The sequence below is a fragment of the Dromaius novaehollandiae genome, chromosome 10 (assembly GCF_036370855.1).
Source record: "Dromaius novaehollandiae isolate bDroNov1 chromosome 10, bDroNov1.hap1, whole genome shotgun sequence".
Taxonomy (NCBI): Eukaryota; Metazoa; Chordata; class Aves; order Casuariiformes; family Dromaiidae; genus Dromaius; species Dromaius novaehollandiae.
In genome coordinates this window covers 28,093,320-28,232,178 of record NC_088107.1, presented here as the reverse complement: position 1 = coordinate 28,232,178, position 138,859 = coordinate 28,093,320, and positions in this window count along the sequence as shown.

Below are 138,859 nucleotides of genomic sequence, written 5' to 3'. Positions count from 1 at the left end.
TTTTTTTGCAGTGTAGGGGCCACTGAGTGCCTTTTTCTGGGGTGTAGAGGCCTCCGAGTGCCTGTTTTTCCAGTGTAAGGGCAGCTGAGTGCCTTTTTTTGTGCTGCAGGGCCCTCTGAGTGCCTTTCTTTCTGGTGTAGGGGCATCGGAGTGCCTGTTTTCGCATTGTAGCAGCCCCCGAGTACCTTTTTTTGTGGTGTCGGGGCCACCGAGTGCCTTTTTTTGCCGTGCATGGTCCTCCGAGTGCCTTTTTTGCAGTGTATTAGCCTCCAAGTGCCTTTTTTTGTGATGCAGCGGCCTCCGAGTGCCTTTTCTTGTGGTGTAGGGGCCTCCGAGTGCCTTTTCTTGTGGTGTAGGGGCCTCCGAGTGCCTTCTTTTGTGGTGCAGGGCCCTCCAAGTGCCTTTGTTTCTGGTGAAGGGGCCTCCGAGTGCCTTTTTTCCAGTGTAGCAGCCCCGAAGTGCCTTTTTTTGTGGTGTAGGGGCCTCCGAGTGCCTTTTTTTCCACTGTAGGGGCAGCCGAGTGCCTTTTTTTGTGGTGTAGGGGCCTCCATGTGCCTTTTTTTTGTGGTGCAGGGGCCTCCAAGTGCCTTTTTTTGCGGTGCAGGGGCCTCAGGGTGCATTTTTTTGCAGTGTAGTAGCCTCCAAGTGCCTTTTTTTGCAATGTAGGGGCTTCCGAGTGACTTTTTTTGTGGTGCAGGGGCCTCCAAGTGCCTTTATTTCCAGTGCAGGAGCCTCCGAGTGCCTTTTTTGGTGGTGCTGGGCCCTCCGGTGCACTGTTTCACATTGTAGCAGCCCCCAAGTGCCTTTTATTGTGCTGTAGGGTCCACCAAGTGCCTTTTCTTGTGGTTCAGGGGCCTCTGAGTGCCTTTTTTCACATTGCAGCAGCCCCCGAGTGCCTTTTTTTGTGCTGTAGGAGCCACCGAGTGCCTTTCCTTGTGGTTCAGGGGCCACCGAGTGCCTTTGTTTGAGGTGCACTGCTGTCTGAGTGCCTTTTTTTTGCAGTGAAGGGGCATCTAAGTGCCTTTTTCTCCGGCCTAGCGGCCTCCAAGTGCCTATTTTTGTGATGCAGGCTCCCAAAGTGCCCTTTTTCCCAGTATAGTGTCCTCCATGTGCATATTTTTGCAGTGCATCGCCTCCTAGTGCCCTTTTTTCCCAGTGCTCGTGCCTCCAAGTGCCTTTTGTTCTGTTATGGTCCTTCAGTGTTCTGTGATATCACTTTACCCTCTGCCTGAAATGATATTGTCAGGTCCACCACTGCTGGATGAGATAGTCATGTCACTTCTGCCTCACGGCCTGGTAGGCCAGTCAGGCCCATCAGTCCTTGCTCTGCTTGTGAGGTTGCTTCTGCCTCTGTGCTTGATAGGGCAGTGGCAGGGCCATGCCTCCTGACTGGGCTTGTGAGGATACTTGTGTCTCCATGCCAAAAAGGGCAGTGGCAGGCCCATGGTTGCTGGTTGTGTCTTATGATGTCACTTTGACCTGCATGCCATTGCATGCATGGCATGCATGGCATGCACTGCCACGCCCATGGCTGCTGGTCTGCTTGGGTGTTCCCTTCTTTCTCCGTGCTTGACGCGCCATGGCAGGCCCTTCACTGCTGGCTGTGCTTGTGAGGTCACAGCAGCCTCAGTGCCTGATAGGCCAGTGGCAGGCCCCTGTCTGCTTGGCTGTGCTTGTGAGGTCACAGCAGCGTCAGGACCTGATAGGCCAGTGGGAGGCCAATGGCTGCTGGCTGTGCTTGTGAGGTCACAGCAGCCTCCGTGCCTCATAGGCCAGTGGCAGACCCACAGCTGCTGGCTGTGCTTGTCAGGTCAGAGAAGCCTCAGTGTCTTACAGGGCAGTGGCAGGCCCCTGGCTGCTGGCCGCGTTTTGAGGTCACATTTGTCTCTGTACCTCATAGGGCAGTGGCAGGCCCATAGCTGCTGGCTGTGCTTGTGAGGTCAGAGCAGTCCTATTGCCTGATAGGTCAGTGGCAGGCCCCTGGCTGCTGGCTGTGCTTGTGAGGTCAGAGAAGCCTCCCTGCCCTTGAGGGTGGTGGCAGTCCCAATGGCTGCTGGCTGTGCTTGTCAGGTCACAACACTCCTACAGCCTGATAGGCCAGTGGCAGACCCACAGCTGCTGGCTGTGCTTGTGACGTCACAGCAGCCTCAGTGCCTCATAGGCCAGTGGGAGGCCAATGGCTGCTGGCTGTGCTTGTGAGGTCACAGCAGCCTCATTGCCTCATAGGCCAGTGGGAGGCCAATGGCTGCTGGCTGTGCTTGTTAGGTCACAGCAGCCTCCGTGCCTCATAGGCCAGTGGCAGACCCACAGCTGCTGGCTGTGCTTGTGACGTCACAGCAGCCTCTGTGCCTCATAGGCCAGGGGCAGGCCTGTAGCTGCTGGCTGTGCTTCTCAGGTCACAGCAGTCGTATTTCCTGATAGGCCTGTGGCAGGCCCCTGTCTGCCGGCTGCCTTTTGAGGTCACATTTGTCTCTGTACCTTATAGGGCAGTGGGAGGCCCGTGGCTCCTCGCTGTGCTTGTGAGGTCACAGCAGCCTCCTTTTCCTGTAGGCCAGAGGGAGGCCAAAGGCTGCTTGGTGTGCTGGTGAGGTCAAAGCAGTCCTATTGCCTGATAGGTCAGTGGCAGGCCCCTGGCTGCTGGCTGTCTTTTTGAGTTCACAGCAGTCTGAGTTACTGATAGGCCAGTGGCAGGCCCCTGTCTGCTTGGCTGTGCTTGTGAGGTCACAGCAGCCTCAGTGCCTCATAGGCCAGTGGGAGGCCAATGGCTGCTGGCTGTGCTTGTGAGGTCACAGCAGCCTCATTGCCTCATAGGCCAGTGGGAGGCCAATGGCTGCTGGCTGTGCTTGTTAGGTCACAGCAGCCTCATTGCCTCATAGGCCTGTGGGAGGCCAATGGCTGCTGGCTGTGCTTGTTAGGTCACAGCAGCCTCCGTGCCTGATAGGCCCGTGGAAGGCCCCTGTCTGCTGGCTGCCTTTTGAGGTCACATTTGTCTCTGTACCTTATAGGGCAATGGCAGGCCTCTGGCTCCTCGCTGTGCTTGTGAGGTCACAGCAGCCTCTGTGCCCTATAGGGCAGTGGCAGGCCCATAGCTGCTGTCTGTGCTTGTGAGGTCACAGCAGCCTCAGTGCTTCACAGGCCAGTGGCAGGCCCTTCACTGCTGGCTGTGCTTGTGAGGTCACAGCAGCCTCTGTGCCCTATAGGGCAGTGGCAGGCCCCTGGCTGTTTGCTGTGCTTGTGAGGTCACAGCAGCCTCCGTGCCTCATAGGCCAGTGGGAGGCCAATGGCTGCTGGCTGTGCTTGTGAGGTCACAGCAGCCTCAGTGCCTCATAGGCCAGTGGGAGGCCAATGGCTGCTGGCTTTGCTTGTTAGGTCACAGCAGCCTCATTGCCTCATAGGCCAGTGGGAGGCCAATGGCTGCTGGCTGTGCTTGTGAGGTTACAGAAGCCTCCCTGCCCTTGAGGGTGGTGGCAGTCCCAGTGGCTGCTGGCTGTGCTTGTCAGGTCACAACACTCCTACAGCCTGATAGGCCAGTGGCAGACCCACAGCTGCTGGCTTTGCTTGTGACGTCACAGCAGCCTCAGTGCCTCATAGGCCAGTGGGAGGCCAATGGCTGCTGGCTGTGCTTGTGAGGTCACAGCAGCCTCAGTGCCTCATAGGCCAGTGGGAGGCCAATGGCTGCTGGCTTTGCTTGTTAGGTCACAGCAGCCTCATTGCCTCATAGGCCAGTGGGAGGCCAATGGCTGCTGGCTGTGCTTGTTAGGTCACAGCAGCCTCCGTGCCTCATAGGCCAGTGGCAGACCCACAGCTGCTGGCTGTGCTTGTGACGTCACAGCAGCCTCTGTGCCTCATAGGCCAGGGGCAGGCCTGTAGCTGCTGGCTGTGCTTCTCAGGTCACAGCAGTCGTATTTCCTGATAGGCCTGTGGCAGGCCCCTGTCTGCTGGCTGCCTTTTGAGGTCACATTTGTCTCTGTACCTTATAGGGCAGTGGGAGGCCTGTGGCTCCTCGCTGTGCTTGTGAGGTCACAGCAGCCTCCTTTTCCTGTAGGCCAGAGGGAGGCCAAAGGCTGCTTGGTGTGCTGGTGAGGTCACAGCAGCCTCAGTGCCCTATAGGGCAGTGGCAGGCCCATAGCTGCTGTCTGTGCTTGTGAGGTCACAGCAGCCTCAGTGCTTCACAGGCCAGTGGCAGGCCCTTCACTGCTGGCTGTGCTTGTGAGGTCACAGCAGCCTCTGTGCCCTATAGGGCAGTGGCAGGCCCCTGGCTGTTTGCTGTGCTTGTGAGGTCACAGCAGTCTGAGTGCCTGATAGCCAGTGGGAGGCCCATAGCTGCTGGCTGTGCTCGTGAGGTCACAGCAGTCCTATTGCCTGATAGGCCCGTGCGAGGCCATTGGCTGCTGGCTGTCCTTTTGAGGTCACGGCAGTCCTATTGCCTGATAGGCCAGTGGCAGGCCTCTGCGTGCTGGCTGCATTTTGAGGTCACCTTTGTCTCAGTGCCTCATCAGGCAGTGGGATGCTCATGGCTGCTGACTCTGCTTGTGAGCTCACAGAAGTACCAGTGCCTGACAGGCCAGTGGCAGGCCCCTGGCGGCTTCCTTTCCTTGTGAGGTCACATGAGCCTCTGTGTCTGATAGGGCAGTGGAAGGTGTTGTAGAGGCCTCCAAGTGCCTTTTTTTGCGGTGCAGGGGCCACCGAGTGCCTTTTTTTGCGGTGCAGGGGCCACCGAGTGCCTTTTTTTGCAATGTGGGGGCTTCCGAGTGCCTTTTTTTGTGGTGCTGGGGCCTCCAAGTGCCTTTATTTCCAGTGTACAGGCCTGCAAGTGGCTCTTTTCCCAGTGCAGGGGCCTCCGAGTGCCTTTTTTGGTGGTGCTGGGCCCTCCGAGTGCCTTGTTTCACATTGTAGCAGCCCCCGAGTGCCTTTTATTGTGCTGTAGGGGCCACCGAGTGCCTTTTCTTGTGGGTCAGGGGCCTCCGAGTGCCTTCTTTTGTGGTGCAGGGCCCTCCAAGTGCCTTTGTTTCTGGTGCAGGGGACTCCAAGTGCCATTTTTTGCATTGTAGCAGCCTCCAAGTGCCTTTTTTTGTGGTGTAGGGGCCTCCGAGTGCCTTTTTTTCCAGTGTAGGGGCAGCCGAGTGCCTGTTTTTGTGGTGTAGGGGCCTCCGAGTGCCTTCTTTTGTGGTGCAGGGCCCTCCAAGTGCCTTTGTTTCTGGTGCAGGGGCCTCCAAGTGCCTTTATATCCGGTGTACAGGCCTGCAAGTGCCTCTTTTCCCAGTGCAGGAGCCTCCGAGTGCTTTTTTTTGTGGTGCAGGGCCCTCTGAGTGCCTTTTTCCGCGTTGTAGCAGCCTCCGAGTGCCTTTTTTTGCATTTTAGCATCCACCAAGTGCCTTTTTTTGTGCTGTAGGGGCCACTGAGTGCCTTTTCTTGTGGTGTAGGGGCAGCCGAGTGCCTTTTTTTCCAGTGTAGGGGCAGCCGAGTGCCTTTTTTTGTGGTGTGGTCCTCCGAGTGCCTTTCTTTTGTGGTGTCGAGGCCTCTGGGTGCATTTTTTTTTTGCAGTGTAGCGGCCTCCAAGTGCCTTTTTTTGCGGTGTGGAGGCCTCCGAGTGCCTTTTTTTGCGGTGTGGAGGCCTCCGAGTGCCTTTTTTTGCGGTGTGGAGGCCTCTGAGTGCCTTTTTTTGCAATGCAGGGGCTACTGAGTGCCTTTTTTTGCTGAGCATGAGCCTCAGGGTGCATTTTTTTGCAGTGTAGTAGCCTCCAAGTGCCTTTTTTTGCAATGTGGGGGCCACCGAGTGCCTTTCTTGGTGGTGTAGGGGCCTCTGAGTGCCTTCTTTTGTGGTGCAGGAGCCTCCGAGTGCTTTTTGTGGTGGTGCTGGGCCCTCTGAGTGCCTTGTTTCACGTTGTAGCAGCCCCCGAGTGCCTTTTATTGTACTGTAGGGTCCACCAAGTGCCTTTTCTTGTGGTTCAGAGGCCACCGAGTGCCTTTTCTTGTGGTTCAGGGGCCTCTGAGTGCCTTTTTTCACATTGTAGCAGCCCCCGAGTGCCTTTTTTTGTGCTGTAGGAGCCACCGAGTGCCTTTCCTTGTGGTTCAGGGGCCACCGAGTGCTGTTATTTTTGGGTGTGTGGTCCTCCATGTACCTTTTTTTTGCGGTGTAGTGGCCCCGAGAGCCTTTTCTTGTGGTTCAGGGGCCTCCAAGTGCCTTTTTTTGCATTGTAGCAGCCCCCAAGTGCCTTTTTTTGTGGTGTAGGGGCCTCCGAGTGCCTTTTTTTCCAGTGTAGGGGCCTCCAAGTGCCTTTTTTTGTGGTGTAGGGGCCTCCGAGTGCATTTTTTTCCGTTGCCGGTGCCTCCGAGTGCCTTTCTCTGTGGTGTAGCGGCCTCCAAGTGCCTTTTTTTCCGGTGTACAGGCCTGCAAGTGCCTCTTTTTCCAGTGCAGGAGCCTCTGAGTGCTTCTTTTGGTGGTGCAGGGCCCTCCGAGTGCCTTGTTTCACATTGTAGTAGCCCCCGAGTGCCTTTTTTTGCAGTGTAGGGGCCACTGAGTGCCTTTTTCTGGGGTGTAGAGGCCTCCGAGTGCCTGTTTTTCCAGTGTAAGGGCAGCCGAGTGCCTTTTTTTCTGCTGCAGGGCCCTCTGAGTGCCTTTCTTTCTGGTGTAGGGGCATCGGAGTGCCTGTTTTCGCATTGTAGCAGCCCCCGAGTACCTTTTTTTGTGGTGTCGGGGCCACCGAGTGCCTTTTTTTGCCGTGCATGGTCCTCCGAGTGCCTTTTTTGCAGTGTATTAGCCTCCAAGTGCCTTTTTTTGTGATGCAGCGGCCTCCGAGTGCCTTTTCTTGTGGTGTAGGGGCCTCCGAGTGCCTTTTCTTGTGGTGTAGGGGCCTCCGAGTGCCTTCTTTTGTGGTGCAGGGCCCTCCAAGTGCCTTTGTTTCTGGTGAAGGGGCCTCCGAGTGCCTTTTTTCCAGTGTAGCAGCCCCGAAGTGCCTTTTTTTGTGGTGTAGGGGCCTCCGAGTGCCTTTTTTTCCACTGTAGGGGCAGCCGAGTGCCTTTTTTTGTGGTGTAGGGGCCTCCATGTGCCTTTTTTTTGTGGTGCAGGGGCCTCCAAGTGCCTTTTTTTGCGGTGCAGGGGCCTCAGGGTGCATTTTTTTGCAGTGTAGTAGCCTCCAAGTGCCTTTTTTTGCAATGTAGGGGCTTCCGAGTGACTTTTTTTGTGGTGCAGGGGCCTCCAAGTGCCTTTATTTCCAGTGCAGGAGCCTCCGAGTGCCTTTTTTGGTGGTGCTGGGCCCTCCGGTGCACTGTTTCACATTGTAGCAGCCCCCAAGTGCCTTTTATTGTGCTGTAGGGTCCACCAAGTGCCTTTTCTTGTGGTTCAGAGGCCACCAAGTGCCTTTTCTTGTGGTTCAGGGGCCTCTGAGTGCCTTTTTTCACATTGCAGCAGCCCCCGAGTGCCTTTTTTTGTGCTGTAGGAGCCACCGAGTGCCTTTCCTTGTGGTTCAGGGGCCACCGAGTGCCTTTGTTTGAGGTGCACTGCTGTCTGAGTGCCTTTTTTTTGCAGTGAAGGGGCATCTAAGTGCCTTTTTCTCCGGCCTAGCGGCCTCCAAGTGCCTATTTTTGTGATGCAGGCTCCCAAAGTGCCCTTTTTCCCAGTATAGTGTCCTCCATGTGCATATTTTTGCAGTGCATCGCCTCCTAGTGCCCTTTTTTCCCAGTGCTCATGCCTCCAAGTGCCTTTTTTTCTGTTATGGTCCTTCAGTGTTCTGTGATATCACTTTACCCCCTGCCTGAAATGATATTGTCAGGTCCACCACTGCTGGATGAGATAGTCATGTCACTTCTGCCTCACGGCCTGGTAGGCCAGTCAGGCCCATCAGTCCTTGCTCTGCTTGTGAGGTTGCTTCTGCCTCTGTGCTTGATAGGGCAGTGGCAGGGCCATGCCTCCTGACTGGGCTTGTGAGGATACTTGTGTCTCCATGCCAAAAAGGGCAGTGGCAGGCCCATGGTTGCTGGTTGTGTCTTATGATGTCACTTTGACCTGCATGCCATTGCATGCATGGCATGCATGGCATGCACTGCCACGCCCATGGCTGCTGGTCTGCTTGGGTGTTCCCTTCTTTCTCCGTGCTTGACGCGCCATGGCAGGCCCTTCACTGCTGGCTGTGCTTGTGAGGTCACAGCAGCCTCAGTGCCTGATAGGCCAGTGGCAGGCCCCTGTCTGCTTGGCTGTGCTTGCGAGGTCACAGCAGCGTCAGGACCTGATAGGCCAGTGGGAGGCCAATGGCTGCTGGCTGTGCTTGTGAGGTCACAGCAGCCTCCGTGCCTCATAGGCCAGTGGCAGACCCACAGCTGCTGGCTGTGCTTGTCAGGTCAGAGAAGCCTCAGTGTCTTACAGGGCAGTGGCAGGCCCCTGGCTGCTGGCCGCGTTTTGAGGTCACATTTGTCTCTGTACCTCATAGGGCAGTGGCAGGCCCATAGCTGCTGGCTGTGCTTGTGAGGTCAGAGCAGTCCTATTGCCTGATAGGTCAGTGGCAGGCCCCTGGCTGCTGGCTGTGCTTGTGAGGTCAGAGAAGCCTCCCTGCCCTTGAGGGTGGTGGCAGGCCCAATGGCTGCTGGCTGTGCTTGTCAGGTCACAACACTCCTACAGCCTGATAGGCCAGTGGCAGACCCACAGCTGCTGGCTTTGCTTGTGACGTCACAGCAGCCTCAGTGCCTCATAGGCCAGTGGGAGGCCAATGGCTGCTGGCTGTGCTTGTGAGGTCACAGCAGCCTCATTGCCTCATAGGCCAGTGGGAGGCCAATGGCTGCTGGCTGTGCTTGTTAGGTCACAGCAGCCTCCGTGCCTGATAGGCCAGTGGCAGACCCACAGCTGCTGGCTGTGCTTGTGACGTCACAGCAGCCTCTGTGCCTCATAGGCCAGGGGCAGGCCTGTAGCTGCTGGCTGTGCTTCTCAGGTCACAGCAGTCGTATTTCCTGATAGGCCTGTGGCAGGCCCCTGTCTGCTGGCTGCCTTTTGAGGTCACATTTGTCTCTGTACCTTATAGGGCAGTGGGAGGCCCGTGGCTCCTCGCTGTGCTTGTGAGGTCACAGCAGCCTCCTTTTCCTGTAGGCCAGAGGGAGGCCAAAGGCTGCTTGGTGCGCTGGTGAGGTCACAGCAGCCGCAGTGCTTGATCGTACAGTGGCAGGCCCTTGGCTGCTGGCTGTGCATCTGAGGTCACATCAGCCTCCATTCCCTGTAGGACAATGGCAGGCCCATAGCTGCTGGCTGTGCTTGTCAGGTCACAGCAGCCTCAGTGCCTGATAGGCCCGTGGAAGGCCCCTGTCTACTGGCTGCCTTTTGAGGTCACATTTGTCTCTGTACCTTATAGGGCAATGGCAGGCCTCTGGCTCCTCGCTGTGCTTGTGAGGTCACAGCAGCCTCTGTGCCCTATAGGGCAGTGGCAGGCCCATAGCTGCTGTCTGTGCTTGTGAGGTCACAGCAGCCTCAGTGCTTCACAGGCCAGTGGCAGGCCCTTCACTGCTGGCTGTGCTTGTGAGGTCACAGCAGCCTCTGTGCCCTATAGGGCAGTGGCAGGCCCCTGGCTGTTTGCTGTGCTTGTGAGGTCACAGCAGTCTGAGTGCCTGATAGCCAGTGGGAGGCCCATAGCTGCTGGCTGTGCTCGTGAGGTCACAGCAGTCCTATTGCCTGATAGGCCAGTGGCAGGCCTCTGCGTGCTGGCTGCATTTTGAGGTCACCTTTGTCTCAGTGCCTCATCAGGCAGTGGGATGCTCATGGCTGCTGACTCTGCTTGTGAGCTCACAGAAGTACCAGTGCCTGACAGGCCAGTGGCAGGCCCCTGGCGGCTTCCTTTCCTTGTGAGGTCACATGAGCCTCTGTGTCTGATAGGGCAGTGGAAGGTGTTGTAGAGGCCTCCAAGTGCCTTTTTTTGCGGTGCAGGGGCCACCGAGTGCCTTTTTTTGCGGTGCAGGGGCCACCGAGTGCCTTTTTTTGCAATGTGGGGGCTTCCGAGTGCCTTTTTTTGTGGTGCTGGGGCCTCCAAGTGCCTTTATTTCCAGTGTACAGGCCTGCAAGTGGCTCTTTTCCCAGTGCAGGGGCCTCCGAGTGCCTTTTTTGGTGGTGCTGGGCCCTCCGAGTGCCTTGTTTCACATTGTAGCAGCCCCCGAGTGCCTTTTATTGTGCTGTAGGGGCCACCGAGTGCCTTTTCTTGTGGGTCAGGGGCCTCCGAGTGCCTTCTTTTGTGGTGCAGGGCCCTCCAAGTGCCTTTGTTTCTGGTGCAGGGGACTCCAAGTGCCATTTTTTGCATTGTAGCAGCCTCCAAGTGCCTTTTTTTGTGGTGTAGAGGCCTCCGAGTGCCTTTTTTTCCACTGTTGGGGCAGCCGAGTGCCTTTTTTTGTGGTGTAGGGGCCTCCGAGTGCCTTTTTTTTTGCAGTGTAGGGGCCTCCAAGTGCCTTCTTATGTGGTGCAGGGGCCTCCAAGTGCCTTTATATCCGGTGTATAGGCCTGCTAGTGCCTCTTTTCCCAGTGCAGGAGCCTCCGAGTGCTTTTTTTTGTGGTGCAGGGCCCTCTGAGTGCCTTTTTCCGCGTTGTAGCAGCCTCCGAGTGCCTTTTTTTGCATTTTAGCATCCACCAAGTGCCTTTTTTTGTGCTGTAGGGGCCACTGAGTGCCTTTTCTTGTGGTGTAGGGGCAGCCGAGTGCCTTTTTTTCCAGTGTAGGGGCAGCCGAGTGCCTTTTTTTGTGGTGTGGTCCTCCGAGTGCCTTTCTTTTGTGGTGTCGAGGCCTCTGGGTGCATTTTTTTTTTGCAGTGTAGCGGCCTCCAAGTGCCTTTTTTTGCGGTGTGGAGGCCTCCGAGTGCCTTTTTTTGCGGTGTGGAGGCCTCTGAGTGCCTTTTTTTGCAACGCAGGGGCTACTGAGTGCCTTTTTTTGCTGAGCATGGGCCTCAGGGTGCATTTTTTTGCAGTGTAGTAGCCTCCAAGTGCCTTTTTTTGCAATGTGGGGGCCACCGAGTGCCTTTCTTGGTGGTGTAGGGGCCTCTGAGTGCCTTCTTTTGTGGTGCAGGAGCTTCCGAGTGCTTTTTGTGGTGGTGCTGGGCCCTCTGAGTGCCTTGTTTCACGTTGTAGCAGCCCCCGAGTGCCTTTTATTGTACTGTAGGGTCCACCAAGTGCCTTTTCTTGTGGTTCAGAGGCCACCAAGTGCCTTTTCTTGTGGTTCAGGGGCCTCTGAGTGCCTTTTTTCACATTGTAGCAGCCCCCGAGTGCCTTTTTTTGTGCTGTAGGAGCCACCGAGTGCCTTTCCTTGTGGTTCAGGGGCCACCGAGTGCTGTTATTTTTGGGTGTGTGGTCCTCCATGTACCTTTTTTTTGCGGTGTAGTGGCCCCGAGAGCCTTTTCTTGTGGTTCAGGGGCCTCCAAGTGCCTTTTTTTGCATTGTAGCAGCCCCCAAGTGCCTTTTTTTGTGGTGTAGGGGCCTCCGAGTGCCTTTTTTTCCAGTGTAGGGGCCTCCAAGTGCCTTTTTTTGTGGTGTAGGGGCCTCCGAGTGCATTTTTTTCCGTTGCCGGTGCCTCCGAGTGCCTTTCTCTGTGGTGTAGCGGCCTCCAAGTGCCTTTTTTTCCGGTGTACAGGCCTGCAAGTGCCTCTTTTTCCAGTGCAGGAGCCTCTGAGTGCTTCTTTTGGTGGTGCAGGGCCCTCCGAGTGCCTTGTTTCACATTGTAGTAGCCCCCGAGTGCCTTTTTTTGCAGTGTAGGGGCCACTGAGTGCCTTTTTCTGGGGTGTAGAGGCCTCCGAGTGCCTGTTTTTCCAGTGTAAGGGCAGCCGAGTGCCTTTTTTTCTGCTGCAGGGCCCTCTGAGTGCCTTTCTTTCTGGTGTAGGGGCATCGGAGTGCCTGTTTTCGCATTGTAGCAGCCCCCGAGTACCTTTTTTTGTGGTGTCGGGGCCACCGAGTGCCTTTTTTTGCCATGCATGGTCCTCCGAGTGCCTTTTTTGCAGTGTATTAGCCTCCAAGTGCCTTTTTTTGTGATGCAGCGGCCTCCGAGTGCCTTTTCTTGTGGTGTAGGGGCCTCCGAGTGCCTTTTCTTGTGGTGTAGGGGCCTCCGAGTGCCTTCTTTTGTGGTGCAGGGCCCTCCAAGTGCCTTTGTTTCTGGTGAAGGGGCCTCCGAGTGCCTTTTTTCCAGTGTAGCAGCCCCGAAGTGCCTTTTTTTGTGGTGTAGGGGCCTCCATGTGCCTTTTTTTTGTGGTGCAGGGGCCTCCAAGTGCCTTTTTTTGCGGTGCAGGGGCCTCAGGGTGCATTTTTTTGCAGTGTAGTAGCCTCCAAGTGCCTTTTTTTGCAATGTAGGGGCTTCCGAGTGACTTTTCTTGTGGTGCAGGGGCCTCCAAGTGCCTTTATTTCCAGTGCAGGAGCCTCCGAGTGCCTTTTTTGGTGGTGCTGGGCCCTCCGGTGCACTGTTTCACATTGTAGCAGCCCCCAAGTGCCTTTTATTGTGCTGTAGGGTCCACCAAGTGCCTTTTCTTGTGGTTCAGAGGCCACCGAGTGCCTTTTCTTGTGGTTCAGGGGCCTCTGAGTGCCTTTTTTCACATTGCAGCAGCCCCCGAGTGCCTTTTTTTGTGCTGTAGGAGCCACCGAGTGCCTTTCCTTGTGGTTCAGGGGCCACCGAGTGCCTTTGTTTGAGGTGCACTGCTGTCTGAGTGCCTTTTTTTTGCAGTGAAGGTGCATCTAAGTGCCTTTTTCTCCGGCCTAGCGGCCTCCAAGTGCCTATTTTTGTGATGCAGGCTCCCAAAGTGCCCTTTTTCCCAGTATAGTGTCCTCCATGGGCATATTTTTGCAGTGCATCGCCTCCTAGTGCCCTTTTTTCCCAGTGCTCATGCCTCCAAGTGCCTTTTTTTCTGTTATGGTCCTTCAGTGTTCTGTGATATCACTTTACCCTCTGCCTGAAATGATATTGTCAGGTCCACCACTGCTGGATGAGATAGTCATGTCACTTCTGCCTCACGGCCTGGTAGGCCAGTCAGGCCCATCAGTCCTTGCTCTGCTTGTGAGGTTGCTTCTGCCTCTGTGCTTGATAGGGCAGTGGCAGGGCCATGCCTCCTGACTGGGCTTGTGAGGATACTTGTGTCTCCATGCCAAAAAGGGCAGTGGCAGGCCCATGGTTGCTGGTTGTGTCTTATGATGTCACTTTGACCTGCATGCCATTGCATGCATGGCATGCATGGCATGCACTGCCACGCCCATGGCTGCTGGTCTGCTTGGGTGTTCCCTTCTTTCTCCGTGCTTGACGCGCCATGGCAGGCCCTTCACTGCTGGCTGTGCTTGTGAGGTCACAGCAGCCTCAGTGCCTGATAGGCCAGTGGCAGGCCCCTGTCTGCTTGGCTGTGCTTGTGAGGTCACAGCAGCGTCAGGACCTGATAGGCCAGTGGGAGGCCAATGGCTGCTGGCTGTGCTTGTGAGGTCACAGCAGCCTCCGTGCCTCATAGGCCAGTGGCAGACCCACAGCTGCTGGCTGTGCTTGTCAGGTCAGAGAAGCCTCAGTGTCTTACAGGGCAGTGGCAGGCCCCTGGCTGCTGGCCGCGTTTTGAGGTCACATTTGTCTCTGTACCTCATAGGGCAGTGGCAGGCCCATAGCTGCTGGCTGTGCTTGTGAGGTCAGAGCAGTCCTATTGCCTGATAGGTCAGTGGCAGGCCCCTGGCTGCTGGCTGTGCTTGTGAGGTCAGAGAAGCCTCCCTGCCCTTGAGGGTGGTGGCAGTCCCAATGGCTGCTGGCTGTGCTTGTCAGGTCACAACACTCCTACAGCCTGATAGGCCAGTGGCAGACCCACAGCTGCTGGCTTTGCTTGTGACGTCACAGCAGCCTCAGTGCCTCATAGGCCAGTGGGAGGCCAATGGCTGCTGGCTGTGCTTGTGAGGTCACAGCAGCCTCATTGCCTCATAGGCCAGTGGGAGGCCAATGGCTGCTGGCTGTGCTTGTTAGGTCACAGCAGCCTCCGTGCCTGATAGGCCAGTGGCAGACCCACAGCTGCTGGCTGTGCTTGTGACGTCACAGCAGCCTCTGTGCCTCATAGGCCAGGGGCAGGCCTGTAGCTGCTGGCTGTGCTTCTCAGGTCACAGCAGTCGTATTTCCTGATAGGCCTGTGGCAGGCCCCTGTCTGCTGGCTGCCTTTTGAGGTCACATTTGTCTCTGTACCTTATAGGGCAGTGGGAGGCCCGTGGCTCCTCGCTGTGCTTGTGAGGTCACAGCAGCCTCCTTTTCCTGTAGGCCAGAGGGAGGCCAAAGGCTGCTTGGTGCGCTGGTGAGGTCACAGCAGCCGCAGTGCTTGATCGTACAGTGGCAGGCCCTTGGCTGCTGGCTGTGCATCTGAGGTCACATCAGCCTCCATTCCCTGTAGGACAATGGCAGGCCCATAGCTGCTGGCTGTGCTTGTCAGGTCACAGCAGCCTCAGTGCCTGATAGGCCCGTGGAAGGCCCCTGTCTACTGGCTGCCTTTTGAGGTCACATTTGTCTCTGTACCTTATAGGGCAATGGCAGGCCTCTGGCTCCTCGCTGTGCTTGTGAGGTCACAGCAGCCTCTGTGCCCTATAGGGCAGTGGCAGGCCCATAGCTGCTGTCTGTGCTTGTGAGGTCACAGCAGCCTCAGTGCTTCACAGGCCAGTGGCAGGCCCTTCACTGCTGGCTGTGCTTGTGAGGTCACAGCAGCCTCTGTGCCCTATAGGGCAGTGGCAGGCCCCTGGCTGTTTGCTGTGCTTGTGAGGTCACAGCAGTCTGAGTGCCTGATAGCCAGTGGGAGGCCCATAGCTGCTGGCTGTGCTCGTGAGGTCACAGCAGTCCTATTGCCTGATAGGCCAGTGGCAGGCCTCTGCGTGCTGGCTGCATTTTGAGGTCACCTTTGTCTCAGTGCCTCATCAGGCAGTGGGATGCTCATGGCTGCTGACTCTGCTTGTGAGCTCACAGAAGTACCAGTGCCTGACAGGCCAGTGGCAGGCCCCTGGCGGCTTCCTTTCCTTGTGAGGTCACATGAGCCTCTGTGTCTGATAGGGCAGTGGAAGGTGTTGTAGAGGCCTCCAAGTGCCTTTTTTTGCGGTGCAGGGGCCACCGAGTGCCTTTTTTTGCGGTGCAGGGGCCACCGAGTGCCTTTTTTTGCAATGTGGGGGCTTCCGAGTGCCTTTTTTTGTGGTGCTGGGGCCTCCAAGTGCCTTTATTTCCAGTGTACAGGCCTGCAAGTGGCTCTTTTCCCAGTGCAGGGGCCTCCGAGTGCCTTTTTTGGTGGTGCTGGGCCCTCCGAGTGCCTTGTTTCACATTGTAGCAGCCCCCGAGTGCCTTTTATTGTGCTGTAGGGGCCACCGAGTGCCTTTTCTTGTGGGTCAGGGGCCTCCGAGTGCCTTCTTTTGTGGTGCAGGGCCCTCCAAGTGCCTTTGTTTCTGGTGCAGGGGCCTCCAAGTGCCATTTTTTGCATTGTAGCAGCCTCCAAGTGCCTTTTTTTGTGGTGTAGGGGCCTCCGAGTGCCTTTTTTTCCACTGTAGGGGCAGCCGAGTGCCTTTTTTTGTGGTGTAGGGGCCTCCGAGTGCCTTTTTTTTTGCAGTGTAGGGGCCTCCAAGTGCCTTCTTATGTGGTGCAGGGGCCTCCAAGTGCCTTTATATCCGGTGTATAGGCCTGCTAGTGCCTCTTTTCCCAGTGCAGGAGCCTCCGAGTGCTTTTTTTTGTGGTGCAGGGCCCTCTGAGTGCCTTTTTCCGCGTTGTAGCAGCCTCCGAGTGCCTTTTTTTGCATTTTAGCATCCACCAAGTGCCTTTTTTTGTGCTGTAGGGGCCACTGAGTGCCTTTTCTTGTGGTGTAGGGGCAGCCGAGTGCCTTTTTTTCCAGTGTAGGGGCAGCCGAGTGCCTTTTTTTGTGGTGTGGTCCTCCGAGTGCCTTTCTTTTGTGGTTTCGAGGCCTCTGGGTGCATTTTTTTTTTTGCAGTGTAGCGGCCTCCAAGTGCCTTTTTTTGCGGTGTGGAGGCCTCCGAGTGCCTTTTTTTGCAATGCAGGGGCTACTGAGTGCCTTTTTTTGCTGAGCATGGGCCTCAGGGTGCATTTTTTTGCAGTGTAGTAGCCTCCAAGTGCCTTTTTTTGCAATGTGGGGGCCACCGAGTGCCTTTCTTGGTGGTGTAGGGGCCTCTGAGTGCCTTCTTTTGTGGTGCAGGAGCCTCCGAGTGCTTTTTGTGGTGGTGCTGGGCCCTCTGAGTGCCTTGTTTCACGTTGCAGCAGCCCCCGAGTGCCTTTTATTGTACTGTAGGGTCCACCAAGTGCCTTTTCTTGTGGTTCAGAGGCCACCAAGTGCCTTTTCTTGTGGTTCAGGGGCCTCTGAGTGCCTTTTTTCACATTGTAGCAGCCCCCGAGTGCCTTTTTTTGTGCTGTAGGAGCCACCGAGTGCCTTTCCTTGTGGTTCAGGGGCCACCGAGTGCTGTTATTTTTGGGTGTGTGGTCCTCCATGTACCTTTTTTTGCGGTGTAGTGGCCCCGAGAGCCTTTTCTTGTGGTTCAGGGGCCTCCAAGTGCCTTTTTTTGCATTGTAGCAGCCCCCAAGTGCCTTTTTTTGTGGTGTAGGGGCCTCCGAGTGCCTTTTTTTCCAGTGTAGGGGCCTCCAAGTGCCTTTTTTTGTGGTGTAGGGGCCTCCGAGTGCATTTTTTTCCGTTGCCGGTGCCTCCGAGTGCCTTTCTCTGTGGTGTAGCGGCCTCCAAGTGCCTTTTTTTCCGGTGTACAGGCCTGCAAGTGCCTCTTTTTCCAGTGCAGGAGCCTCTGAGTGCTTCTTTTGGTGGTGCAGGGCCCTCCGAGTGCCTTGTTTCACATTGTAGTAGCCCCCGAGTGCCTTTTTTTGCAGTGTAGGGGCCACTGAGTGCCTTTTTCTGGGGTGTAGAGGCCTCCGAGTGCCTGTTTTTCCAGTGTAAGGGCAGCCGAGTGCCTTTTTTTCTGCTGCAGGGCCCTCTGAGTGCCTTTCTTTCTGATGTAGGGGCATCGGAGTGCCTGTTTTCGCATTGTAGCAGCCCCCGAGTACCTTTTTTTGTGGTGTCGGGGCCACCGAGTGCCTTTTTTTGCCGTGCATGGTCCTCCGAGTGCTTTTTTTGCAGTGTATTAGCCTCCAAGTGCCTTTTTTTGTGATGCAGCGGCCTCCGAGTGCCTTTTCTTGTGGTGTAGGGGCCTCCGAGTGCCTTTTCTTGTGGTGTAGGGGCCTCCGAGTGCCTTCTTTTGTGGTGCAGGGCCCTCCAAGTGCCTTTGTTTCTGGTGAAGGGGCCTCCGAGTGCCTTTTTTCCAGTGTAGCAGCCCCGAAGTGCCTTTTTTTGTGGTGTAGGGGCCTCCGAGTGCCTTTTTTTCCACTGTAGGGGCAGCCGAGTGCCTTTTTTTGTGGTGTAGGGGCCTCCATGTGCCTTTTTTTTGTGGTGCAGGGGCCTCCAAGTACCTTTTTTTGCGGTGCAGGGGCCTCAGGGTGCATTTTTTTGCAATGTAGTAGCCTCCAAGTGCCTTTTTTTGCAATGTAGGGGCTTCCGAGTGACTTTTCTTGTGGTGCAGGGGCCTCCAAGTGCCTTTATTTCCAGTGCAGGAGCCTCCGAGTGCCTTTTTTGGTGGTGCTGGGCCCTCCGGTGCACTGTTTCACATTGTAGCAGCCCCCAAGTGCCTTTTATTGTGCTGTAGGGTCCACCAAGTGCCTTTTCTTGTGGTTCAGAGGCCACCGAGTGCCTTTTCTTGTGGTTCAGGGGCCTCTGAGTGCCTTTTTTCACATTGCAGCAGCCCCCGAGTGCCTTTTTTTGTGCTGTAGGAGCCACCGAGTGCCTTTCCTTGTGGTTCAGGGGCCACCGAGTGCCTTTGTTTGAGGTGCACTGCTGTCTGAGTGCCTTTTTTTTGCAGTGAAGGGGCATCTAAGTGCCTTTTTCTCCGGCCTAGCGGCCTCCAAGTGCCTATTTTTGTGATGCAGGCTCCCAAAGTGCCCTTTTTCCCAGTATAGTGTCCTCCATGTGCATATTTTTGCAGTGCATCGCCTCCTAGTGCCCTTTTTTCCCAGTGCTCATGCCTCCAAGTGCCTTTTTTTCTGTTATGGTCCTTCAGTGTTCTGTGATATCACTTTACCCTCTGCCTGAAATGATATTGTCAGGTCCACCACTGCTGGATGAGATAGTCATGTCACTTCTGCCTCACGGCCTGGTAGGCCAGTCAGGCCCATCAGTCCTTGCTCTGCTTGTGAGGTTGCTTCTGCCTCTGTGCTTGATAGGGCAGTGGCAGGGCCATGCCTCCTGACTGGGCTTGTGAGGATACTTGTGTCTCCATGCCAAAAAGGGCAGTGGCAGGCCCATGGTTGCTGGTTGTGTCTTATGATGTCACTTTGACCTGCATGCCATTGCATGCATGGCATGCATGGCATGCACTGCCACGCCCATGGCTGCTGGTCTGCTTGGGTGTTCCCTTCTTTCTCCGTGCTTGACGCGCCATGGCAGGCCCTTCACTGCTGGCTGTGCTTGTGAGGTCACAGCAGCCTCAGTGCCTGATAGGCCAGTGGCAGGCCCCTGTCTGCTTGGCTGTGCTTGCGAGGTCACAGCAGCGTCAGGACCTGATAGGCCAGTGGGAGGCCAATGGCTGCTGGCTGTGCTTGTGAGGTCACAGCAGCCTCCGTGCCTCATAGGCCAGTGGCAGACCCACAGCTGCTGGCTGTGCTTGTCAGGTCAGAGAAGCCTCAGTGTCTTACAGGGCAGTGGCAGGCCCCTGGCTGCTGGCCGCGTTTTGAGGTCACATTTGTCTCTGTACCTCATAGGGCAGTGGCAGGCCCATAGCTGCTGGCTGTGCTTGTGAGGTCAGAGCAGTCCTATTGCCTGATAGGTCAGTGGCAGGCCCCTGGCTGCTGGCTGTGCTTGTGAGGTCAGAGAAGCCTCCCTGCCCTTGAGGGTGGTGGCAGTCCCAATGGCTGCTGGCTGTGCTTGTCAGGTCACAACACTCCTACAGCCTGATAGGCCAGTGGCAGACCCACAGCTGCTGGCTTTGCTTGTGACGTCACAGCAGCCTCAGTGCCTCATAGGCCAGTGGGAGGCCAATGGCTGCTGGCTGTGCTTGTGAGGTCACAGCAGCCTCATTGCCTCATAGGCCAGTGGGAGGCCAATGGCTGCTGGCTGTGCTTGTTAGGTCACAGCAGCCTCCGTGCCTGATAGGCCAGTGGCAGACCCACAGCTGCTGGCTGTGCTTGTGACGTCACAGCAGCCTCTGTGCCTCATAGGCCAGGGGCAGGCCTGTAGCTGCTGGCTGTGCTTCTCAGGTCACAGCAGTCGTATTTCCTGATAGGCCTGTGGCAGGCCCCTGTCTGCTGGCTGCCTTTTGAGGTCACATTTGTCTCTGTACCTTATAGGGCAGTGGGAGGCCCGTGGCTCCTCGCTGTGCTTGTGAGGTCACAGCAGCCTCCTTTTCCTGTAGGCCAGAGGGAGGCCAAAGGCTGCTTGGTGCGCTGGTGAGGTCACAGCAGCCGCAGTGCTTGATCGTACAGTGGCAGGCCCTTGGCTGCTGGCTGTGCATCTGAGGTCACATCAGCCTCCATTCCCTGTAGGACAATGGCAGGCCCATAGCTGCTGGCTGTGCTTGTCAGGTCACAGCAGCCTCAGTGCCTGATAGGCCCGTGGAAGGCCCCTGTCTACTGGCTGCCTTTTGAGGTCACATTTGTCTCTGTACCTTATAGGGCAATGGCAGGCCTCTGGCTCCTCGCTGTGCTTGTGAGGTCACAGCAGCCTCTGTGCCCTATAGGGCAGTGGCAGGCCCATAGCTGCTGTCTGTGCTTGTGAGGTCACAGCAGCCTCAGTGCTTCACAGGCCAGTGGCAGGCCCTTCACTGCTGGCTGTGCTTGTGAGGTCACAGCAGCCTCTGTGCCCTATAGGGCAGTGGCAGGCCCCTGGCTGTTTGCTGTGCTTGTGAGGTCACAGCAGTCTGAGTGCCTGATAGCCAGTGGGAGGCCCATAGCTGCTGGCTGTGCTCGTGAGGTCACAGCAGTCCTATTGCCTGATAGGCCAGTGGCAGGCCTCTGCGTGCTGGCTGCATTTTGAGGTCACCTTTGTCTCAGTGCCTCATCAGGCAGTGGGATGCTCATGGCTGCTGACTCTGCTTGTGAGCTCACAGAAGTACCAGTGCCTGACAGGCCAGTGGCAGGCCCCTGGCGGCTTCCTTTCCTTGTGAGGTCACATGAGCCTCTGTGTCTGATAGGGCAGTGGAAGGTGTTGTAGAGGCCTCCAAGTGCCTTTTTTTGCGGTGCAGGGGCCACCAAGTGCCTTTTTTTGCGGTGCAGGGGCCACCGAGTGCCTTTTTTTGCAATGTGGGGGCTTCCGAGTGCCTTTTTTTGTGGTGCTGGGGCCTCCAAGTGCCTTTATTTCCAGTGTACAGGCCTGCAAGTGGCTCTTTTCCCAGTGCAGGGGCCTCCGAGTGCCTTTTTTGGTGGTGCTGGGCCCTCCGAGTGCCTTGTTTCACATTGTAGCAGCCCCCGAGTGCCTTTTATTGTGCTGTAGGGGCCACCGAGTGCCTTTTCTTGTGGGTCAGGGGCCTCCGAGTGCCTTCTTTTGTGGTGCAGGGCCCTCCAAGTGCCTTTGTTTCTGGTGCAGGGGACTCCAAGTGCCATTTTTTGCATTGTAGCAGCCTCCAAGTGCCTTTTTTTGTGGTGTAGGGGCCTCCGAGTGCCTTTTTTTCCACTGTAGGGGCAGCCGAGTGCCTTTTTTTGTGGTGTAGGGGCCTCCGAGTGCCTTTTTTTTTGCAGTGTAGGGGCCTCCAAGTGCCTTCTTATGTGGTGCAGGGGCCTCCAAGTGCCTTTATATCCGGTGTATAGGCCTGCTAGTGCCTCTTTTCCCAGTGCAGGAGCCTCCGAGTGCTTTTTTTTGTGGTGCAGGGCCCTCTGAGTGCCTTTTTCCGCGTTGTAGCAGCCTCCGAGTGCCTTTTTTTGCATTTTAGCATCCACCAAGTGCCTTTTTTTGTGCTGTAGGGGCCACTGAGTGCCTTTTCTTGTGGTGTAGGGGCAGCCGAGTGCCTTTTTTTCCAGTGTAGGGGCAGCCGAGTGCCTTTTTTTGTGGTGTGGTCCTCCGAGTGCCTTTCTTTTGTGGTGTCGAGGCCTCTGGGTGCATTTTTTTTTTGCAGTGTAGCGGCCTCCAAGTGCCTTTTTTTGCGGTGTGGAGGCCTCCGAGTGCCTTTTTTTGCGGTGTGGAGGCCTCTGAGTGCCTTTTTTTGCAACGCAGGGGCTACTGAGTGCCTTTTTTTGCTGAGCATGGGCCTCAGGGTGCATTTTTTTGCAGTGTAGTAGCCTCCAAGTGCCTTTTTTTGCAATGTGGGGGCCACCGAGTGCCTTTCTTGGTGGTGTAGGGGCCTCTGAGTGCCTTCTTTTGTGGTGCAGGAGCTTCCGAGTGCTTTTTGTGGTGGTGCTGGGCCCTCTGAGTGCCTTGTTTCACGTTGTAGCAGCCCCCGAGTGCCTTTTATTGTACTGTAGGGTCCACCAAGTGCCTTTTCTTGTGGTTCAGAGGCCACCAAGTGCCTTTTCTTGTGGTTCAGGGGCCTCTGAGTGCCTTTTTTCACATTGTAGCAGCCCCCGAGTGCCTTTTTTTGTGCTGTAGGAGCCACCGAGTGCCTTTCCTTGTGGTTCAGGGGCCACCGAGTGCTGTTATTTTTGGGTGTGTGGTCCTCCATGTACCTTTTTTTTGTGGTGTAGTGGCCCCGAGAGCCTTTTCTTGTGGTTCAGGGGCCTCCAAGTGCCTTTTTTTGCATTGTAGCAGCCCCCAAGTGCCTTTTTTTGTGGTGTAGGGGCCTCCGAGTGCCTTTTTTTCCAGTGTAGGGGCCTCCAAGTGCCTTTTTTTGTGGTGTAGGGGCCTCCGAGTGCATTTTTTTCCGTTGCCGGTGCCTCCGAGTGCCTTTCTCTGTGGTGTAGCGGCCTCCAAGTGCCTTTTTTTCCGGTGTACAGGCCTGCAAGTGCCTCTTTTTCCAGTGCAGGAGCCTCTGAGTGCTTCTTTTGGTGGTGCAGGGCCCTCCGAGTGCCTTGTTTCACATTGTAGTAGCCCCCGAGTGCCTTTTTTTGCAGTGTAGGGGCCACTGAGTGCCTTTTTCTGGGGTGTAGAGGCCTCCGAGTGCCTGTTTTTCCAGTGTAAGGGCAGCTGAGTGCCTTTTTTTGTGCTGCAGGGCCCTCTGAGTGCCTTTCTTTCTGGTGTAGGGGCATCGGAGTGCCTGTTTTCGCATTGTAGCAGCCCCCGAGTACCTTGTTTTGTGGTGTCGGGGCCACCGAGTGCCTTTTTTTGCCGTGCATGGTCCTCCGAGTGCCTTTTTTGCAGTGTATTAGCCTCCAAGTGCCTTTTTTTGTGATGCAGCGGCCTCCGAGTGCCTTTTCTTGTGGTGTAGGGGCCTCCGAGTGCCTTCTTTTGTGGTGCAGGGCCCTCCAAGTGCCTTTGTTTCTGGTGCAGGGGCCTCCGAGTGCCTTTTTTCCAGTGTAGCAGCCCCGAAGTGCCTTTTTTTGTGGTGTAGGGGCCTCCGAGTGCCTTTTTTTCCACTGTAGGGGCAGCCGAGTGCCTTTTTTTGTGGTGTAGGGGCCTCCATGTGCCTTTTTTTTGTGGTGCAGGGGCCTCCAAGTGCCTTTTTTTGCGGTGCAGGGGCCTCAGGGTGCATTTTTTTGCAGTGTAGTAGCCTCCAAGTGCCTTTTTTTGCAATGTAGGGGCTTCCGAGTGACTTTTTTTGTGGTGCAGGGGCCTCCAAGTGCCTTTATTTCCAGTGCAGGAGCCTCCGAGTGCCTTTTTTGGTGGTGCTGGGCCCTCCGGTGCACTGTTTCACATTGTAGCAGCCCCCAAGTGCCTTTTATTGTGCTGTAGGGTCCACCAAGTGCCTTTTCTTGTGGTTCAGGGGCCTCTGAGTGCCTTTTTTCACATTGCAGCAGCCCCCGAGTGCCTTTTTTTGTGCTGTAGGAGCCACCGAGTGCCTTTCCTTGTGGTTCAGGGGCCACCGAGTGCCTTTGTTTGAGGTGCACTGCTGTCTGAGTGCCTTTTTTTTGCAGTGAAGGGGCATCTAAGTGCCTTTTTCTCTGGCCTAGCGGCCTCCAAGTGCCTTTATTTCCAGTGCAGGGGCCTCCGAGTGCCTTTTTTGGTGGTGCTGGGCCCTCCGAGTGCCTTGTTTCACATTGTAGCAGCCCCCGAGTGCCTTTTATTGTGCTGTAGGGGCCACCGAGTGCCTTTTCTTGTGGGTCAGGGGCCTCCGAGTGCCTTCTTTTGTGGTGCAGGGCCCTCCAAGTGCCTTTGTTTCTGGTGCAGGGGCCTCCAAGTGCCTTTATATCCGGTGTACAGGCCTGCTAGTGCCTCTTTTCCCAGTGCAGGAGCCTCCGAGTGCTTTTTTTTGTGGTGCAGGGCCCTCTGAGTGCCTTTTTCCGCGTTGTAGCAGCCTCCGAGTGCCTTTTTTTGCATTTTAGCATCCACCAAGTGCCTTTTTTTGTGCTGTAGGGGCCACTGAGTGCCTTTTCTTGTGGTGTAGGGGCAGCCGAGTGCCTTTTTTTCCAGTGTAGGGGCAGCCGAGTGCCTTTTTTTGTGGTGTGGTCCTCCGAGTGCCTTTCTTTTGTGGTGTCGAGGCCTCTGGGTGCATTTTTTTTTTGCAGTGTAGCGGCCTCCAAGTGCCTTTTTTTGCGGTGTGGAGGCCTCCGAGTGCCTTTTTTTGCGGTGTGGAGGCCTCTGAGTGCCTTTTTTTGCAATGCAGGGGCTACTGAGTGCCTTTTTTTGCTGAGCATGGGCCTCAGGGTGCATTTTTTTGCAGTGTAGTAGCCTCCAAGTGCCTTTTTTTGCAATGTGGGGGCCACCGAGTGCCTTTCTTGGTGGTGTAGGGGCCTCTGAGTGCCTTCTTTTGTGGTGCAGGAGCCTCCGAGTGCTTTTTGTGGTGGTGCTGGGCCCTCCGAGTGCCTTGTTTCACATTGTAGTAGCCCCCGAGTGCCTTTTTTTGCAGTGTAGGGGCCACTGAGTGCCTTTTTCTGGGGTGTAGAGGCCTCCGAGTGCCTGTTTTTCCAGTGTAAGGGCAGCTGAGTGCCTTTTTTTGTGCTGCAGGGCCCTCTGAGTGCCTTTCTTTCTGGTGTAGGGGCATCGGAGTGCCTGTTTTCGCATTGTAGCAGCCCCCGAGTACCTTTTTTTGTGGTGTCGGGGCCACCGAGTGCCTTTTTTTGCCGTGCATGGTCCTCCGAGTGCCTTTTTTGCAGTGTATTAGCCTCCAAGTGCCTTTTTTTGTGATGCAGCGGCCTCCGAGTGCCTTTTCTTGTGGTGTAGGGGCCTCCGAGTGCCTTTTCTTGTGGTGTAGGGGCCTCCGAGTGCCTTCTTTTGTGGTGCAGGGCCCTCCAAGTGCCTTTGTTTCTGGTGAAGGGGCCTCCGAGTGCCTTTTTTCCAGTGTAGCAGCCCCGAAGTGCCTTTTTTTGTGGTGTAGGGGCCTCCGAGTGCCTTTTTTTCCACTGTAGGGGCAGCCGAGTGCCTTTTTTTGTGGTGTAGGGGCCTCCATGTGCCTTTTTTTTGTGGTGCAGGGGCCTCCAAGTGCCTTTTTTTGCGGTGCAGGGGCCTCAGGGTGCATTTTTTTGCAGTGTAGTAGCCTCCAAGTGCCTTTTTTTGCAATGTAGGGGCTTCCGAGTGACTTTTCTTGTGGTGCAGGGGCCTCCAAGTGCCTTTATTTCCAGTGCAGGAGCCTCCGAGTGCCTTTTTTGGTGGTGCTGGGCCCTCCGGTGCACTGTTTCACATTGTAGCAGCCCCCAAGTGCCTTTTATTGTGCTGTAGGGTCCACCAAGTGCCTTTTCTTGTGGTTTCAGTGCCTGATAGGCCCGTGGAAGGCCCCTGTCTACTGGCTGCCTTTTGAGGTCACATTTGTCTCTGTACCTTATAGGGCAGTGGGAGGCCTCTGGCTCCTCGCTGTGCTTGTGAGGTCACAGCAGCCTCAGTGCCCTATAGGGCAGTGGCAGGCCCATAGCTGCTGTCTGTGCTTGTGAGGTCACAGCAGCCTCAGTGCTTCACAGGCCAGTGGCAGGCCTCTGGCTGCTGGCTGTGCTTGTGATGTTACAGAAGCCTCCCTGCCCTTGAGGGTGGTGGCAGGCCCCTGTCTGCTGGCTGTGCTTGTCAGGTCACAGCAGTCTGAGTGCCTGATAGCCAGTGGGAGGCCAATGGCTGCTGGCTGTGCTTGTGAGGTCAGAGCAGTCCTATTCCCTGATAGGTCAGTGGCAGGCCAATGGCTGCTGGCTGTCCTTCTGAGGTCACAGCAGTCACATTGCCTCATAGGCCAGTGGCAGGCCTCTGGGTGCTGGCTGTTTTTGTGAGGTGACAGCAGCCTCAGTGGCTCATCGGCAGGTTGGATGCCATGGCTGCTGGCTGCTGGCTGTGCTTGTGAGGTCACAGCAGTCCTGTTGCCTGATAGGCCAGTGACAGCTCCATGCCTGCTGGCTGTGTTATGAGGTCATGTTTGCCTCGGGCCTCATAGGGCAGTTGGATGCCCATGCCTGCTGGCCATGCTTGTGAGGTCACAGCAGTCCTGTTGCCTGATAGGCCAGTTCGAGGCCAATGACTGCTGGGTGGGCTTGTGAGGTCAGAGAAGCCTCAGTGTCCTATAGGCCAGTGGCAGGCCCATAGCTGCTGGCTGGGCTTGTGATATCACAGCAGCCTCCATGCCCTTTAGGGCAGTGGCAGGCCCCTGACTGTTTACTGTGCTTCTGAGTTGACAGCAGCATCAGCACCTGATCGGGAAGTTGGAGGCCAATGGCTGCTGGCTGTGCTTGTCAGGTCACAGCAGCCTCCGTGCCTCATAGGCCAGTGGCAGGCCCTTCACTGCTGGCTGTGCTTGTGAGGTCACAGCAGCCTCAGTGTCTTATAGGGCAGTGGCAGGCCCCTGGCAGCTTGCCGCGTTTTGAGGTCACATTTGTCTCTGTATCTAATAGGACAGTGGCAGGCCCTTGGCTGCTGACTGTGCTTGTGAGGTCACAGTAGCCTCCGTGCCTCATAGGCCAGTGGAGGCCCGTAGCGGCTGGCTGTGCTTGTCAGGTCACAGCAGCCTCAGTGCCACACAGGGCAGTGGCAGGCTCGTAGCTGCTGGCTGTGCTTGTGAAGTAACAGCAGCCACCGTGCCTCCTAGGCCAGTGGCAGGCTCATGGCTGCTGGCTGTGCTTGTGAGGTCACAGCACCCTCAGTGCCTCAAAGGGCAGTGGGAGGCTTCTGGCTGCTGGCTGTGCTTGTGAGGTCATAGCACCCTCCATGCCTCCTAGGCCAGTGGCAGACTAATGGCCGCTGGCCGTGCTTGTGCGGTCACAGCAGTCTCAGTGCCTCCTAGGCTAGTGGCAGGCTCATGGCTGCTGGCTGTGCTTGTGAGGTCAGAGCAGCCTCAGTGCCTCCTAGGCCAAGGGCAGGCCACTGGCTGCTTTCTGTGCTTGTTAGGTCACAGCAGCCTCCGTGCCTCATAGGCCAGTGGCATACCCACAGCTGCTGGCTTTACTTGTTCGGTGAAATCAGCTTCAGTATCTTGTAGGGCAGTGGCAGGGCCCTGGCTGCTGGCCGCATTTTGAGGTCACATTTGTCTCTGTACCTCATAGGGCAGTGGCAGGCCCCTGGCTGCTGGCTGTGCTTGTGAGGTCACAGCAGTCCTATTGCCTGATAGGTCAGTGGCAGGCCCCTGGCTGCTGGCTGTCCTTTTGAGTTCACAGCAGTCTGAGTTACTGATAGGCAAGTGGCAGGCCTCTGGGTGCTGGCTGTTTTTGTGAGGTGACAGCAGCCTCAGTGCCTCATAGGCCAGTGCGATGCCCTGGCTGCTGGCTGTGCTGGTGAGGTCACAGCAGTCCTGTTGCCTGATAGGCCAGTGGGAGGCCCATGGCTGCTGGCTGCATTTTGAGGTCACCTTTGTCTTAGTGCCTCATTGGCCAGTGGGATGCCCATGGCTGCTGGTTGTATTTGTGAGGTCACAGCAGCCTCCGTGCCTGATAGGCCAGTTCGAGGCCAGTTCCACTGCTGGGTGGGCTTCTGAGGTCAGAGAAGCCTCAGTGCCCTATAGGGCAGTGGCAGGCCCATAGCTGCTCGCTGGGCTTCTGAGGTCACAGCAGCCTCTATGCCCTTTAGTGCAGTGGCAGGCATCGACTGTTACTGTGCTTCTCAGTTGACAGCAGCGTCAGCGCCTCATCGGGCAGTGGTAGGCGAATGGCTGCTGGCTGTGTTTGTCAGGTTACATCAGCCTGGGTTTCCTATAGGCCAGTGGCAGATCCATAGCTGCTGGCTGTGCCTGTGAGGTCACAGCAGTCCAATTGCCTCATAGGCCAGTGGTAGGCCCTTGTCTACTGGCTGTGCTTGTGAGGTCACAGCACCCTTATTACCTGATAGGCCCGTGGGAGACCAATGGCTGCTGGCTGTGCTTGCGAGGTCACAGAAGCCTTGGTTCCCTATAGGCCAGTGGCAGGCCCATGCCTGCTAGCTGCGTTGTGAGATCACGTTTGTCTCGGGGCCTCGTAGGCCAGTGGCAGGCCCATAGCTGCTGCCTGTGCTTGTGAAGTCACAGCAGCCTCCTTTTCCTATAGGCCAGTGGCAGGCCCATAGCTGCTGCCTGTGCTTGTGAGGTCACAGCAGCCTCAGTGCCTGATAGGCCCGTGGGAGGCCAATGGCTGCTGGCTGTGCTTGTGAGGTCACAGCAGCCTCCGTGCCTCATAGGCCAGTGGGAGGCCCATAGCTGCTGCCTGGGCTCGTGAGGTCACAGCAGCCTCAGTGCTTCACAGGCCAGTGGCAGGCCCCTGGCTGCTGGCCGCGTTTTGAGGTCACATTTGTCTCTGTACCTCATAGGGCAGTGGCAGGCCCATAGCTGCTGGCTGTGCTTGTGAGGTCAGAGCAGTCCTATTGCCTGATAGGTCAGTGGCAGGCCCCTGGCTGCTGGCTGTGCTTGTGAGGTTACAGAAGCCTCCCTGCCCTTGAGGGCAGTGGCAGGCCCATAGCTGCTGGCTGTGCTTGTCAGGTCACAACACTCCTACAGCCTGGTAGGCCAGTGGCAGACCCACAGCTGCTGGCTTTGCTTGTGACGTCACAGCAGCCTCAGTGCCTCATAGGCCAGTGGGAGGCCAATGGCTGCTGGCTGTGCTTGTGAGGTCACAGCAGCCTCAGTGCCTCATAGGCCAGTGGGAGGCCAATGGCTGCTGGCTTTGCTTGTTAGGTCACAGCAGCCTCATTGCCTCATAGGCCAGTGGGAGGCCAATGGCTGCTGGCTGTGCTTGTTAGGTCACAGCAGCCTCCGTGCCTGATAGGCCAGTGGCAGACCCACAGCTGCTGGCTGTGCTTGTGAGGTCACAGCAGTCGTATTGCCTGATAGGCCTGTGGCAGGCCCTTGGCTGCTGGCTGTGCTTGTGAGGTCACAGCAGCCTCAGTGCCTGATAGGCCCGTGGGAGGCCAATGGCTGCTTGGTGTGCTTGTGAGGTCACAGCAGCCTCCGTGCCTCATAGGCCTGTGGGAGGCCCATAGCTGCTGGCTGTGCTCGTGAGGTCACAGCAGCCTCAGTGCTTCACAGGCCAGTGGCAGGCCCCTTGCTGCTGGCTCTGCTTGTGAGGTTACAGAAGCCTCAGTGCCTGATAGGCCAGTTTGAGGCCAATGACTGCTGGGTGGGCTTGTGAGGTCAGAGAAGCCTCAGTGCCCTATAGGGCAGTGGCAGGCCCATAGCTGCTGGCTGTGCTTGTGAGGTCACAGCAGTCCTATTTCCTGATAGGCCCGTGGAAGGCCCCGTCTGCTGGCTGCCTTTTGAGGTCACATTTGTCTCTGTACCTTATAGGGCAATGGCAGGCCTCTGGCTCCTCGCTGTGCTTGTCAGGTCACACAGCCTCCCTGCCCTATAGGGCAGTGGTAGGCCCATAGCTGCTGCCTGGGCTCGTGAGGTCATAGCAGCCTAAGTGCTTCACAGGCCAGTGGCAGGCCCCTGGCTGCTGGCTGTGCTTGTGAGGTTACAGAAGCCTCCCTGCCCTTGAGGGCAGTGGCAGGCCCATAGCTGCTGGCTGTGCTTGTCAGGTCACAACACTCCTACAGCCTGGTAGGCCAGTGGCAGACCCACAGCTGCTGGCTTTGCTTGTTACGTCACAGCAGCCTCAGTGTCTTATCGGGCAGTGGCAGGCCCCTGGCTGCTGGCTGTGCTTGTGAGGTCACAGCAGCCTCAGTGCTTCACAGGCCAGTGTCAGGCCCCTGGCTGCTGGCTGTGCTTGTGAGGTCACAGCAGCCTCCGTGCCGTTTATGGCAGTGGCAGGCCCGTGACAGTGTGCTGTGCTTGTGAGGTCAGAGCAGTGTCAGCGCCTCATTGGGCAGTGGAAGGCCAATGGCTGCTGGCTGTGTTTGTGAGGTAACATCAGCCTCCGTTCCCTATAGGCCAGTGGCAGGCCCTTCACTGCTGGCTGTGCTTGTGAGGTCACAGCAGCCTCTGTGCCCTATAGGGCAGTGGCAGGCCCCTGGCTGTTTGCTGTGCTTGTGAGGTCACAGCAGTCTGAGTGCCTGATAGCCAGTGGGAGGCCCATAGCTGCTGGCTGTGCTCGTGAGGTCACAGCAGTCCTATTGCCTGATAGGCCAGTGCGAGGCCATTGGCTGCTGGCTGTCCTTTTGAGGTCACGGCAGTCCTATTGCCTGATAGGCCAGTGGCAGGCCTCTGCGTGCTGGCTGCATTTTGAGGTCACCTTTGTCTCAGTGCCTCATCAGGCAGTGGGATGCTCATGGCTGCTGACTCTGCTTGTGAGCTCACAGAAGTACCAGTGCCTGACAGGCCAGTGGCAGGCCCCTGGCGGCTTCCTTTCCTTGTGAGGTCACATGAGCCTCTGTGTCTGATAGGGCAGTGGAAGGTGTTGTAGAGGCCTCCAAGTGCCTTTTTTTGCGGTGCAGGGGCCACCGAGTGCCTTTTTTTGCGGTGCAGGGGCCACCGAGTGCCTTTTTTTGCAATGTGGGGGCTTCCGAGTGCCTTTTTTTGTGGTGCTGGGGCCTCCAAGTGCCTTTATTTCCAGTGTACAGGCCTGCAAGTGGCTCTTTTCCCAGTGCAGGGGCCTCCGAGTGCCTTTTTTGGTGGTGCTGGGCCCTCCGAGTGCCTTGTTTCACATTGTAGCAGCCCCCGAGTGCCTTTTATTGTGCTGTAGGGGCCACCGAGTGCCTTTTCTTGTGGGTCAGGGGCCTCCGAGTGCCTTCTTTTGTGGTGCAGGGCCCTCCAAGTGCCTTTGTTTCTGGTGCAGGGGCCTCCAAGTGCCTTTATATCCGGTGTACAGGCCTGCAAGTGCCTCTTTTCCCAGTGCAGGAGCCTCCGAGTGCTTTTTTTTGTGGTGCAGGGCCCTCTGAGTGCCTTTTTCCGCGTTGTAGCAGCCTCCGAGTGCCTTTTTTTGCATTTTAGCATCCACCAAGTGCCTTTTTTTGTGCTGTAGGGGCCACTGAGTGCCTTTTCTTGTGGTGTAGGGGCAGCCGAGTGCCTTTTTTTCCAGTGTAGGGGCAGCCGAGTGCCTTTTTTTGTGGTGTGGTCCTCCGAGTGCCTTTCTTTTGTGGTGTCGAGGCCTCTGGGTGCCTTTTTTTGCAATGCAGGGGCTACTGAGTGCCTTTTTTTGCTGAGCATGGGCCTCAGGGTGCATTTTTTTGCAGTGTAGTAGCCTCCAAGTGCCTTTTTTTGCAATGTGGGGGCCACCGAGTGCCTTTCTTGGTGGTGTAGGGGCCTCTGAGTGCCTTCTTTTGTGGTGCAGGAGCCTCCGAGTGCTTTTTGTGGTGGTGCTGGGCCCTCTGAGTGCCTTGTTTCACGTTGTAGCAGCCCCCGAGTGCCTTTTATTGTGCTGTAGGGTCCACCAAGTGCCTTTTCTTGTGGTTCAGAGGCCACCGAGTGCCTTTTCTTGTGGTTCAGGGGCCTCTGAGTGCCTTTTTTCACATTGTGGCAGCCCCCGAGTGCCTTTTTTTGTGCTGTAGGAGCCACCGAGTGCCTTTCCTTGTGGTTCAGGGGCCACCGAGTGCTGTTATTTTTGGGTGTGTGGTCCTCCATGTACCTTTTTTTTTGCGGTGTAGTGGCCCCGAGAGCCTTTTCTTGTGGTTCAGGGGCCTCCAAGTGCCTTTTTTTGCATTGTAGCAGCCCCCAAGTGCCTTTTTTTGTGGTGTAGGGGCCTCCGAGTGCCTTTTTTTCCAGTGTAGGGGCCTCCAAGTGCCTTTTTTTGCGGTGCAGGGGCCTCAGGGTGCATTTTTTTGCAGTGTAGTAGCCTCCAAGTGCCTTTTTTTGCAATGTAGGGGCTTCCGAGTGACTTTTCTTGTGGTGCAGGGGCCTCCAAGTGCCTTTATTTCCAGTGCAGGAGCCTCCGAGTGCCTTTTTTGGTGGTGCTGGGCCCTCCGGTGCACTGTTTCACATTGTAGCAGCCCCCAAGTGCCTTTTATTGTGCTGTAGGGTCCACCAAGTGCCTTTTCTTGTGGTTCAGAGGCCACCGAGTGCCTTTTCTTGTGGTTCAGGGGCCTCTGAGTGCCTTTTTTCACATTGCAGCAGCCCCCGAGTGCCTTTTTTTGTGCTGTAGGAGCCACCGAGTGCCTTTCCTTGTGGTTCAGGGGCCACCGAGTGCTGTTATTTTTGGGTGTGTGGTCCTCCATGTACCTTTTTTTTGTGGTGTAGTGGCCCCGAGAGCCTTTTCTTGTGGTTCAGGGGCCTCCAAGTGCCTTTTTTTGCATTGTAGCAGCCCCCAAGTGCCTTTTTTTGTGGTGTAGGGGCCTCCGAGTGCCTTTTTTTCCAGTGTAGGGGCCTCCAAGTGCCTTTTTTTGTGGTGTAGGGGCCTCCGAGTGCATTTTTTTCCATTGCCGGTGCCTCCGAGTGCCTTTCTCTGTGGTGTAGCGGCCTCCAAGTGCCTTTTTTTCCGGTGTACAGGCCTGCAAGTGCCTCTTTTTCCAGTGCAGGAGCCTCTGAGTGCTTCTTTTGGTGGTGCAGGGCCCTCCGAGTGCCTTGTTTCACATTGTAGTAGCCCCCGAGTGCCTTTTTTTGCAGTGTAGGGGCCACTGAGTGCCTTTTTCTGGGGTGTAGAGGCCTCCGAGTGCCTGTTTTTCCAGTGTAAGGGCAGCTGAGTGCCTTTTTTTGTGCTGCAGGGCCCTCTGAGTGCCTTTCTTTCTGGTGTAGGGGCATCGGAGTGCCTGTTTTCGCATTGTAGCAGCCCCCGAGTACCTTTTTTTGTGGTGTCGGGGCCACCGAGTGCCTTTTTTTGCCGTGCATGGTCCTCCGAGTGCCTTTTTTGCAGTGTATTAGCCTCCAAGTGCCTTTTTTTGTGATGCAGCGGCCTCCGAGTGCCTTTTCTTGTGGTGTAGGGGCCTCCGAGTGCCTTTTCTTGTGGTGTAGGGGCCTCCGAGTGCCTTCTTTTGTGGTGCAGGGCCCTCCAAGTGCCTTTGTTTCTGGTGAAGGGGCCTCCGAGTGCCTTTTTTCCAGTGTAGCAGCCCCGAAGTGCCTTTTTTTGTGGTGTAGGGGCCTCCGAGTGCCTTTTTTTCCACTGTAGGGGCAGCCGAGTGCCTTTTTTTGTGGTGTAGGGGCCTCCATGTGCCTTTTTTTTGTGGTGCAGGGGCCTCCAAGTGCCTTTTTTTGCAGTGCAGGGGCCTCAGGGTGCATTTTTTTGCAGTGTAGTAGCCTCCAAGTGCCTTTTTTTGCAATGTAGGGGCTTCCGAGTGACTTTTTTTGTGGTGGAGGGGCCTCCAAGTGCCTTTATTTCCAGTGCAGGAGCCTCCGAGTGCCTTTTTTGGTGGTGCTGGGCCCTCCGGTGCACTGTTTCACATTGTAGCAGCCCCCAAGTGCCTTTTATTGTGCTGTAGGGTCCACCAAGTGCCTTTTCTTGTGGTTCAGAGGCCACCGAGTGCCTTTTCTTGTGGTTCAGGGGCCTCTGAGTGCCTTTTTTCACATTGTAGCAGCCCCCGAGTGCCTTTTTTTGTGCTGTAGGAGCCACCGAGTGCCTTTCCTTGTGGTTCAGGGGCCACCGAGTGCCTTTGTTTGAGGTGCACTGCTGTCTGAGTGCCTTTTTTTTGCAGTGAAGGGGCATCTAAGTGCCTTTTTCTCCGGCCTAGCGGCCTCCAAGTGCCTATTTTTGTGATGCAGGCTCCCAAAGTGCCCTTTTTCCCAGTATAGTGTCCTCCATGTGCATATTTTTGCAGTGCATCGCCTCCTAGTGCCCTTTTTTCCCAGTGCTCATGCCTCCAAGTGCCTTTTGTTCTGTTATGGTCCTTCAGTGTTCTGTGATATCACTTTACCCTCTGCCTGAAATGATATTGTCAGGTCCACCACTGCTGGATGAGATAGTCATGTCACTTCTGCCTCACGGCCTGGTAGGCCAGTCAGGCCCATCAGTCCTTGCTCTGCTTGTGAGGTTGCTTCTGCCTCTGTGCTTGATAGGGCAGTGGCAGGGCCATGCCTCCTGACTGGGCTTGTGAGGATACTTGTGTCTCCATGCCAAAAAGGGCAGTGGCAGGCCCATGGTTGCTGGTTGTGTCTTATGATGTCACTTTGACCTGCATGCCATTGCATGCATGGCATGCATGGCATGCACTGCCACACCCATGGCTGCTGGTCTGCTTGGGTGTTCCCTTCTTTCTCCGTGCTTGACGCGCCATGGCAGGCCCTTCACTGCTGGCTGTGCTTGTGAGGTCACAGCAGCCTCAGTGCCTGATAGGCCAGTGGCAGGCCCCTGTCTGCTTGGCTGTGCTTGTGAGGTCACAGCAGCGTCAGGACCTGATAGGCCAGTGGGAGGCCAATGGCTGCTGGCTGTGCTTGTGAGGTCACAGCAGCCTCCGTGCCTCATAGGCCAGTGGCAGACCCACAGCTGCTGGCTGTGCTTGTCAGGTCAGAGAAGCCTCAGTGTCTTACAGGGCAGTGGCAGGCCCCTGGCTGCTGGCCGCGTTTTGAGGTCACATTTGTCTCTGTACCTCATAGGGCAGTGGCAGGCCCATAGCTGCTGGCTGTGCTTGTGAGGTCAGAGCAGTCCTATTGCCTGATAGGTCAGTGGCAGGCCCCTGGCTGCTGGCTGTGCTTGTGAGGTTACAGAAGCCTCCCTGCCCTTGAGGGTGGTGGCAGTCCCAATGGCTGCTGGCTGTGCTTGTCAGGTCACAACACTCCTACAGCCTGATAGGCCAGTGGCAGACCCACAGCTGCTGGCTTTGCTTGTGACGTCACAGCAGCCTCAGTGCCTCATAGGCCAGTGGGAGGCCAATGGCTGCTGGCTTTGCTTGTTAGGTCACAGCAGCCTCATTGCCTCATAGGCCAGTGGGAGGCCAATGGCTGCTGGCTGTGCTTGTTAGGTCACAGCAGCCTCCGTGCCTGATAGGCCAGTGGCAGACCCACAGCTGCTGGCTGTGCTTGTGAGGTCACAGCAGTCGTATTGCCTGATAGGCCTGTGGCAGGCCCTTGGCTGCTGGCTGTGCTTGTGAGGTCACAGCAGCCTCAGTGCCTGATAGGCCCGTGGGAGGCCAATGGCTGCTTGGTGTGCTTGTGAGGTCACAGCAGCCTCCGTGCCTCATAGGCCTGTGGGAGGCCCATAGCTGCTGCCTGGGCTTGTGAGGTCACAGCAGCCTCAGTGCTTCACAGGCCAGTGGCAGGCCCCTTGCTGCTGGCTCTGCTTGTGAGGTTACAGAAGCCTCAGTGCCTGATAGGCCAGTTTGAGGCCAATGACTGCTGGGTGGGCTTGTGAGGTCAGAGAAGCCTCAGTGCCCTATAGGGCAGTGGCAGGCCCATAGCTGCTGGCTGTGCTTGTGAGGTCACAGCAGTCCTATTTCCTGATAGGCCCGTGGAAGGCCCCGTCTGCTGGCTGCCTTTTGAGGTCACATTTGTCTCTGTACCTTATAGGGCAATGGCAGGCCTCTGGCTCCTCGCTGTGCTTGTCAGGTCACAGCAGCCTCCCTGCCCTATAGGGCAGTGGTAGGCCCATAGCTGCTGCCTGGGCTCGTGAGGTCATAGCAGCCTAAGTGCTTCACAGGCCAGTGGCAGGCCCCTGGCTGCTGGCTGTGCTTGTGAGGTTACAGAAGCCTCCCTGCCCTTGAGGGCAGTGGCAGGCCCATAGCTGCTGGCTGTGCTTGTCAGGTCACAACACTCCTACAGCCTGGTAGGCCAGTGGCAGACCCACAGCTGCTGGCTTTGCTTGTTACGTCACAGCAGCCTCAGTGTCTTATCGGGCAGTGGCAGGCCCCTGGCTGCTGGCTGTGCTTGTGAGGTCACAGCAGCCTCAGTGCTTCACAGGCCAGTGTCAGGCCCCTGGCTGCTGGCTGTGCTTGTGAGGTCACAGCAGCCTCCGTGCCGTTTATGGCAGTGGCAGGCCCGTGACAGTGTGCTGTGCTTGTGAGGTCAGAGCAGTGTCAGCGCCTCATTGGGCAGTGGAAGGCCACTGGCTGCTGGCTGTGTTTGTGAGGTAACATCAGCCTCCGTTCCCTATAGGCCAGTGGCAGGCCCTTCACTGCTGGCTGTGCTTGTGAGGTCACAGCAGCCTCTGTGCCCTCTAGGGCAGTGGCAGGCCCCTGGCTGTTTGCTGTGCTTGTGAGGTCACAGCAGTCTGAGTGCCTGATAGCCAGTGGGAGGCCCATAGCTGCTGGCTGTGCTCGTGAGGTCACAGCAGTCCTATTGCCTGATAGGCCAGTGCGAGGCCATTGGCTGCTGGCTGTCCTTTTGAGGTCACGGCAGTCCTATTGCCTGATAGGCCAGTGGCAGGCCTCTGCGTGCTGGCTGCATTTTGAGGTCACCTTTGTCTCAGTGCCTCATCAGGCAGTGGGATGCTCATGGCTGCTGACTCTGCTTGTGAGCTCACAGAAGTACCAGTGCCTGACAGGCCAGTGGCAGGCCCCTGGCGGCTTCCTTTCCTTGTGAGGTCACATGAGCCTCTGTGTCTGATAGGGCAGTGGAAGGTGTTGTAGAGGCCTCCAAGTGCCTTTTTTTGCGGTGCAGGGGCCACCGAGTGCCTTTTTTTGCGGTGCAGGGGCCACCGAGTGCCTTTTTTTGCAATGTGGGGGCTTCCGAGTGCCTTTTTTTGTGGTGCTGGGGCCTCCAAGTGCCTTTATTTCCAGTGTACAGGCCTGCAAGTGGCTCTTTTCCCAGTGCAGGGGCCTCCGAGTGCCTTTTTTTGTGGTGCTGGGCCCTCCGAGTGCCTTGTTTCACATTGTAGCAGCCCCCGAGTGCCTTTTATTGTGCTGTAGGGGCCACCGAGTGCCTTTTCTTGTGGGTCAGGGGCCTCCGAGTGCCTTCTTTTGTGGTGCAGGGCCCTCCAAGTGCCTTTGTTTCTGGTGCAGGGGCCTCCAAGTGCCTTTATATCCGGTGTACAGGCCTGCAAGTGCCTCTTTTCCCAGTGCAGGAGCCTCCGAGTGCTTTTTTTTGTGGTGCAGGGCCCTCTGAGTGCCTTTTTCCGCGTTGTAGCAGCCTCCGAGTGCCTTTTTTTGCATTTTAGCAGCCACCAAGTGCCTTTTTTTGTGCTGTAGGGGCCACTGAGTGCCTTTTCTTGTGGTGTAGGGGCAGCCGAGTGCCTTTTTTTCCAGTGTAGGGGCAGCCGAGTGCCTTTTTTTGTGGTGTGGTCCTCCGAGTGCCTTTCTTTTGTGGTGTCGAGGCCTCTGGGTGCCTTTTTTTGCAATGCAGGGGCTACTGAGTGCCTTTTTTTGCTGAGCATGGGCCTCAGGGTGCATTTTTTTGCAGTGTAGTAGCCTCCAAGTGCCTTTTTTTGCAATGTGGGGGCCACCGAGTGCCTTTCTTGGTGGTGTAGGGGCCTCTGAGTGCCTTCTTTTGTGGTGCAGGAGCCTCCGAGTGCTTTTTGTGGTGGTGCTGGGCCCTCTGAGTGCCTTGTTTCACGTTGTAGCAGCCCCCGAGTGCCTTTTATTGTGCTGTAGGGTCCACCAAGTGCCTTTTCTTGTGGTTCAGAGGCCACCGAGTGCCTTTTCTTGTGGTTCAGGGGCCTCTGAGTGCCTTTTTTCACATTGTAGCAGCCCCCGAGTGCCTTTTTTTGTGCTGTAGGAGCCACCGAGTGCCTTTCCTTGTGGTTCAGGGGCCACCGAGTGCTGTTATTTTTGGGTGTGTGGTCCTCCATGTACCTTTTTTTTGCGGTGTAGTGGCCCCGAGAGCCTTTTCTTGTGGTTCAGGGGCCTCCAAGTGCCTTTTTTTGCATTGTAGCAGCCCCCAAGTGCCTTTTTTTGTGGTGTAGGGGCCTCCGAGTGCCTTTTTTTCCGTTGCCGGTGCCTCCGAGTGCCTTTCTCTGTGGTGTAGCGGCCTCCAAGTGCCTTTTTTTCCGGTGTACAGGCCTGCAAGTGCCTCTTTTTCCAGTGCAGGAGCCTCTGAGTGCTTCTTTTGGTGGTGCAGGGCCCTCCGAGTGCCTTGTTTCACATTGTAGTAGCCCCCGAGTGCCTTTTTTTGCAGTGTAGGGGCCACTGAGTGCCTTTTTCTGGGGTGTAGAGGCCTCCGAGTGCCTGTTTTTCCAGTGTAAGGGCAGCTGAGTGCCTTTTTTTGTGCTGCAGGGCCCTCTGAGTGCCTTTCTTTCTGGTGTAGGGGCATCGGAGTGCCTGTTTTCGCATTGTAGCAGCCCCCGAGTACCTTGTTTTGTGGTGTCGGGGCCACCGAGTGCCTTTTTTTGCCGTGCATGGTCCTCCGAGTGCCTTTTTTGCAGTGTATTAGCCTCCAAGTGCCTTTTTTTGTGATGCAGCGGCCTCCGAGTGCCTTTTCTTGTGGTGTAGGGGCCTCCGAGTGCCTTCTTTTGTGGTGCAGGGCCCTCCAAGTGCCTTTGTTTCTGGTGAAGGGGCCTCCGAGTGCCTTTTTTCCAGTGTAGCAGCCCCGAAGTGCCTTTTTTTGTGGTGTAGGGGCCTCCGAGTGCCTTTTTTTCCACTGTAGGGGCAGCCGAGTGCCTTTTTTTGTGGAGTAGGGGCCTCCATGTGCCTTTTTTTTTGTGGTGCAGGGGCCTCCAAGTGCCTTTTTTTGCGGTGCAGGGGCCTCAGGGTGCATTTTTTTGCAGTGTAGTAGCCTCCACATGCCTTTTTTTGCAATGTAGGGGCTTCCGAGTGACTTTTTTTGTGGTGCAGGGGCTTCCAAGTGCCTTTATTTCCAGTGCAGGAGCCTCCGAGTGCCTTTTTTGGTGGTGCTGGGCCCTCCGGTGCACTGTTTCACATTGTAGCAGCCCCCAAGTGCCTTTTATTGTGCTGTAGGGTCCACCAAGTGCCTTTTCTTGTGGTTCAGAGGCCACCGAGTGCCTTTTCTTGTGGTTCAGGGGCCTCTGAGTGCCTTTTTTCACATTGCAGCAGCCCCCGAGTGCCTTTTTTTGTGCTGTAGGAGCCACCGAGTGCCTTTCCTTGTGGTTCAGGGGCCACCGAGTGCCTTTGTTTGAGGTGCACTGCTGTCTGAGTGCCTTTTTTTTGCAGTGAAGGGGCATCTAAGTGCCTTTTTCTCCGGCCTAGCGGCCTCCAAGTGCCTATTTTTGTGATGCAGGCTCCCAAAGTGCCCTTTTTCCCAGTATAGTGTCCTCCATGTGCATATTTTTGCAGTGCATCGCCTCCTAGTGCCCTTTTTTCCCAGTGCTCATGCCTCCAAGTGCCTTTTGTTCTGTTATGGTCCTTCAGTGTTCTGAGATATCACTTTACCCTCTGCCTGAAATGATATTGTCAGGTCCACCACTGCTGGATGAGATAGTCATGTCACTTCTGCCTCACGGCCTGGTAGGCCAGTCAGGCCCATCAGTCCTTGCTCTGCTTGTGAGGTTGCTTCTGCCTCTGTGCTTGATAGGGCAGTGGCAGGGCCATGCCTCCTGACTGGGCTTGTGAGGATACTTGTGTCTCCATGCCAAAAAGGGCAGTGGCAGGCCCATGGTTGCTGGTTGTGTCTTATGATGTCACTTTGACCTGCATGCCATTGCATGCATGGCATGCATGGCATGCACTGCCACGCCCATGGCTGCTGGTCTGCTTGGGTGTTCCCTTCTTTCTCCGTGCTTGACGCGCCATGGCAGGCCCTTCACTGCTGGCTGTGCTTGTGAGGTCACAGCAGCCTCAGTGCCTGATAGGCCAGTGGCAGGCCCCTGTCTGCTTGGCTGTGCTTGTGAGGTCACAGCAGCGTCAGGACCTGATAGGCCAGTGGGAGGCCAATGGCTGCTGGCTGTGCTTGTGAGGTCACAGCAGCCTCCGTGCCTCATAGGCCAGTGGCAGACCCACAGCTGCTGGCTGTGCTTGTCAGGTCAGAGAAGCCTCAGTGTCTTACAGGGCAGTGGCAGGCCCCTGGCTGCTGGCCGCATTTTGAGGTCACATTTGTCTCTGTACCTCATAGGGCAGTGGCAGGCCCATAGCTGCTGGCTGTGCTTGTGAGGTTACAGAAGCCTCCCTGCCATTGAGGGTGGTGGCAGTCCCAATGGCTGCTGGCTGTGCTTGTCAGGTCACAACACTCCTACAGCCTGGTAGGCCAGTGGCAGACCCACAGCTGCTGGCTTTGCTTGTTACGTCACAGCAGCCTCAGTGTCTTATCGGGCAGTGGCAGGCCCCTGGCTGCTGGCTGTGCTTGTGAGGTCACAGCAGCCTCAGTGCTTCACAGGCCAGTGTCAGGCCCCTGGCTGCTGGCTGTGCTTGTGAGGTCACAGCAGCCTCCGTGCCATTTATGGCAGTGGCAGGCCCGTGACAATGTGCTGTGCTTGTGAGGTCAGAGCAGTGTCAGCGCCTCATTGGGCAGTGGAAGGCCAATGGATGCTGGCTGTGCTTGTGAGGTCACAGCAGCCTCAGTGCCTCATAGGCCAGTGGGAGGCCAATGGCTGCTGGCTTTGCTTGTTAGGTCACAGCAGCCTCATTGCCTCATAGGCCAGTGGGAGGCCAATGGCTGCTGGCTGTGCTTGTTAGGTCACAGCAGCCTCCGTGCCTGATAGGCCAGTGGCAGACCCACAGCTGCTGCCTGTGCTTGTGACGTCACAGCAGCCTCTGTGCCTCATAGGCCAGGGGCAGGCCTGTAGCTGCTGGCTGTGCTTCTCAGGTCACAGCAGTCGTATTTCCTGATAGGCCTGTGGCAGGCCCCTGTCTGCTGGCTGCCTTTTGAGGTCACATTTGTCTCTGTACCTTATAGGGCAGTGGGAGGCCCGTGGCTCCTCGCTGTGCTTGTGAGGTCACAGCAGCCTCCTTTTCCTGTAGGCCAGAGGGAGGCCAAAGGCTGCTTGGTGTGCTGGTGAGGTCACAGCAGCCTCAGTGCTTGATCGTACAGTGGCAGGCCCTTGGCTGCTGGCTGTGCATCTGAGGTCACATCAGCCTCCATTCCCTGTAGGACAATGGCAGGCCCATAGCTGCTGGCTGTGCTTGTCAGGTCACAGCAGCCTCAGTGCCTGATAGGCCCGTGGAAGGCCCCTGTCTACTGGCTGCCTTTTGAGGTCACATTTGTCTCTGTACCTTATAGGGCAGTGGGAGGCCTCTGGCTCCTCGCTGTGCTTGTGAGGTCACAGCAGCCTCAGTGCCCTATAGGGCAGTGGCAGGCCCATAGCTGCTGTCTGTGCTTGTGAGGTCACAGCAGCCTCAGTGCTTCACAGGCCAGTGGCAGGCCTCTGGCTGCTGGCTGTGCTTGTGATGTTACAGAAGCCTCCCTGCCCTTGAGGGTGGTGGCAGGCCCCTGTCTGCTGGCTGTGCTTGTCAGGTCACAGCAGTCTGAGTGCCTGATAGCCAGTGGGAGGCCAATGGCTGCTGGCTGTGCTTGTGAGGTCAGAGCAGTCCTATTCCCTGATAGGTCAGTGGCAGGCCAATGGCTGCTGGCTGTCCTTCTGAGGTCACAGCAGTCACATTGCCTCATAGGCCAGTGGCAGGCCTCTGGGTGCTGGCTGTTTTTGTGAGGTGACAGCAGCCTCAGTGGCTCATCGGCAGGTTGGATGCCATGGCTGCTGGCTGCTGGCTGTGCTTGTGAGGTCACAGCAGTCCTGTTGCCTGATAGGCCAGTGACAGCTCCATGCCTGCTGGCTGTGTTATGAGGTCATGTTTGTCTCGGGCCTCATAGGGCAGTTGGATGCCCATGCCTGCTGGCCATGCTTGTGAGGTCACAGCAGTCCTGTTGCCTCATAGGCCAGTTCGAGGCCAATGACTGCTGGGTGGGCTTGTGAGGTCAGAGAAGCCTCAGTGTCCTATAGGCCAGTGGCAGGCCCATAGCTGCTGGCTGGGCTTGTGATATCACAGCAGCCTCCATGCCCTTTAGGGCAGTGGCAGGCCCCTGACTGTTTACTGTGCTTCTGAGTTGACAGCAGCATCAGCACCTGATCGGGAAGTTGGAGGCCAATGGCTGCTGGCTGTGCTTGTCAGGTCACAGCAGCCTCCGTGCCTCATAGGCCAGTGGCAGGCCCTTCACTGCTGGCTGTGCTTGTGAGGTCACAGCAGCCTCAGTGTCTTATAGGGCAGTGGCAGGCCCCTGGCAGCTTGCCGCGTTTTGAGGTCACATTTGTCTCTGTATCTAATAGGACAGTGGCAGGCCCTTGGCTGCTGACTGTGCTTGTGAGGTCACAGTAGCCTCCGTGCCTCATAGGCCAGTGGAGGCCCGTAGCGGCTGGCTGTGCTTGTCAGGTCACAGCAGCCTCAGTGCCACACAGGGCAGTGGCAGGCTCGTAGCTGCTGGCTGTGCTTGTGAAGTAACAGCAGCCACCGTGCCTCCTAGGCCAGTGGCAGGCTCATGGCTGCTGGCTGTGCTTGTGAGGTCACAGCACCCTCAGTGCCTCAAAGGGCAGTGGGAGGCTTCTGGCTGCTGGCTGTGCTTGTGAGGTCATAGCACCCTCCATGCCTCCTAGGCCAGTGGCAGACTAATGGCCGCTGGCCGTGCTTGTGCGGTCACAGCAGTCTCAGTGCCTCCTAGGCTAGTGGCAGGCTCATGGCTGCTGGCTGTGCTTGTGAGGTCAGAGCAGCCTCAGTGCCTCCTAGGCCAAGGGCAGGCCACTGGCTGCTTTCTGTGCTTGTTAGGTCACAGCAGCCTCCGTGCCTCATAGGCCAGTGGCATACCCACAGCTGCTGGCTTTACTTGTTCGGTGAAATCAGCTTCAGTATCTTGTAGGGCAGTGGCAGGGCCCTGGCTGCTGGCCGCATTTTGAGGTCACATTTGTCTCTGTACCTCACAGGGCAGTGGCAGGCCCCTGGCTGCTGGCTGTGCTTGTGAGGTCACAGCAGTCCTATTGCCTGATAGGTCAGTGGCAGGCCCCTGGCTGCTGGCTGTCCTTTTGAGTTCACAGCAGTCTGAGTTACTGATAGGCAAGTGGCAGGCCTCTGGGTGCTGGCTGTTTTTGTGAGGTGACAGCAGCCTCAGTGCCTCATAGGCCAGTGCGATGCCCTGGCTGCTGGCTGTGCTGGTGAGGTCACAGCAGTCCTGTTGCCTGATAGGCCAGTGGGAGGCCCATGGCTGCTGGCTGCATTTTGAGGTCACCTTTGTCTTAGTGCCTCATTGGCCAGTGGGATGCCCATGGCTGCTGGTTGTACTTGTGAGGTCACAGCAGCCTCCGTGCCTGATAGGCCAGTTCGAGGCCAGTTCCACTGCTGGGTGGGCTTCTGAGGTCAGAGAAGCCTCAGTGCCCTATAGGGCAGTGGCAGGCCCATAGCTGCTCGCTGGGCTTCTGAGGTCACAGCAGCCTCTATGCCCTTTAGTGCAGTGGCAGGCATCGACTGTTACTGTGCTTCTCAGTTGACAGCAGCGTCAGCGCCTCATCGGGCAGTGGTAGGCGAATGGCTGCTGGCTGTGTTTGTCAGGTTACATCAGCCTGGGTTTCCTATAGGCCAGTGGCAGATCCATAGCTGCTGGCTGTGCTTGTGAGGTCACAGCAGCCTTATTACCTGATAGGCCCGTGGGAGACCAATGGCTGCTGGCTGTGCTTGCGAGGTCACAGAAGCCTTGGTTCCCTATAGGCCAGTGGCAGGCCCATGCCTGCTAGCTGCGTTGTGAGATCACGTTTGTCTCGGGGCCTCATAGGCCAGTGGCAGGCCCATAGCTGCTGCCTGTGCTTGTGAAGTCACAGCAGCCTCCTTTTCCTATAGGCCAGTGGCAGGCCCATAGCTGCTGCCTGTGCTTGTGAAGTCACAGCAGCCTCCTTTTCCTATAGGCCAGTGGCAGGCCCATAGCTGCTGCCTCTGCTTGTGAGGTCACAGCAGCCTCAGTGCCTGATAGGCCCGTGGGAGGCCAATGGCTGCTGGCTGTGCTTGTGAGGTCACAGCAGCCTCCGTGCCTCATAGGCCAGTGGGAGGCCCATAGCTGCTGCCTGGGCTCGTGAGGTCACAGCAGCCTCAGTGCTTCACAGGCCAGTGGTAGGCCCCTGGCTGCTGGCCGCGTTTTGAGGTCACATTTGTCTCTGTACCTCATAGGGCAGTGGCAGGCCCATAGCTGCTGGCTGTGCTTGTGAGGTCAGAGCAGTCCTATTGCCTGATGGGTCAGTGGCAGGCCCCTGGCTGCTGGCTGTGCTTGTGAGGTTACAGAAGCCTCCCTGCCCTTGAGGGCAGTGGCAGGCCCATAGCTGCTGGCTGTGCTTGTCAGGTCACAACACTCCTACAGCCTGGTAGGCCAGTGGCAGACCCACAGCTGCTGGCTTTGCTTGTTACGTCACAGCAGCCTCAGTGTCTTATCGGGCAGTGGCAGGCCCCTGGCTGCTGGCTGTGCTTGTGAGGTCACAGCAGCCTCAGTGCTTCACAGGCCAGTGTCAGGCCCCTGGCTGCTGGCTGTGCTTGTGAGGTCACAGCAGCCTCCGTGCCATTTATGGCAGTGGCAGGCCCGTGACAGTGTGCTGTGCTTGTGAGGTCAGAGCAGTGTCAGCGCCTCATTGGGCAGTGGAAGGCCAATGGATGCTGGCTGTGCTTGTGAGGTCACAGCAGCCTCAGTGCCTCATAGGCCAGTGGGAGGCCAATGGCTGCTGGCTTTGCTTGTTAGGTCACAGCAGCCTCATTGCCTCATAGGCCAGTGGGAGGCCAATGGCTGCTGGCTGTGCTTGTTAGGTCACAGCAGCCTCCGTGCCTGATAGGCCAGTGGCAGACCCACAGCTGCTGCCTGTGCTTGTGACGTCACAGCAGCCTCTGTGCCTCATAGGCCAGGGGCAGGCCTGTAGCTGCTGGCTGTGCTTCTCAGGTCACAGCAGTCGTATTTCCTGATAGGCCTGTGGCAGGCCCCTGTCTGCTGGCTGCCTTTTGAGGTCACATTTGTCTCTGTACCTTATAGGGCAGTGGGAGGCCCGTGGCTCCTCGCTGTGCTTGTGAGGTCACAGCAGCCTCCTTTTCCTGTAGGCCAGAGGGAGGCCAAAGGCTGCTTGGTGTGCTGGTGAGGTCACAGCAGCCTCAGTGCTTGATCGTACAGTGGCAGGCCCTTGGCTGCTGGCTGTGCATCTGAGGTCACATCAGCCTCCATTCCCTGTAGGACAATGGCAGGCCCATAGCTGCTGGCTGTGCTTGTCAGGTCACAGCAGCCTCAGTGCCTGATAGGCCCGTGGAAGGCCCCTGTCTACTGGCTGCCTTTTGAGGTCACATTTGTCTCTGTACCTTATAGGGCAGTGGGAGGCCTCTGGCTCCTCGCTGTGCTTGTGAGGTCACAGCAGCCTCAGTGCCCTATAGGGCAGTGGCAGGCCCATAGCTGCTGTCTGTGCTTGTGAGGTCACAGCAGCCTCAGTGCTTCACAGGCCAGTGGCAGGCCTCTGGCTGCTGGCTGTGCTTGTGATGTTACAGAAGCCTCCCTGCCCTTGAGGGTGGTGGCAGGCCCCTGTCTGCTGGCTGTGCTTGTCAGGTCACAGCAGTCTGAGTGCCTGATAGCCAGTGGGAGGCCAATGGCTGCTGGCTGTGCTTGTGAGGTCAGAGCAGTCCTATTCCCTGATAGGTCAGTGGCAGGCCAATGGCTGCTGGCTGTCCTTCTGAGGTCACAGCAGTCACATTGCCTCATAGGCCAGTGGCAGGCCTCTGGGTGCTGGCTGTTTTTGTGAGGTGACAGCAGCCTCAGTGGCTCATCGGCAGGTTGGATGCCATGGCTGCTGGCTGCTGGCTGTGCTTGTGAGGTCACAGCAGTCCTGTTGCCTGATAGGCCAGTGACAGCTCCATGCCTGCTGGCTGTGTTATGAGGTCATGTTTGTCTCGGGCCTCATAGGGCAGTTGGATGCCCATGCCTGCTGGCCATGCTTGTGAGGTCACAGCAGTCCTGTTGCCTCATAGGCCAGTTCGAGGCCAATGACTGCTGGGTGGGCTTGTGAGGTCAGAGAAGCCTCAGTGTCCTATAGGCCAGTGGCAGGCCCATAGCTGCTGGCTGGGCTTGTGATATCACAGCAGCCTCCATGCCCTTTAGGGCAGTGGCAGGCCCCTGACTGTTTACTGTGCTTCTGAGTTGACAGCAGCATCAGCACCTGATCGGGAAGTTGGAGGCCAATGGCTGCTGGCTGTGCTTGTCAGGTCACAGCAGCCTCCGTGCCTCATAGGCCAGTGGCAGGCCCTTCACTGCTGGCTGTGCTTGTGAGGTCACAGCAGCCTCAGTGTCTTATAGGGCAGTGGCAGGCCCCTGGCAGCTTGCCGCGTTTTGAGGTCACATTTGTCTCTGTATCTAATAGGACAGTGGCAGGCCCTTGGCTGCTGACTGTGCTTGTGAGGTCACAGTAGCCTCCGTGCCTCATAGGCCAGTGGAGGCCCGTAGCGGCTGGCTGTGCTTGTCAGGTCACAGCAGCCTCAGTGCCACACAGGGCAGTGGCAGGCTCGTAGCTGCTGGCTGTGCTTGTGAAGTAACAGCAGCCACCGTGCCTCCTAGGCCAGTGGCAGGCTCATGGCTGCTGGCTGTGCTTGTGAGGTCACAGCACCCTCAGTGCCTCAAAGGGCAGTGGGAGGCTTCTGGCTGCTGGCTGTGCTTGTGAGGTCATAGCACCCTCCATGCCTCCTAGGCCAGTGGCAGACTAATGGCCGCTGGCCGTGCTTGTGCGGTCACAGCAGTCTCAGTGCCTCCTAGGCTAGTGGCAGGCTCATGGCTGCTGGCTGTGCTTGTGAGGTCAGAGCAGCCTCAGTGCCTCCTAGGCCAAGGGCAGGCCACTGGCTGCTTTCTGTGCTTGTTAGGTCACAGCAGCCTCCGTGCCTCATAGGCCAGTGGCATACCCACAGCTGCTGGCTTTACTTGTTCGGTGAAATCAGCTTCAGTATCTTGTAGGGCAGTGGCAGGGCCCTGGCTGCTGGCCGCATTTTGAGGTCACATTTGTCTCTGTACCTCACAGGGCAGTGGCAGGCCCCTGGCTGCTGGCTGTGCTTGTGAGGTCACAGCAGTCCTATTGCCTGATAGGTCAGTGGCAGGCCCCTGGCTGCTGGCTGTCCTTTTGAGTTCACAGCAGTCTGAGTTACTGATAGGCAAGTGGCAGGCCTCTGGGTGCTGGCTGTTTTTGTGAGGTGACAGCAGCCTCAGTGCCTCATAGGCCAGTGCGATGCCCTGGCTGCTGGCTGTGCTGGTGAGGTCACAGCAGTCCTGTTGCCTGATAGGCCAGTGGGAGGCCCATGGCTGCTGGCTGCATTTTGAGGTCACCTTTGTCTTAGTGCCTCATTGGCCAGTGGGATGCCCATGGCTGCTGGTTGTATTTGTGAGGTCACAGCAGCCTCCGTGCCTGATAGGCCAGTTCGAGGCCAGTTCCACTGCTGGGTGGGCTTCTGAGGTCAGAGAAGCCTCAGTGCCCTATAGGGCAGTGGCAGGCCCATAGCTGCTCGCTGGGCTTCTGAGGTCACAGCAGCCTCTATGCCCTTTAGTGCAGTGGCAGGCATCGACTGTTACTGTGCTTCTCAGTTGACAGCAGCGTCAGCGCCTCATCGGGCAGTGGTAGGCGAATGGCTGCTGGCTGTGTTTGTCAGGTTACATCAGCCTGGGTTTCCTATAGGCCAGTGGCAGATCCATAGCTGCTGGCTGTGCTTGTGAGGTCACAGCACCCTTATTACCTGATAGGCCCGTGGGAGACCAATGGCTGCTGGCTGTGCTTGCGAGGTCACAGAAGCCTTGGTTCCCTATAGGCCAGTGGCAGGCCCATGCCTGCTAGCTGCGTTGTGAGATCACGTTTGTCTCGGGGCCTCATAGGCCAGTGGCAGGCCCATAGCTGCTGCCTGTGCTTGTGAAGTCACAGCAGCCTCCTTTTCCTATAGGCCAGTGGCAGGCCCATAGCTGCTGCCTGTGCTTGTGAAGTCACAGCAGCCTCCTTTTCCTATAGGCCAGTGGCAGGCCCATAGCTGCTGCCTCTGCTTGTGAGGTCACAGCAGCCTCAGTGCCTGATAGGCCCGTGGGAGGCCAATGGCTGCTGGCTGTGCTTGTGAGGTCACAGCAGCCTCCGTGCCTCATAGGCCAGTGGCAGACCCACAGCTGCTGCCTGGGCTCGTGAGGTCACAGCAGCCTCAGTGCTTCACAGGCCAGTGGTAGGCCCCTGGCTGCTGGCCGCGTTTTGAGGTCACATTTGTCTCTGTACCTCATAGGGCAGTGGCAGGCCCATAGCTGCTGGCTGTGCTTGTGAGGTCAGAGCAGTCCTATTGCCTGATAGGTCAGTGGCAGGCCCCTGGCTGCTGGCTGTGCTTGTGAGGTTACAGAAGCCTCCCTGCCCTTGAGGGCAGTGGCAGGCCCATAGCTGCTGGCTGTGCTTGTCAGGTCACAACACTCCTACAGCCTGGTAGGCCAGTGGCAGACCCACAGCTGCTGGCTTTGCTTGTTACGTCACAGCAGCCTCAGTGTCTTATCGGGCAGTGGCAGGCCCCTGGCTGCTGGCTGTGCTTGTGAGGTCACAGCAGCCTCAGTGCTTCACAGGCCAGTGTCAGGCCCCTGGCTGCTGGCTGTGCTTGTGAGGTCACAGCAGCCTCCGTGCCATTTATGGCAGTGGCAGGCCCGTGACAGTGTGCTGTGCTTGTGAGGTCAGAGCAGTGTCAGCGCCTCATTGGGCAGTGGAAGGCCAATGGATGCTGGCTGTGCTTGTGAGGTCACAGCAGCCTCAGTGCCTCATAGGCCAGTGGGAGGCCAATGGCTGCTGGCTTTGCTTGTTAGGTCACAGCAGCCTCATTGCCTCATAGGCCAGTGGGAGGCCAATGGCTGCTGGCTGTGCTTGTTAGGTCACAGCAGCCTCCGTGCCTGATAGGCCAGTGGCAGACCCACAGCTGCTGCCTGTGCTTGTGACGTCACAGCAGCCTCTGTGCCTCATAGGCCAGGGGCAGGCCTGTAGCTGCTGGCTGTGCTTCTCAGGTCACAGCAGTCGTATTTCCTGATAGGCCTGTGGCAGGCCCCTGTCTGCTGGCTGCCTTTTGAGGTCACATTTGTCTCTGTACCTTATAGGGCAGTGGGAGGCCCGTGGCTCCTCGCTGTGCTTGTGAGGTCACAGCAGCCTCCTTTTCCTGTAGGCCAGAGGGAGGCCAAAGGCTGCTTGGTGTGCTGGTGAGGTCACAGCAGCCTCAGTGCTTGATCGTACAGTGGCAGGCCCTTGGCTGCTGGCTGTGCATCTGAGGTCACATCAGCCTCCATTCCCTGTAGGACAATGGCAGGCCCATAGCTGCTGGCTGTGCTTGTCAGGTCACAGCAGCCTCAGTGCCTGATAGGCCCGTGGAAGGCCCCTGTCTACTGGCTGCCTTTTGAGGTCACATTTGTCTCTGTACCTTATAGGGCAGTGGGAGGCCTCTGGCTCCTCGCTGTGCTTGTGAGGTCACAGCAGCCTCAGTGCCCTATAGGGCAGTGGCAGGCCCATAGCTGCTGTCTGTGCTTGTGAGGTCACAGCAGCCTCAGTGCTTCACAGGCCAGTGGCAGGCCTCTGGCTGCTGGCTGTGCTTGTGATGTTACAGAAGCCTCCCTGCCCTTGAGGGTGGTGGCAGGCCCCTGTCTGCTGGCTGTGCTTGTCAGGTCACAGCAGTCTGAGTGCCTGATAGCCAGTGGGAGGCCAATGGCTGCTGGCTGTGCTTGTGAGGTCAGAGCAGTCCTATTCCCTGATAGGTCAGTGGCAGGCCAATGGCTGCTGGCTGTCCTTCTGAGGTCACAGCAGTCACATTGCCTCATAGGCCAGTGGCAGGCCTCTGGGTGCTGGCTGTTTTTGTGAGGTGACAGCAGCCTCAGTGGCTCATCGGCAGGTTGGATGCCATGGCTGCTGGCTGCTGGCTGTGCTTGTGAGGTCACAGCAGTCCTGTTGCCTGATAGGCCAGTGACAGCTCCATGCCTGCTGGCTGTGTTATGAGGTCATGTTTGTCTCGGGCCTCATAGGGCAGTTGGATGCCCATGCCTGCTGGCCATGCTTGTGAGGTCACAGCAGTCCTGTTGCCTCATAGGCCAGTTCGAGGCCAATGACTGCTGGGTGGGCTTGTGAGGTCAGAGAAGCCTCAGTGTCCTATAGGCCAGTGGCAGGCCCATAGCTGCTGGCTGGGCTTGTGATATCACAGCAGCCTCCATGCCCTTTAGGGCAGTGGCAGGCCCCTGACTGTTTACTGTGCTTCTGAGTTGACAGCAGCATCAGCACCTGATCGGGAAGTTGGAGGCCAATGGCTGCTGGCTGTGCTTGTCAGGTCACAGCAGCCTCCGTGCCTCATAGGCCAGTGGCAGGCCCTTCACTGCTGGCTGTGCTTGTGAGGTCACAGCAGCCTCAGTGTCTTATAGGGCAGTGGCAGGCCCCTGGCAGCTTGCCGCGTTTTGAGGTCACATTTGTCTCTGTATCTAATAGGACAGTGGCAGGCCCTTGGCTGCTGACTGTGCTTGTGAGGTCACAGTAGCCTCCGTGCCTCATAGGCCAGTGGAGGCCCGTAGCGGCTGGCTGTGCTTGTCAGGTCACAGCAGCCTCAGTGCCACACAGGGCAGTGGCAGGCTCGTAGCTGCTGGCTGTGCTTGTGAAGTAACAGCAGCCACCGTGCCTCCTAGGCCAGTGGCAGGCTCATGGCTGCTGGCTGTGCTTGTGAGGTCACAGCACCCTCAGTGCCTCAAAGGGCAGTGGGAGGCTTCTGGCTGCTGGCTGTGCTTGTGAGGTCATAGCACCCTCCATGCCTCCTAGGCCAGTGGCAGACTAATGGCCGCTGGCCGTGCTTGTGCGGTCACAGCAGTCTCAGTGCCTCCTAGGCTAGTGGCAGGCTCATGGCTGCTGGCTGTGCTTGTGAGGTCAGAGCAGCCTCAGTGCCTCCTAGGCCAAGGGCAGGCCACTGGCTGCTTTCTGTGCTTGTTAGGTCACAGCAGCCTCCGTGCCTCATAGGCCAGTGGCATACCCACAGCTGCTGGCTTTACTTGTTCGGTGAAATCAGCTTCAGTATCTTGTAGGGCAGTGGCAGGGCCCTGGCTGCTGGCCGCATTTTGAGGTCACATTTGTCTCTGTACCTCATAGGGCAGTGGCAGGCCCCTGGCTGCTGGCTGTGCTTGTGAGGTCACAGCAGTCCTATTGCCTGATAGGTCAGTGGCAGGCCCCTGGCTGCTGGCTGTCCTTTTGAGTTCACAGCAGTCTGAGTTACTGATAGGCAAGTGGCAGGCCTCTGGGTGCTGGCTGTTTTTGTGAGGTGACAGCAGCCTCAGTGCCTCATAGGCCAGTGCGATGCCCTGGCTGCTGGCTATGCTGGTGAGGTCACAGCAGTCCTGTTGCCTGATAGGCCAGTGGGAGGCAAATGGCTGCTGGCTGCATTTTGAGGTCACCTTTGTCTTAGTGCCTCATTGGCCAGAGGGATGCCCATGGCTGCTGGTTGTACTTGTGAGGTCACAGCAGCCTCCGTGCCTGATAGGCCAGTTCGAGGCCAGTTCCACTGCTGGGTGGGCTTCTGAGGTCAGAGAAGCCTCAGTGCCCTATAGGGCAGTGGCAGGCCCATAGCTGCTCGCTGGGCTTCTGAGGTCACAGCAGCCTCTATGCCCTTTAGTGCAGTGGCAGGCATCGACTGTTACTGTGCTTCTCAGTTGACAGCAGCGTCAGCGCCTCATCGGGCAGTGGTAGGCGAATGGCTGCTGGCTGTGTTTGTCAGGTTACATCAGCCTGGGTTTCCTATAGGCCAGTGGCAGATCCATAGCTGCTGGCTGTGCCTGTGAGGTCACAGCAGTCCAATTGCCTCATAGGCCAGTGGTAGGCCCTTGTCTACTGCCTGTGCTTGTGAGGTCACAGCACCCTTATTACCTGATAGGCCTGTGGGAGACCAATGGCTGCTGGCTGTGCTTGCGAGGTCACAGAAGCCTTGGTTCCCTATAGGCCAGTGGCAGGCCCATGCCTGCTAGCTGCGTTGTGAGATCACGTTTGTCTCGGGGCCTCATAGGCCAGTGGCAGGCCCATAGCTGCTGCCTGTGCTTGTGAAGTCACAGCAGCCTCCTTTTCCTATAGGCCAGTGGCAGGCCCATAGCTGCTGCCTGTGCTTGTGAGGTCACAGCAGTCGTATTGCCTGATAGGCCTGTGGCATGCCCTTGGCTGCTGGCTGTGCTTGTGAGGTCACAGCAGCCTCAGTGCCTGATAGGCCCGTGGGAGGCCAATGGCTGCTGGCTGTGCTTGTGAGGTCACAGCAGCCTCCGTGCCTCATAGGCCAGTGGGAGGCCCATAGCTGCTGCCTGGGCTCGTGAGGTCACAGCAGCCTCAGTGCTTCACAGGCCAGTGGCAGGCCCCTGGCTGCTGGCCGCGTTTTGAGGTCACATTTGTCTCTGTACCTCATAGGGCAGTGGCAGGCCCATAGCTGCTGGCTGTGCTTGTGAGGTCAGAGCAGTCCTATTGCCTGATAGGTCAGTGGCAGGCCCCTGGCTGCTGGCTGTGCTTGTGAGGTTACAGAAGCCTCCCTGCCCTTGAGGGCAGTGGCAGGCCCATAGCTGCTGGCTGTGCTTGTCAGGTCACAACACTCCTACAGCCTGGTAGGCCAGTGGCAGACCCACAGCTGCTGGCTTTGCTTGTGACGTCACAGCAGCCTCAGTGCCTCATAGGCCAGTGGGAGGCCAATGGCTGCTGGCTGTGCTTGTGAGGTCACAGCAGCCTCAGTGCCTCATAGGCCAGTGGGAGGCCAATGGCTGCTGGCTTTGCTTGTTAGGTCACAGCAGCCTCATTGCCTCATAGGCCAGTGGGAGGCCAATGGCTGCTGGCTGTGCTTGTTAGGTCACAGCAGCCTCCGTGCCTGATAGGCCAGTGGCAGACCCACAGCTGCTGGCTGTGCTTGTGAGGTCACAGCAGTCGTATTGCCTGATAGGCCTGTGGCAGGCCCTTGGCTGCTGGCTGTGCTTGTGAGGTCACAGCAGCCTCAGTGCCTGATAGGCCCGTGGGAGGCCAATGGCTGCTTGGTGTGCTTGTGAGGTCACAGCAGCCTCCGTGCCTCATAGGCCTGTGGGAGGCCCATAGCTGCTGGCTGTGCTCGTGAGGTCACAGCAGCCTCAGTGCTTCACAGGCCAGTGGCAGGCCCCTTGCTGCTGGCTCTGCTTGTGAGGTTACAGAAGCCTCAGTGCCTGATAGGCCAGTTTGAGGCCAATGACTGCTGGGTGGGCTTGTGAGGTCAGAGAAGCCTCAGTGCCCTATAGGGCAGTGGCAGGCCCATAGCTGCTGGCTGTGCTTGTGAGGTCACAGCAGTCCTATTTCCTGATAGGCCCGTGGAAGGCCCCGTCTGCTGGCTGCCTTTTGAGGTCACATTTGTCTCTGTACCTTATAGGGCAATGGCAGGCCTCTGGCTCCTCGCTGTGCTTGTCAGGTCACACAGCCTCCCTGCCCTATAGGGCAGTGGTAGGCCCATAGCTGCTGCCTGGGCTCGTGAGGTCATAGCAGCCTAAGTGCTTCACAGGCCAGTGGCAGGCCCCTGGCTGCTGGCTGTGCTTGTGAGGTTACAGAAGCCTCCCTGCCCTTGAGGGCAGTGGCAGGCCCATAGCTGCTGGCTGTGCTTGTCAGGTCACAACACTCCTACAGCCTGGTAGGCCAGTGGCAGACCCACAGCTGCTGGCTTTGCTTGTTACGTCACAGCAGCCTCAGTGTCTTATCGGGCAGTGGCAGGCCCCTGGCTGCTGGCTGTGCTTGTGAGGTCACAGCAGCCTCAGTGCTTCACAGGCCAGTGTCAGGCCCCTGGCTGCTGGCTGTGCTTGTGAGGTCACAGCAGCCTCCGTGCCGTTTATGGCAGTGGCAGGCCCGTGACAGTGTGCTGTGCTTGTGAGGTCAGAGCAGTGTCAGCGCCTCACTGGGCAGTGGAAGGCCAATGGCTGCTGGCTGTGTTTGTGAGGTAACATCAGCCTCCGTTCCCTATAGGCCAGTGGCAGGCCCTTCACTGCTGGCTGTGCTTGTGAGGTCACAGCAGCCTCTGTGCCCTATAGGGCAGTGGCAGGCCCCTGGCTGTTTGCTGTGCTTGTGAGGTCACAGCAGTCTGAGTGCCTGATAGCCAGTGGGAGGCCCATAGCTGCTGGCTGTGCTCGTGAGGTCACAGCAGTCCTATTGCCTGATAGGCCAGTGCGAGGCCATTGGCTGCTGGCTGTCCTTTTGAGGTCACGGCAGTCCTATTGCCTGATAGGCCAGTGGCAGGCCTCTGCGTGCTGGCTGCATTTTGAGGTCACCTTTGTCTCAGTGCCTCATCAGGCAGTGGGATGCTCATGGCTGCTGACTCTGCTTGTGAGCTCACAGAAGTACCAGTGCCTGACAGGCCAGTGGCAGGCCCCTGGCGGCTTCCTTTCCTTGTGAGGTCACATGAGCCTCTGTGTCTGATAGGGCAGTGGAAGGTGTTGTAGAGGCCTCCAAGTGCCTTTTTTTGCGGTGCAGGGGCCACCGAGTGCCTTTTTTTGCGGTGCAGGGGCCACCGAGTGCCTTTTTTTGCAATGTGGGGGCTTCCGAGTGCCTTTTTTTGTGGTGCTGGGGCCTCCAAGTGCCTTTATTTCCAGTGTACAGGCCTGCAAGTGGCTCTTTTCCCAGTGCAGGGGCCTCCGAGTGCCTTTTTTGGTGGTGCTGGGCCCTCCGAGTGCCTTGTTTCACATTGTAGCAGCCCCCGAGTGCCTTTTATTGTGCTGTAGGGGCCACCGAGTGCCTTTTCTTGTGGGTCAGGGGCCTCCGAGTGCCTTCTTTTGTGGTGCAGGGCCCTCCAAGTGCCTTTGTTTCTGGTGCAGGGGCCTCCAAGTGCCTTTATATCCGGTGTACAGGCCTGCAAGTGCCTCTTTTCCCAGTGCAGGAGCCTCCGAGTGCTTTTTTTTGTGGTGCAGGGCCCTCTGAGTGCCTTTTTCCGCGTTGTAGCAGCCTCCGAGTGCCTTTTTTTGCATTTTAGCAGCCACCAAGTGCCTTTTTTTGTGCTGTAGGGGCCACTGAGTGCCTTTTCTTGTGGTGTAGGGGCAGCCGAGTGCCTTTTTTTCCAGTGTAGGGGCAGCCGAGTGCCTTTTTTTGTGGTGTGGTCCTCCGAGTGCCTTTCTTTTGTGGTGTCGAGGCCTCTGGGTGCCTTTTTTTGCAATGCAGGGGCTACTGAGTGCCTTTTTTTGCTGAGCATGGGCCTCAGGGTGCATTTTTTTGCAGTGTAGTAGCCTCCAAGTGCCTTTTTTTGCAATGTGGGGGCCACCGAGTGCCTTTCTTGGTGGTGTAGGGGCCTCTGAGTGCCTTCTTTTGTGGTGCAGGAGCCTCCGAGTGCTTTTTGTGGTGGTGCTGGGCCCTCTGAGTGCCTTGTTTCACGTTGTAGCAGCCCCCGAGTGCCTTTTATTGTGCTGTAGGGTCCACCAAGTGCCTTTTCTTGTGGTTCAGAGGCCACCGAGTGCCTTTTCTTGTGGTTCAGGGGCCTCTGAGTGCCTTTTTTCACATTGTAGCAGCCCCCGAGTGCCTTTTTTTGTGCTGTAGGAGCCACCGAGTGCCTTTCCTTGTGGTTCAGGGGCCACCGAGTGCTGTTATTTTTGGGTGTGTGGTCCTCCATGTACCTTTTTTTTTGCGGTGTAGTGGCCCCGAGAGCCTTTTCTTGTGGTTCAGGGGCCTCCAAGTGCCTTTTTTTGCATTGTAGCAGCCCCCAAGTGCCTTTTTTTGTGGTGTAGGGGCCTCCGAGTGCCTTTTTTTCCAGTGTAGGGGCCTCCAAGTGCCTTTTTTTGTGGTGTAGGGGCCTCCGAGTGCATTTTTTTCCGTTGCCGGTGCCTCCGAGTGCCTTTCTCTGTGGTGTAGCGGCCTCCAAGTGCCTTTTTTTCCGGTGTACAGGCCTGCAAGTGCCTCTTTTTCCAGTGCAGGAGCCTCTGAGTGCTTCTTTTGGTGGTGCTGGGCCCTCCGAGTGCCTTGTTTCACATTGTAGTAGCCCCCGAGTGCCTTTTTTTGCAGTGTAGGGGCCACTGAGTGCCATTTTCTGGGGTGTAGAGGCCTCCGAGTGCCTGTTTTTCCAGTGTAAGGGCAGCTGAGTGCCTTTTTTTGTGCTGCAGGGCCCTCTGAGTGCCTTTCTTTCTGGTGTAGGGGCATCGGAGTGCCTGTTTTCGCATTGTAGCAGCCCCCGAGTACCTTTTTTTGTGGTGTCGGGGCCACCGAGTGCCTTTTTTTGCCGTGCATGGTCCTCCGAGTGCCTTTTTTGCAGTGTATTAGCCTCCAAGTGCCTTTTTTTGTGATGCAGCGGCCTCCGAGTGCCTTTTCTTGTGGTGTAGGGGCCTCCGAGTGCCTTCTTTTGTGGTGCAGGGCCCTCCAAGTGCCTTTGTTTCTGGTGAAGGGGCCTCCGAGTGCCTTTTTTCCAGTGTAGCAGCCCCGAAGTGCCTTTTTTTGTGGTGTAGGGGCCTCCGAGTGCCTTTTTTTCCACTGTAGGGGCAGCCGAGTGCCTTTTTTTGTGGTGTAGGGGCCTCCAAGTGCCTTTTTTTTTGTGGTGCAGGGGCCTCCAAGTGCCTTTTTTTGCGGTGCAGGGGCCTCAGGGTGCATTTTTTTGCAGTGTAGTAGCCTCCACATGCCTTTTTTTGCAATGTAGGGGCTTCCGAGTGACTTTTTTTGTGGTGCAGGGGCCTCCAAGTGCCTTTATTTCCAGTGCAGGAGCCTCCGAGTGCCTTTTTTGGTGGTGCTGGGCCCTCCGGTGCACTGTTTCACATTGTAGCAGCCCCCAAGTGCCTTTTATTGTGCTGTAGGGTCCACCAAGTGCCTTTTCTTGTGGTTCAGAGGCCACCGAGTGCCTTTTCTTGTGGTTCAGGGGCCTCTGAGTGCCTTTTTTCACATTGCAGCAGCCCCCGAGTGCCTTTTTTTGTGCTGTAGGAGCCACCGAGTGCCTTTCCTTGTGGTTCAGGGGCCACCGAGTGCCTTTGTTTGAGGTGCACTGCTGTCTGAGTGCCTTTTTTTTGCAGTGAAGGGGCATCTAAGTGCCTTTTTCTCCGGCCTAGCGGCCTCCAAGTGCCTATTTTTGTGATGCAGGCTCCCAAAGTGCCCTTTTTCCCAGTATAGTGTCCTCCATGTGCATATTTTTGCAGTGCATCGCCTCCTAGTGCCCTTTTTTCCCAGTGCTCATGCCTCCAAGTGCCTTTTGTTCTGTTATGGTCCTTCAGTGTTCTGTGATATCACTTTACCCTCTGCCTGAAATGATATTGTCAGGTCCACCACTGCTGGATGAGATAGTCATGTCACTTCTGCCTCACGGCCTGGTAGGCCAGTCAGGCCCATCAGTCCTTGCTCTGCTTGTGAGGTTGCTTCTGCCTCTGTGCTTGATAGGGCAGTGGCAGGGCCATGCCTCCTGACTGGGCTTGTGAGGATACTTGTGTCTCCATGCCAAAAAGGGCAGTGGCAGGCCCATGGTTGCTGGTTGTGTCTTATGATGTCACTTTGACCTGCATGCCATTGCATGCATGGCATGCATGGCATGCACTGCCACGCCCATGGCTGCTGGTCTGCTTGGGTGTTCCCTTCTTTCTCCGTGCTTGACGCGCCATGGCAGGCCCTTCACTGCTGGCTGTGCTTGTGAGGTCACAGCAGCCTCAGTGCCTGATAGGCCAGTGGCAGGCCCCTGTCTGCTTGGCTGTGCTTGTGAGGTCACAGCAGCGTCAGGACCTGATAGGCCAGTGGGAGGCCAATGGCTGCTGGCTGTGCTTGTGAGGTCACAGCAGCCTCCGTGCCTCATAGGCCAGTGGCAGACCCACAGCTGCTGGCTGTGCTTGTCAGGTCAGAGAAGCCTCAGTGTCTTACAGGGCAGTGGCAGGCCCCTGGCTGCTGGCCGCGTTTTGAGGTCACATTTGTCTCTGTACCTCATAGGGCAGTGGCAGGCCCATAGCTGCTGGCTGTGCTTGTGAGGTCAGAGCAGTCCTATTGCCTGATAGGTCAGTGGCAGGCCCCTGGCTGCTGGCTGTGCTTGTGAGGTTACAGAAGCCTCCCTGCCCTTGAGGGTGGTGGCAGTCCCAATGGCTGCTGGCTGTGCTTGTCAGGTCACAACACTCCTACAGCCTGATAGGCCAGTGGCAGACCCACAGCTGCTGGCTTTGCTTGTGACGTCACAGCAGCCTCAGTGCCTCATAGGCCAGTGGGAGGCCAATGGCTGCTGGCTGTGCTTGTGAGGTCACAGCAGCCTCCGTGCCTCATAGGCCAGTGGCAGACCCACAGCTGCTGGCTGTGCTTGTCAGGTCAGAGAAGCCTCAGTGTCTTACAGGGCAGTGGCAGGCCCCTGGCTGCTGGCCGCGTTTTGAGGTCACATTTGTCTCTGTACCTCATAGGGCAGTGGCAGGCCCATAGCTGCTGGCTGTGCTTGTGAGGTCAGAGCAGTCCTATTGCCTGATAGGTCAGTGGCAGGCCCCTGGCTGCTGGCTGTGCTTGTGAGGTTACAGAAGCCTCCCTGCCCTTGAGGGTGGTGGCAGTCCCAATGGCTGCTGGCTGTGCTTGTCAGGTCACAACACTCCTACAGCCTGATAGGCCAGTGGCAGACCCACAGCTGCTGGCTTTGCTTGTGACGTCACAGCAGCCTCAGTGCCTGATAGGCCAGTGGGAGGCCAATGGCTGCTGGCTGTGCTTGTGAGGTCACAGCAGCCTCAGTGCCTCATAGGCCAGTGGCAGACCCACAGCTGCTGGCTGTGCTTGTCAGGTCAGAGAAGCCTCAGTGTCTTACAGGGCAGTTGCAGGCCCCTGGCTGCTGGCCGCGTTTTGAGGTCACATTTGTCTCTGTACCTCATAGGGCAGTGGCAGGCCCATAGCTGCTGGCTGTGCTTGTGAGGTCAGAGCAGTCCTATTGCCTGATAGGTCAGTGGCAGGCCCCTGGCTGCTGGCTGTGCTTGTGAGGTTACAGAAGCCTCCCTGCCCTTGAGGGTGGTGGCAGTCCCAATGGCTGCTGGCTGTGCTTGTCAGGTCACAACACTCCTACAGCCTGATAGGCCAGTGGCAGACCCACAGCTGCTGGCTTTGCTTGTGACGTCACAGCAGCCTCAGTGCCTCATAGGCCAGTGGGAGGCCAATGGCTGCTGGCTTTGCTTGTGAGGTCACAGCAGCCTCAGTGCCTCATAGGCCAGTGGGAGGCCAATGGCTGCTGGCTGTGCTTGTTAGGTCACAGCAGCCTCCGTGCCTGATAGGCCAGTGGCAGACCCACAGCTGCTGGCTGTGCTTGTGAGGTCACAGCAGTCGTATTGCCTGATAGGCCTGTGGCAGGCCCTTGGCTGCTGGCTGTGCTTGTGAGGTCACAGCAGCCTCAGTGCCTGATAGGCCCGTGGGAGGCCAATGGCTGCTTGGTGTGCTTGTGAGGTCACAGCAGCCTCCGTGCCTCATAGGCCTGTGGGAGGCCCATAGCTGCTGCCTGGGCTCGTGAGGTCACAGCAGCCTCAGTGCTTCACAGGCCAGTGGCAGGCCCCTTGCTGCTGGCTCTGCTTGTGAGGTTACAGAAGCCTCAGTGCCTGATAGGCCAGTTTGAGGCCAATGACTGCTGGGTGGGCTTGTGAGGTCAGAGAAGCCTCAGTGCCCTATAGGGCAGTGGCAGGCCCATAGCTGCTGGCTGTGCTTGTGAGGTCACAGCAGTCCTATTTCCTGATAGGCCCGTGGAAGGCCCCGTCTGCTGGCTGCCTTTTGAGGTCACATTTGTCTCTGTACCTTATAGGGCAATGGCAGGCCTCTGGCTCCTCGCTGTGCTTGTCAGGTCACAGCAGCCTCCCTGCCCTATAGGGCAGTGGTAGGCCCATAGCTGCTGCCTGGGCTCGTGAGGTCATAGCAGCCTAAGTGCTTCACAGGCCAGTGGCAGGCCCCTGGCTGCTGGCTGTGCTTGTGAGGTTACAGAAGCCTCCCTGCCCTTGAGGGCAGTGGCAGGCCCATAGCTGCTGGCTGTGCTTGTCAGGTCACAACACTCCTACAGCCTGGTAGGCCAGTGGCAGACCCACAGCTGCTGGCTTTGCTTGTTACGTCACAGCAGCCTCAGTGTCTTATCGGGCAGTGGCAGGCCCCTGGCTGCTGGCTGTGCTTGTGAGGTCACAGCAGCCTCAGTGCTTCACAGGCCAGTGTCAGGCCCCTGGCTGCTGGCTGTGCTTGTGAGGTCACAGCAGCCTCCGTGCCGTTTATGGCAGTGGCAGGCCCGTGACAGTGTGCTGTGCTTGTGAGGTCAGAGCAGTGTCAGCGCCTCATTGGGCAGTGGAAGGCCAATGGCTGCTGGCTGTGCTTGTGAGGTAACATCAGCCTCCGTTCCCTATAGGCCAGTGGCAGGCCCTTCACTGCTGGCTGTGCTTGTGAGGTCACAGCAGCCTCTGTGCCCTCTAGGGCAGTGGCAGGCCCCTGGCTGTTTGCTGTGCTTGTGAGGTCACAGCAGTCTGAGTGCCTGATAGCCAGTGGGAGGCCCATAGCTGCTGGCTGTGCTCGTGAGGTCACAGCAGTCCTATTGCCTGATAGGCCAGTGCGAGGCCATTGGCTGCTGGCTGTCCTTTTGAGGTTACGGCAGTCCTATTGCCTGATAGGCCAGTGGCAGGCCTCTGCGTGCTGGCTGCATTTTGAGGTCACCTTTGTCTCAGTGCCTCATCAGGCAGTGGGATGCTCATGGCTGCTGACTCTGCTTGTGAGCTCACAGAAGTACCAGTGCCTGACAGGCCAGTGGCAGGCCCCTGGCGGCTTCCTTTCCTTGTGAGGTCACATGAGCCTCTGTGTCTGATAGGGCAGTGGAAGGTGTTGTAGAGGCCTCCAAGTGCCTTTTTTTGCGGTGCAGGGGCCACCGAGTGCCTTTTTTTGCGGTGCAGGGGCCACCGAGTGCCTTTTTTTGCAATGTGGGGGCTTCCGAGTGCCTTTTTTTGTGGTGCTGGGGCCTCCAAGTGCCTTTATTTCCAGTGTACAGGCCTGCAAGTGGCTCTTTTCCCAGTGCAGGGGCCTCCGAGTGCCTTTTTTGGTGGTGCTGGGCCCTCCGAGTGCCTTGTTTCACATTGTAGCAGCCCCCGAGTGCCTTTTATTGTGCTGTAGGGGCCACCGAGTGCCTTTTCTTGTGGGTCAGGGGCCTCCGAGTGCCTTCTTTTGTGGTGCAGGGCCCTCCAAGTGCCTTTGTTTCTGGTGCAGGGGCCTCCAAGTGCCTTTATATCCGGTGTACAGGCCTGCTAGTGCCTCTTTTCCCAGTGCAGGAGCCTCCGAGTGCTTTTTTTTGTGGTGCAGGGCCCTCTGAGTGCCTTTTTCCGCGTTGTAGCAGCCTCCGAGTGCCTTTTTTTGCATTTTAGCATCCACCAAGTGCCTTTTTTTGTGCTGTAGGGGCCACTGAGTGCCTTTTCTTGTGGTGTAGGGGCAGCCGAGTGCCTTTTTTTCCAGTGTAGGGGCAGCCGAGTGCCTTTTTTTGTGGTGTGGTCCTCCGAGTGCCTTTCTTTTGTGGTGTCGAGGCCTCTGGGTGCATTTTTTTTTTGCAGTGTAGCGGCCTCCAAGTGCCTTTTCTTGCGGTGTGGAGGCCTCCGAGTGCCTTTTTTTGCGGTGTGGAGGCCTCCGAGTGCCTTTTTTTGCGGTGTGGAGGCCTCTGAGTGCCTTTTTTTGCTGAGCATGGGCCTCAGGGTGCATTTTTTTGCAGTGTAGTAGCCTCCAAGTGCCTTTTTTTGCAATGTGGGGGCCACCGAGTGCCTTTCTTGGTGGTGTAGGGGCCTCTGAGTGCCTTCTTTTGTGGTGCAGGAGCCTCCGAGTGCTTTTTGTGGTGGTGCTGGGCCCTCCGAGTGCCTTGTTTCACATTGTAGTAGCCCCCGAGTGCCTTTTTTTGCAGTGTAGGGGCCACTGAGTGCCTTTTTCTGGGGTGTAGAGGCCTCCGAGTGCCTGTTTTTCCAGTGTAAGGGCAGCTGAGTGCCTTTTTTTGTGCTGCAGGGCCCTCTGAGTGCCTTTCTTTCTGGTGTAGGGGCATCGGAGTGCCTGTTTTCGCATTGTAGCAGCCCCCGAGTACCTTGTTTTGTGGTGTCGGGGCCACCGAGTGCCTTTTTTTGCCGTGCATGGTCCTCCGAGTGCCTTTTTTGCAGTGTATTAGCCTCCAAGTGCCTTTTTTTGTGATGCAGCGGCCTCCGAGTGCCTTTTCTTGTGGTGTAGGGGCCTCCGAGTGCCTTCTTTTGTGGTGCAGGGCCCTCCAAGTGCCTTTGTTTCTGGTGAAGGGGCCTCCGAGTGCCTTTTTTCCAGTGTAGCAGCCCCGAAGTGCCTTTTTTTGTGGTGTAGGGGCCTCCGAGTGCCTTTTTTTCCACTGTAGGGGCAGCCGAGTGCCTTTTTTTGTGGTGTAGGGGCCTCCATGTGCCTTTTTTTTTGTGGTGCAGGGGCCTCCAAGTGCCTTTTTTTGCGGTGCAGGGGCCTCAGGGTGCATTTTTTTGCAGTGTAGTAGCCTCCACATGCCTTTTTTTGCAATGTAGGGGCTTCCGAGTGACTTTTTTTGTGGTGCAGGGGCCTCCAAGTGCCTTTATTTCCAGTGCAGGAGCCTCCGAGTGCCTTTTTTGGTGGTGCTGGGCCCTCCGGTGCACTGTTTCACATTGTAGCAGCCCCCAAGTGCCTTTTATTGTGCTGTAGGGTCCACCAAGTGCCTTTTCTTGTGGTTCAGAGGCCACCGAGTGCCTTTTCTTGTGGTTCAGGGGCCTCTGAGTGCCTTTTTTCACATTGCAGCAGCCCCCGAGTGCCTTTTTTTGTGCTGTAGGAGCCACCGAGTGCCTTTCCTTGTGGTTCAGGGGCCACCGAGTGCCTTTGTTTGAGGTGCACTGCTGTCTGAGTGCCTTTTTTTTGCAGTGAAGGGGCATCTAAGTGCCTTTTTCTCCGGCCTAGCGGCCTCCAAGTGCCTATTTTTGTGATGCAGGCTCCCAAAGTGCCCTTTTTCCCAGTATAGTGTCCTCCATGTGCATATTTTTGCAGTGCATCGCCTCCTAGTGCCCTTTTTTCCCAGTGCTCATGCCTCCAAGTGCCTTTTCTTCTGTTATGGTCCTTCAGTGTTCTGAGATATCACTTTACCCTCTGCCTGAAATGATATTGTCAGGTCCACCACTGCTGGATGAGATAGTCATGTCACTTCTGCCTCACGGCCTGGTAGGCCAGTCAGGCCCATCAGTCCTTGCTCTGATTGTGAGGTTGCTTCTGCCTCTGTGCTTGATAGGGCAGTGGCAGGGCCATGCCTCCTGACTGGGCTTGTGAGGATACTTGTGTCTCCATGCCAAAAAGGGCAGTGGCAGGCCCATGGTTGCTGGTTGTGTCTTATGATGTCACTTTGACCTGCATGCCATTGCATGCATGGCATGCATGGCATGCACTGCCACGCCCATGGCTGCTGGTCTGCTTGGGTGTTCCCTTCTTTCTCCGTGCTTGATGCGCCATGGCAGGCCCTTCACTGCTGGCTGTGCTTGTGAGGTCACAGCAGCCTCAGTGCCTGATAGGCCAGTGGCAGGCCCCTGTCTGCTTGGCTGTGCTTGTGAGGTCACAGCAGCGTCAGGACCTGATAGGCCAGTGGGAGGCCAATGGCTGCTGGCTGTGCTTGTGAGGTCACAGCAGCCTCCGTGCCTCATAGGCCAGTGGCAGACCCACAGCTGCTGGCTGTGCTTGTCAGGTCAGAGAAGCCTCAGTGTCTTACAGGGCAGTGGCAGGCCCCTGGCTGCTGGCCGCGTTTTGAGGTCACATTTGTCTCTGTACCTCATAGGGCAGTGGCAGGCCCATAGCTGCTGGCTGTGCTTGTGAGGTCAGAGCAGTCCTATTGCCTGATAGGTCAGTGGCAGGCCCCTGGCTGCTGGCTGTGCTTGTGAGGTTACAGAAGCCTCCCTGCCCTTGAGGGTGGTGGCAGTCCCAATGGCTGCTGGCTGTGCTTGTCAGGTCACAACACTCCTACAGCCTGATAGGCCAGTGGCAGACCCACAGCTGCTGGCTTTGCTTGTGACATCACAGCAGCCTCAGTGCCTCATAGGCCAGTGGGAGGCCAATGGCTGCTGGCTGTGCTTGTGAGGTCACAGCAGCCTCATTGCCTCATAGGCCAGTGGGAGGCCAATGGCTGCTGGCTGTGCTTGTTAGGTCACAGCAGCCTCCGTGCCTGATAGGCCAGTGGCAGACCCACAGCTGCTGGCTGTGCTTGTGAGGTCACAGCAGTCGTATTGCCTGATAGGCCTGTGGCAGGCCCTTGGCTGCTGGCTGTGCTTGTGAGGTCACAGCAGCCTCAGTGCCTGATAGGCCCGTGGGAGGCCAATGGCTGCTTGGTGTGCTTGTGAGGTCACAGCAGCCTCCGTGCCTCATAGGCCTGTGGGAGGCCAATAGCTGCTGCCTGGGCTCGTGAGGTCACAGCAGCCTCAGTGCTTCACAGGCCAGTGGCAGGCCCCTTGCTGCTGGCTCTGCTTGTGAGGTTACAGAAGCCTCAGTGCCTGATAGGCCAGTTTGAGGCCAATGACTGCTGGGTGGGCTTGTGAGGTCAGAGAAGCCTCAGTGCCCTATAGGGCAGTGGCAGGCCCATAGCTGCTGGCTGTGCTTGTGAGGTCACAGCAGTCCTATTTCCTGATAGGCCCGTGGAAGGCCCCGTCTGCTGGCTGCCTTTTGAGGTCACATTTGTCTCTGTACCTTATAGGGCAATGGCAGGCCTCTGGCTCCTCGCTGTGCTTGTCAGGTCACAGCAGCCTCCCTGCCCTATAGGGCAGTGGTAGGCCCATAGCTGCTGCCTGGGCTCGTGAGGTCATAGCAGCCTAAGTGCTTCACAGGCCAGTGGCAGGCCCCTGGCTGCTGGCTGTGCTTGTGAGGTTACAGAAGCCTCCCTGCCCTTGAGGGCAGTGGCAGGCCCATAGCTGCTGGCTGTGCTTGTCAGGTCACAACACTCCTACAGCCTGGTAGGCCAGTGGCAGACCCACAGCTGCTGGCTTTGCTTGTTACGTCACAGCAGCCTCAGTGTCTTATCGGGCAGTGGCAGGCCCCTGGCTGCTGGCTGTGCTTGTGAGGTCACAGCAGCCTCCGTGCCGTTTATGGCAGTGGCAGGCCCGTGACAGTGTGCTGTGCTTGTGAGGTCAGAGCAGTGTCAGCGCCTCATTGGGCAGTGGAAGGCCAATGGCTGCTGGCTGTGCTTGTGAGGTAACATCAGCCTCCGTTCCCTATAGGCCAGTGGCAGGCCCTTCACTGCTGGCTGTGCTTGTGAGGTCACAGCAGCCTCTGTGCCCTATAGGGCAGTGGCAGGCCCCTGGCTGTTTGCTGTGCTTGTGAGGTCACAGCAGTCTGAGTGCCTGATAGCCAGTGGGAGGCCCATAGCTGCTGGCTGTGCTCGTGAGGTCACAGCAGTCCTATTGCCTGATAGGCCAGTGCGAGGCCATTGGCTGCTGGCTGTCCTTTTGAGGTCACGGCAGTCCTATTGCCTGATAGGCCAGTGGCAGGCCTCTGCGTGCTGGCTGCATTTTGAGGTCACCTTTGTCTCAGTGCCTCATCAGGCAGTGGGATGCTCATGGCTGCTGACTCTGCTTGTGAGCTCACAGAAGTACCAGTGCCTGACAGGCCAGTGGCAGGCCCCTGGCGGCTTCCTTTCCTTGTGAGGTCACATGAGCCTCTGTGTCTGATAGGGCAGTGGAAGGTGTTGTAGAGGCCTCCAAGTGCCTTTTTTTGCGGTGCAGGGGCCACCGAGTGCCTTTTTTTGCGGTGCAGGGGCCACCGAGTGCCTTTTTTTGCAATGTGGGGGCTTCCGAGTGCCTTTTTTTGTGGTGCTGGGGCCTCCAAGTGCCTTTATTTCCAGTGTACAGGCCTGCAAGTGGCTCTTTTCCCAGTGCAGGGGCCTCCGAGTGCCTTTTTTGGTGGTGCTGGGCCCTCCGAGTGCCTTGTTTCACATTGTAGCAGCCCCCGAGTGCCTTTTATTGTGCTGTAGGGGCCACCGAGTGCCTTTTCTTGTGGGTCAGGGGCCTCCGAGTGCCTTCTTTTGTGGTGCAGGGCCCTCCAAGTGCCTTTGTTTCTGGTGCAGGGGCCTCCAAGTGCCTTTATATCCGGTGTACAGGCCTGCTAGTGCCTCTTTTCCCAGTGCAGGAGCCTCCGAGTGCTTTTTTTTGTGGTGCAGGGCCCTCTGAGTGCCTTTTTCCGCGTTGTAGCAGCCTCCGAGTGCCTTTTTTTGCATTTTAGCAGCCACCAAGTGCCTTTTTTTGTGCTGTAGGGGCCACTGAGTGCCTTTTCTTGTGGTGTAGGGGCAGCCGAGTGCCTTTTTTTCCAGTGTAGGGGCAGCCGAGTGCCTTTTTTTGTGGTGTGGTCCTCCGAGTGCCTTTCTTTTGTGGTGTCGAGGCCTCTGGGTGCATTTTTTTTTTGCAGTGTAGCGGCCTCCGAGTGCCTTTTTTTGCGGTGTGGAGGCCTCCGAGTGCCTTTTTTTGCGGTGTGGAGGCCTCTGAGTGCCTTTTTTTGCAATGCAGGGGCTACTGAGTGCCTTTTTTTGCTGAGCATGGGCCTCAGGGTGCATTTTTTTGCAGTGTAGTAGCCTCCAAGTGCCTTTTTTTGCAATGTGGGGGCCACCGAGTGCCTTTCTTGGTGGTGTAGGGGCCTCTGAGTGCCTTCTTTTGTGGTGCAGGAGCCTCCGAGTGCTTTTTGTGGTGGTGCTGGGCCCTCTGAGTGCCTTGTTTCACGTTGTAGCAGCCCCCGAGTGCCTTTTATTGTGCTGTAGGGTCCACCAAGTGCCTTTTCTTGTGGTTCAGAGGCCACCAAGTGCCTTTTCTTGTGGTTCAGGGGCCTCTGAGTGCCTTTTTTCACATTGTAGCAGCCCCCGAGTGCCTTTTTTTGTGCTGTAGGGTCCACCAAGTGTCAGAGCAGTCCTATTGCCTGATAGGTCAGTGGCATGCCCCTGGCTGCTGGCTGTGCTTTTGAGGTTACAGAAGCCTCCCTGCCCTTGAGGGTGGTGGCAGTCCCAATGGCTGCTGGCTGTGCTTGTCAGGTCACAACACTCCTACAGCCTGATAGGCCAGTGGCAGACCCACAGCTGCTGGCTTTGCTTGTGACGTCACAGCAGCCTCAGTGCCTCATAGGCCAGTGGGAGGCCAATGGCTGCTGGCTGTGCTTGTGAGGTCACAGCAGCCTCCGTGCCTCATAGGCCAGTGGCAGACCCACAACTGCTGGCTGTGCTTGTCAGGTCAGAGAAGCCTCAGTGTCTTACAGGGCAGTGGCAGGCCCCTGGCTGCTGGCCGTGTTTTGAGGTCACATTTGTCTCTGTACCTCATAGGGCAGTGGCAGGCCCATAGCTGCTGGCTGTGCTTGTGAGGTCAGAGCAGTCCTATTGCCTGATAGGTCAGTGGCAGGCCCCTGGCTGCTGGTTGTGCTTGTGAGGTTACAGAAGCCTCCCTGCCCTTGAGGGTGGTGGCAGTCCCAATGGCTGCTGGCTGTGCTTGTCAGGTCACAACACTCCTACAGCCTGATAGGCCAGTGGCAGACCCACAGCTGCTGGCTTTGCTTGTGACGTCACAGCAGCCTCAGTGCCTCATAGGCCAGTGGGAGGCCAATGGCTGCTGGCTGTGCTTGTGAGGTCACAGCAGCCTCATTGCCTCATAGGCCAGTGGGAGGCCAATGGCTGCTGGCTTTGCTTGTTAGGTCACAGCAGCCTCATTGCCTCATAGGCCAGTGGGAGGCCAATGGCTGCTGGCTGTGCTTGTTAGGTCACAGCAGCCTCCGTGCCTCATAGGCCAGTGGCAGACCCACAGCTGCTGCCTGTGCTTGTCAGGTCACAGCAGTCGTATTGCCTGATAGGCCTGTGGCAGGCCCTTGGCTGCTGGCTGTGCTTGTCAGGTCACAGCAGCCTCAGTGCCTGATAGGCCCGTGGGAGGCCAATGGCTGCTTGGTGTGCTTGTGAGGTCACAGCAGCCTCCGTGCCTCATAGGCCTGTGGGAGGCCCATAGCTGCTGCCTGGGCTCGTGAGGTCACAGCAGCCTCAGTGCTTCACAGGCCAGTGGCAGGCCCCTTGCTGCTGGCTGTGCTTGTCAGGTCACAACACTCCTACAGCCTGGTAGGCCAGTGGCAGACCCACAGCTGCTGGCTTTGCTTGTTACGTCACAGCAGCCTCAGTGTCTTATCGGGCAGTGGCAGGCCCCTGGCTGCTGGCTGTGCTTGTGAGGTCACAGCAGCCTCAGTGCTTCACAGGCCAGTGTCAGGCCCCTGGCTGCTGGCTGTGCTTGTGAGGTCACAGCAGCCTCCGTGCCGTTTATGGCAGTGGCAGGCCCGTGACAGTGTGCTGTACTTGTGAGGTCAGAGCAGTGTCAGCGCCTCATTGGGCAGTGGAAGGCCAATGGCTGCTGGCTGTGTTTGTGAGGTAACATCAGCCTCCGTTCCCTATAGGCCAGTGGCAGGCCCTTCACTGCTGGCTGTGCTTGTGAGGTCACAGCAGCCTCTGTGCCCTATAGGGCAGTGGCAGGCCCCTGGCTGTTTGCTGTGCTTGTGAGGTCACAGCAGTCTGAGTGCCTGATAGCCAGTGGGAGGCCCATAGCTGCTGGCTGTGCTCGTGAGGTCACAGCAGTCCTATTGCCTGATAGGCCAGTGTGAGGCCATTGGCTGCTGGCTGTCCTTTTGAGGTCACGGCAGTCCTATTGCCTGATAGGCCAGTGGCAGGCCTCTGCGTGCTGGCTGCATTTTGAGGTCACCTTTGTCTCAGTGCCTCATCAGGCAGTGGGATGCTCATGGCTGCTGACTCTGCTTGTGAGCTCACAGAAGTACCAGTGCCTGACAGGCCAGTGGCAGGCCCCTGGCGGCTTCCTTTCCTTGTGAGGTCACATGAGCCTCTGTGTCTGATAGGGCAGTGGAAGGTGTTGTAGAGGCCTCCAAGTGCCTTTTTTTGCGGTGCAGGGGCCACCGAGTGCCTTTTTTTGCGGTGCAGGGGCCACCGAGTGCCTTTTTTTGCAATGTGGGGGCTTCCGAGTGCCTTTATTTCCAGTGTACAGGCCTGCAAGTGGCTCTTTTCCCAGTGCAGGGGCCTCCGAGTGCCTTTTTTGGTGGTGCTGGGCCCTCCGAGTGCCTTGTTTCACATTGTAGCAGCCCCCGAGTGCCTTTTATTGTGCTGTAGGGGCCACCGAGTGCCTTTTCTTGTGGGTCAGGGGCCTCCGAGTGCCTTCTTTTGTGGTGCAGGGCCCTCCAAGTGCCTTTGTTTCTGGTGCAGGGGCCTCCAAGTGCCTTTATATCCGGTGTACAGGCCTGCAAGTGCCTCTTTTCCCAGTGCAGGAGCCTCCGAGTGCTTTTTTTTGTGGTGCAGGGCCCTCTGAGTGCCTTTTTCCGCGTTGTAGCAGCCTCCGAGTGCCTTTTTTTGCATTTTAGCAGCCACCAAGTGCCTTTTTTTGTGCTGTAGGGGCCACTGAGTGCCTTTTCTTGTGGTGTAGGGGCAGCCGAGTGCCTTTTTTTCCAGTGTAGGGGCAGCCGAGTGCCTTTTTTTGTGGTGTGGTCCTCCGAGTGCCTTTCTTTTGTGGTGTCGAGGCCTCTGGGTGCATTTTTTTTTTGCAGTGTAGCGGCCTCCAAGTGCCTTTTTTTGCGGTGTGGAGGCCTCCGAGTGCCTTTTTTTGCGGTGTGGAGGCCTCTGAGTGCCTTTTTTTGCAATGCAGGGGCTACTGAGTGCCTTTTTTTGCTGAGCATGGGCCTCAGGGTGCATTTTTTTGCAGTGTAGTAGCCTCCAAGTGCCTTTTTTTGCAATGTGGGGGCCACCGAGTGCCTTTCTTGGTGGTGTAGGGGCCTCTGAGTGCCTTCTTTTGTGGTGCAGGAGCCTCCGAGTGCTTTTTGTGGTGGTGCTGGGCCCTCTGAGTGCCTTGTTTCACGTTGTAGCAGCCCCCGAGTGCCTTTTATTGTACTGTAGGGTCCACCAAGTGCCTTTTCTTGTGGTTCAGAGGCCACCGAGTGCCTTTTCTTGTGGTTCAGGGGCCTCTGAGTGCCTTGTTTCACGTTGTAGCAGCCCCCGAGTGCCTTTTTTTGTGCTGTAGGAGCCACCGAGTGCCTTTCCTTGTGGTTCAAAGGCCACCGAGTGCCTTTTCTTGTGGTTCAGGGGCCTCTGAGTGCCTTTTTTCACATTGCAGCAGCCCCCGAGTGCCTTTTTTTGTGCTGTAGGAGCCACCGAGTGCCTTTCCTTGTGGTTCAGGGGCCACCGAGTGCCTTTGTTTGAGGTGCACTGCTGTCTGAGTGCCTTTTTTTTGCAGTGAAGGGGCATCTAAGTGCCTTTTTCTCCGGCCTAGCGGCCTCCAAGTGCCTATTTTTGTGATGCAGGCTCCCAAAGTGCCCTTTTTCCCAGTATAGTGTCCTCCATGTGCATATTTTTGCAGTGCATCGCCTCCTAGTGCCCTTTTTTCCCAGTGCTCATGCCTCCAAGTGCCTTTTGTTCTGTTATGGTCCTTCAGTGTTCTGTGATATCACTTTACCCTCTGCCTGAAATGATATTGTCAGGTCCACCACTGCTGGATGAGATAGTCATGTCACTTCTGCCTCACGGCCTGGTAGGCCAGTCAGGCCCATCAGTCCTTGCTCTGCTTGTGAGGTTGCTTCTGCCTCTGTGCTTGATAGGGCAGTGGCAGGGCCATGCCTCCTGACTGGGCTTGTGAGGATACTTGTGTCTCCATGCCAAAAAGGGCAGTGGCAGGCCCATGGTTGCTGGTTGTGTCTTATGATGTCACTTTGACCTGCATGCCATTGCATGCATGGCATGCATGGCATGCACTGCCACGCCCATGGCTGCTGGTCTGCTTGGGTGTTCCCTTCTTTCTCCGTGCTTGATGCGCCATGGCAGGCCCTTCACTGCTGGCTGTGCTTGTGAGGTCACAGCAGCCTCAGTGCCTGATAGGCCAGTGGCAGGCCCCTGTCTGCTTGGCTGTGCTTGTGAGGTCACAGCAGCGTCAGGACCTGATAGGCCAGTGGGAGGCCAATGGCTGCTGGCTGTGCTTGTGAGGTCACAGCAGCCTCCGTGCCTCATAGGCCAGTGGCAGACCCACAGCTGCTGGCTGTGCTTGTCAGGTCAGAGAAGCCTCAGTGTCTTACAGGGCAGTGGCAGGCCCCTGGCTGCTGGCCGCGTTTTGAGGTCACATTTGTCTCTGTACCTCATAGGGCAGTGGCAGGCCCATAGCTGCTGGCTGTGCTTGTGAGGTCAGAGCAGTCCTATTGCCTGATAGGTCAGTGGCAGGCCCCTGGCTGCTGGCTGTGCTTGTGAGGTTACAGAAGCCTCCCTGCCCTTGAGGGTGGTGGCAGTCCCAATGGCTGCTGGCTGTGCTTGTCAGGTCACAACACTCCTACAGCCTGATAGGCCAGTGGCAGACCCACAGCTGCTGGCTTTGCTTGTGACGTCACAGCAGCCTCAGTGCCTCATAGGCCAGTGGGAGGCCAATGGCTGCTGGCTGTGCTTGTGAGGTCACAGCAGCCTCCGTGCCTCATAGGCCAGTGGCAGACCCACAGCTGCTGGCTGTGCTTGTCAGGTCAGAGAAGCCTCAGTGTCTTACAGGGCAGTGGCAGGCCCCTGGCTGCTGGCCGCGTTTTGAGGTCACATTTGTCTCTGTACCTCATAGGGCAGTGGCAGGCCCATAGCTGCTGGCTGTGCTTGTGAGGTCAGAGCAGTCCTATTGCCTGATAGGTCAGTGGCAGGCCCCTGGCTGCTGGCTGTGCTTGTGAGGTTACAGAAGCCTCCCTGCCCTTGAGGGTGGTGGCAGTCCCAATGGCTGCTGGCTGTGCTTGTCAGGTCACAACACTCCTACAGCCTGATAGGCCAGTGGCAGACCCACAGCTGCTGGCTTTGCTTGTGACGTCACAGCAGCCTCAGTGCCTCATAGGCCAGTGGGAGGCCAATGGCTGCTGGCTGTGCTTGTGAGGTCACAGCAGCCTCATTGCCTCATAGGCCAGTGGGAGGCCAATGGCTGCTGGCTTTGCTTGTGAGGTCACAGCAGCCTCATTGCCTCATAGGCCAGTGGGAGGCCAATGGCTGCTGGCTGTGCTTGTTAGGTCACAGCAGCCTCCGTGCCTCATAGGCCAGTGGCAGACCCACAGCTGCTGCCTGTGCTTGTCAGGTCACAGCAGTCGTATTGCCTGATAGGCCTGTGGCAGGCCCTTGGCTGCTGGCTGTGCTTGTCAGGTCACAGCAGCCTCAGTGCCTGATAGGCCCGTGGGAGGCCAATGGCTGCTTGGTGTGCTTGTGAGGTCACAGCAGCCTCCGTGCCTCATAGGCCTGTGGGAGGCCCATAGCTGCTGCCTGGGCTCGTGAGGTCACAGCAGCCTCAGTGCTTCACAGGCCAGTGGCAGGCCCCTTGCTGCTGGCTGTGCTTGTCAGGTCACAACACTCCTACAGCCTGGTAGGCCAGTGGCAGACCCACAGCTGCTGGCTTTGCTTGTTACGTCACAGCAGCCTCAGTGTCTTATCGGGCAGTGGCAGGCCCCTGGCTGCTGGCTGTGCTTGTGAGGTCACAGCAGCCTCAGTGCTTCACAGGCCAGTGTCAGGCCCCTGGCTGCTGGCTGTGCTTGTGAGGTCACAGCAGCCTCCGTGCCGTTTATGGCAGTGGCAGGCCCGTGACAGTGTGCTGTGCTTGTGAGGTCAGAGCAGTGTCAGCGCCTCATTGGGCAGTGGAAGGCCAATGGCTGCTGGCTGTGTTTGTGAGGTAACATCAGCCTCCGTTCCCTATAGGCCAGTGGCAGGCCCTTCACTGCTGGCTGTGCTTGTGAGGTCACAGCAGCCTCTGTGCCCTATAGGGCAGTGGCAGGCCCCTGGCTGTTTGCTGTGCTTGTGAGGTCACAGCAGTCTGAGTGCCTGATAGCCAGTGGGAGGCCCATAGCTGCTGGCTGTGCTCGTGAGGTCACAGCAGTCCTATTGCCTGATAGGCCAGTGTGAGGCCATTGGCTGCTGGCTGTCCTTTTGAGGTCACGGCAGTCCTATTGCCTGATAGGCCAGTGGCAGGCCTCTGCGTGCTGGCTGCATTTTGAGGTCACCTTTGTCTCAGTGCCTCATCAGGCAGTGGGATGCTCATGGCTGCTGACTCTGCTTGTGAGCTCACAGAAGTACCAGTGCCTGACAGGCCAGTGGCAGGCCCCTGGCGGCTTCCTTTCCTTGTGAGGTCACATGAGCCTCTGTGTCTGATAGGGCAGTGGAAGGTGTTGTAGAGGCCTCCAAGTGCCTTTTTTTGCGGTGCAGGGGCCACCGAGTGCCTTTTTTTGCGGTGCAGGGGCCACCGAGTGCCTTTTTTTGCAATGTGGGGGCTTCCGAGTGCCTTTTTTTGTGGTGCTGGGGCCTCCAAGTGCCTTTATTTCCAGTGTACAGGCCTGCAAGTGGCTCTTTTCCCAGTGCAGGGGCCTCCGAGTGCCTTTTTTGGTGGTGCTGGGCCCTCCGAGTGCCTTGTTTCACATTGTAGCAGCCCCCGAGTGCCTTTTATTGTGCTGTAGGGGCCACCGAGTGCCTTTTCTTGTGGGTCAGGGCCCTCCAAGTGCCTTTGTTTCTGGTGCAGGGGCCTCCAAGTGCCTTTATATCCGGTGTACAGGCCTGCAAGTGCCTCTTTTCCCAGTGCAGGAGCCTCCGAGTGCTTTTTTTTGTGGTGCAGGGCCCTCTGAGTGCCTTTTTCCGCGTTGTAGCAGCCTCCGAGTGCCTTTTTTTGCATTTTAGCAGCCACCAAGTGCCTTTTTTTGTGCTGTAGGGGCCACTGAGTGCCTTTTCTTGTGGTGTAGGGGCAGCCGAGTGCCTTTTTTTCCAGTGTAGGGGCAGCCGAGTGCCTTTTTTTGTGGTGTGGTCCTCCGAGTGCCTTTCTTTTGTGGTGTCGAGGCCTCTGGGTGCATTTTTTTTTTGCAGTGTAGCGGCCTCCAAGTGCCTTTTTTTGCGGTGTGGAGGCCTCCGAGTGCCTTTTTTTGCGGTGTGGAGGCCTCTGAGTGCCTTTTTTTGCAATGCAGGGGCTACTGAGTGCCTTTTTTTGCTGAGCATGGGCCTCAGGGTGCATTTTTTTGCAGTGTAGTAGCCTCCAAGTGCCTTTTTTTGCAATGTGGGGGCCACCGAGTGCCTTTCTTGGTGGTGTAGGGGCCTCTGAGTGCCTTCTTTTGTGGTGCAGGAGCCTCCGAGTGCTTTTTGTGGTGGTGCTGGGCCCTCTGAGTGCCTTGTTTCACGTTGTAGCAGCCCCCGAGTGCCTTTTATTGTACTGTAGGGTCCACCAAGTGCCTTTTCTTGTGGTTCAGAGGCCACCGAGTGCCTTTTCTTGTGGTTCAGGGGCCTCTGAGTGCCTTGTTTCACGTTGTAGCAGCCCCCGAGTGCCTTTTTTTGTGCTGTAGGAGCCACCGAGTGCCTTTCCTTGTGGTTCAAAGGCCACCGAGTGCCTTTTCTTGTGGTTCAGGGGCCTCTGAGTGCCTTTTTTCACATTGCAGCAGCCCCCGAGTGCCTTTTTTTGTGCTGTAGGAGCCACCGAGTGCCTTTCCTTGTGGTTCAGGGGCCACCGAGTGCCTTTGTTTGAGGTGCACTGCTGTCTGAGTGCCTTTTTTTTGCAGTGAAGGGGCATCTAAGTGCCTTTTTCTCCGGCCTAGCGGCCTCCAAGTGCCTATTTTTGTGATGCAGGCTCCCAAAGTGCCCTTTTTCCCAGTATAGTGTCCTCCATGTGCATATTTTTGCAGTGCATCGCCTCCTAGTGCCCTTTTTTCCCAGTGCTCATGCCTCCAAGTGCCTTTTGTTCTGTTATGGTCCTTCAGTGTTCTGTGATATCACTTTACCCTCTGCCTGAAATGATATTGTCAGGTCCACCACTGCTGGATGAGATAGTCATGTCACTTCTGCCTCACGGCCTGGTAGGCCAGTCAGGCCCATCAGTCCTTGCTCTGCTTGTGAGGTTGCTTCTGCCTCTGTGCTTGATAGGGCAGTGGCAGGGCCATGCCTCCTGACTGGGCTTGTGAGGATACTTGTGTCTCCATGCCAAAAAGGGCAGTGGCAGGCCCATGGTTGCTGGTTGTGTCTTATGATGTCACTTTGACCTGCATGCCATTGCATGCATGGCATGCATGGCATGCACTGCCACGCCCATGGCTGCTGGTCTGCTTGGGTGTTCCCTTCTTTCTCCGTGCTTGATGCGCCATGGCAGGCCCTTCACTGCTGGCTGTGCTTGTGAGGTCACAGCAGCCTCAGTGCCTGATAGGCCAGTGGCAGGCCCCTGTCTGCTTGGCTGTGCTTGTGAGGTCACAGCAGCGTCAGGACCTGATAGGCCAGTGGGAGGCCAATGGCTGCTGGCTGTGCTTGTGAGGTCACAGCAGCCTCCGTGCCTCATAGGCCAGTGGCAGACCCACAGCTGCTGGCTGTGCTTGTCAGGTCAGAGAAGCCTCAGTGTCTTACAGGGCAGTGGCAGGCCCCTGGCTGCTGGCCGCGTTTTGAGGTCACATTTGTCTCTGTACCTCATAGGGCAGTGGCAGGCCCATAGCTGCTGGCTGTGCTTGTGAGGTCAGAGCAGTCCTATTGCCTGATAGGTCAGTGGCAGGCCCCTGGCTGCTGGCTGTGCTTGTGAGGTTACAGAAGCCTCCCTGCCCTTGAGGGTGGTGGCAGTCCCAATGGCTGCTGGCTGTGCTTGTCAGGTCACAACACTCCTACAGCCTGATAGGCCAGTGGCAGACCCACAGCTGCTGGCTTTGCTTGTGACGTCACAGCAGCCTCAGTGCCTCATAGGCCAGTGGGAGGCCAATGGCTGCTGGCTGTGCTTGTGAGGTCACAGCAGCCTCCGTGCCTCATAGGCCAGTGGCAGACCCACAGCTGCTGGCTGTGCTTGTCAGGTCAGAGAAGCCTCAGTGTCTTACAGGGCAGTGGCAGGCCCCTGGCTGCTGGCCGTGTTTTGAGGTCACATTTGTCTCTGTACCTCATAGGGCAGTGGCAGGCCCATAGCTGCTGGCTGTGCTTGTGAGGTCAGAGCAGTCCTATTGCCTGATAGGTCAGTGGCAGGCCCCTGGCTGCTGGCTGTGCTTGTGAGGTTACAGAAGCCTCCCTGCCCTTGAGGGTGGTGGCAGTCCCAATGGCTGCTGGCTGTGCTTGTCAGGTCACAACACTCCTACAGCCTGATAGGCCAGTGGCAGACCCACAGCTGCTGGCTTTGCTTGTGACGTCACAGCAGCCTCAGTGCCTCATAGGCCAGTGGGAGGCCAATGGCTGCTGGCTGTGCTTGTGAGGTCACAGCAGCCTCATTGCCTCATAGGCCAGTGGGAGGCCAATGGCTGCTGGCTTTGCTTGTTAGGTCACAGCAGCCTCATTGCCTCATAGGCCAGTGGGAGGCCAATGGCTGCTGGCTGTGCTTGTTAGGTCACAGCAGCCTCCGTGCCTCATAGGCCAGTGGCAGACCCACAGCTGCTGGCTGTGCTTGTGAGGTCACAGCAGTCGTATTGCCTGATAGGCCTGTGGCAGGCCCTTGGCTGCTGGCTGTGCTTGTCAGGTCACAGCAGCCTATTTCCTGATAGGCCCGTGGGAGGCCAATGGCTGCTTGGTGTGCTTGTGAGGTCACAGCAGCCTCCGTGCCTCATAGGCCTGTGGGAGGCCCATAGCTGCTGCCTGGGCTCGTGAGGTCACAGCAGCCTCAGTGCCCTTGAGGGCAGTGGCAGGCCCCTTGCTGCTGGCTGTGCTTGTCAGGTCACAACACTCCTACAGCCTGGTAGGCCAGTGGCAGACCCACAGCTGCTGGCTTTGCTTGTTACGTCACAGCAGCCTCAGTGTCTTATCGGGCAGTGGCAGGCCCCTGGCTGCTGGCTGTGCTTGTGAGGTCACAGCAGCCTCAGTGCTTCACAGGCCAGTGTCAGGCCCCTGGCTGCTGGCTGTGCTTGTGAGGTCACAGCAGCCTCCGTGCCGTTTATGGCAGTGGCAGGCCCGTGACAGTGTGCTGTGCTTGTGAGGTCAGAGCAGTGTCAGCGCCTCATTGGGCAGTGGAAGGCCAATGGCTGCTGGCTGTGTTTGTGAGGTAACATCAGCCTCCGTTCCCTATAGGCCAGTGGCAGGCCCTTCACTGCTGGCTGTGCTTGTGAGGTCACAGCAGCCTCTGTGCCCTATAGGGCAGTGGCAGGCCCCTGGCTGTTTGCTGTGCTTGTGAGGTCACAGCAGTCTGAGTGCCTGATAGCCAGTGGGAGGCCCATAGCTGCTGGCTGTGCTCGTGAGGTCACAGCAGTCCTATTGCCTGATAGGCCAGTGCGAGGCCATTGGCTGCTGGCTGTCCTTTTGAGGTCACGGCAGTCCTATTGCCTGATAGGCCAGTGGCAGGCCTCTGCGTGCTGGCTGCATTTTGAGGTCACCTTTGTCTCAGTGCCTCATCAGGCAGTGGGATGCCCATGGCTGCTGACTCTGCTTGTGAGCTCACAGAAGTACCAGTGCCTGACAGGCCAGTGGCAGGCCCCTGGCGGCTTCCTTTCCTTGTGAGGTCACATGAGCCTCTGTGTCTGATAGGGCAGTGGAAGGTGTTGTAGAGGCCTCCAAGTGCCTTTTTTTGCGGTGCAGGGGCCACCGAGTGCCTTTTTTTGCGGTGCAGGGGCCACCGAGTGCCTTTTTTTGCAATGTGGGGGCTTCCGAGTGCCTTTTTTTGTGGTGCTGGGGCCTCCAAGTGCCTTTATTTCCAGTGTACAGGCCTGCAAGTGGCTCTTTTCCCAGTGCAGGGGCCTCCGAGTGCCTTTTTTGGTGGTGCTGGGCCCTCCGAGTGCCTTGTTTCACATTGTAGCAGCCCCCGAGTGCCTTTTATTGTGCTGTAGGGTCCACCAAGTGCCTTTTCTTGTGGGTCAGGGGCCTCCGAGTGCCTTCTTTTGTGGTGCAGGGCCCTCCAAGTGCCTTTGTTTCTGGTGCAGGGGCCTCCAAGTGCCTTTATATCCGGTGTACAGGCCTGCAAGTGCCTCTTTTCCCAGTGCAGGAGCCTCCGAGTGCTTTTTTTTGTGGTGCAGGGCCCTCTGAGTGCCTTTTTCCGCGTTGTAGCAGCCTCCGAGTGCCTTTTTTTGCATTTTAGCAGCCACCAAGTGCCTTTTTTTGTGCTGTAGGGGCCACTGAGTGCCTTTTCTTGTGGTGTAGGGGCAGCCGAGTGCCTTTTTTTCCAGTGTAGGGGCAGCCGAGTGCCTTTTTTTGTGGTGTGGTCCTCCGAGTGCCTTTCTTTTGTGGTGTCGAGGCCTCTGGGTGCATTTTTTTTTTGCAGTGTAGCGGCCTCCAAGTGCCTTTTTTTGCGGTGTGGAGGCCTCCGAGTGCCTTTTTTTGCGGTGTGGAGGCCTCTGAGTGCCTTTTTTTGCAATGCAGGGGCTACTGAGTGCCTTTTTTTGCTGAGCATGGGCCTCAGGGTGCATTTTTTTGCAGTGTAGTAGCCTCCAAGTGCCTTTTTTTGCAATGTGGGGGCCACCGAGTGCCTTTCTTGGTGGTGTAGGGGCCTCTGAGTGCCTTCTTTTGTGGTGCAGGAGCCTCCGAGTGCTTTTTGTGGTGGTGCTGGGCCCTCCGAGTGCCTTGTTTCACGTTGTAGCAGCCCCCGAGTGCCTTTTATTGTGCTGTAGGGTCCACCAAGTGCCTTTTCTTGTGGTTCAGAGGCCACCGAGTGCCTTTTCTTGTGGTTCAGGGGCCTCTGAGTGCCTTTTTTCACATTGTAGCAGCCCCCGAGTGCCTTTTTTTGTGGTTCAGAGGCCACCGAGTGCCTTTCCTTGTGGTTCGGGGGCCACCGAGTGCTGTTATTTTTGGGTGTGTGGTCCTCCATGTACCTTTTTTTTGCGGTGTAGTGGCCCCGAGAGCCTTTTCTTGTGGTTCAGGGGCCTCCAAGTGCCTTTTTTTGCATTGTAGCAGCCCCCAAGTGCCTTTTTTTGTGGTGTAGGGGCCTCCTAGTGCCTTTTTTTCCAGTGTAGGGGCCTCCAAGTGCCTTTTTTTGTGGTGTAGGGGCCTCCGAGTGCATTTTTTTCCGTTGCCGGTGCCTCCGAGTGCCTTTCTCTGTGGTGTAGCGGCCTCCAAGTGCCTTTTTTTCCGGTGTACAGGCCTGCAAGTGCCTCTTTTTCCAGTGCAGGAGCCTCTGAGTGCTTCTTTTGGTGGTGCAGGGCCCTCCGAGTGCCTTGTTTCACATTGTAGTAGCCCCCGAGTGCCTTTTTTTGCAGTGTAGGGGCCACTGAGTGCCTTTTTCTGGGGTGTAGAGGCCTCCGAGTGCCTGTTTTTCCAGTGTAAGGGCAGCTGAGTGCCTTTTTTTGTGCTGCAGGGCCCTCTGAGTGCCTTTCTTTCTGGTGTAGGGGCATCGGAGTGCCTGTTTTCGCATTGTAGCAGCCCCCGAGTACCTTGTTTTGTGGTGTCGGGGCCACCGAGTGCCTTTTTTTGCCGTGCATGGTCCTCCGAGTGCCTTTTTTGCAGTGTATTAGCCTCCAAGTGCCTTTTTTTGTGATGCAGCGGCCTCCGAGTGCCTTTTCTTGTGGTGTAGGGGCCTCCGAGTGCCTTCTTTTGTGGTGCAGGGCCCTCCAAGTGCCTTTGTTTCTGGTGAAGGGGCCTCCGAGTGCCTTTTTTCCAGTGTAGCAGCCCCGAAGTGCCTTTTTTTGTGGTGTAGGGGCCTCCGAGTGCCTTTTTTTCCACTGTAGGGGCAGCCGAGTGCCTTTTTTTGTGGTGTAGGGGCCTCCATGTGCCTTTTTTTTGTGGTGCAGGGGCCTCCAAGTGCCTTTTTTTGCGGTGCAGGGGCCTCAGGGTGCATTTTTTTTGCAGTGTAGTAGCCTCCAAGTGCCTTTTTTTGCAATGTAGGGGCTTCCGAGTGACTTTTTTTGTGGTGCAGGGGCCTCCAAGTGCCTTTATTTCCAGTGCAGGAGCCTCCGAGTGCCTTTTTTGGTGGTGCTGGGCCCTCCGAGTGCCTTGTTTCACATTGTAGTAGCCCCCGAGTGCCTTTTTTTGCAGTGTAGGGGCCACTGAGTGCCTTTTTCTGGGGTGTAGAGGCCTCCGAGTGCCTGTTTTTCCAGTGTAAGGGCAGCTGAGTGCCTTTTTTTGTGCTGCAGGGCCCTCTGAGTGCCTTTCTTTCTGGTGTAGGGGCATCGGAGTGCCTGTTTTCGCATTGTAGCAGCCCCCGAGTACCTTGTTTTGTGGTGTCGGGGCCACCGAGTGCCTTTTTTTGCCGTGCATGGTCCTCCGAGTGCCTTTTTTGCAGTGTATTAGCCTCCAAGTGCCTTTTTTTGTGATGCAGCAGCCTCCGAGTGCCTTTTCTTGTGGTGCAGGGGCCTCCAAGTGCCTTTATTTCCAGTGCAGGAGCCTCCGAGTGCCTTTTTTGGTGGTGCTGGGCCCTCCGGTGCACTGTTTCACATTGTAGCAGCCCCCAAGTGCCTTTTATTGTGCTGTAGGGTCCACCAAGTGCCTTTTCTTGTGGTTCAGAGGCCACCGAGTGCCTTTTCTTGTGGTTCAGGGGCCTCTGAGTGCCTTTTTTCACATTGCAGCAGCCCCCGAGTGCCTTTTTTTGTGCTGTAGGAGCCACCGAGTGCCTTTCCTTGTGGTTCAGGGGCCACCGAGTGCCTTTGTTTGAGGTGCACTGCTGTCTGAGTGCCTTTTTTTTGCAGTGAAGGGGCATCTAAGTGCCTTTTTCTCTGGCCTAGCGGCCTCCAAGTGCCTATTTTTGTGATGCAGGCTCCCAAAGTGCCCTTTTTCCCAGTATAGTGTCCTCCATGTGCATATTTTTGCAGTGCATCGCCTCCTAGTGCCCTTTTTTCCCAGTGCTCATGCCTCCAAGTGCCTTTTGTTCTGTTATGGTCCTTCAGTGTTCTGTGATATCACTTTACCCTCTGCCTGAAATGATATTGTCAGGTCCACCACTGCTGGATGAGATAGTCATGTCACTTCTGCCTCACGGCCTGGTAGGCCAGTCAGGCCCATCAGTCCTTGCTCTGCTTGTGAGGTTGCTTCTGCCTCTGTGCTTGATAGGGCAGTGGCAGGGCCATGCCTCCTGACTGGGCTTGTGAGGATACTTGTGTCTCCATGCCAAAAAGGGCAGTGGCAGGCCCATGGTTGCTGGTTGTGTCTTATGATGTCACTTTGACCTGCATGCCATTGCATGCATGGCATGCATGGCATGCACTGCCACGCCCATGGCTGCTGGTCTGCTTGGGTGTTCCCTTCTTTCTCCGTGCTTGATGCGCCATGGCAGGCCCTTCACTGCTGGCTGTGCTTGTGAGGTCACAGCAGCGTCAGGACCTGATAGGCCAGTGGGAGGCCAATGGCTGCTGGCTGTGCTGGTGAGGTCACAGCAGCCTCCGTGCCTGATAGGCCAGTTGCAAGCGCACAGCTGCTGGATATGCTTGCGAGGTCACAGCAGTGTCCGTTTCCTATAGGCCAGTGGCAGGCCCATAGCTGCTGGCTCTGCTTGTCAGGTCACAGCAGTCCTATTTCCTGATAGGCCCGTGGAAGGCCTCTGTCTACTGGCTGCCTTTTGAGGTCACATTTGTCTCTGTACCTTATAGGGCAATGGCAGGCCTCTGGCTCCTCGCTGTGCTTGTGAGGTCACAGCAGCCTCAGTGCCTCATAGGCCAGTGGCAGACCCATAGCTGCTGGCTGTGCTTGTGAGGTCACAGCAGCCTCAGTGCTTCACAGGCCAGTGGCAGGCCCCTGGCTGCTGCCTGTGCTTGTCAGGTCACAACACTCCTACAGGCTGATAGGCCAGTGGCAGACCCACAGCTGCTGGCTTTGCTTGTGAGGTCACAGCAGCCTCAGTGTCTTATAGGGCAGTGGCAGGCCCCTGGCTGCTGGCTGTGCTTGTGAGGTTGTTACAAGACAACCCTGAGAAGCTCAGAAAGAATGTTTGAAGTAGGTAGATTTGGATAACTTCTATCTTAGACAGAATTTATTTAGCATGAGTAGCCGCACACTTGCTTAGCATAAGTAGCTAAATTTGCTGAAGCCTTAGGCCGTGCTCCTAGTTCGTTAAGAAAAGGCCTCAGAGCTGGTGCAGGCTGGAAAGATAAGGGAGTTACAAGCAGTCTGCATTCCTGTGCCCCACTCTCCAGAAGGGAGGATGCCAAGGCTGAGAAATAAGGCCTGTTTGGGTGCCAGGACCTTGGGAAGCAAAGCCTCCTCTCACTGTTGAAACAGTGTTAATTAAGGGGTCTGGATTATGTCCTCTTCGTCAGGACCTTGGGAGATAACGTCTACTGACCTAGCTGGGGCAGTGTTAATTGATCAGGACCTTGAGAAGCAGGGGTGGGACCCAGGGAATGAAGAAATCACTAACCAATCAGTGTACAAGGGAAAGTCGCAAATCTGGCAATTTGTTTGTATAAATGCTACCTGAAAAGTTGGGGGGGTGTGCTCGATTTGTGGGAGACCACCGAGCACCCAGGCTTGCGCAACTCTGAAATAAATAAATAAATGTCTCTCCTGAGTGTGTAATTATTGGCTCATTGCACACCGGGCAACGAATCCGCTTTTCGGACAACAACAGCAGTCCAATTGCCTTATAAGCCAGTGGCAGGCCCCTGTCTGCTGGCTGTGCTTGTGAGGTCACAGCAGTCTCAGTGCCTGATAGGCCATTGGGAGGCCAAAGGCTGCTGGCTGTGTTTGTCAGGTTACATCAGCCTGGGTTTCCTATAGGCCAGTGGCAGATCCATAGCTGCTGGCTGTGCCTGTGAGGTCACAGCAGTCCAATTGCCTCATAGGCCAGTGGTAGGCCCCTGTCTGCTGGCTGTGCTTGTGAGGTCACAGCAGCCTTATTACCTGATAGGCCCGTGGGAGACCAATGGCTGCTGGCTGTGCTTGCGAGGTCACAGAAGCCTTGGTTCCCTATAGGCCAGTGGCAGGCCCATGCCTGCTGGCTGCGTTGTGAGATCACGTTTGTCTCGGGGCCTCATAGGCCAGTGGCAGGCCCATAGCTGCTGCCTGTGCTTGTGAGGTCACAGCACTCCCATTGCCTGATACGCGAGCGGCAGGCCTCTGGCTTCTTGGTGTGCTTGTGAGGTCACAGCAGCCTCCGTGTCTGATAGGTCACTGGCAGGCCCTTGGCTGCTGGCTGTGCTTGTGAGGTCACAGCAGGGTCAGCGCCTCATAGGCCAGTGGGAGGCCGATGGCTGCTGGCTGTGCTTCTCAGGTCACATCAGCCTCCGTTTGCTATAGGCCAGTGGCAGCCCCATAGCTCCTGGCTGTGCTTGTGAGGTCACAGCAGTCCTATAGCGTGATAGGCCAGTGGGATGGCTCCTGGCTGTTAGCTTTCCTTGTTAGGTAACAGCAGCCTTAATACCTGAGAGGCCAGTGAGAGGCCAATGGCTGCCGGCTGTGCTTGTGAGGTCACAGCAGCCTCCGTGTTGTAGAGGACCGGTGCTAAATGCGGTTTTGTCTCGACATTTCTGCTGGTGCTGCAAAGCCGCCGCTACCAAGGTGCGTCAGGTAATGCCACGCTGGCGCCCCCGGGAGCCGTCCGCGAAGTAAACAACCTCGTGCACCTGCACGGTGTAAAAAAGGTGCGAAAAGGGCCGAAGGTCGTCTCTAGGGCACGAACCGCACGTACTCATTTGCCATCTGCACATGAGCAGGAGAGCCCCAGATGCCCCAGCCCGTTTCTGGAGGTTCCGAGAGGGTGGACTGCACATGACCGTTAATCTGCATGGGAAGCGAGGAAGCACCTCCCAGAGGCCGGGCAAGAACCTATAAAAACTGCAGCCTGTGTGAATGGGGGGGCTTGCTTGCGACGACTGAAGAACTCGAGCGGAGTCAGCAGAACCAGACGGAAGCTTCCCCCCTCTGCCCCCCCCGCCGCCAAGACTCCCAAAAGAAGAGGACCAACGGGACGCCGCTGGATCCACGGGTGGTGATATCTTTCTCTCTCTCTCTCTCTCTCTCTCTCTCTCTCTCTCTTCCCCTTTTCCTGTCTTTTTCCCTAAACATGTCATGCGGGATGTGTCTGGTTAGTTGATTCCATTTTGCCTTAATAAATCTTAAACTGGTTGGCTGGTGTCGTTTTCACCTTAAATCAGTCCAAGGGCATCACGAACTTGGTCATTGGTCCTAAGGGGAGGGAGGTCGTCCTGAATGACTCCTTTCGGGCCGTGACACGTGTCTGATAGGTCACTGGCAGGCCCATAGCTGCTGGCTGTGCTTGTGAGGTCACAGCAGTCCTATAGCCTCATAGGCCAGTGGGATGGCTCCTGGCTGTTGGCTGTCCTTGTGAGGTCACAGCAGCCTCAGTGCCTCATAGGCCAAAGGGAGTCCCCTGGCTGCTGGCTTTGCTTGTGAGGTCACAGCAGCCTCAGTGTCTCATAGGGCAGTGGCAGGCCCCTGGCTCATTTTGAGGTCGCCTTTGTCTCAGTGCCTCATAGGCCAGTGGGATGTCCCGGCTGCTGGCTGTGCTTGTGAGGCCATGTTCGTCTCCGTGCTTCACAGTTCAGTGGCAGGCCCACAGCTGCTGCCTGTGCTTGTGAAGGCACAGGAGTCCCAGTTCCTCATACACCGGGGCAGGCCCATGGCTGCTGGCTGTGCTTGTGAGGTCACAGCACTATGAGTGCCTGATAGCCAGTGTGAGGTCCATAGCTGCTGGTTGTGCTTGTGAGGTCAGAGAAGCCTCAGTGCCTCATAGGCCAGAGAGAGGCCCCTGGCTGCTGGCTGTGTTTGTGAGTGTTAAAGAATAGTGAATAGAAACTGTCTAGAAATAGCTGCTTAGCACAACTTACATAAAACTTGCTTAGCATGAGTGGCTAGATTTGCTGAAGCCTTAGGCCAAGCATGGGAAAAGTAACGAATCTTTACCTAGTTTAATAAAAAATAGTGCCTCAGAGCTCGTTCAGGCTGGGAAAATAAGGGAGCCACACGCAGTCTGCGCTCCTGTGTCACCGACTCCGAGAGGGAAGACGCCAAAACAATGGGGAAAAATAAGACCTTGGGAAACAGCCGCCAGACCCAACAAAAACAGAGGTACAACCGTCATCAGAGACTGCAAAAAAACAAAAATAAGGAGAAAAACGAGGGGGCTCCCACTGCCCTATAAGGTACAGAGACAAATGTGACCTCAAAAGGCAGCCAGCAGACAGGGGCCTGCCACGGGCCTATCAGGAAATAGGACTGCTGTGACCTGAGAAGCACAGCCAGCAGCTACAGGCCTGCCCCTGGCCTATGAGGCACAGAGGCTGCTGTGACGTCACAAGCACAGCCAGCAGCTGTGGGTCTGCCACTGGCCTATCAGGCAACAGGACTGCTGTGACCTCACAAGCACAGCCAGCAGCCAGGGCATTCCACTGGCCTATGCGGCACTGAGGCTGCTGTGATGTCACAAGCAAAGCCAGCAGCTGTGGGTCTGCCACTGGCCTGTCAGGCAGGGAGGCTGCTGTGATCTCACAAGCACAGCAAACAGCCATTGGCCTGCCACTGGCCTATCAGGCACTGAGGCTGCTGTGACCTCACAAGCACAGCCAGCAGTGAAGGGCCTGCCACTGGCCTATAGGGAACGGAGGCTGATGTTACCTCACAAACACAGCCAGCAGCCATTGGCCTTCCACTGCCCGATGAGGCGCTGACACTGCTCTGACCTCACAAGCACAGCACACTGTCACGGGCCTGCCACTGCCATAAAGGGCACGGAAGCTGCTGTGACCTGACAAGCACAGCCAGCAGCCAGGGGCCTGACACTGGCCTGTGAAGCACTGAGGCTGCTGTGACCTCACAAGCACAGCCAGCAGCCAGGGGCCTGCCACTGCCCTATGAGACACTGAGGCTGCTGTGACGTAACAAGCAAAGCCAGCAGCTGTGGGTCTGCCACTGGCCTACCAGGCTGTAGGAGTGTTGTGACCTGACAAGCACAGCCAGCAGCTATGGGCCTGCCACTGCCCTCAAGGGCAGGGAGGCTTCTGTAACCTCACAAGCACAGCCAGCAGCCAGGGGCCTGCCACTGGCCTGTGAAGCACTGAGGCTGCTATGACCTCACGAGCCCAGGCAGCAGCTATGGGCCTGCCACTGCCCTGTGAAGCACTGAGGCTGCTATGACCTCACGAGCCCAGGCAGCAGCTATGGGCCTGCCACTGCCCTATAGGGCACTGAGGCTGCTGTGACCTGACAAGCACAGCGAGGAGCCAGAGGCCTGCCATTGCCCTATAAGGTACAGAGACAAATGTGACCTCAAAAGGCAGCCAGCAGACAGAGGCCTGCCACGGGCCTATCAGGAAATAGGACTGCTGTGACCTCACAAGCACAGCCAGCAGCTATGGGTCTGCCACTGGCCTACAGCAAAAGGAGGCTGCTGTGACCTCACAAGCACAGCAAGCAGCCAGGGGCCTCCCACTGCCCTATAAGGTACAGAGACAAATGTGACCTCAAAAGGCAGCCAGCAGACAGGGGCCTGCCACGGGCCTATCAGGAAATAGGACTGCTATGACCTTACAAGCACAGCCAGCAGCTACGGGCCTCCCACAGGCCTGTGAAGCACTGAGGCTCCTGTGACCTCACAAGCACAGCCAGCAGCCAAGGGCCTGCCACTAGCCTATACAGCACGGAGGCTGCTGTGACCTCACAAGCCGAGCCAGCAGCTATGGGCCTGCCACTGCCCTATAGGGCACTGAGGCTTCTCTGACCTCACAAGCACAGCCAGCAGCCAGCAGCCAGGGCATCCCACTGGCCTATGCGGCACTGAGGCTGCTGTGACCTCACAAAAACAGCCAGCACCCAGGGGCCTGCCCCTGGCCTATCATGCAATGGGACTGCTGTGACCTCACAAGCACACCCAGCAGCCAGGGTCCTGCCACTGGCCTATAGGGAACGGAGGCTGCTGTGACCTAACAAGCACAGCCAGCACCCAGAGGCCTGCCACTGGCCTATCAGGCACTGGTACTTCTGTGACCTCACAGGCACAGACAGCAGCTATGGGCCTTCCACTGCCCTATATGGCACGGAGGCTTATGTGACCTTACAAGTACAGTCAGCAGCCATTGGCCTGCCACTGGCCTGTGAAGCACTGAGGCTGCTGTGATCTCACAAGGACAGCCAGCAGCCGGGGGCCTGCCACTGAGCTATCAGGAAAGGGTCCTTCTGTGACCTCAAAAGTACAGCCAGCAGCCATGGGCATCCCACTGGAGTATGAGGCACTGAGACAAAGCTGACCTCAAAATGCAGCCAGCAGCCATGGGCCTGCAACTGGCCTATGAGACACTGAGGCTGCTGAGACATCACAAGTACAGCCAGCAGCCAAACAAGAATAAGGAGAAAAACAGCTTGCCTCAGAAAGACGATGAGACCCAATGAGGAGCAGGAGACCCCAGACCCAATAATTGCTATTGGTCTAACTATCGCATGAAGGGTGGGAACTGGAAGTCGAAAAGACTATAATTACCCAGGATTTGTTTATGTTAGGGTCCCTCTTCGGAGGCACCCAGCTCGAGCTGTAATTACTGCACACGCGTGATTAAAGTTATCTAATTTGTTTTGATTTGACTCTGAACTTTACTTGCGGGAACCTAGGGTCGAGCCCTGTTATGGTGGCCGACAAGCCTATTTTCCATAACAGTTTGGCACCCCAGATGGGACCCTAGGCGACCACTGTCGGGGCCTCTCATCTCCAAACAATCATCTGGCGCCATCGGGTGAGTTCACCTGGGATCTTTGGCAACGAGAGGCACCGAGAAGGTGAGTCTTAAACTCCCGCCTAAATTCTAAAATCTAGTCTGGTAACAGTGCACTGAAGGGGTACGCGGGCTGATCACCGTAAGGCGTACCAGGTGTGTGTGTGGGGGGGGTGTACGCGGGCTGGCCACTGTAAGGCATACCAGGGGGACAGGTAGGAGTCCCATCCCCAGGGTTAGAGTGGGTTTTAAGTCCCAGCTCGGTTCGGCCGGAGGAGGGGTGTGCAGCCTGATCAGCATAAGGCGCACTGCAAAACTATAAGACCGAAATCTAGAGTCACTGTGACTGGTGTGAGTGTAAACAGTACTGTGTGTTTGCGTGTGTGTGTGTGAGTGCGTGTAGCCTGGGAACCGATTGGGGCACCCGTCGACTGAGAAGCCGCCCGCTGCGAAGGGACAGCAGTCCTAGCAGTTAAAGACTCGGGTGGTGTGAGTGTGGTTCCCAGGGAGCGAGAGAAAGAGAAAGAGAGAAATAGTGCGTGTGATCACACCAGCTACAGCATCTGGTGTTACCGGTAAGGAAGTGCACTGCCTGATTTGCTTAAGACGCACTTTTCAGGAACTCAATATGGGAAATAATTTCGGCATAGAAAAGGGGACGCCCTTAGCCGAAATTTTGGTAAACTGGAGTAAGATTGATGGTACCAAAACTTTAGGGAGAAAAAGGTTAGTCCAACTATGTCAGGAGGATTGGCCGTTCCTGACTAAGGAAGGTAATCTGGCAGAGCGATGGCCGCCCCAGGGGACCTTCGGTTACCAGGAACTAACTTTCCTGCGTCATCATTTGGAGAACAGGTTCCCCAGACAAATGGATTACTGGTATCTATGGGACAACTGGGCATTTGCTAGATGAAAAGAGGCGCCTAGGAAAGAGAGAATCTTTCCTCAGAATGCTGTAAGTACCGCAGCTGCTGAAACACTTGTGGAAACTATTCCACCCTATGCGCTACCCTCTGCTTCAGCTTCCCTATACCCCCGCTTGCCTTCCGCCCCCGCCTTTCAAGCTCCTCTGGAAGGCCTTCCTGTGCCAGGAGTGCCCCCACCCGATCTGGAAGGGGTACCTCGGGTCGCCACTACACGAGTTTACCGACCCTGGAGACCCCAAGATTTAATTATATGGAGTCAACGGCTCCCCAGACTTGGGGATGATCCAGAAAGAGTGTTACAAATCATAAGGGGAATTATGCGGGCGTATGGCCCTACCTGGGGAGATGTACAAACACGCCTTGAATCTGTGTTCACTCCAGATGAAAGGTGCTCAATTTTGGATGCAAACCGCCGTTGGGCAGCAGAGGGGGGTGTCGGGACTGCTCAAACAGCCTGGCCAGCTGTGGACCCCGGATGGAATCATAATGTAGATGCAGATTACAGGCAGTTGCAATTAGCCAGAGAGGGCTTAGAAGAAGCTATACCTTTGGCAGGACAAAAGACTGCAAATTGGTCTAAAGTAAGGGAGTGTCAGCAACAGGCAGAGGAACACCCCTCGGCTTACTTTGCTAGGCTAATTAAGCAAGTCAGAATGTATGGGGGAGGACTAGACCCAGAAGCTGAGGCTAACAGGCCGCTAATGATTTCCACATTTGTAGACCAAGCAGCCCCGGACATTAAAAAGTAGTTTTCCAAACATGTCCCTGACTGGCCAGGAAAGCGAATGGATGAAATATTACGTTTAGCCACATTTGTGTATAACAGTCGAGAGGAGGAGAGGGCAAAAGAAAAGAGACAGCAAAAAAGAGAGGAAGTTAGTGTGTTAGCAGCTGTGTTAAGAGATGGATTTAGAGGACCCAGGGGGAGGGGACGTGAAAGAGCCAGGAGAGATAGATGGAGTCAAAGTGAATGTGCTGTACAGTCAGGAGTTAATGATGTTTGTTATAATTGTGGGGAACAAGGACACTGGCAGCGGGAGTGCCCAGTGAGGCCCCATGTAGTTAGGCACAGAGGAACCGGCATGAGACAATCAAACACTAAGGAGGAGACCAGGCGATTCCCAGTCAATCCACAATGAGAGGAAACAGGAGACTCAGAAAATACTGTGGAAATTGGAGTAAATTTATGGGATGTAGATTTGGATTTTGAGGGTCACGTAATGGCAAATACAGAAGGTTTAGAAGTTCCCTTTCTAGTGGATACTGGAGCCACCCTTTCCCTTTTAAATTTTGAGCCTAAAGGATGCAAATCATCAGATAAAATAGTGATGCAAGGAGTGATGGGAAAGGGCAAACGAAGTTATCTAAGCCCTTATTACTCACTATTGGGGGTAAAACAGTGTGGGGACGTTTTATAATTTCCACAGACGCACCTATATGCCTTTTGGGGAGGGATCTCCTGCAAGCCTTGGATACTCAGATCTGCTTACAGCCGGAAGGGACAAAGCTAATAATTATGGGTTCGTGTGTTCTGGCTAAGACACCAGAACCAGAGTCAACTAGTCTGCAAATTCCAACAGGTTTAGGATCAGTTTCTAAAAAATTATGGAGCTCTTCAGGAATGGATGTGGGACTACTGAAATCAGCCAGTCTAGTCTCGATAAAAACAAAGGGGGGATTGCCTCCTGCAGTTAAACAATATCCTATCCCGAAGGAAGCAGAGAAGAGTATCCAAAAACAAATTGATCATTATCTGAAAATGGGTATCCTTAGAGTCTGTGAATCCCCATATAACACCCCAATTCTGCCAGCTAAAAAGAACAGGCAAGATGCTGATGGTGATCCAGAGTATCGCTTTGTACAAGACTTAAGGGCTATAAACGAACATGTAGTTGCTCCACATCCAGTAGTCCCCGACCCATCAACCATTTTACTACAGATACCCCATTGGGCAACTTATTTTACTGTGATTGACCTAACAGCAGCCTTTTTTAGTATACCAATAGCTGAAGATAGCCAAGATCTCTTTGCTTTCACTTGGAAGGGACAACAATTAACTTGGACAAGGCTGCCACAGGGATTTACTGGGTCTCCGACTATTTTTTCGCATATACTTAAAAATGACCTCTCAGATATCGAACTTCCAGGACATTCTGTATTAATACAATATGTAGATGATTTGTTATTAGCAAGTAAAGATTATGAGACATGTTTGAAAGATACTGTTTCTCTATGTAACGCTCTTGCAGAAAAAGGGCATCGAGCATCTCTGTCTAAACTCCAGCTGTGTCAAAGAGAGGTAAAATATTTGGGTTTTATCTTAAGAGAAGGACACAGGTTAGTTGATCCAGAATGAGTAAAGACAATTCTTGATATGCCTCGTCCTGTAACAAAAAAACAGCTTAGGGGATTTTTAGGAGCTGTAGGATTCTGCCAACCGTGGATTCCTGGGTTAGCAGAACTTACTAAGCCTCTGGTACAGGCAACAAAAAAGGAGGAGATAGAGCCTTTGGCCTGGGGCCCAAGGCCCCAGGGAAAGGGAGAAAGCTTTTACATCTGTGAAAAAAGCGTTGGTTTCAGCCCCTGCTCTCGGGTTACCAGATTATAGCAAACTATTTGAATTATTTGTCCATGAGCGACAGGGAGTAGCAAGTGGGGTACTCACCCAAAAACTAGGCCCTCACCGTAGACCAGTGGCCTGTTACTCCACGCAACTAGATGAGGTAGCTAAAGGCACTCCAGGATGCATCAGAGCAATAGCAGCTACTGCAGCTCTTATTGAAAAAAACACGACCTGTGGTTTTGGGTCATTCATTGACTGTGTATGTGCCACATGAAGTAGAACTGTTAATGAAGCAATATGCGACTCAAGCACTATCCCCACAGAGAGCTCACCGCTATGAACTGATAATACTGCATGCAGATAATGTGACTTTAAAAAGATGCAATATTTTGAATCCAGCAACGCTATTGCCTCAACCGGAGGACAGAGAGCCACATCATTCCTGTGAGCAGGTGGTGGTCAGCTCGAGCAAGCCCCGGGAGGACCTTAAAGAAGAACCTTTGGAGAACCCGGACTTAGTTCTGTTTACAGATGGGTCATCCTATTATTTGGACGGAAGACGTCACTCCAGCTATGCTGTCACTAACGTCTTTGAGGTGCTCGAGGCCAATCCTTTGTCTCCATCAGTAAGTGCTCAAGGAGCAGAATTAATAGCATTGCCCCAAGCAGCAAAATATAGGTAAGAGCTTGCGGGTAAATATCTATACCGACTCTAAATATGCATTTGGAGTGTGTCATGCAACAGGGATGTTATGGAAAGAACAAGGATTCTTTTCGTCATCAGGAAAGAAATTAGCTAATGGAGAAGAAATACGTAATTTGCTGGAAGCAGTTCAACTGCCCAAAGAAATTGCGGTAATACACTGCCCAGCCCATACTAAAGACACTACAGAAATTAGCAGAGGAAATGCTCTAGCCAACGCTGCTGCGAGGGCTGCAGCTCGACAACCTCTGAGAGAATGTATGGGGGCAGTTCCAAGGATGGACCAGAGTGAGTGGCCAAACTTAACAGACCCCAAAACTATGTATGAAAAAGACTGCTCAGTGGAAGAGAAAAAACAATGGGAACAGTGGGAAGCAAAACAAAATGATGATGGAATATGGACAATTGGGGAAAAACCAATTCTACCAAAAAAATATTTAATTACTATAGCTAGGTGGTTTCACGATAAAGCTCATGGGGGAGCCGAGGCAATAGCTAAACAGGTACAGAAAGTATGGGCTGCTCCAGGAATTTATGCAGCTGCTGCAAGAATAACGAATAGCTGCCCGACCTGCCTGAAGTTTTCAAATAACAAGCCAAGCTCAGATTTGGGGGGGGCGACCATAGGCTTTCTTCCCTTTCCAGAAGCTGCAAATAGATTATGCAGATATGCCATCTGTCTATGGATACAAACACTTGTTAGTGATAGTAGATCAGTTATCAGGCTGGATAGAAGCTTTCCCAACAAGAAAGGCTGACACAGGGGGAGTGGTAAAAACCTTACTGAAGGAAATCATACCCAGGTATGGGGTCCCAGAAGCCATTGATTCAGACAGGGGTGCCCATTTTACAGCAAGCATAATCAATCAGTTATACAAATCGTTAGGAATAAAAAGAAACCTACATGCTCCTTATCACCCACAATCTTCAGGACAAGTAGAAAGAATGAATAGAGCATTAAAAGAGAAAATAGCAAGAATATGCACACATGCTAGCCTAAAATGGCCAGAGGCATTAAACTTAGCTCTATGGGAAGTTCGAAATTCTCCACGGCAACCCATAGGACTAACACCAGCAGAAATTCTTTTTGGGAGACCTTTAGCGATACCAGGGACTTATATCCCTGCTAAGACCAGCCTATTAGACGGAGATGAATGAGTGACACAATATGTACTAGCCTTACAAGAACAGTTTAAGGCCTTGCAAAATCAGGCTCAGTGGTTTCAGCCGGTGCCATCAGACATTCAGGCACATGATATACAGCCTGGAGATAAAGTGCTGAAAAAGGTATTCTCGCGAAAAACAAAACTAGAACCAAAATGGGAAGGACCCTATACTGTATTGTTAAGTTCTTACTACGCTGTTAAAATTCTAGGAAAAGAGAATTGGATTCACCACTCTCACGTGAAACGAGTGACAGTCCAAGAAGCAAACACAGCAGAGCTTGCAGCAGAACAATGAAGACAACCACGTAAAGCTCGATGGGATACACGACTTCCCCAGGGTAATCTGTTGGGACTCGCCTCACTAACACAAATCTCTTTGCCTTTACTGCACCCTGCAGGATGGCAGGCAGAAGTGCCGTGCTCATGTTGCTGTTTCAAACCCTGGCAATGCTACTTTCCCTAAGCTGTGGTCAAAGAACCTTAGAGTGGCCATGGTCCCAGGCCCGTGTTAAGTATACCGGAAGTATGGGATTAAATTCTGATAAAAACTTAAACCTCTCAACCCTGGTCATGCATGGAACTGAAGTATACTCAGAAAATGAATGGAGCTGGGATAATACTAACCAACTTCCCCAACTCCTGGGAGGGACAGGAAAGGAAATAAAGAGGGTGTCGAGTGATCAGCGGGTCCACCCATGAGAAGGCAACTCAAATCTCTCTCACTAAAATCAAATCAAATGAAAAAGAAAGGAAAATTTGTGCCAGTGAAAACCTGGATTGTTGGTACAATTTTACCTTAGAACAGCCTGTTTTAATAGTTTGCCTGTGGTCTCACCAAAATGTGGGACTATCATTTAAATTTAAATTTAACTGATTTAAATTTAACCACTGAGGCTGCTGTGACCTCACAAGCACAGCGAGTAGCCAGGGACCTCCCACTGCCCTATAAGGTACAGAGACAAATGTGACCTCAAAAGGCAGCCAGCAGACAGAGGCCTGCCATGGGCCTATCAGAAAATAGGACTGCTGTGACCTTACAAGCACAGCGAGGAGCCAGAGGCCTGCCATTGCCCTATAAGGTACAGAGACAAATGTGACCTCAAAAGGCAGCCAGCAGACAGAGGCCTGCCACGGGCCTATCAGGAAATAGGACTGCTGTGACCTTACAAGCACAGCCAGCAGCTATGGGCCTGCCACTGGCCTATGAGGCACTGAGGCTGCTGTGACCTCACAAGCACAGTCAGCAGCCAGGGGCCTGCTGCTGGCCTATCAGGCTCTAGGAGTGTTGTCACCTGACAAGCACAGCCAGCAGCTATGGGCCTGCCACTGGCCTATAGGGAACAGAGGCTGATGTGACCTTACAAGCACAGCCAGCAGCCATTGGCCTGCCACTGTCCAAACAGGCACTCAGGCTTCTTTCACCTCACCAGCACACCAAGCAGCCTTTGGCCTCCCTCTGTCCAAACAGGCACTCAGGCTTCTTTCACCTCACCAGCACACCAAGCAGCCATTGGCCTCCCTCTGGCCTACAGCAAAAGGAGGCTGATGTGACCTGACAAGCACAGCGAGTAGCCAGGGGCCTCCCACTGCCCTGTAAGGTACAGAGACAAATGTGACCTCAAAAGGCAGCCAGCAGACAGAGGCCTGCCATGGGCCTATCAGGAAATAGGACTGCTGTGACCTTACAAGCACAGCCAGCAGCCAAGGGCCTGCCACTGGCCTATAGGGCACTGAGGCTGCTGTGACCTCGCAAGCACAGCGAGGAGCCAGAGGCCTGCCATTGCCCTATAAGGTACAGAGACAAATGTGACCTCAAAAGGCAGCCAGCAGACAGAGGCCTGCCACGGGCCTATCAGGCAATAGGACTGCTGTGACCTTACAAACACAGCCAGCAGCTATGGGCCTGCCACTGGACTATGAGGCACAGAGGCTGCTGTGACCTCAAAAGCACACCAAGCAGCCATTGGCCTCCCAGGGGCCTATCAGGCACTGCGGCTGCTGTGACCTCACAAGCACAGCCAGCAGCCAAGGGCCTGCCACTGGACTATGAGGCACAGAGGCTGCTGTGACCTCAAAAGCACACCAAGCAGCCATTGGCCTCCCAGGGGCCTATCAGGCAATACGACTGCTGTGACCTCACAAGCACAGCCAGCAGCCAAGGGCTTGCCACAGGCCTATCAGGCAATAGGACTGCTGTGACCTTACAAGCACAGCCAGCAGCTATGGGCCTGCCCCTGACCTATAGGGAACAGAGGTTGATGTGACCTCACCAGCACACCAAGCAGCCATTGGCCTCCCTCTGGCCTACAGCAAAAGGAGGCTGATGTGACCTCACAAGCACAGCGAGGAGCCAGAGGCCTGCCATTGCCCTATAAGGTAGAGAGACAAATGTGACCTCAAAAGGCAGCCAGCAGACAGAGGCCTGCCATGGGCCTATCAGGAAATAGGACTGCTGTGACCTTACAAGCACAGCCAGCAGCCAAGGGCTTGCCACAGGCCTATCAGGCAATAGGACTGCTGTGACCTTACAAGCACAGCCAGCAGCTACGGGCCTGCCACTGGCCTATGAGGCACTGAGGCTGCTGTGACCTCAAAAGCACACCAAGCAGCCATTGGCCTCCCACGGGCCTATCAGGCACTGAGGCTGCTGTGACCTCACAAGCACAGACAGCAGCCATTAGCCTCCCACTGCCCGATGAGGCGCTGACACTGCTGTCAACTCAGAAGCACAGTAAACAGTCAGGGGCCTGCCACTGCCCTCAAGGGCATGGAGGCTGCTCTGACCTCACAAGCACAGCCAGCAGCTATGGGCCTGCCACTGCCCTATAGGGCACTGAGGCTCCTCTGACCTCACAAGCCCACCCAGCACTCATTGGCCTCGAACTGGCCTATCAGGCACTGAGGCTTCAGTAACCTCACAAGCACAGCCAGCAGCAAGGGGCCTGACCCTTCTGCTGACCGTGGATTCCTGGGTTAGCAGAACTTACTAAGCCTCTGGTGCAGGCAACAAAAAAGGAGGAGATAGAGCCTTTGGCCTGGGGCCCAAGGCCCCAGGGAAAGGGAGAAAGCTTTTACATCTGTGAAAAAAGCGTTGGTTTCAGCCCCTGCTCTTGGGTTACCAGATTATAGCAAACTATTTGAATTATTTGTCCATGAGCGACAGGGAGTAGCAAGTGGGGTACTCACCCAAAAACTAGGCCCTCACCGTAGACCAGTGGCCTGTTACTCCACGCAACTAGATGAGGTAGCTAAAGGCACTCCAGGATGCATCAGAGCAATAGCAGCTACTGCAGCTCTTATTGAAAAAAACACGACCTGTGGTTTTGGGTCATTCATTGACTGTGTATGTGCCACATGAAGTAGAACTGTTAATGAAGCAATATGCGACTCAAGCACTATCCCCACAGAGAGCTCACCGCTATGAACTGATAATACTGCATGCAGATAATGTGACTTTAAAAAGATGCAATATTTTGAATCCAGCAACGCTATTGCCTCAACCGGAGGACAGAGAGCCACATCATTCCTGTGAGCAGGTGGTGGTCAGCTCGAGCAAGCCCCGGGAGGACCTTAAAGAAGAACCTTTGGAGAACCCGGACTTAGTTCTGTTTACAGATGGGTCATCCTATTATTTGGACGGAAGACGTCACTCCAGCTATGCTGTCACTAACGTCTTTGAGGTGCTCGAGGCCAATCCTTTGTCTCCATCAGTAAGTGCTCAAGGAGCAGAATTAATAGCATTGCCCCAAGCAGCAAAATATAGGTAAGAGCTTGCGGGTAAATATCTATACCGACTCTAAATATGCATTTGGAGTGTGTCATGCAACAGGGATGTTATGGAAAGAACAAGGATTCTTTTCATCATCAGGAAAGAAATTAGCTAATGGAGAAGAAATACGTAATTTGCTGGAAGCAGTTCAACTGCCCAAAGAAATTGCGGTAATACACTGCCCAGCCCATACTAAAGACACTACAGAAATTAGCAGAGGAAATGCTCTAGCCAACGCTGCTGCGAGGGCTGCAGCTCAACAACCTCTGAGAGAATGTATGGGGGCAGTTCCAAGGATGGACCAGAGTGAGTGGCCAAACTTAATAGACCCCAAAACTATGTATGAAAAAGAGTGCTCAGTGGAAGAGAAAAAACAATGGGAACAGTGGGAAGCAAAACAAAATGATGATGGAATATGGACAATTGGGGAAAAACCAATTCTACCAAAAAAATATTTAATTACTATAGCTAGGTGGTTTCACGATAAAGCTCATGGGGGAGCCGAGGCAATAGCTAAACAGGTACAGAAAGTATGGGCTGCTCCAGGAATTTATGCAGCTGCTGCAAGAATAACGAATAGCTGCCCGACCTGCCTGAAGTTTTCAAATAACAAGCCAAGCTCAGATTTGGGGGGGGCGACCATGGGCTTTCTTCCCTTTCCAGAAGCTGCAAATAGATTATGCAGATATGCCATCTGTCTATGGATACAAACACTTGTTAGTGATAGTAGATCAGTTATCAGGCTGGATAGAAGCTTTCCCAACAAGAAAGGCTGACACAGGGGGAGTGGTAAAAACCTTACTGAAGGAAATCATACCCAGGTATGGGGTCCCAGAAGCCATTGATTCAGACAGGGGTGCCCATTTTACAGCAAGCATAATCAATCAGTTATACAAATCGTTAGGAATAAAAAGAAACCTACATGCTCCTTATCACCCACAATCTTCAGGACAAGTAGAAAGAATGAATAGAGCATTAAAAGAGAAAATAGCAAGAATATGCACACATGCTAGCCTAAAATGGCCAGAGGCATTAAACTTAGCTCTATGGGAAGTTCGAAATTCTCCACGGCAACCCATAGGACTAACACCAGCAGAAATTCTTTTTGGGAGACCTTTAGCGATACCAGGGACTTATATCCCTGCTAAGACCAGCCTATTAGACGGAGATGAATGAGTGACACAATATGTACTAGCCTTACAAGAACAGTTTAAGGCCTTGCAAAATCAGGCTCAGTGGTTTCAGCCGGTGCCATCAGACATTCAGGCACATGATATACAGCCTGGAGATAAAGTGCTGAAAAAGGTATTCTCGCGAAAAACAAAACTAGAACCAAAATGGGAAGGACCCTATACTGTATTGTTAAGTTCTTACTACGCTGTTAAAATTCTAGGAAAAGAGAATTGGATTCACCACTCTCACGTGAAACGAGTGACAGTCCAAGAAGCAAACACAGCAGAGCTTGCAGCAGAACAATGAAGACAACCACGTAAAGCTCGATGGGATACACGACTTCCCCAGGGTAATCTGTTGGGACTCGCCTCACTAACACAAATCTCTTTGCCTTTACTGCACCCTGCAGGATGGCAGGCAGAAGTGCCGTGCTCATGTTGCTGTTTCAAACCCTGGCAATGCTACTTTCCCTAAGCTGTGGTCAAAGAACCTTAGAGTGGCCATGGTCCCAGGCCCGTGTTAAGTATACCGGAAGTATGGGATTAAATTCTGATAAAAACTTAAACCTCTCAACCCTGGTCATGCATGGAACTGAAGTATACTCAGAAAATGAATGGAGCTGGGATAATACTAACCAACTTCCCCAACTCCTGGGAGGGACAGGAAAGGAAATAAAGAGGGTGTCGAGTGATCAGCGGGTCCACCCATGAGAAGGCAACTCAAATCTCTCTCACTAAAATCAAATCAAATGAAAAAGAAAGGAAAATTTGTGCCAGTGAAAACCTGGATTGTTGGTACAATTTTACCTTAGAACAGCCTGTTTTAATAGTTTGCCTGTGGTCTCACCAAAATGTGGGACTATCATTTAAATTTAAATTTAACTGATTTAAATTTAACCACTGAGGCTGCTGTGACCTCACAAGCACAGCGAGTAGCCAGGGACCTCCCACTGCCCTATAAGGTACAGAGACAAATGTGACCTCAAAAGGCAGCCAGCAGACAGAGGCCTGCCATGGGCCTATCAGAAAATAGGACTGCTGTGACCTTACAAGCACAGCGAGGAGCCAGAGGCCTGCCATTGCCCTATAAGGTACAGAGACAAATGTGACCTCAAAAGGCAGCCAGCAGACAGAGGCCTGCCACGGGCCTATCAGGAAATAGGACTGCTGTGACCTTACAAGCACAGCCAGCAGCTATGGGCCTGCCACTGGCCTATGAGGCACTGAGGCTGCTGTGACCTCACAAGCACAGTCAGCAGCCAGGGGCCTGCTGCTGGCCTATCAGGCTCTAGGAGTGTTGTCACCTGACAAGCACAGCCAGCAGCTATGGGCCTGCCACTGGCCTATAGGGAACAGAGGCTGATGTGACCTTACAAGCACAGCCAGCAGCCATTGGCCTGCCACTGTCCAAACAGGCACTCAGGCTTCTTTCACCTCACCAGCACACCAAGCAGCCATTGGCCTCCCTCTGGCCTACAGCAAAAGGAGGCTGATGTGACCTCACAAGCACAGCGAGTAGCCAGGGGCCTCCCACTGCCCTGTAAGGTACAGAGACAAATGTGACCTCAAAAGGCAGCCAGCAGACAGAGGCCTGCCATGGGCCTATCAGAAAATAGGACTGCTGTGACCTTACAAGCACAGCCAGCAGCCAAGGGCCTGCCACTGGCCTATAGGGCACTGAGGCTGCTGTGACCTCGCAAGCACAGCAAGGAGCCAGAGGCCTGCCATTGCCCTATAAGGTACAGACACAAATGTGACCTCAAAAGGCAGCCAGCAGACAGAGGCCTGCCAGGGGCCTATCAGGCAATAGGACTGCTGTGACCTTACAAGCACAGCCAGCAGCTATGGGCCTGCCACTGGACTATGAGGCACAGAGGCTGCTGTGACCTCAAAAGCACACCAAGCAGCCATTGGCCTCCCAGGGGCCTATCAGGCACTGCGGCTGCTGTGACCTCACAAGCACAGCCAGCAGCCAAGGGCCTGCCACAGGCCTATCAGGCAATACGACTGCTGTGACCTCACAAGCACAGCCAGCAGCCAAGGGCTTGCCACAGGCCTATCAGGCAATAGGACTGCTGTGACCTTACAAGCACAGCCAGCAGCTATGGGCCTGCCCCTGGCTTATAGGGAACGGAGGCTGCTGTTACCTCACAAGCACAGTCAGCAGCTATGGGCCTGCCACTGGCCTATGAGGCACTGAGGCTGCTGTGACCTCACAAGCACAGTCAGCAGCCAGGGGCCTGCTGCTGGCCTATCAGGCTCTAGGAGTGTTGTGACCTGACAAGCACAGCCAGCAGCTATGGGCCTGCCACTGGCCTATGAGGCACAGAGGCTGCTGGGATCTCACAAGCACAGCGAGCAGCCATTGGCCTCCCACTGCCCGATGAGGCGCTGACGCTGCTGTCAACTCAGAAGCACAGTAAACAGTCAGGGGCCTGCCACTGCCCTCAAGGGCATGGAGGCTGCTCTGACCTCAGAAGCCCAGACAGCAGCTATGGGCCTGCCACTGCCCTATAGGGCACTGAGGCTCCTCTGACCTCACAAGCCCACCCAGCAGCTATGCGCCTCAAACTGGCCTATCAGGCACTGAGGCTGCTGTAACCTCACAAGCACAGCCAGCAGCAAAGGGCCTGCCACTGGCCTGTGAAGCACTGAGGCTGCTGTGACCTCACGAGCCCAGGCAGCTGCTACGGGCCTGCCACAGGCCATGAGGCACGGAGGCTGCTGTGACCTCAAAAGCACACCAAGCAGCCATTGGCCTCCCACGGGCCTATCAGGCACTGAGGCTGCTGTGACCTCACAAGCACAGCCAGCAGCCAAGGGCCTGCCACAGGCCTATCAGGCAATACGACTGCTGTGACCTGACAAGCACAGCCAGCAGCCAAGGGCCTGCCATGGGCCTATCAGAAAATAGGACTGCTGTGACCTTACAAGCACAGCCAGCAGCTATGGGCCTGCCACTGACCTACAGGGAACAGAGGTTGATGTGACCTCACCAGCACACCAAGCAGCCATTGGCCTCCCTCTGGCCTACAGCAAAAGGAGGCTGATGTGACCTCACAAGCACAGCGAGGAGCCAGAGGCCTGCCATTGCCCTATAAGGTAGAGAGACAAATGTGACCTCAAAAGGCAGCCAGCAGACAGAGGCCTGCCATGGGCCTATCAGGAAATGGGACTGCTGTGACCTTACAAGAACAAACAGCAGCTACGGGCCTCCACTGGCCTATGAGGCACTGAGGCTGCTGTGACCTCACAAGCACACCAAGCAGCCATTGGCCTCCCAGGGGCCTATCAGGCACTGAGGCTGCTGTGACCTCACAAGCACAGCCAGCAGCCAAGGGCCTACCACAGGCCTATCAGGCAATATGACTGCTGTGACCTGACAAGCACAGGCAGCAGCTATGGGCCTGCCACTGGCCTATAGGAAAAGGAGGCTGCTGTGACTTCACAAGCACAGGCAGCAGCTATGGGCCTGCCACTGGCCTATGAGGCACTGAGGCTGCTGTGACCTCACAAGCACAGTCAGCAGCCAGGGGCCTGCTGCTGGCCTATCACGCTGTAGGAGTGCTGTGACCTGACAAGCACAGCCAGCAGCCATTGGCGTGCCACTGTCCGAAGAGGCACGGAGGCTCCTCTGACCTCACCAGCACACGAAGCAGCCATTGGCCTCCCTCTGGCCTACAGCAAAAGGAGGCTGATGTGACCTGACAAGCACAGCGAGTAGCCAGGGGCCTCCCACTGCCCTATAAGGTACAGAGACAAATGTGACCTCAAAAGGCAGCCAGCAGACAGAGGCCTGCCATGGGCCTATCAGAAAATAGGACTGCTGTGACCTTACAAGCACAGCCAGCAGCCAAGGGCCTGCCACTGGCCTATAGGGCACTGAGGCTGCTGTGACCTCGCAAGCACAGCAAGGAGCCAGAGGCCTGCCATTGCCCTATAAGGTACAGAGACAAATGTGACCTCAAAAGGCAGCCAGCAGACAGAGGCCTGCCACGGGCCTATCAGGCAATAGGACTGCTGTGACCTTACAAGCACAGCCAGCAGCTATGGGCCTGCCACTGGACTATGAGGCACGGAGGCTCCTGTGACCTCAAAAGCACACCAAGCAGCCATTGGCCTCCCAGGGGCCTATCAGGCACTGCGGCTGCTGTGACCTCACAAGCACAGCCAGCAGCCAAGGGCCTGCCACAGGCCTATCAGGCAATACGACTGCTGTGACCTCACAAGCACAGCCAGCAGCCAAGGGCTTGCCACAGGCCTATCAGGTAATAGGACTGCTGTGACCTTACAAGCACAGCCAGCAGCTATGGGCCTGCCCCTCACCTATAGGGAACAGAGGTTGATGTGACCTCACCAGCACACCAAGCAGCCATTGGCCTCCCTCTGGCCTACAGCAAAAGGAGGCTGATGTGACCTCACAAGCACAGCGAGGAGCCAGAGGCCTGCCATTGCCCTATAAGGTAGAGAGACAAATGTGACCTCAAAAGGCAGCCAGCAGACAGAGGCCTGCCACGGGCCTATCAGGAAATGGGACTGCTGTGACCTTACAAGCACAGCCAGCAGCTACGGGCCTGTTCACTGGCGTATGAGGCACGGAGGCTGCTGTGACCTCACGAGCCCAGGCAGCACCAAGGGGCCTGCCACTGGCCTGTGAAGCACTGAGTCTGCTGTGACCTCACGAGCACAGTCAGCAGCTATGGGCCTGCCACTGGCCTATGAGGCACTGAGGCTGCTGTGACCTCAAAAGCACACCAAGCAGCCATTGGCCTCCCATGGGCCTATCAGGCACTGAGGCTGCTCTGACCTCACAAGCACAGACAGCAGCCATTAGCCTCCCACTGCCCGATGAGGCGCTGACACTGCTGTCAACTCAGAAGCACAGTAAACAGTCAGGGGCCTGCCACTGCCCTCAAGGACATGGAGGCTGCTCTGACCTCACAAGCACAGCCAGCAGCTATGGGCCTGCCACTGGCCTATGAGGCACTGAGGCTGCTGTGACCTCAAAAGCCCACCCAGCAGCCATTGGCCTCGAACTGGCCTATCAGGCACTGAGGCTTCAGTAACCTCACAAGCACAGCCAGCAGCAAGGGGCCTGCCACTGGCCTGTGAAGCACTGAGGCTGCTGTGACCTCACGAGCCCAGGCAGCAGCTATGGGCCTCAAACTGGCCTATGAGGCACGGAGGCTGCTGTGACCTCAGAAGCACAGTCAGCAGCCAGGGGCCTGCTGCTGGCCAATCAGGCTCTAGGAGTGTTGTGACCTGACAAGCACAGCCAGCAGCTATGGGCCTGCCACTGGACTATGAGGCACGGAGGCTGCTGTGACCTCACCAGCACACCAAGCAGCCATTGGCCTCCCACGGGCCTATCAGGCACTGAGGCTGCTGTGACCTCACAAGCACAGCCAGCAGCCAAGGGCCTGCCACAGGCCTATCAGGCAATACGACTGCTGTGACCTCACAAGCACAGCCAGCAGTGAAGGGCCTGCCACTGGCCTATAGGAAAAGGAGGCTGCTGTGACCTCACAGGCACAGGCAGCAGCCATTGGCCTCCCACTGCCCGATGAGGCGCTGACACTGCTGTCAACTCAGAAGCACAGTAAACAGTCATGGGCCTGCCACTGCCCTCAAGGGCATGGAGGCTGCAGTGACCTCACGAGCACAGCCAGCAGCTATGGGCCTGCCACTGCCCTATAGGGCACTGAGGCTCCTCTGACCTCACTAGCCCACCCAGCAGTCATTGGCCTCGAACTGGCCTATCAGGCACTGAGGCTGCTGTGACCTCACAAGCACAGCCAGCAGCAAGGGGCCTGCCACTGGCCTGTGAAGCACTGAGGCTGCTGTGACCTCACAAGCACACCAAACAGCCATTGGCCGCCCACTGGCCTATGAGGCACTGACGCTGCTCTGACCTCACAAGCACAGCCAGCAGCAATGGGCCTGCCACTGGCCTGTGAAGCACTGAGGCTGCTGTGACCTCACAAGCCCAGTCAGCAGCCATTGGCCTGCTGCTGGCCTATCACGCTGTAGGAGTGTTGTGACCTCACAAGCACAGCCAGCAGCTATGGGCCTGCCACTGGCCTATAGGGAACAGAGGCTGATGTGACCTCACAAGCACAGCCAGCAGCCATTGGCCTGCCACTGTCCGAACAGGCTCTCAGGCTGCCTTCACCTCACCAGCACACCAAGCAGCCATTGGCCTCCCTCTGGCCTACAGCAAAAGGAGGCTGATGTGACCTCACAAGCACAGCGAGGAGCCAGAGGCCACCCACTGCCCTATAAGGTACAGAGACAAATGTGACCTCAAAAGGCAGCCAGCAGACAGAGGCCTGCCACGGGCCTATCAGGAAATAGGACTGCTGTGACCTTACAAGCACAGCCAGCAGCTACGGGCCTGCCACTGGCCTATGAGGCACTGAGGCTGCTGTGACCTCAAAAGCACACCAAGCAGCCATTGGCCTCCCAGGGGCCTATCAGGCACTGAGGCTGCTGTGACCTCACAAGCACAGGCAGCAGCCATTAGCCTCCCACTGCCCGATGAGGCGCTGACGCTGCTGTCAACTCAGAAGCACAGTAAACAGTCAGGGGCCTGCCACTGCCCTCAAGGGCATGGAGGCTGCAGTGACCTCACAAGCACAGCCAGCAGCTATGGGCCTGCCACTGCCCTATAGGGCACTGAGGCTTCTCTGACCTCACAAGCCCACCCAGCACTCATTGGCCTCGAACTGGCCTATCAGGCACTGAGGCTTCAGTAACCTCACAAGCACAGCCAGCAGCAAGGGGCCTGACCCTTCTGCTGACCGTGGATTCCTGGGTTAGCAGAACTTACTAAGCCTCTGGTGCAGGCAACAAAAAAGGAGGAGATAGAGCCTTTGGCCTGGGGCCCAAGGCCCCAGGGAAAGGGAGAAAGCTTTTACATCTGTGAAAAAAGCGTTGGTTTCAGCCCCTGCTCTCGGGTTACCAGATTATAGCAAACTATTTGAATTATTTGTCCATGAGCGACAGGGAGTAGCAAGTGGGGTACTCACCCAAAAACTAGGCCCTCACCGTAGACCAGTGGCCTGTTACTCCACGCAACTAGATGAGGTAGCTAAAGGCACTCCAGGATGCATCAGAGCAATAGCAGCTACTGCAGCTCTTATTGAAAAAAACACGACCTGTGGTTTTGGGTCATTCATTGACTGTGTATGTGCCACATGAAGTAGAACTGTTAATGAAGCAATATGCGACTCAAGCACTATCCCCACAGAGAGCTCACCGCTATGAACTGATAATACTGCATGCAGATAATGTGACTTTAAAAAGATGCAATATTTTGAATCCAGCAACGCTATTGCCTCAACCGGAGGACAGAGAGCCACATCATTCCTGTGAGCAGGTGGTGGTCAGCTCGAGCAAGCCCCGGGAGGACCTTAAAGAAGAACCTTTGGAGAACCCGGACTTAGTTCTGTTTACAGATGGGTCATCCTATTATTTGGACGGAAGACGTCACTCCAGCTATGCTGTCACTAACGTCTTTGAGGTGCTCGAGGCCAATCCTTTGTCTCCATCAGTAAGTGCTCAAGGAGCAGAATTAATAGCATTGCCCCAAGCAGCAAAATATAGGTAAGAGCTTGCGGGTAAATATCTATACCGACTCTAAATATGCATTTGGAGTGTGTCATGCAACAGGGATGTTATGGAAAGAACGAGGATTCTTTTCGTCATCAGGAAAGAAATTAGCTAATGGAGAAGAAATACGTAATTTGCTGGAAGCAGTTCAACTGCCCAAAGAAATTGCGGTAATACACTGCCCAGCCCATACTAAAGACACTACAGAAATTAGCAGAGGAAATGCTCTAGCCAACGCTGCTGCGAGGGCTGCAGCTCGACAACCTCTGAGAGAATGTATGGGGGCAGTTCCAAGGATGGACCAGAGTGAGTGGCCAAACTTAATAGACCCCAAAACTATGTATGAAAAAGACTGCTCAGTGGAAGAGAAAAAACAATGGGAACAGTGGGAAGCAAAACAAAATGATGATGGAATATGGACAATTGGGGAAAAACCAATTCTACCAAAAAAATATTTAATTACTATAGCTAGGTGGTTTCACGATAAAGCTCATGGGGGAGCCGAGGCAATAGCTAAACAGGTACAGAAAGTATGGGCTGCTCCAGGAATTTATGCAGCTGCTGCAAGAATAACGAATAGCTGCCCGACCTGCCTGAAGTTTTCAAATAACAAGCCAAGCTCAGATTTGGGGGGGGCGACCATGGGCTTTCTTCCCTTTCCAGAAGCTGCAAATAGATTATGCAGATATGCCATCTGTCTATGGATACAAACACTTGTTAGTGATAGTAGATCAGTTATCAGGCTGGATAGAAGCTTTCCCAACAAGAAAGGCTGACACAGGGGGAGTGGTAAAAACCTTACTGAAGGAAATCATACCCAGGTATGGGGTCCCAGAAGCCATTGATTCAGACAGGGGTGCCCATTTTACAGCAAGCATAATCAATCAGTTATACAAATCGTTAGGAATAAAAAGAAACCTACATGCTCCTTATCACCCACAATCTTCAGGACAAGTAGAAAGAATGAATAGAGCATTAAAAGAGAAAATAGCAAGAATATGCACACATGCTAGCCTAAAATGGCCAGAGGCATTAAACTTAGCTCTATGGGAAGTTCGAAATTCTCCACGGCAACCCATAGGACTAACACCAGCAGAAATTCTTTTTGGGAGACCTTTAGCGATACCAGGGACTTATATCCCTGCTAAGACCAGCCTATTAGACGGAGATGAATGAGTGACACAATATGTACTAGCCTTACAAGAACAGTTTAAGGCCTTGCAAAATCAGGCTCAGTGGTTTCAGCCGGTGCCATCAGACATTCAGGCACATGATATACAGCCTGGAGATAAAGTGCTGAAAAAGGTATTCTCGCGAAAAACAAAACTAGAACCAAAATGGGAAGGACCCTATACTGTATTGTTAAGTTCTTACTACGCTGTTAAAATTCTAGGAAAAGAGAATTGGATTCACCACTCTCACGTGAAACGAGTGACAGTCCAAGAAGCAAACACAGCAGAGCTTGCAGCAGAACAATGAAGACAACCACGTAAAGCTCGATGGGATACACGACTTCCCCAGGGTAATCTGTTGGGACTCGCCTCACTAACACAAATCTCTTTGCCTTTACTGCACCCTGCAGGATGGCAGGCAGAAGTGCCGTGCTCATGTTGCTGTTTCAAACCCTGGCAATGCTACTTTCCCTAAGCTGTGGTCAAAGAACCTTAGAGTGGCCATGGTCCCAGGCCCGTGTTAAGTATACCGGAAGTATGGGATTAAATTCTGATAAAAACTTAAACCTCTCAACCCTGGTCATGCATGGAACTGAAGTATACTCAGAAAATGAATGGAGCTGGGATAATACTAACCAACTTCCCCAACTCCTGGGAGGGACAGGAAAGGAAATAAAGAGGGTGTCGAGTGATCAGCGGGTCCACCCATGAGAAGGCAACTCAAATCTCTCTCACTAAAATCAAATCAAATGAAAAAGAAAGGAAAATTTGTGCCAGTGAAAACCTGGATTGTTGGTACAATTTTACCTTAGAACAGCCTGTTTTAATAGTTTGCCTGTGGTCTCACCACAATGTGGGACTATCATTTAAATTTAAATTTAACTGATTTAAATTTAACCACTGAGGCTGCTGTGACCTCACAAGCACAGCGAGTAGCCAGGGACCTCCCACTGCCCTATAAGGTACAGAGACAAATGTGACCTCAAAAGGCAGCCAGCAGACAGAGGCCTGCCATGGGCCTATCAGAAAATAGGACTGCTGTGACCTTACAAGCACAGCGAGGAGCCAGAGGCCTGCCATTGCCCTATAAGGTACAGAGACAAATGTGACCTCAAAAGGCAGCCAGCAGACAGAGGCCTGCCACGGGCCTATCAGGCAATAGGACTGCTGTGACCTTACAAGCACAGCCAGCAGCTATGGGCCTGCCACTGGCCTATGAGGCACTGAGGCTGCTGTGACCTCACAAGCACAGTCAGCAGCCAGGGGCCTGCTGCTGGCCTATCAGGCTCTAGGAGTGTTGTCACCTGACAAGCACAGCCAGCAGCTATGGGCCTGCCACTGGCCTATAGGGAACAGAGGCTGATGTGACCTTACAAGCACAGCCAGCAGCCATTGGCCTGCCACTGTCCAAACAGGCACTCAGGCTTCTTTCACCTCACCAGCACACCAAGCAGCCATTGGCCTCCCTCTGGCCTACAGCAAAAGGAGGCTGATGTGACCTCACAAGCACAGCGAGTAGCCAGGGGCCTCCCACTGCCCTGTAAGGTACAGAGACAAATGTGACCTCAAAAGGCAGCCAGCAGACAGAGGCCTGCCATGGGCCTATCAGAAAATAGGACTGCTGTGACCTTACAAGCACAGCCAGCAGCCAAGGGCCTGCCACTGGCCTATAGGGCACTGAGGCTGCTGTGACCTCGCAAGCACAGCAAGGAGCCAGAGGCCTGCCATTGCCCTATAAGGTACAGACACAAATGTGACCTCAAAAGGCAGCCAGCAGACAGAGGCCTGCCAGGGGCCTATCAGGCAATAGGACTGCTGTGACCTTACAAGCACAGCCAGCAGCTATGGGCCTGCCACTGGACTATGAGGCACAGAGGCTGCTGTGACCTCAAAAGCACACCAAGCAGCCATTGGCCTCCCAGGGGCCTATCAGGCACTGCGGCTGCTGTGACCTCACAAGCACAGCCAGCAGCCAAGGGCCTGCCACAGGCCTATCAGGCAATACGACTGCTGTGACCTCACAAGCACAGCCAGCAGCCAAGGGCTTGCCACAGGCCTATCAGGCAATAGGACTGCTGTGACCTTACAAGCACAGCCAGCAGCTATGGGCCTGCCCCTGGCTTATAGGGAACGGAGGCTGCTGTTACCTCACAAGCACAGTCAGCAGCTATGGGCCTGCCACTGGCCTATGAGGCACTGAGGCTGCTGTGACCTCACAAGCACAGTCAGCAGCCAGGGGCCTGCTGCTGGCCTATCAGGCTCTAGGAGTGTTGTGACCTGACAAGCACAGCCAGCAGCTATGGGCCTGCCACTGGCCTATGAGGCACAGAGGCTGCTGGGATCTCACAAGCACAGCGAGCAGCCATTGGCCTCCCACTGCCCGATGAGGCGCTGACGCTGCTGTCAACTCAGAAGCACAGTAAACAGTCAGGGGCCTGCCACTGCCCTCAAGGGCATGGAGGCTGCTCTGACCTCAGAAGCCCAGACAGCAGCTATGGGCCTGCCACTGCCCTATAGGGCACTGAGGCTCCTCTGACCTCACAAGCCCACCCAGCAGCTATGCGCCTCAAACTGGCCTATCAGGCACTGAGGCTGCTGTAACCTCACAAGCACAGCCAGCAGCAAAGGGCCTGCCACTGGCCTGTGAAGCACTGAGGCTGCTGTGACCTCACGAGCCCAGGCAGCTGCTACGGGCCTGCCACAGGCCATGAGGCACGGAGGCTGCTGTGACCTCAAAAGCACACCAAGCAGCCATTGGCCTCCCACGGGCCTATCAGGCACTGAGGCTGCTGTGACCTCACAAGCACAGCCAGCAGCCAAGGGCCTGCCACAGGCCTATCAGGCAATACGACTGCTGTGACCTGACAAGCACAGCCAGCAGCCAAGGGCCTGCCATGGGCCTATCAGAAAATAGGACTGCTGTGACCTTACAAGCACAGCCAGCAGCTATGGGCCTGCCACTGACCTACAGGGAACAGAGGTTGATGTGACCTCACCAGCACACCAAGCAGCCATTGGCCTCCCTCTGGCCTACAGCAAAAGGAGGCTGATGTGACCTCACAAGCACAGCGAGGAGCCAGAGGCCTGCCATTGCCCTATAAGGTAGAGAGACAAATGTGACCTCAAAAGGCAGCCAGCAGACAGAGGCCTGCCATGGGCCTATCAGGAAATGGGACTGCTGTGACCTTACAAGAACAAACAGCAGCTACGGGCCTCCACTGGCCTATGAGGCACTGAGGCTGCTGTGACCTCACAAGCACACCAAGCAGCCATTGGCCTCCCAGGGGCCTATCAGGCACTGAGGCTGCTGTGACCTCACAAGCACAGCCAGCAGCCAAGGGCCTACCACAGGCCTATCAGGCAATATGACTGCTGTGACCTGACAAGCACAGGCAGCAGCTATGGGCCTGCCACTGGCCTATAGGAAAAGGAGGCTGCTGTGACTTCACAAGCACAGGCAGCAGCTATGGGCCTGCCACTGGCCTATGAGGCACTGAGGCTGCTGTGAGCTCACAAGCACAGTCAGCAGCCAGGGGCCTGCTGCTGGCCTATCACGCTGTAGGAGTGCTGTGACCTGACAAGCACAGCCAGCAGCCATTGGCGTGCCACTGTCCGAAGAGGCACGGAGGCTCCTCTGACCTCACCAGCACACGAAGCAGCCATTGGCCTCCCTCTGGCCTACAGCAAAAGGAGGCTGATGTGACCTGACAAGCACAGCGAGTAGCCAGGGGCCTCCCACTGCCCTATAAGGTACAGAGACAAATGTGACCTCAAAAGGCAGCCAGCAGACAGAGGCCTGCCATGGGCCTATCAGAAAATAGGACTGCTGTGACCTTACAAGCACAGCCAGCAGCCAAGGGCCTGCCACTGGCCTATAGGGCACTGAGGCTGCTGTGACCTCGCAAGCACAGCAAGGAGCCAGAGGCCTGCCATTGCCCTATAAGGTACAGAGACAAATGTGACCTCAAAAGGCAGCCAGCAGACAGAGGCCTGCCACGGGCCTATCAGGCAATAGGACTGCTGTGACCTTACAAGCACAGCCAGCAGCTATGGGCCTGCCACTGGACTATGAGGCACGGAGGCTGCTGTGACCTCAAAAGCACACCAAGCAGCCATTGGCCTCCCAGGGGCCTATCAGGCACTGCGGCTGCTGTGACCTGACAAGCACAGCCAGCAGCCAAGGGCCTGCCACAGGCCTATCAGGCAATACGACTGCTGTGACCTCACAAGCACAGCCAGCAGCCAAGGGCTTGCCACAGGCCTATCAGGTAATAGGACTGCTGTGACCTTACAAGCACAGCCAGCAGCTATGGGCCTGCCCCTCACCTATAGGGAACAGAGGTTGATGTGACCTCACCAGCACACCAAGCAGCCATTGGCCTCCCTCTGGCCTACAGCAAAAGGAGGCTGATGTGACCTCACAAGCACAGCGAGGAGCCAGAGGCCTGCCATTGCCCTATAAGGTAGAGAGACAAATGTGACCTCAAAAGGCAGCCAGCAGACAGAGGCCTGCCACGGGCCTATCAGGAAATGGGACTGCTGTGACCTTACAAGCACAGCCAGCAGCTACGGGCCTGTTCACTGGCGTATGAGGCACGGAGGCTGCTGTGACCTCACGAGCCCAGGCAGCACCAAGGGGCCTGCCACTGGCCTGTGAAGCACTGAGTCTGCTGTGACCTCACGAGCACAGTCAGCAGCTATGGGCCTGCCACTGGCCTATGAGGCACTGAGGCTGCTGTGACCTCAAAAGCACACCAAGCAGCCATTGGCCTCCCATGGGCCTATCAGGCACTGAGGCTGCTCTGACCTCACAAGCACAGACAGCAGCCATTAGCCTCCCACTGCCCGATGAGGCGCTGACACTGCTGTCAACTCAGAAGCACAGTAAACAGTCAGGGGCCTGCCACTGCCCTCAAGGACATGGAGGCTGCTCTGACCTCACAAGCACAGCCAGCAGCTATGGGCCTGCCACTGGCCTATGAGGCACTGAGGCTGCTGTGACCTCAAAAGCCCACCCAGCAGCCATTGGCCTCGAACTGGCCTATCAGGCACTGAGGCTTCAGTAACCTCACAAGCACAGCCAGCAGCAAGGGGCCTGCCACTGGCCTGTGAAGCACTGAGGCTGCTGTGACCTCACGAGCCCAGGCAGCAGCTATGGGCCTCAAACTGGCCTATGAGGCACGGAGGCTGCTGTGACCTCAGAAGCACAGTCAGCAGCCAGGGGCCTGCTGCTGGCCAATCAGGCTCTAGGAGTGTTGTGACCTGACAAGCACAGCCAGCAGCTATGGGCCTGCCACTGGACTATGAGGCACGGAGGCTGCTGTGACCTCACCAGCACACCAAGCAGCCATTGGCCTCCCACGGGCCTATCAGGCACTGAGGCTGCTGTGACCTCACAAGCACAGCCAGCAGCCAAGGGCCTGCCACAGGCCTATCAGGCAATACGACTGCTGTGACCTCACAAGCACAGCCAGCAGTGAAGGGCCTGCCACTGGCCTATAGGAAAAGGAGGCTGCTGTGACCTCACAGGCACAGGCAGCAGCCATTGGCCTCCCACTGCCCGATGAGGCGCTGACACTGCTGTCAACTCAGAAGCACAGTAAACAGTCATGGGCCTGCCACTGCCCTCAAGGGCATGGAGGCTGCAGTGACCTCACGAGCACAGCCAGCAGCTATGGGCCTGCCACTGCCCTATAGGGCACTGAGGCTCCTCTGACCTCACTAGCCCACCCAGCAGTCATTGGCCTCGAACTGGCCTATCAGGCACTGAGGCTGCTGTGACCTCACAAGCACAGCCAGCAGCAAGGGGCCTGCCACTGGCCTGTGAAGCACTGAGGCTGCTGTGACCTCACAAGCACACCAAACAGCCATTGGCCGCCCACTGGCCTATGAGGCACTGACGCTGCTCTGACCTCACAAGCACAGCCAGCAGCAATGGGCCTGCCACTGGCCTGTGAAGCACTGAGGCTGCTGTGACCTCACAAGCCCAGTCAGCAGCCATTGGCCTGCTGCTGGCCTATCACGCTGTAGGAGTGTTGTGACCTCACAAGCACAGCCAGCAGCTATGGGCCTGCCACTGGCCTATAGGGAACAGAGGCTGATGTGACCTCACAAGCACAGCCAGCAGCCATTGGCCTGCCACTGTCCGAACAGGCTCTCAGGCTGCCTTCACCTCACCAGCACACCAAGCAGCCATTGGCCTCCCTCTGGCCTACAGCAAAAGGAGGCTGATGTGACCTCACAAGCACAGCGAGGAGCCAGAGGCCACCCACTGCCCTATAAGGTACAGAGACAAATGTGACCTCAAAAGGCAGCCAGCAGACAGAGGCCTGCCACGGGCCTATCAGGAAATAGGACTGCTGTGACCTTACAAGCACAGCCAGCAGCTACGGGCCTGCCACTGGCCTATGAGGCACTGAGGCTGCTGTGACCTCAAAAGCACACCAAGCAGCCATTGGCCTCCCAGGGGCCTATCAGGCACTGAGGCTGCTGTGACCTCACAAGCACAGGCAGCAGCCATTAGCCTCCCACTGCCCGATGAGGCGCTGACGCTGCTGTCAACTCAGAAGCACAGTAAACAGTCAGGGGCCTGCCACTGCCCTCAAGGGCATGGAGGCTGCAGTGACCTCACAAGCACAGCCAGCAGCTATGGGCCTGCCACTGCCCTATAGGGCACTGAGGCTTCTCTGACCTCACAAGCCCACCCAGCACTCATTGGCCTCGAACTGGCCTATCAGGCACTGAGGCTTCAGTAACCTCACAAGCACAGCCAGCAGCAAGGGGCCTGACCCTTCTGCTGACCGTGGATTCCTGGGTTAGCAGAACTTACTAAGCCTCTGGTGCAGGCAACAAAAAAGGAGGAGATAGAGCCTTTGGCCTGGGGCCCAAGGCCCCAGGGAAAGGGAGAAAGCTTTTACATCTGTGAAAAAAGCGTTGGTTTCAGCCCCTGCTCTCGGGTTACCAGATTATAGCAAACTATTTGAATTATTTGTCCATGAGCGACAGGGAGTAGCAAGTGGGGTACTCACCCAAAAACTAGGCCCTCACCGTAGACCAGTGGCCTGTTACTCCACGCAACTAGATGAGGTAGCTAAAGGCACTCCAGGATGCATCAGAGCAATAGCAGCTACTGCAGCTCTTATTGAAAAAAACACGACCTGTGGTTTTGGGTCATTCATTGACTGTGTATGTGCCACATGAAGTAGAACTGTTAATGAAGCAATATGCGACTCAAGCACTATCCCCACAGAGAGCTCACCGCTATGAACTGATAATACTGCATGCAGATAATGTGACTTTAAAAAGATGCAATATTTTGAATCCAGCAACGCTATTGCCTCAACCGGAGGACAGAGAGCCACATCATTCCTGTGAGCAGGTGGTGGTCAGCTCGAGCAAGCCCCGGGAGGACCTTAAAGAAGAACCTTTGGAGAACCCGGACTTAGTTCTGTTTACAGATGGGTCATCCTATTATTTGGACGGAAGACGTCACTCCAGCTATGCTGTCACTAACGTCTTTGAGGTGCTCGAGGCCAATCCTTTGTCTCCATCAGTAAGTGCTCAAGGAGCAGAATTAATAGCATTGCCCCAAGCAGCAAAATATAGGTAAGAGCTTGCGGGTAAATATCTATACCGACTCTAAATATGCATTTGGAGTGTGTCATGCAACAGGGATGTTATGGAAAGAACGAGGATTCTTTTCGTCATCAGGAAAGAAATTAGCTAATGGAGAAGAAATACGTAATTTGCTGGAAGCAGTTCAACTGCCCAAAGAAATTGCGGTAATACACTGCCCAGCCCATACTAAAGACACTACAGAAATTAGCAGAGGAAATGCTCTAGCCAACGCTGCTGCGAGGGCTGCAGCTCGACAACCTCTGAGAGAATGTATGGGGGCAGTTCCAAGGATGGACCAGAGTGAGTGGCCAAACTTAATAGACCCCAAAACTATGTATGAAAAAGACTGCTCAGTGGAAGAGAAAAAACAATGGGAACAGTGGGAAGCAAAACAAAATGATGATGGAATATGGACAATTGGGGAAAAACCAATTCTACCAAAAAAATATTTAATTACTATAGCTAGGTGGTTTCACGATAAAGCTCATGGGGGAGCCGAGGCAATAGCTAAACAGGTACAGAAAGTATGGGCTGCTCCAGGAATTTATGCAGCTGCTGCAAGAATAACGAATAGCTGCCCGACCTGCCTGAAGTTTTCAAATAACAAGCCAAGCTCAGATTTGGGGGGGGCGACCATGGGCTTTCTTCCCTTTCCAGAAGCTGCAAATAGATTATGCAGATATGCCATCTGTCTATGGATACAAACACTTGTTAGTGATAGTAGATCAGTTATCAGGCTGGATAGAAGCTTTCCCAACAAGAAAGGCTGACACAGGGGGAGTGGTAAAAACCTTACTGAAGGAAATCATACCCAGGTATGGGGTCCCAGAAGCCATTGATTCAGACAGGGGTGCCCATTTTACAGCAAGCATAATCAATCAGTTATACAAATCGTTAGGAATAAAAAGAAACCTACATGCTCCTTATCACCCACAATCTTCAGGACAAGTAGAAAGAATGAATAGAGCATTAAAAGAGAAAATAGCAAGAATATGCACACATGCTAGCCTAAAATGGCCAGAGGCATTAAACTTAGCTCTATGGGAAGTTCGAAATTCTCCACGGCAACCCATAGGACTAACACCAGCAGAAATTCTTTTTGGGAGACCTTTAGCGATACCAGGGACTTATATCCCTGCTAAGACCAGCCTATTAGACGGAGATGAATGAGTGACACAATATGTACTAGCCTTACAAGAACAGTTTAAGGCCTTGCAAAATCAGGCTCAGTGGTTTCAGCCGGTGCCATCAGACATTCAGGCACATGATATACAGCCTGGAGATAAAGTGCTGAAAAAGGTATTCTCGCGAAAAACAAAACTAGAACCAAAATGGGAAGGACCCTATACTGTATTGTTAAGTTCTTACTACGCTGTTAAAATTCTAGGAAAAGAGAATTGGATTCACCACTCTCACGTGAAACGAGTGACAGTCCAAGAAGCAAACACAGCAGAGCTTGCAGCAGAACAATGAAGACAACCACGTAAAGCTCGATGGGATACACGACTTCCCCAGGGTAATCTGTTGGGACTCGCCTCACTAACACAAATCTCTTTGCCTTTACTGCACCCTGCAGGATGGCAGGCAGAAGTGCCGTGCTCATGTTGCTGTTTCAAACCCTGGCAATGCTACTTTCCCTAAGCTGTGGTCAAAGAACCTTAGAGTGGCCATGGTCCCAGGCCCGTGTTAAGTATACCGGAAGTATGGGATTAAATTCTGATAAAAACTTAAACCTCTCAACCCTGGTCATGCATGGAACTGAAGTATACTCAGAAAATGAATGGAGCTGGGATAATACTAACCAACTTCCCCAACTCCTGGGAGGGACAGGAAAGGAAATAAAGAGGGTGTCGAGTGATCAGCGGGTCCACCCATGAGAAGGCAACTCAAATCTCTCTCACTAAAATCAAATCAAATGAAAAAGAAAGGAAAATTTGTGCCAGTGAAAACCTGGATTGTTGGTACAATTTTACCTTAGAACAGCCTGTTTTAATAGTTTGCCTGTGGTCTCACCACAATGTGGGACTATCATTTAAATTTAAATTTAACTGATTTAAATTTAACCACTGAGGCTGCTGTGACCTCACAAGCACAGCGAGTAGCCAGGGACCTCCCACTGCCCTATAAGGTACAGAGACAAATGTGACCTCAAAAGGCAGCCAGCAGATAGAGGCCTGCCATGGGCCTATCAGAAAATAGGACTGCTGTGACCTTACAAGCACAGCCAGCAGCCAAGGGCCTGCCACTGGCCTATAGGGCACTGAGGCTGCTGTGACCTCGCAAGCACAGCGAGGAGCCAGAGGCCTGCCATTGCCCTATAAGATACAGAGACAAATGTGATCTCAAACGGCAGCCAGCAGCCAGGGGCCTGCTGCTAGCCTATCGGGCTGCAGGAGTGTTGTCACCTGACAAGCACAGCCAGCAGCTATGGGCCTGCCACTGGCCTATAGGGAACAGAGGTTGATGTGACCTCACAAGCACAGCCAGCCGCCATTGGCCTGCCACTGTCCGAAGAGGCACGGAGGCTCCTCTGACCTCACCAGCACACCAAGCAGCCATTGGCCTCCCCCTGGCCTACAGCAAAAGGAGGCTGATGTGACCTCACAAGCACAGCGAGGAGCCAGAGGCCTGCCATTGCCCTATAAGGTACAGAGACAAATGTGACCTCAAAAGGCAGCCAGCAGACAGAGGCCTGCCACGGGCCTATCAGGAAATGGGACTGCTGTGACCTTACAAGCACAGCCAGCAGCTACGGGCCTGTTCACTGGCGTATGAGGCACGGAGGCTGCTGTGACCTCACGAGCCCAGGCAGCACCAAGGGGCCTGCCACTGGCCTGTGAAGCACTGAGGCTGCTGTGACCTCACGAGCACAGTCAGCAGCTATGGGCCTGCCACTGGCCTATGAGGCACTGAGTCTGCTGTGACCTCAAAAGCACACCAAGCAGCCATTGGCCTCCCACGGGCCTATCAGGCACTGAGGCTGCTCTGACCTCACAAGCACAGACAGCAGCCATTAGCCTCCCACTGCCCGATGAGGCGCTGACACTGCTGTCAACTCAGAAGCACAGTAAACAGTCAGGGGCCTGCCACTGCCCTCAAGGACATGGAGGCTGCAGTGACCTCACGAGCACAGCCAGCAGCTATGGGCCTGCCACTGCCCTATAGGGCACTGAGGCTCCTCTGACCTCACTAGCCCACCCAGCAGTCATTGGCCTCGAACTGGCCTATCAGGCACTGAGGCTGCTGTGACCTCACAAGCACAGCCAGCAGCAAGGGGCCTGCCACTGGCCTGTGAAGCACTGAGGCTGCTGTGACCTCACAAGCACACCAAACAGCCATTGGCCGCCCACTGGCCTATGAGGCACTGACGCTGCTCTGACCTCACAAGCACAGCCAGCAGCAATGGGCCTGCCACTGGCCTGTGAAGCACTGAGGCTGCTCTGACCTCACAAGCCCAGTCAGCAGCCATTGGCCTGCTGCTGGCCTATCACGCTGTAGGAGTGTTGTGACCTCACAAGCACAGCCAGCAGCTATGGGCCTGCCACTGGCCTATAGGGAACAGAGGCTGATGTGACCTCACAAGCACAGCCAGCAGCCATTGGCCTGCCACTGTCCGAACAGGCTCTCAGGCTGCCTTCACCTCACCAGCACACCAAGCAGCCATTGGCCTCCCTCTGGCCTACAGCAAAAGGAGGCTGATGTGACCTCACAAGCACAGCGAGGAGCCAGAGGCCACCCACTGCCCTATAAGGTACAGAGACAAATGTGACCTCAAAAGGCAGCCAGCAGACAGAGGCCTGCCACGGGCCTATCAGGAAATAGGACTGCTGTGACCTTACAAGCACAGCCAGCAGCTACGGGCCTGCCACTGGCCTATGAGGCACTGAGGCTGCTGTGACCTCAAAAGCACACCAAGCAGCCATTGGCCTCCCACGGGCCTATCAGGCACTGAGGCTGCTGTGACCTCACAAGCACAGACAGCAGCCATTAGCCTCCCACTGCCCGATGAGGCGCTGACACTGCTGTCAACTCAGAAGCACAGTAAACAGTCAGGGGCCTGCCACTGCCCTCAAGGGCATGGAGGCTGCTCTGACCTCACAAGCACAGCCAGCAGCTATGGGCCTGCCACTGCCCTATAGGGCACTGAGGCTTCTCTGACCTCACAAGCCCACCCAGCACTCATTGGCCTCGAACTGGCCTATCAGGCACTGAGGCTTCAGTAACCTCACAAGCACAGCCAGCAGCAAGGGGCCTGACCCTTCTGCTGACCGTGGATTCCTGGGTTAGCAGAACTTACTAAGCCTCTGGTGCAGGCAACAAAAAAAGAGGAGATAGAGCCTTTGGCCTGGGGCCCAAGGCCCCAGGGAAAGGGAGAAAGCTTTTACATCTGTGAAAAAAGCGTTGGTTTCAGCCCCTGCTCTCGGGTTACCAGATTATAGCAAACTATTTGAATTATTTGTCCATGAGCGACAGGGAGTAGCAAGTGGGGTACTCACCCAAAAACTAGGCCCTCACCGTAGACCAGTGGCCTGTTACTCCACGCAACTAGATGAGGTAGCTAAAGGCACTCCAGGATGCATCAGAGCAATAGCAGCTACTGCAGCTCTTATTGAAAAAAACACGACCTGTGGTTTTGGGTCATTCATTGACTGTGTATGTGCCACATGAAGTAGAACTGTTAATGAAGCAATATGCGACTCAAGCACTATCCCCACAGAGAGCTCACCGCTATGAACTGATAATACTGCATGCAGATAATGTGACTTTAAAAAGATGCAATATTTTGAATCCAGCAACGCTATTGCCTCAACCGGAGGACAGAGAGCCACATCATTCCTGTGAGCAGGTGGTGGTCAGCTCGAGCAAGCCCCGGGAGGACCTTAAAGAAGAACCTTTGGAGAACCCGGACTTAGTTCTGTTTACAGATGGGTCATCCTATTATTTGGACGGAAGACGTCACTCCAGCTATGCTGTCACTAACGTCTTTGAGGTGCTCGAGGCCAATCCTTTGTCTCCATCAGTAAGTGCTCAAGGAGCAGAATTAATAGCATTGCCCCAAGCAGCAAAATATAGGTAAGAGCTTGCGGGTAAATATCTATACCGACTCTAAATATGCATTTGGAGTGTGTCATGCAACAGGGATGTTATGGAAAGAACAAGGATTCTTTTCATCATCAGGAAAGAAATTAGCTAATGGAGAAGAAATACGTAATTTGCTGGAAGCAGTTCAACTGCCCAAAGAAATTGCGGTAATACACTGCCCAGCCCATACTAAAGACACTACAGAAATTAGCAGAGGAAATGCTCTAGCCAACGCTGCTGCGAGGGCTGCAGCTCAACAACCTCTGAGAGAATGTATGGGGGCAGTTCCAAGGATGGACCAGAGTGAGTGGCCAAACTTAATAGACCCCAAAACTATGTATGAAAAAGAGTGCTCAGTGGAAGAGAAAAAACAATGGGAACAGTGGGAAGCAAAACAAAATGATGATGGAATATGGACAATTGGGGAAAAACCAATTCTACCAAAAAAATATTTAATTACTATAGCTAGGTGGTTTCACGATAAAGCTCATGGGGGAGCCGAGGCAATAGCTAAACAGGTACAGAAAGTATGGGCTGCTCCAGGAATTTATGCAGCTGCTGCAAGAATAACGAATAGCTGCCCGACCTGCCTGAAGTTTTCAAATAACAAGCCAAGCTCAGATTTGGGGGGGGCGACCATGGGCTTTCTTCCCTTTCCAGAAGCTGCAAATAGATTATGCAGATATGCCATCTGTCTATGGATACAAACACTTGTTAGTGATAGTAGATCAGTTATCAGGCTGGATAGAAGCTTTCCCAACAAGAAAGGCTGACACAGGGGGAGTGGTAAAAACCTTACTGAAGGAAATCATACCCAGGTATGGGGTCCCAGAAGCCATTGATTCAGACAGGGGTGCCCATTTTACAGCAAGCATAATCAATCAGTTATACAAATCGTTAGGAATAAAAAGAAACCTACATGCTCCTTATCACCCACAATCTTCAGGACAAGTAGAAAGAATGAATAGAGCATTAAAAGAGAAAATAGCAAGAATATGCACACATGCTAGCCTAAAATGGCCAGAGGCATTAAACTTAGCTCTATGGGAAGTTCAAAATTCTCCACGGCAACCCATAGGACTACCACCAGCAGAAATTCTTTTTGGGAGACATTTAGCGATACCAGGGACTTATATCCCTGCTAAGACCAGCCTATTAGACGGAGATGAATGAGTGACACAATATGTACTAGCCTTACAAGAACAGTTTAAGGCCTTGCAAAATCAGGCTCAGTGGTTTCAGCCGGTGCCATCAGACATTCAGGCACATGATATACAGCCTGGAGATAAAGTGCTGAAAAAGGTATTCTCGCGAAAAACAAAACTAGAACCAAAATGGGAAGGACCCTATACTGTATTGTTAAGTTCTTACTACGCTGTTAAAATTCTAGGAAAAGAGAATTGGATTCACCACTCTCACGTGAAACGAGTGACAGTCCAAGAAGCAAACACAGCAGAGCTTGCAGCAGAACAATGAAGACAACCACGTAAAGCTCGATGGGATACACGACTTCCCCAGGGTAATCTGTTGGGACTCGCCTCACTAACACAAATCTCTTTGCCTTTACTGCACCCTGCAGGATGGCAGGCAGAAGTGCCGTGCTCATGTTGCTGTTTCAAACCCTGGCAATGCTACTTTCCCTAAGCTGTGGTCAAAGAACCTTAGAGTGGCCATGGTCCCAGGCCCGTGTTAAGTATACCGGAAGTATGGGATTAAATTCTGATAAAAACTTAAACCTCTCAACCCTGGTCATGCATGGAACTGAAGTATACTCAGAAAATGAATGGAGCTGGGATAATACTAACCAACTTCCCCAACTCCTGGGAGGGACAGGAAAGGAAATAAAGAGGGTGTCGAGTGATCAGCGGGTCCACCCATGAGAAGGCAACTCAAATCTCTCTCACTAAAATCAAATCAAATGAAAAAGAAAGGAAAATTTGTGCCAGTGAAAACCTGGATTGTTGGTACAATTTTACCTTAGAACAGCCTGTTTTAATAGTTTGCCTGTGGTCTCACCACAATGTGGGACTATCATTTAAATTTAAATTTAACTGATTTAAATTTAACCACTGAGGCTGCTGTGACCTCACAAGCACAGCGAGTAGCCAGGGACCTCCCACTGCCCTATAAGGTACAGAGACAAATGTGACCTCAAAAGGCAGCCAGCAGACAGAGGCCTGCCATGGGCCTATCAGAAAATAGGACTGCTGTGACCTTACAAGCACAGCGAGGAGCCAGAGGCCTGCCATTGCCCTATAAGGTACAGAGACAAATGTGACCTCAAAAGGCAGCCAGCAGACAGAGGCCTGCCACGGGCCTATCAGGCAATAGGACTGCTGTGACCTTACAAGCACAGCCAGCAGCTATGGGCCTGCCACTGGCCTATGAGGCACTGAGGCTGCTGTGACCTCACAAGCACAGTCAGCAGCCAGGGGCCTGCTGCTGGCCTATCAGGCTCTAGGAGTGTTGTCACCTGACAAGCACAGCCAGCAGCTATGGGCCTGCCACTGGCCTATAGGGAACAGAGGCTGATGTGACCTTACAAGCACAGCCAGCAGCCATTGGCCTGCCACTGTCCAAACAGGCACTCAGGCTTCTTTCACCTCACCAGCACACCAAGCAGCCATTGGCCTCCCTCTGGCCTACAGCAAAAGGAGGCTGATGTGACCTCACAAGCACAGCGAGGAGCCAGAGGCCTGCCATTGCCCTATAAGGTACAGAGACAAATGTGACCTCAAAAGGCAGCCAGCAGGAGAAGGCCTGCCATGGGCCTATCAGGAAATAGGACTGCTGTGACCTTACAAGATCAAACAGCCCCTATGGGCCTCCACTGGCCTATGAGGCACGGAGGCTGCTGTGACCTCAAAAGCACACCAAGCAGCCATTGGCCTCCCACAGGCCTATCAGGCACTGAGGCTGCTGTGACCTGACAAGCACAGCTAGCAGCCAAGGGCCTGCCACAGGCCTATCAGGCAATACGACTGCTGTGACCTTACAAGCACAGCGAGCAGCTATGGGCCTGCCACTAGCTTATAGGGAACGGAGGCTGCTGTTACCTCACAAGCACAGCCAGCAGCTATGGGCCTGCCACTGGCCTATGAGGCACTGAGGCTGCTGTGACCTCACAAGCACAGTCAGCAGCCAGGGGCCTGCTGCTGGCCTATCAGGCTCTAGGAGTGTTGTCACCTGACAAGCACAGCCAGCAGCTATGGGCCTGCCACTGGCCTATAGGGAACAGAGGCTGATGTGACCTTACAAGCACAGCCAGCAGCCATTGGCCTGCCACTGTCCAAACAGGCACTCAGGCTTCTTTCACCTCACCAGCACACCAAGCAGCCATTGGCCTCCCTCTGGCCTACAGCAAAAGGAGGCTGATGTGACCTCACAAGCACAGCAAGTAGCCAGGGGCCTCCCACTGCCCTGTAAGGTACAGAGACAAATGTGACCTCAAAAGGCAGCCAGCAGACAGAGGCCTGCCATGGGCCTATCAGAAAATAGGACTGCTGTGACCTTACAAGCACAGCCAGCAGCCAAGGGCCTGCCACTGGCCTATAGGGCACTGAGGCTGCTGTGACCTCGCAAGCACAGCAAGGAGCCAGAGGCCTGCCATTGCCCTATAAGGTACAGAGACAAATGTGACCTCAAAAGGCAGCCAGCAGACAGAGGCCTGCCACGGGCCTATCAGGCAATAGGACTGCTGTGACCTTACAAGCACAGCCAGCAGCTATGGGCCTGCCACTGGACTATGAGGCACGGAGGCTGCTGTGACCTCAAAAGCACACCAAGCAGCCATTGGCCTCCCAGGGGCCTATCAGGCACTGCGGCTGCTGTGACCTGACAAGCACAGCCAGCAGCCAAGGGCCTGCCACAGGCCTATCAGGCAATACGACTGCTGTGACCTCACAAGCACAGCCAGCAGCCAAGGGCTTGCCACAGGCCTATCAGGTAATAGGACTGCTGTGACCTTACAAGCACAGCCAGCAGCTATGGGCCTGCCCCTCACCTATAGGGAACAGAGGTTGATGTGACCTCACCAGCACACCAAGCAGCCATTGGCCTCCCTCTGGCCTACAGCAAAAGGAGGCTGATGTGACCTCACAAGCACAGCGAGGAGCCAGAGGCCTGCCATTGCCCTATAAGGTAGAGAGACAAATGTGACCTCAAAAGGCAGCCAGCAGACAGAGGCCTGCCACGGGCCTATCAGGAAATGGGACTGCTGTGACCTTACAAGCACAGCCAGCAGCTACGGGCCTGTTCACTGGCGTATGAGGCACGGAGGCTGCTGTGACCTCACGAGCCCAGGCAGCACCAAGGGGCCTGCCACTGGCCTGTGAAGCACTGAGTCTGCTGTGACCTCACGAGCACAGTCAGCAGCTATGGGCCTGCCACTGGCCTATGAGGCACTGAGGCTGCTGTGACCTCACGAGCCCAGGCAGCAGCTATGGGCCTCAAACTGGCCTATGAGGCACGGAGGCTGCTGTGACCTCAGAAGCACAGTCAGCAGCCAGGGGCCTGCTGCTGGCCAATCAGGCTCTAGGAGTGTTGTGACCTGACAAGCACAGCCAGCAGCTAGGGGCCTGCCACTGGCCTATGAGGCACTGAGGCTGCTGTGACCTCACCAGCACACCAAGCAGCCATTGGCCTCCCTCTGGCCTACAGGAAAAGGAGGCTGATGTGACCTGACAAGCACAGCGAGTAGCCAGGGGCCTCCCACTGCCATATAAGGTACAGAGACAAATGTGACCTCAAAAGGCAGCCAGCAGAGAGAGGCCTGCCACGGGCCTATCAGAAAATAGGACTACTGTGACCTTACAAGCACAGCCAGCAGCCAAGGCCCTGCCACTGGCCTATAGGGCACTGAGGCTGTTGTGACCTCGCAAGCACAGCGAGGAGCCAGAGGCCTGCCATTGCCCTATAAGGTACAGAGACAAATGTGACCTCAAAAGCACACCAAGCAGCCATTGGCCTCCCACGGGCCTATGAGGCACTGAGTCTGTTGTGACCTGACAAGCAGAACCAGCAGCCAAGGGCCTGCCACAGGCCTATCAGGCAATAGGACTGCTGTGACCTTACAAGCACAGCCAGCAGCTATGGGCCTGCCACTGGCTTATAGGGAACGGAGGCTGCTGTGACCTCACAAGCACACCCAGCAGCTATGGGCCTGCCACTGCCCTATGAGGCACTGAGGCTGCTGTGACCTGACAAGCACAGTCAGCAGCCAGGGACCTGCTGCTGGCCTACCAGGCTCTAGGAGTGTTGTGACCTGACAAGCACAGCCAGCAGCTATGGGCCTGCCACTGGCCTATGAGGCACGGAGGCTGCTGGGACCTCACAAGCACAGCGAGCAGCCATTGGCCTCCCACTGCCCGATGAGGCGCTGACGCTGCTGTCAACTGAGAAGCACAGTGAACAGTCAGGGGCCTGCCACTGCCCTCAAGGGCATGGAGGCTGCTGTGACCTCACAAGCACACCAAGCAGCCATTGGCCTCCCACAGGCCTATCAGGCACTGAGGCTGCTGTGACCTCACAAGCACAGCCAGCAGCCAAGGGCCTGCCACAGGCCTATGAGGCAATACGACTGCTGTGACCTCACAAGCACAGCCAGCAGCTATGGGCCTCCCTCTGGCCTATAGGAAAAGGAGGCTGCTGTGACCTCACAAGCACAGGCAGCAGCCATTGGCCTCCCACTGCCCGATGAGGCGCTGACGCTGCTGTCAACTCAGAAGCACAGTAAACAGTCAGGGGCCTGCCACTGCCCTCAAGGGCATGGAGGCTGCTCTGACCTCAGAAGCCCAGACAGCAGCTATGGGCCTGCCACTGCCCTATAGGGCACTGAGGCTCCTCTGACCTCACAAGCCCACCCAGCAGTCATTGGCCTCAAACTGGCCTATCAGGCACTGAGGCTTCTGTAACCTCACAAGCACAGCCAGCAGCAAGGGGCCTGCCACTGGCCTGTGAAGCACTGAGGCTGCTGTGACCTCACGAGCCCAGGCAGCAGCTATGGGCCTGCCACTGGCCTATGAGGCACGGAGGCTGCTGTGACCTCACAAGCACAGCGAGCAGCCATTGGCCTCCCACTGCCCGATGAGGCGCTGACACTGCTGTCAACTCAGAAGCACAGTGAACAGTCAGGGGCCTGCCACTGCTCTCAAGGGCATGGAGGCTGCTCTGACCTCAGAAGCACACCAAGCAGCCATTGGCCTCCCACAGGCCTATCAGGCACTGAGGCTGCTGTGACCTCACAAGCACAGCCAGCAGCCAAGGGCCTGCCACAGGCCTATCAGGCAATACGGCTGCTGTAACCTCACAAGCACAGGCAGCAGCTATGGGCCTGCCACTGCCCTATAGGGAACGGAGGCTGCTGTTACCTCACAAGCACACCCAGCAGCTATGGGCTTGCCACTGGCCTATGAGGCACTGAGGCTGCTCTGACCTCACAAGCACAGTCAGCAGCCAGGGGCCTGCTGCTGGCCAATCAGGCTCTAGGAGTGTTGTCACCTGACAAGCACAGCCAGCAGCTAGGGGCCTTCCACTGGCCTATCACGCATTGAGGCTGCTGTGACCTCAAAAGCATACCAAGCAGCCATTGGCCGCCCACTGGCCTATGTGGCACTGACGCTGCTCTGACCTCACAAGCACAGCCAGCAGCCAAGGGCGTGCCGCAGGCCTGTGAAGCACTGAGCCTGCTGTGACCTCACAAGCACAGGCAGCAGCTACGGGTCTCCACTGGCCTATGAGGCACGGAGGCTGCTGTGACCTCACAAGCACAGTCAGCAGCCAGGGACCTGCTGCTGGCCTATCACGCTGTAGGAGTGCTGTGACCTGACAAGCACAGCCAGCAGCCATTGGGCCTGCCACTGTCCGAAGAGGCACGCAGGCTCCTCTGACCTCACCAGCACACCAAGCAGCCATTGGCCTCCCTCTGGCCTACAGCAAAAGGAGGCTGATGTGACCTGACAAGCACAGCGAGTAGCCAGGGGCCTCCCACTGCCATATAAGGTACAGAGACAAATGTGACCTCAAAAGGCAGCCAGCAGACAGAGGCCTGCCATGGGCCTATCAGGAAATAGGACTACTGTGACCTTACAAGCACAGCCAGCAGCCAAGGGCCTGCCACTGGCCTTTGAGGCACTGAGGCTGCTGTGACCTCGCAAGCACAGCGAGGAGCCAGAGGCCTGCCATTGCCCTATAAGGTACAGAGACAAATGTGACCTCAAAAGGCAGCCAGCAGACAGAGGCCTGCCACAGGCCTATCAGGCAATAGGACTGCTGTGACCTTACAAGCACAGTCAGCAGCTATGGGCCTGCCACTGGCCTGTGAGGCACTGAGGCGGCTGTGATCTCAAAAGCACACCAAGCAGCCATTGGCCTCCCACGGGCCTATCAGGCACTGAGGCTGCTGTGACCTCAAAAGCACACCAAGCAGCCATTGGCCTCCCACGGGCCTATGAGGCACTGACGCTGCTCTGACCTCACAAGCACACCCAGCAGCTATGGGCCTGCCACTGGCCTATAGGGAACAGAGGTTGATGTGACCTCACAAGCACAGTCAGCAGCCATTGGCCTGCCACTGTCCAAACAGGCTCTCAGGCTTCTTTCACCTCACCAGCACACCAAGCAGCCATTGGCCTCCCCCTGGCCTACAGCAAAAGGAGGCTAATGTGACCTCAGAAGCACAGCGAGTAGCCAGGGACCTCCCACTGCCCTATAAGGTAGAGAGACAAATGTGACCTCAAAAGGCAGCCAGCAGACAGAGGCCTGCCATGGGCCATATCAGGAAATAGGACTGCTGTGACCTTACAAGCACAGCCAGCAGCTACGGGCCTGTTCACTGGCGTATGAGGCACGGAGGCTGCTGTGACCTCACGAGCCCAGGCAGCACCAAGGGGCCTGCCACTGGCCTATGAGGCACGGAGGCTGCTGTGACCTCAAAAGCACACCAAGCAGCCATTGGCCTCCCACGGGCCTATCAGGCACTGAGGCTGCTCTGACCTCACAAGCACAGACAGCAGCCATTAGCCTCCCACTGCCCGATGAGGCGCTGACACTGCTGTCAACACAGAAGCACAGTAAACAGTCAGGGGCCTGCCACTGCCCTCAAGGACATGGAGGCTTCTCTGACCTCACAAGCACAGCCAGCAGCTATGGGCCTGCCACTGCCCTATAGGGCACTGAGGCTTCTCTGACCTCACAAGCCCACCCAGCACTCATTGGCCTCGAACTGGCCTATCAGGCACTGAGGCTTCAGTAACCTCACAAGCACAGCCAGCAGCAAGGGGCCTGCCACTGGCCTGTGAAGCACTGAGGCTGCTGTGACCTCACGAGCCCAGGCAGCAGCTATGGGCCTCAAACTGGCCTATGAGGCACGGAGGCTGCTGTGACCTCAGAAGCACAGTCAGCAGCCAGGGGCCTGCTGCTGGCCAATCAGGCTCTAGGAGTGTTGTGACCTGACAAGCACAGCCAGCAGCTAGGGGCCTGCCACTGGCCTATGAGGCACTGAGGCTGCTGTGACCTCACCAGCACACCAAGCAGCCATTGGCCTCCCTCTGGCCTACAGGAAAAGGAGGCTGATGTGACCTGACAAGCACAGCGAGTAGCCAGGGGCCTCCCACTGCCATATAAGGTACAGAGACAAATGTGACCTCAAAAGGCAGCCAGCAGAGAGAGGCCTGCCACGGGCCTATCAGAAAATAGGACTACTGTGACCTTACAAGCACAGCCAGCAGCCAAGGCCCTGCCACTGGCCTATAGGGCACTGAGGCTGTTGTGACCTCGCAAGCACAGCGAGGAGCCAGAGGCCTGCCATTGCCCTATAAGGTACAGAGACAAATGTGACCTCAAAAGGCAGCCAGCAGACAGAGGCCTGCCACGGGCCTATCAGGCAATAGGACTGCTGTGACCTTACAAGCACAGCCAGCAGCCAAGGGCCTGCCACTGGCCTTTGAGGCACTGAGGCTGCTGTGACCTCGCAAGCACAGCGAGGAGCCAGAGGCCTGCCATTGCCCTATAAGGTACAGAGACAAATGTGACCTCAAAAGGCAACCAGCAGACAGAGGCCTCCCACGGGCCTATGAGGCACTGAGGCTGTTGTGACCTCACAAGCACAGCCAGCAGCCAAGGGCCTGCCACAGGCCTATCAGGCAATACGACTGCTGTGACCTGACAAGCAGAACCAGCAGCCAAGGGCCTGCCACAGGCCTATCAGGCAATAGGACTGCTGTGACCTTACAAGCACAGCCAGCAGCTCTGGGCCTGCCACTGGCTTATAGGGAACGGAGGCTGCTGTGACCTCACAAGCACACCCAGCAGCTATGGGCCTGCCACTGTCCTATGAGGCACTGAGGCTGCTGTGACCTCAGAAGCACAGTCAGCAGCCAGGGACCTGCTGCTGGCCTATCACGCTGTAGGAGTGCTGTGACCTGACAAGCACAGCCAGCAGCTATGGGCCTGCCACTGGCTTATAGGGAACGGAGGCTGCTGTGACCTCACAAGCACACCCAGCAGCTATGGGCCTGCCACTGCCCTATGAGGCACTGAGGCTGCTGTGAGCTCACAAGCACAGTCAGCAGCCAGGGACCTGCTGCTGGCCTACCAGGCTCTAGGAGTGTTGTGACCTGACAAGCACAGCCAGCAGCTATGGGCCTGCCACTGGCCTATGAGGCACGGAGGCTGCTGGGACCTCACAAGCACAGCGAGCAGCCATTGGCCTCCCACGGGCCTATGAGGCACTGACGCTGCTCTGACCTCACAAGCACACCCAGCAGCTATGGGCCTGCCACTGGCCTATAGGGAACAGAGGTTGATGTGACCTCACAAGCACAGTCAGCAGCCATTGGCCTGCCACTGTCCAAACAGGCTCTCAGGCTTCTTTCACCTCACCAGCACACCAAGCAGCCATTGGCCTCCCCCTGGCCTACAGCAAAAGGAGGCTAATGTGACCTCAGAAGCACAGCGAGTAGCCAGGGACCTCCCACTGCCCTATAAGGTAGAGAGACAAATGTGACCTCAAAAGGCAGCCAGCAGACAGAGGCCTGCCATGGGCCATATCAGGAAATAGGACTGCTGTGACCTTACAAGCACAGCCAGCAGCTACGGGCCTGTTCACTGGCGTATGAGGCACGGAGGCTGCTGTGACCTCACGAGCCCAGGCAGCACCAAGGGGCCTGCCACTGGCCTATGAGGCACGGAGGCTGCTGTGACCTCAAAAGCACACCAAGCAGCCATTGGCCTCCCACGGGCCTATCAGGCACTGAGGCTGCTCTGACCTCACAAGCACAGACAGCAGCCATTAGCCTCCCACTGCCCGATGAGGCGCTGACACTGCTGTCAACACAGAAGCACAGTAAACAGTCAGGGGCCTGCCACTGCCCTCAAGGACATGGAGGCTTCTCTGACCTCACAAGCACAGCCAGCAGCTATGGGCCTGCCACTGCCCTATAGGGCACTGAGGCTTCTCTGACCTCACAAGCCCACCCAGCACTCATTGGCCTCGAACTGGCCTATCAGGCACTGAGGCTTCAGTAACCTCACAAGCACAGCCAGCAGCAAGGGGCCTGCCACTGGCCTGTGAAGCACTGAGGCTGCTGTGACCTCACAAGCACAGGCAGCAGCTATGGGCCTCAAACTGGCCTATGAGGCACGGAGGCTGCTGTGACCTCAGAAGCACAGTCAGCAGCCAGGGGCCTGCTGCTGGCCAATCAGGCTCTAGGAGTGTTGTGACCTGACAAGCACAGCCAGCAGCTAGGGGCCTGCCACTGGCCTATGAGGCACTGAGGCTGCTGTGACCTCACCAGCACACCAAGCAGCCATTGGCCTCCCTCTGGCCTACAAGAAAAGGAGGCTGATGTGACCTGACAAGCACAGCGAGTAGCCAGGGGCCTCCCACTGCCATATAAGGTACAGAGACCAATCTGACCTCAAAAGGCAGCCAGCAGAGAGAGGCCTGCCATGGGCCTATCAGAAAATAGGACTACTGTGAACTTACAAGCACAGCCAGCAGCTATGGGCCTGCCACTGGCCTATAGGGCACTGAGGCTGTTGTGACCTCGCAAGCACAGCGAGGAGCCAGAGGCCTGCCATTGCCCTATAAGGTACAGAGACAAATGTGACCTCAAAAGGCAGCCAGCAGACAGAGGCCTGCCACGGGCCTATCAGGCAATAGGACTGCTGTGACCTTACAAGCACAGCCAGCAGCCAAGGGCCTGCCACTGGCCTTTGAGGCACTGAGGCTGCTGTGACCTCGCAAGCACAGCGAGGAGCCAGAGGCCTGCCATTGCCCTATAAGGTACAGAGACAAATGTGACCTCAAAAGGCAACCAGCAGACAGAGGCCTCCCACGGGCCTATGAGGCACTGAGGCTGTTGTGACCTCACAAGCACAGCCAGCAGCCAAGGCCTGCCACAGGCCTATCAGGCAATACGACTGCTGTGACCTGACAAGCAGAACCAGCAGCCAAGGGCCTGCCACAGGCCTATCAGGCAATAGGACTGCTGTGACCTTACAAGCACAGCCAGCAGCTCTGGGCCTGCCACTGGCTTATAGGGAACGGAGGCTGCTGTGACCTCACAAGCACACCCAGCAGCTATGGGCCTGCCACTGTCCTATGAGGCACTGAGGCTGCTGTGACCTCAGAAGCACAGTCAGCAGCCAGGGACCTGCTGCTGGCCTATCACGCTGTAGGAGTGCTGTGACCTGACAAGCACAGCCAGCAGCTATGGGCCTGCCACTGGCCTATAGGGAACAGAGGCTGATGTGACCTTACAAGCACAGCCAGCAGCCATTGGCCTGCCACTGTCCAAACAGGCACTCAGGCTTCTTTCACCTCACCAGCACACCAAGCAGCCATTGGCCTCCCTCTGGCCTACAGCAAAAGGAGGCTGATGTGACCTCACAAGCACAGCGAGGAGCCAGAGGCCTGCCATTGCCCTATAAGGTACAGAGACAAATGTGACCTCAAAAGGCAGCCAGCAGGAGAAGGCCTGCCATGGGCCTATCAGGAAATAGGACTGCTGTGACCTTACAAGATCAAACAGCCCCTATGGGCCTCCACTGGCCTATGAGGCACGGAGGCTGCTGTGACCTCAAAAGCACACCAAGCAGCCATTGGCCTCCCACAGGCCTATCAGGCACTGAGGCTGCTGTGACCTGACAAGCACAGCTAGCAGCCAAGGGCCTGCCACAGGCCTATCAGGCAATACGACTGCTGTGACCTTACAAGCACAGCGAGCAGCTATGGGCCTGCCACTAGCTTATAGGGAACGGAGGCTGCTGTTACCTCACAAGCACAGCCAGCAGCTATGGGCCTGCCACTGGCCTATGAGGCACTGAGGCTGCTGTGACCTCACAAGCACAGTCAGCAGCCAGGGGCCTGCTGCTGGCCTATCAGGCTCTAGGAGTGTTGTCACCTGACAAGCACAGCCAGCAGCTATGGGCCTGCCACTGGCCTATAGGGAACAGAGGCTGATGTGACCTTACAAGCACAGCCAGCAGCCATTGGCCTGCCACTGTCCAAACAGGCACTCAGGCTTCTTTCACCTCACCAGCACACCAAGCAGCCATTGGCCTCCCTCTGGCCTACAGCAAAAGGAGGCTGATGTGACCTCACAAGCACAGCGAGTAGCCAGGGGCCTCCCACTGCCCTGTAAGGTACAGAGACAAATGTGACCTCAAAAGGCAGCCAGCAGACAGAGGCCTGCCATGGGCCTATCAGAAAATAGGACTGCTGTGACCTTACAAGCACAGCCAGCAGCCAAGGGCCTGCCACTGGCCTATAGGGCACTGAGGCTGCTGTGACCTCGCAAGCACAGCAAGGAGCCAGAGGCCTGCCATTGCCCTATAAGGTACAGAGACAAATGTGACCTCAAAAGGCAGCCAGCAGACAGAGGCCTGCCACGGGCCTATCAGGCAATAGGACTGCTGTGACCTTACAAGCACAGCCAGCAGCTATGGGCCTGCCACTGGACTATGAGGCACGGAGGCTGCTGTGACCTCAAAAGCACACCAAGCAGCCATTGGCCTCCCAGGGGCCTATCAGGCACTGCGGCTGCTGTGACCTGACAAGCACAGCCAGCAGCCAAGGGCCTGCCACAGGCCTATCAGGCAATACGACTGCTGTGACCTCACAAGCACAGCCAGCAGCCAAGGGCTTGCCACAGGCCTATCAGGTAATAGGACTGCTGTGACCTTACAAGCACAGCCAGCAGCTATGGGCCTGCCCCTCACCTATAGGGAACAGAGGTTGATGTGACCTCACCAGCACACCAAGCAGCCATTGGCCTCCCTCTGGCCTACAGCAAAAGGAGGCTGATGTGACCTCACAAGCACAGCGAGGAGCCAGAGGCCTGCCATTGCCCTATAAGGTAGAGAGACAAATGTGACCTCAAAAGGCAGCCAGCAGACAGAGGCCTGCCACGGGCCTATCAGGAAATGGGACTGCTGTGACCTTACAAGCACAGCCAGCAGCTACGGGCCTGTTCACTGGCGTATGAGGCACGGAGGCTGCTGTGACCTCACGAGCCCAGGCAGCACCAAGGGGCCTGCCACTGGCCTGTGAAGCACTGAGTCTGCTGTGACCTCACGAGCACAGTCAGCAGCTATGGGCCTGCCACTGGCCTATGAGGCACTGAGGCTGCTGTGACCTCACGAGCCCAGGCAGCAGCTATGGGCCTCAAACTGGCCTATGAGGCACGGAGGCTGCTGTGACCTCAGAAGCACAGTCAGCAGCCAGGGGCCTGCTGCTGGCCAATCAGGCTCTAGGAGTGTTGTGACCTGACAAGCACAGCCAGCAGCTAGGGGCCTGCCACTGGCCTATGAGGCACTGAGGCTGCTGTGACCTCACCAGCACACCAAGCAGCCATTGGCCTCCCTCTGGCCTACAGGAAAAGGAGGCTGATGTGACCTGACAAGCACAGCGAGTAGCCAGGGGCCTCCCACTGCCATATAAGGTACAGAGACAAATGTGACCTCAAAAGGCAGCCAGCAGAGAGAGGCCTGCCACGGGCCTATCAGAAAATAGGACTACTGTGACCTTACAAGCACAGCCAGCAGCCAAGGCCCTGCCACTGGCCTATAGGGCACTGAGGCTGTTGTGACCTCGCAAGCACAGCGAGGAGCCAGAGGCCTGCCATTGCCCTATAAGGTACAGAGACAAATGTGACCTCAAAAGCACACCAAGCAGCCATTGGCCTCCCACGGGCCTATGAGGCACTGAGGCTGTTGTGACCTGACAAGCAGAACCAGCAGCCAAGGGCCTGCCACAGGCCTATCAGGCAATAGGACTGCTGTGACCTTACAAGCACAGCCAGCAGCTATGGGCCTGCCACTGGCTTATAGGGAACGGAGGCTGCTGTGACCTCACAAGCACACCCAGCAGCTATGGGCCTGCCACTGCCCTATGAGGCACTGAGGCTGCTGTGACCTGACAAGCACAGTCAGCAGCCAGGGACCTGCTGCTGGCCTACCAGGCTCTAGGAGTGTTGTGACCTGACAAGCACAGCCAGCAGCTATGGGCCTGCCACTGGCCTATGAGGCACGGAGGCTGCTGGGACCTCACAAGCACAGCGAGCAGCCATTGGCCTCCCACTGCCCGATGAGGCGCTGACGCTGCTGTCAACTGAGAAGCACAGTGAACAGTCAGGGGCCTGCCACTGCCCTCAAGGGCATGGAGGCTGCTGTGACCTCACAAGCACACCAAGCAGCCATTGGCCTCCCACAGGCCTATCAGGCACTGAGGCTGCTGTGACCTCACAAGCACAGCCAGCAGCCAAGGGCCTGCCACAGGCCTATGAGGCAATACGACTGCTGTGACCTCACAAGCACAGCCAGCAGCTATGGGCCTCCCTCTGGCCTATAGGAAAAGGAGGCTGCTGTGACCTCACAAGCACAGGCAGCAGCCATTGGCCTCCCACTGCCCGATGAGGCGCTGACGCTGCTGTCAACTCAGAAGCACAGTAAACAGTCAGGGGCCTGCCACTGCCCTCAAGGGCATGGAGGCTGCTCTGACCTCAGAAGCCCAGACAGCAGCTATGGGCCTGCCACTGCCCTATAGGGCACTGAGGCTCCTCTGACCTCACAAGCCCACCCAGCAGTCATTGGCCTCAAACTGGCCTATCAGGCACTGAGGCTTCTGTAACCTCACAAGCACAGCCAGCAGCAAGGGGCCTGCCACTGGCCTGTGAAGCACTGAGGCTGCTGTGACCTCACGAGCCCAGGCAGCAGCTATGGGCCTGCCACTGGCCTATGAGGCACGGAGGCTGCTGTGACCTCACAAGCACAGCGAGCAGCCATTGGCCTCCCACTGCCCGATGAGGCGCTGACACTGCTGTCAACTCAGAAGCACAGTGAACAGTCAGGGGCCTGCCACTGCCCTCAAGGGCATGGAGGCTGCTCTGACCTCAGAAGCACACCAAGCAGCCATTGGCCTCCCACAGGCCTATCAGGCACTGAGGCTGCTGTGACCTCACAAGCACAGCCAGCAGCCAAGGGCCTGCCACAGGCCTATCAGGCAATACGGCTGCTGTAACCTCACAAGCACAGGCAGCAGCTATGGGCCTGCCACTGCCCTATAGGGAACGGAGGCTGCTGTTACCTCACAAGCACACCCAGCAGCTATGGGCTTGCCACTGGCCTATGAGGCACTGAGGCTGCTCTGACCTCACAAGCACAGTCAGCAGCCAGGGGCCTGCTGCTGGCCAATCAGGCTCTAGGAGTGTTGTCACCTGACAAGCACAGCCAGCAGCTAGGGGCCTTCCACTGGCCTATCACGCATTGAGGCTGCTGTGACCTCAAAAGCATACCAAGCAGCCATTGGCCGCCCACTGGCCTATGAGGCACTGACGCTGCTCTGACCTCACAAGCACAGCCAGCAGCCAAGGGCGTGCCGCAGGCCTGTGAAGCACTGAGCCTGCTGTGACCTCACAAGCACAGGCAGCAGCTACGGGTCTCCACTGGCCTATGAGGCACGGAGGCTGCTGTGACCTCACAAGCACAGTCAGCAGCCAGGGACCTGCTGCTGGCCTATCACGCTGTAGGAGTGCTGTGACCTGACAAGCACAGCCAGCAGCCATTGGGCCTGCCACTGTCCGAAGAGGCACGCAGGCTCCTCTGACCTCACCAGCACACCAAGCAGCCATTGGCCTCCCTCTGGCCTACAGCAAAAGGAGGCTGATGTGACCTGACAAGCACAGCGAGTAGCCAGGGGCCTCCCACTGCCATATAAGGTACAGAGACAAATGTGACCTCAAAAGGCAGCCAGCAGACAGAGGCCTGCCATGGGCCTATCAGAAAATAGGACTACTGTGACCTTACAAGCACAGCCAGCAGCCAAGGGCCTGCCACTGGCCTTTGAGGCACTGAGGCTGCTGTGACCTCGCAAGCACAGCGAGGAGCCAGAGGCCTGCCATTGCCCTATAAGGTACAGAGACAAATGTGACCTCAAAAGGCAGCCAGCAGACAGAGGCCTGCCACAGGCCTATCAGGCAATAGGACTGCTGTGACCTTACAAGCACAGCCAGCAGCTATGGGCCTGCCACTGGCCTGTGAGGCACTGAGGCGGCTGTGATCTCAAAAGCACACCAAGCAGCCATTGGCCTCCCACGGGCCTATCAGGCACTGAGGCTGCTGTGACCTCAAAAGCACACCAAGCAGCCATTGGCCTCCCACGGGCCTATGAGGCACTGACGCTGCTCTGACCTCACAAGCACACCCAGCAGCTATGGGCCTGCCACTGGCCTATAGGGAACAGAGGTTGATGTGACCTCACAAGCACAGTCAGCAGCCATTGGCCTGCCACTGTCCAAACAGGCTCTCAGGCTTCTTTCACCTCACCAGCACACCAAGCAGCCATTGGCCTCCCCCTGGCCTACAGCAAAAGGAGGCTAATGTGACCTCAGAAGCACAGCGAGTAGCCAGGGACCTCCCACTGCCCTATAAGGTAGAGAGACAAATGTGACCTCAAAAGGCAGCCAGCAGACAGAGGCCTGCCATGGGCCATATCAGGAAATAGGACTGCTGTGACCTTACAAGCACAGCCAGCAGCTACGGGCCTGTTCACTGGCGTATGAGGCACGGAGGCTGCTGTGACCTCACGAGCCCAGGCAGCACCAAGGGGCCTGCCACTGGCCTATGAGGCACGGAGGCTGCTGTGACCTCAAAAGCACACCAAGCAGCCATTGGCCTCCCACGGGCCTATCAGGCACTGAGGCTGCTCTGACCTCACAAGCACAGACAGCAGCCATTAGCCTCCCACTGCCCGATGAGGCGCTGACACTGCTGTCAACACAGAAGCACAGTAAACAGTCAGGGGCCTGCCACTGCCCTCAAGGACATGGAGGCTTCTCTGACCTCACAAGCACAGCCAGCAGCTATGGGCCTGCCACTGCCCTATAGGGCACTGAGGCTTCTCTGACCTCACAAGCCCACCCAGCACTCATTGGCCTCGAACTGGCCTATCAGGCACTGAGGCTTCAGTAACCTCACAAGCACAGCCAGCAGCAAGGGGCCTGCCACTGGCCTGTGAAGCACTGAGGCTGCTGTGACCTCACGAGCCCAGGCAGCAGCTATGGGCCTCAAACTGGCCTATGAGGCACGGAGGCTGCTGTGACCTCAGAAGCACAGTCAGCAGCCAGGGGCCTGCTGCTGGCCAATCAGGCTCTAGGAGTGTTGTGACCTGACAAGCACAGCCAGCAGCTAGGGGCCTGCCACTGGCCTATGAGGCACTGAGGCTGCTGTGACCTCACCAGCACACCAAGCAGCCATTGGCCTCCCTCTGGCCTACAAGAAAAGGAGGCTGATGTGACCTGACAAGCACAGCGAGTAGCCAGGGGCCTCCCACTGCCATATAAGGTACAGAGACCAATCTGACCTCAAAAGGCAGCCAGCAGAGAGAGGCCTGCCATGGGCCTATCAGAAAATAGGACTACTGTGAACTTACAAGCACAGCCAGCAGCTATGGGCCTGCCACTGGCCTATAGGGCACTGAGGCTGTTGTGACCTCGCAAGCACAGCGAGGAGCCAGAGGCCTGCCATTGCCCTATAAGGTACAGAGACAAATGTGACCTCAAAAGGCAGCCAGCAGACAGAGGCCTGCCACGGGCCTATCAGGCAATAGGACTGCTGTGACCTTACAAGCACAGCCAGCAGCCAAGGGCCTGCCACTGGCCTTTGAGGCACTGAGGCTGCTGTGACCTCGCAAGCACAGCGAGGAGCCAGAGGCCTGCCATTGCCCTATAAGGTACAGAGACAAATGTGACCTCAAAAGGCAACCAGCAGACAGAGGCCTCCCACGGGCCTATGAGGCACTGAGGCTGTTGTGACCTCACAAGCACAGCCAGCAGCCAAGGGCCTGCCACAGGCCTATCAGGCAATACGACTGCTGTGACCTGACAAGCAGAACCAGCAGCCAAGGGCCTGCCACAGGCCTATCAGGCAATAGGACTGCTGTGACCTTACAAGCACAGCCAGCAGCTCTGGGCCTGCCACTGGCTTATAGGGAACGGAGGCTGCTGTGACCTCACAAGCACACCCAGCAGCTATGGGCCTGCCACTGTCCTATGAGGCACTGAGGCTGCTGTGACCTCAGAAGCACAGTCAGCAGCCAGGGACCTGCTGCTGGCCTATCACGCTGTAGGAGTGCTGTGACCTGACAAGCACAGCCAGCAGCTATGGGCCTGCCACTGGCTTATAGGGAACGGAGGCTGCTGTGACCTCACAAGCACACCCAGCAGCTATGGGCCTGCCACTGCCCTATGAGGCACTGAGGCTGCTGTGAGCTCACAAGCACAGTCAGCAGCCAGGGACCTGCTGCTGGCCTACCAGGCTCTAGGAGTGTTGTGACCTGACAAGCACAGCCAGCAGCTATGGGCCTGCCACTGGCCTATGAGGCACGGAGGCTGCTGGGACCTCACAAGCACAGCGAGCAGCCATTGGCCTCCCACGGGCCTATGAGGCACTGACGCTGCTCTGACCTCACAAGCACACCCAGCAGCTATGGGCCTGCCACTGGCCTATAGGGAACAGAGGTTGATGTGACCTCACAAGCACAGTCAGCAGCCATTGGCCTGCCACTGTCCAAACAGGCTCTCAGGCTTCTTTCACCTCACCAGCACACCAAGCAGCCATTGGCCTCCCCCTGGCCTACAGCAAAAGGAGGCTAATGTGACCTCAGAAGCACAGCGAGTAGCCAGGGACCTCCCACTGCCCTATAAGGTAGAGAGACAAATGTGACCTCAAAAGGCAGCCAGCAGACAGAGGCCTGCCATGGGCCATATCAGGAAATAGGACTGCTGTGACCTTACAAGCACAGCCAGCAGCTACGGGCCTGTTCACTGGCGTATGAGGCACGGAGGCTGCTGTGACCTCACGAGCCCAGGCAGCACCAAGGGGCCTGCCACTGGCCTATGAGGCACGGAGGCTGCTGTGACCTCAAAAGCACACCAAGCAGCCATTGGCCTCCCACGGGCCTATCAGGCACTGAGGCTGCTCTGACCTCACAAGCACAGACAGCAGCCATTAGCCTCCCACTGCCCGATGAGGCGCTGACACTGCTGTCAACACAGAAGCACAGTAAACAGTCAGGGGCCTGCCACTGCCCTCAAGGACATGGAGGCTTCTCTGACCTCACAAGCACAGCCAGCAGCTATGGGCCTGCCACTGCCCTATAGGGCACTGAGGCTTCTCTGACCTCACAAGCCCACCCAGCACTCATTGGCCTCGAACTGGCCTATCAGGCACTGAGGCTTCAGTAACCTCACAAGCACAGCCAGCAGCAAGGGGCCTGCCACTGGCCTGTGAAGCACTGAGGCTGCTGTGACCTCACGAGCCCAGGCAGCAGCTATGGGCCTCAAACTGGCCTATGAGGCACGGAGGCTGCTGTGACCTCAGAAGCACAGTCAGCAGCCAGGGGCCTGCTGCTGGCCAATCAGGCTCTAGGAGTGTTGTGACCTGACAAGCACAGCCAGCAGCTAGGGGCCTGCCACTGGCCTATGAGGCACTGAGGCTGCTGTGACCTCACCAGCACACCAAGCAGCCATTGGCCTCCCTCTGGCCTACAAGAAAAGGAGGCTGATGTGACCTGACAAGCACAGCGAGTAGCCAGGGGCCTCCCACTGCCATATAAGGTACAGAGACCAATCTGACCTCAAAAGGCAGCCAGCAGAGAGAGGCCTGCCATGGGCCTATCAGAAAATAGGACTACTGTGAACTTACAAGCACAGCCAGCAGCTATGGGCCTGCCACTGGCCTATAGGGCACTGAGGCTGTTGTGACCTCGCAAGCACAGCGAGGAGCCAGAGGCCTGCCATTGCCCTATAAGGTACAGAGACAAATGTGACCTCAAAAGGCAGCCAGCAGACAGAGGCCTGCCACGGGCCTATCAGGCAATAGGACTGCTGTGACCTTACAAGCACAGCCAGCAGCCAAGGGCCTGCCACTGGCCTTTGAGGCACTGAGGCTGCTGTGACCTCGCAAGCACAGCGAGGAGCCAGAGGCCTGCCATTGCCCTATAAGGTACAGAGACAAATGTGACCTCAAAAGGCAACCAGCAGACAGAGGCCTCCCACGGGCCTATGAGGCACTGAGGCTGTTGTGACCTCACAAGCACAGCCAGCAGCCAAGGCCTGCCACAGGCCTATCAGGCAATACGACTGCTGTGACCTGACAAGCAGAACC